The 144179-nt window shown below is 36.5% G+C and overlaps 2 long non-coding RNA genes and 3 pseudogenes across 3 annotated transcripts; 4 read left to right on the forward strand and 1 right to left on the reverse strand.

The window, feature by feature from the left end:
- The first annotated feature begins 18196 nt into the window (after positions 1–18196).
- Positions 18197–19556, forward strand: LOC149264610 (uncharacterized). Its single transcript, XR_016250113.1, has 3 exons — positions 18197–18773; positions 18876–19168; positions 19281–19556. It is a non-coding gene; the product is annotated as an uncharacterized LOC149264610 (long non-coding RNA).
- Positions 19557–20244: 688 nt separating this feature from the next.
- LOC149264611 (uncharacterized) lies at positions 20245–22482 on the forward strand. The gene is made up of 2 exons (XR_016250114.1): positions 20245–20538; positions 21918–22482. It is a non-coding gene; the product is annotated as an uncharacterized LOC149264611 (long non-coding RNA).
- A 13398-nt stretch (positions 22483–35880) lies between these two features.
- Positions 35881–70634, reverse strand: LOC149264612 (26S proteasome non-ATPase regulatory subunit 1 homolog B-like; annotated as a pseudogene).
- A 24793-nt stretch (positions 70635–95427) lies between these two features.
- On the forward strand, positions 95428–113342 carry LOC149264613 (casein kinase 1-like protein HD16; annotated as a pseudogene).
- Positions 112949–117568, forward strand: LOC149264614 (putative inactive receptor kinase At5g10020; annotated as a pseudogene). Its single transcript, XR_016253503.1, has 2 exons — positions 112949–114363; positions 116430–117568. The product of XR_016253503.1 is annotated as a putative inactive receptor kinase At5g10020 (transcript).
- Positions 117569–144179: the final 26611 nt, after the last annotated feature.

Below are 144179 nucleotides of genomic sequence, written 5' to 3' on the forward strand. Positions count from 1 at the left end.
ATGATTTGATTTCTAGGGTTTGTAAGGATTCTAGGGCATGGAATAAACCCTTGTGTGACATAATATGATCTAGGGTTTGAGCTTAAGAAACCCTAGAAAGACCTCTTGATTGCAAAAAAATCATAGAAAAATAACTTGGGATCCTGTTTTGGTATCATATTCTTTGCTTGGGGTAGTTGTTAATTAATTTTGAAGGTACAAGAAGTAAAGATGGTAGTTGTTAATTAATATTGAAGGTACAAGAAGTATGATGTAGTTACAAAATTTTCAATAGCAAGGAGAAGTAGAAGATGGTTAAAGAATTACAATCAATAAAATATGAATGAATGCATCATATTAAGGATGGCATCATAATAGCATTGAAGCAAGAGCTCATGCAGAAGCTTGAAAGATAGCTGAAGTAAAAGTCTATGAGTGTCATCATTAGAAAGTAGCTCTTGGTAACCTAATTTGAATCATAAGTAGTACTTATGGGTAGAAGGAAAGTCATCTAGTATAGAGCTCATCATACATTATTAGAAAGAAGCATTTGCACGATGAGGATAACCAAGCTCCTCCACTAGAATCTTCCTTAGAAGGTTCATCTCTTGGAAGAAGCAAATGCCTCGCTGAGAATTATACTTTGAATGGGATTCATTGTTTGAAAGAATGATGGCATGATGACGAAAGAATGCAACATGTTGAGATGGTTGAAATACTTTCAATCAAGGATAGGAAGCTACTGAAGCAAGTCTATATTACAAAAAAGAAGGAAAGAAGTATGTATGCATATGTTTGATAAGATAAGTTATGTCATATAGTTGCAGATAATAGGGATAGATACTCTACCTCATGAGTATGATCAAAGGAAAGGAATCCCTTTCGTTGAAAGAATCCATGAAGGCATGGGTCACATATTCTCTAGATGAAATCAACATAATATGTCCTCATATGAAATATGAGGTGGTTGACAAAGATGAAGGAACTATGATTGGGAGTTGTTGGGAAGCAATATGTGAATACAGAAAAGAAGAGATCGTGAAAGATGCAACTATGGAGAAGGCAATCAACACACAATGACTAAAAGAGCTAACTATGATATCTCCATGGGAAAGATTTGAAGAACTTGGAAAAGTCTGAAAAAAAAAAGAAGACCCTTGAAAAATGAATATCTTGGAGATGTGTCAACATATATGTTTGTAGGATGTTGATAAGCAAATGTCATGACGAAGTGCCATTAGAAAATGTATCTTTGATATGATGTTCATTTTTTATTTTGAACAATATCTGGATGGGTTGATACAGGGCTACCAAAAGAGAGTTGTGGAAGTTACCCACAACTAGTAAATCATGTGATGGGATGGAAGATCTTGAAGGAGACATGATATGGAAAAGGTAACAGTATGAAGAAAAGCCAGATATGGTCCAATGGATCACTCTCTGATGAAAGGAAGGATGACATGACTACCCTGATTCAAGAAGGAAAGTGATGGATGGCCGATGCCCTACAAAGAATTCCCAAAAGATGAAGGCTCCATAATATTAAAATGAAATTCATGACATCGAATGGAGGAGCGGTACAAGCAGCTGAAGGTCCCATGATCTCCACCAATGAAGAAAGTGTTTTTGTTGGAAACAGGTTCCTGGTTAAGAGGGAGCCTAGAAGCAAGTTTTCGATTAAGGAGAAATTTGGAAACAAGTCCTTGGTTAAGAGGGAGCTTAGGTACATTCCATTTTTAGGAATGGGTGCATTCCTTTTATAGGAGTGGGTACATTCCTTCATTGGAATGGGTATATCCTCCCTAGTTGAGAGGAAGAAATAGACACATCATTTTTGTCTTCACTTGGGAAGAAGGAATGGAGGATTGGGTAAGCATCTTGCATTTGATACTCTTTGAGGATGTGGTAGGGCATCCAAGATAAGAGTAGTTGTAGAGGAATGATATTCTTTAAGGATTGGGAATCCAAGATAAGAATAGTCCTAGAAGGACATATCCTGTGAACACTCGGGTGGGGTATGCTCCTTGAGAGACAATGATGAAGGTGTCTATAAATCATTGGTCTCACCAACATTGTGCTCTTATCTTGTGGAGAGATAGAGTCATTAGTTAAGGCCTTGCTATGTGACAATGTTGGATGATATGATGTCATACAAATGGGTTATCAATCTGACACTTATGAGAATTCTTCAAATTTAGAATGTCCAAGTACCTTGTATGGATTATGAATACCTCCCTAGTTGAGAGGGAGTGATGAAATATGTTAGTAGGTCTGGTCTTCATAATGACATATATAATCATGATTTTATGTATTTAATGTAATAATAAAAATAAATTTATTATTGCTGATCTTGAGGCATGGGTTTCATGCTCAAGGAAGTTTATTTTTAGGTCTAGCTCCCATTGTGAGCTCCTAGGGCTTGTCATTTAGTCTACAAGTCATTAAGTCATTGTCATGTATGAAAGACCCATTTGGGGCAAGTTACATACTGTAAAAGAAAATTACTTGAGTTAAGAAAACCTCCAAGACCAAGTCAAAATACATGCAACACGTCAGTCTTCCTAACATGACAAGTCAGCCTAAATGCAACTACAAGTCAACCTACAAAGATGGACGTGGAGCTTGTATAAAGGATGCCTCAGCATCAATCAAGGATACATTCAATCCACTGAAAATTTTGATAAACGAAGAGCAGAAGTGCGAGGAAGAGAAGAATGAAAGAAGAGAGAAGAAATAAAAAAATTTAGATATGTTTTTGGGCTAAATTCTCTCTCACATGTGAGGTAAATTAGGGCATCCACGTAGTGCAAGAACACTGAATTGCGTACCTCAAGGAAGCCGAAATTTTGCATGTGAAGGATCTCTCTTGCAAGTCAAAATTATGAGAAGACAAGTCCAAGGTCAACAAAGAAGAATCTCTCTCCAATCTGGCCTAGTTTGGTCACTGGTGCGAGAATTGCAAGAGGTCGAAAGTTGGAGGGAGAAGGGGTCGAAATTATAGTCAAGGTTGCAAGTCCAAATTCTTGGTCAAAGGAAAGAGGAAGCTATTGAAATACAAGTTTCACTTGAGTTAAGGAAATGATTGACTTGGTCTTGGAGGAAGTTTTTGTCAATGGTCCAGGTCCTTGAATTCGTCAATTGAAGATTCTATAAGAAGAAGATTTATCGTGGGTTTTCCTCTCAGATTGGAGAGGTTTTTGGCCTGGGTTGATCACCAATATCTTGTATCCTTTGTCTTATTGTTCTTTATGGTTTGGTAGCTGTTTGATGAAGAAGAGAAATCGCCTACAATTGCTGCCCCAATTTTTTCAACATCATGTTCTTTCAATCTCAACAATTTATCATCCTTGAAAATTCCATTCTTATTATTAGAGAATATCAGTCAGTTGTTTTAGGGCAAAGTTAGTGAGTATTATAGCTACTAACTAACAGCTGTAACAAAATAAACAATATGTTCAATGTTGTTTTCTATATTGTAAGCCATGTTTTAGGTTGAGGGAGAACTGAACATAAGAAGTAGGTGGGCCTTACTCCTTTCTTATTGATGGATGACTTCATGCTGAAGAATCCATTGTACCCCTGAATTTCAGTGCATATAAAAGGTGTCTCAAGTTTCAACAATATCGTGGATGTCTAAATATCTAATTTAAACATATGAAACAACACACACCCCTTTCTACCTTGAAATATTTCTTGTATTCCATACAGCTAGATGTCAAGTAGGACAAACTATTTAAAATCCCCATAGCACACTATCGTGGATATCTAAATATTTGATTTAAACATCTGAACCAACACCCCCTTTCTACCTATGACTATTTATTGTATTCTATACATCTAGATGTCAGTTTTTCTAAAATGTAGTCACTTATCCAAATTTTCAAGTAGGACAAACTATTTAGTACTTTTTTCTTGTTCTTGTCTCGCAATTTGTTTTTCAAATTTTTTGGATTTTTTACAACTCTGTAAACTATGTTTTGCATCATGATTTGTTAACTAGGACATGTCTGAACTATATTTTTGATGGGAAAGCAATTTTATTTCTCGTGAATACATTAATACAATGTTCCACCAAGGTTCTGGGACGAGGAAGCGAGGATACGCGGGAGCAGCCTGTGCAGATAAACATCTACACATCTGTTGCAGCTGTCACCAAGTCTGATATCCACTGAATCTTGCTAATGTCCTTCAGTGCATTATCGAGTGCATGCACACAACAAGGAGTCTAAAAAATATGTTCATACCTGCTTTGAATCAATAACCCAACTGATCTACAAACTGCTGCTGCATCTGTCACAACTTGCACCACACTATCAGGCCCAACATCCTCTATAGCTTCTCGAAGAAGCTCAAATTGGAAAGATGTATCGTTGTGCTTTCCAGAATAGTCAACAACTATAAGAAATAATGGACCTTCTTAAGATGTCACTATGATGTTGATTAGTGGGTGTTTTCGGATGTCAATCTATTCATCCATAACAATAGAGAAACCAAACCTCAACCATGTTTGTCTCATTCTCTCTTTTTGCATATTAATTTTGGACACTTGTTTATTTAAAATTGTTGTTCGTAGCTTATGTTCTCTGGGTGGTACATATGAAGGCCCTATTCTTGCAATTGCTTGGACCATTTCCTTGTAATAAGGAGAACGAACAACATGGAAGGGAATTCCATTGGCAAAAGGAAATTTTCCAATTGCATCATCTGTGTCATCTCGATCTAGAATGTTGTACATCCTAGACACTGTAGCACCCATTGCACAAGAACGAGATGCACCAGTAGAAACCTTTGTCTTTTTGGATGAAGCACTGGATGGAGGAATATTTGTGGATGTATCAACATGTCTGCTAGAAAACTATCCTTTTCCAGTGGTTGCCCTTTCTGCCCTCCAAAGTTGCTCTCTTTGAGCTGAATTCAGGTTCTTTGAGGGACACATGTTGACTCCTTTAACTGTAATTTCCAAAATGTGTTGCTTCACCTTGGTATAGCTACCAGCAAAGTGATGCACATAAATATTGTAGACCCAATCACGTGAGACACCACCAACTTTTGGATTTTTTTTTGGCAGTCTGGTTGCATAGATTAGAAGTGGTTTTAGAGGATTAAATGCCCCCATTTGCAAAATTTTCCAGTTTTCTTGGTGGGCCTCCAGAATTTACACCATGCAAAGGCCTATTCTGATTTCTAGTTCCTGCTCTCCCATGACTACTTACAATTTCTATTTTTTTTTATTTTTTTTTTGTAAAACAGTAAATTTTATTTTATTTTTCTAACTATTCGAATTTCAAACTTTCAGTGTTGTTGATTGTGTAAAACACTAAAATGATTTTAGCATTTTACACAGTCAACAACACTCTGAAATTCAAAAATTAAAAAATAAAATGAAAATAATAAAATTTTAACATTTACTGTTTCAGTGTTTTAGGAAAAAAATAAAAATAAAAAATAAAAAATACAGTGACAGACAACCTACAGCCTAAGCTAACAGGTAATAATAATTTTTTCATTTTTTTAATTTTTTTTATTATTTATTTTAATTTAAAAATAAAATAAAAAACTAAAAAAAATACAGTGAGGTTATAACTTGTTAGCCGCACTCACTGTGGTGATTCTGGAACAACGACTATGAAGTTATGAATAGCGGCACGATGTAGGCTCCAACTCCAGCAAAGATGGCGGTAGTGGGCACGGTGCGGGCTTCGAACTCCACCAAAGATGGCGGAAGTGGGCACAGTGTGGGCTTCGAACTCCAACACGAATGGCGGAAGTGGGCACAGTGCGGGCTTCAAATTTTAGTAGAGATGGAGGCACGGTGTAGGCACAATGGAACAACGAAACGGTGCGACTGGTCAATAAATTGAAGGGCTCGTTTGATGGTAGACGACTACGGCGACTCTCAATGGTTTGACATCCAACAACAATGAAACATAAATATAAACCTAAATCGACGGAACCTGAATCATATTATATAACTAATATTTTAATTTTATCATTTATCATTTTTTTTGTTTAAATCGATTTTTTGGAGTGGAAACGACCTCAGTTGTCCCCGATTTATGGATTCGTCCCCTTTCTTTCAGGAAATGACCTCTTTGGAGACTCCTCGCCTACCTTGTTTTTCGGGAGCATGGGAAACAACCCCATGTCGTCCCCAAGTCCCCAGAGCGCGGGGGAACTCCGATACTCGACACTTAGTAGGTAGGGGGACGTGACCCCATGGAACACTGCATTAATATTAGGCATTCTATCAAATTCATCAACCTTAAGGTTTCTCAATTATTTTAAATATTAATGTTTGTCATCCCAGTTTGAAGCAAAGATGAAAAATTGATACATGTTTAATTTTCTAAATTCCTATTTATTTTCAATTAACAAGTCACCATTCTTATTATTTTTAGCACATTGATGTCAACATTTTTAGCAGGGGATGGAGTGGTATTATTTTCACCACATTGATATTAACATATTTTTTTAGAAGTCGGATGGAGATCAGAGTAGACTGAATTTATAAAACATTATAAAGCATTCAAGAAGATATTAACTAATATCTATATAATTTTTTTTGGTTTGTGGGCTCAACTTTCACATTTTTAAGTCTTTTTTTGGTTCAATTTAGTATATTGTTGGGGATGCATATTGTGATCAGTCCAAATGTTGTATTTAATACAACTTTTTGATGATTAGTTATATGGACTTCCTTGTGTAGACTATTGCGACTGCATGTATGTTCCTTTCTGGTAAGGTAGAAGAAACTTATGTGCTTCCTTGAGATGTCACAATGCTGGCTTTCGGCAAAAGAGGAACACAACTGCTGCTGAATGTAGTAGAGGAAAGGTATGGTTTAGAACAGTGTAGAACTTAAAGTTGTAGCATGTTTTGCCTCTTTTTGCTAATGAACTTCAAGTAGCTAACATTTTGGATGTATTTTATGGATTCAATGTTTGTGTAGCATTCTCAGTTGTATTTATGCAATATGCTTTATGATATTTAAATCTGGTTTTCTAGAGTGCTATGGATAACAAAAATTGGCAGTACTAATGGCATAGTATGTTCTTCTTTCCACACTAGCCTTCGCTTTTATCGCGCAACATCCATAAAAATATCTTGTTTCTGCATTCAAGAGTTTTAATGTTGCATAAAATTCTTTAGCACAAGTAACATGGAATTTTGTAAATAATGGGTAAGTGTTCTAGTCTCTTATCCTTGTTCTTCAATATTTTATGCTTTTTGGATTGCATGTAGCTCTAGATTTTCAACAAGATTAGAAAATTGCTTTGTGTTATAGGGATTACAACTCTCTACCTCTAGTGCAGGCCTTAACATATCACTGCTGGAGCTATCTCTCTTGCAGTTAAGTTTTTGAAGGTTAAACAACCAATAGATGGAGGGAGGGCTTGGTGGGGGGATTTTGATGCGACTCCTCACCAGCGTGAGGGTCTGTGATATAATTTGGTGTTTTTTCAGATTGTTTAGATTTATAATATGCTAAAACTTTGCATAATGTCATCATATCTAAAAATGTTCTTTGATTGCGCATACACAGTAATTGTTGTTAGGTGAGATATATCTAGAAATAGGGGATTGGCTATTGTAAGTGATTTGTCAATTTGTGACATGTAGGCATCTACCCACTACAATTGTTAATTTCTGTGCTAATTTTTGTGCAACCGAATGCTGAATCTATATGAAGAAACCAATTCAACATCCACTTCAAATGACATCAACTCTCCTCAAGGTGTAGATAATAAATTAAACTCTTCATATAAGAATATTATACAAGTTTAGTTGTGTGAAAAGACCATATATGAAGAAACCAATTTAACATCCACTTCAAATGATTTCAAGTCTCCTCATGGTGTGGATAATAAATTAAACTCTTCATATAAGAATATTATACAATTTTAGTTGTGTGAAAAGACCATATCAAAAGCAATTGTTGCAGTAAACACCCACCATTTATTTAATAGAACTATTTTCTCCACCCCGAGTTTGATGATATTGCAGGTTAAACACCAAATATAAGTCCATGTAATGTCAAGGCTGCAGGTGATACTATGCTTTGGCATGTAAATCAAGGTTCACCAATTCCAATATCTGTTACAAACTGATAAAAAAATAGCACATTTGAAACAATAAAGGACTCACCTCAGCTATTGAGAGTGAACTAACATCAATGGTAAGTTCAGGTAAAAGGAGAAATATGGATATACAAGAGCATTTTGTCAATACACATTTTTGTCTTATTTGTGTTCATTTAAATTAGAGGCATCTTAATTTATTTGTTGTTTATTTAAATATTGATTGCAATGAAATGTAGGGAAAGTGACATGGAGGATTATTGATGAAACAATTGAATATCTATTTGAGAAACACTATATTATAGTGGAGAGGTAAAAATCCTCTTTTGGTGCAAAATCCATGCTATCTGCTATGAAATCCTCATGTTGGTCTTTGTTTTATATTTTTCATAAGATTTTATGGTTTCTATTTAATACTCTTCTATTTTTTTGATGTGCAGGATGCCCTTGATTGGCTATGGAATTTTTTTGGGATTACAGAGAAGTGTCTACTATTTCTCTTTCTTTGTCTTTTTATTATTTTCAATTTTTTTGCTATTTTAGTTTGTATCTTTTGCTATTGCTTGTTGTTCCTTTGTTTTTTTTTTGACATTTGTGAGCATGGCCATGCTAATTGTAGTTTGAATTTTTTTTTTTTGGTTTATATATATATATATATATATATATATATATATATATATATATATATTACCTTTGTTCATTATTTTTATTTTGGGTTCCGTGAGTGGGGAAATTAAGGCAAGCCTTAAACAACACATATTGTGGGTTTAGGGTTGATGAAGATTCAACAGATGTAATGGGCAAAAATGGAGGTATGTATGAGAGAATTCAGTAGTTTGTTGCTACATAATTTAATGGTTCCACTTTGTTTTAATTGAACTCTTGTTGCTTCTTATATCATATGCCTTAAATGTGAATTTATTATAGGCAATATTGTTTAAGGAAGGTAATTGGAATCTTTAAGCATAAGCAAAATTTGCTTTTCTAATTGAGTAGAGTTTGTATATATGGATGAAATAAAACAAAAGTTTAAATCCATGTTATGACCATACTAGTTTTCATCTACAATTGGGGTGGCGGGGGGTACTAAGCAGTTTGTGAGTTTGTAGATATGCATGAAAGAAAACAAAAGTTTAAATCCATGTTATGACAATACTAATTTTCACCTACAATTGTTAGGGGTTACTAAGCAGTTTGTGAATACTAGTTTTCATCTACAATTGGAAGGGGTACTAAGCAGTTTGTGAGTTTGTAGATATGGATGAAAGAAAACAAAAGTTTAAATCCATGTTATGACCATACTAGTTTTCATCTCCAATTGTTAGGGGTACTAAGTAGTTTGTGAGTTTGTAGATATGGATCTAAGAGAACAAACGTTTAAATCCATGTTATGACCATACTAGTTTTCATCTACAATTGGAAGGGGGTACTAAGCAGTTTGTAGATATGGATGAAAGAAAACAAAAGTTTAAATCCATGTTATGACCATACTAGTTTTCATCTAGGACAAACTATTTAGTACTTTTTTCCTGTTCTTGTCTCACAATTTGTTTTTCAATTTTTTTGGGTTTTTTGCAACTCTGTAAAACATGTTTTGCATCATGATTTGTTAACTAGGACATGGCTGAACTATATTTGGGATGGGAAAGCAATTTTTTTTCTCGTGAATACATTAACTTTAGGCATTCTATCAGACTCATCGACCTTAAGGCAAGACGCATTTTGGAAGGTCAAACCTCTTTTAAAGGTTTCTTCAATTATTTTAAATATTCAAGTTTGTCATCCTAGTTTGAAGCAAACATGAAAAATTGATACATGTTTAATTTTCTAAATTCCTATTTATTTTCAATTCACAATTCACCATTCTTATTATTTTCAGCACGTTGATGTCAACATTTTTAGGAGGGGATGGAGTGGTATTATTTTCACCACATTGATATTAACATATTTTTTTAGATGTGGATGGATATCAGAGTAGACTGAATTTATAAAACATTATAAAGCATTCAAGAAGATATTAGCTAATATCTATATAATTCATTTTTGGTTTGTGGGCTAAACTTTCACATTTGTAAGTCTTTTTTTTTTTTGTTCAATTTGGTATATTGTTGGGTATGCATATTGTGATCAGTCCAAATGTTGTATCTAATACAAGTTACAACCTTTTAATGATTAGTTATATGTACTTCCTTGTGTAGACTATTGCGACTGCATGTATGTTCCTTTTTGGCAAGGTAGAAGAAACTTATGTGCTTCCTTGAGATGTCACAATGCCGGAGTAGGGCATTCAGTAAAAGAGGAACCCAACTGCTGCTGAATGTAGTAGAAGAAAGGTATGGTTTAGAACAGTGTAGAACTTAATGTTTCAGCATTTTTTGTCTTCTTTTGTTAATGAACTTTAAGGATCTAACATTTTGGATGTATTTTATGGATTCATTGTTTGTGTATCATTCTTAGTTGTGTTTATGCAACTTGCTTTATGATATTTAAATTTGGTTTTCTAGAGTGCTATGGATAACAACAATTGGTGGTACTAATGGCATAGTAGGTTCTTAATGGCATAGTAGGTGGTTCTTTCCACACTGGCCGTTGCTTTTATTGGACAACATACATACAAATATCTTGTTTATGCAATCAAGAGTTTTAATGTTGCAGAAAATTCTTTAGCACAAGTAACATGAAATTTTGTGAATAATGGGTGAGTGTTCTAGTCCCTTATCCTTGTTCTTCAATATTTTATGCTTTTTGGACTGCATGTAGCTCTGGATTTTCAACAAGACTAGAAAATTGCTTTATGTGTTATAGGGATTACAACTCTCTACCTCGACTGCAGGCCTTTACATATCGCTGTTGGAGCTATCTCTCTTGCTGTTAACTTTTTGAAGGTTAAACAACCATTAGATGGAGAGAGGCCTTTGTGGGAGGATTTGATGTGACTCCTCACCAGCGTGAGGGTTAGCATATTTTCTTTGATATAATTTGGTGTTTTTGTAGATTGTTCAGATTTATAATATGCTCAAACTTTGCATAATGTCATCATATTTAAAAATGTTCTTTGATTGTGCATACACAGTAATTGTTGTTAGGCGAGATATATTTGGAAAGAGGGGATTGGAAATTGTAAGTGACATGTAGGCATATACCCACTACAATTGTTAATTTCTGTGCTAATTTTTGTGCAACCGAATGCTGGATCTATATGAACAAACCAATTCAACATCCACTTCAAATGACTTCAACTCTCCTCAAGGTGTGGATAATAAATTAAACTCTTCATATAAGAATATTATACAAGTTTAATTGTGTGAAAAGACCATATCAAAAGTGATTATTGCAGTAAACATCCACCATTTATTTAATAGAGATATTTTCTCCACCTCGAGTTTGATGATATTGCAGGTTAGACACCAAATATAAGTCCATGTAATGTCAAGGCTGCATGTGATACTATGCTTGGGCATGTAAATCAAGGTTCACCAATTCCAATATCTGTTACAAAATGATAAAAAAATAGCACATTTGAAACAATAATGGAATCAACTCAACTACTGAGAGTGAACTAACATCAATGGTAAGTTTAGGTAAAAGGAGAAATATGGATATACAAGAGCATTTTGTCAATACAAATTCTGGTCTTATTTATGACTGTTCATTTAAATTAGAGGCATCTGAATTTATTTAAATATTGAGTGCAATGAAGTGTAGGGAAAGTGACATGGAGGATTATTGATGAAACAATTGAAATATCTATTTGAGAAACACTATATTATAATGGAGAGGTAGTGGTAGAGGTAAGTTCTCTTTTGGTGCAAAATCCATGCTATCTGCTATGAAATCCTCATGTTGGTCTTTGTTTTATATTTTTCATAAGATTTTACAGTCTCTATTTAATACTCTATTTTTTTGATGTGCAGGATGCCCTTGATTGGCTATGGACTTTTTCGGGGGTTACAAAAAAGTGTCTACTATTTCTCTTTCTTTGTGTTTTTTGTTATTTTCATTTTTTTTACTATTCCTTGTTGTTCCTTTGTTTTTTACAGCTATGGCTGTTATTTTTTTACATTTGTGAGCATGGCCATGCTAAATTGTAGTTTCGAATTTTTTTTTTGCATTTTTTTTTGGTTTATATATCTATATATATATATATATATATATATATATATATATACTTTTTTTTTTGTTAACTTTGTTCATGATTTTTGTTTTGGGTTCCATGAGTGGGGAAATTAAGGCAAGCCTTAAGAACACATATTGTGGGTTTAGGGCTGATGAAGATTCAACAGATGTAATGGCCAAAGATGGAGGTATGTATAAGGGAATTCACTAGTTTGTTGCTAGATTATTTAATGGTTCCACTTTGTTTTAATTGAACTCTTGCTGCTTCTTATATCATATGTGTTAATGTGAAATATGGGTAAAGGAAGGTAAATGGAATCTTTCAACATAAGCAAAACAAAAGTAGAGTTTGTATATATGGATGAAATAAAACAAAAGTTTAAATCCACGTCATGAACATACTAGTTTTCATCTACAATTGGGAGGGAGGGGGGTTACTAAGCAGTTTTTGAGTTTGTAGATATGCATGAAAGAAAACAAAAGTTTAAATCCATGTTATGAGAATACTAGTTTTCACCTACAATTGTTAGGGGTACTAAGCAGTTTGCGAGTTTGTAGATATGGATGAAAGAGAACAAAAGTTTAAATCCTTGTTATTACCATACTAGTTTTCATCTACAATTGGGAGGGGTACTAAGCAGTGTGTGAGTTTGTAGATATGGATGAAAGAAAACAAAAGTTTAAATCCATGTTATGACCATACTAGTTTTCATCTACAATTGTTAGGGGTACTAAGTAGTTTGTGAGTTTGTAGATATGTATGAAAGAGAACAAAAGTTTAATCTATGTTATGACCATAGTAGTTTTCATCTACAATTGGTAGGGGTACTAAGCAGTTTGTAGATATGGATGAGAGAAAACAAAAGTTTAAATCCGTGTTATGACCATGCTAGTTTTCATATAGGACAACCTATTTAGTACATTTTTCCTGTTCTTGTCTCACAATTTGTTTTTCAAATTTTTTGGGTTTTTTGCTACTTTGTAAACTGTGTTTTGCATCATGATTTGTTAACTAGGACATGGCTGAACTATATTTGGGAAAGCAATTTTTTTTCTCGTGAATACATTCATTTTAGGCATTCTATCAAATTCATCGACCTTAAGCCAAGACACGTTTTGGAATTTCAAACCTCTTTTTAAGGTTTAAATATTCAAGTTTGTCATCCCAGTTTGAAGCAAACATGAAAAATTGATACATGTTTAATTTTTCAAAATTCCTATTTATTTTCAATTGACAAGTCACCATTCTTAGTATTTTCAGCACATTGATGTCAACATTTTTAGGAAGGGATGGAGTGGTATTATTTTCACCACATTGATATTAACATATTTTTTAAGAAGTGGATGGAGATCGGAGTAGACTGAATTTATAAAACAGTATAAATCATTCAAGAAGATATTAGCTAATATCTATATAATTCATTTTTGGTTTGTGGGCTAAACTTTCTCATTTGTAAGTCGTTTCTTTTTTGTTCAATTTGGTATATTGTTGGGGATGCATATTGTGATCAGTCCAAATGTTGTATCTAATAAAAGTTACAACCTTTTGATGATTAGTTATATGTACTCCCTTATGTAAACTATTGTGACTGCATGTATGTTTCTTTATGGCAAAGTAGTTCGTTGAGACGTCAAAATGCTGGCGTAGGACATTCAGCAAAAGAGGAACCCAACTGGTGCTGAATGTAGTAGAGAAAAGGTACTGTTTAGAACAGTGTAGAACTTAATGTTGCAACACATTTTGTCTTTTTTTGCTAATGAACTTTAAGGAGCTAACATTTTGGATGCATTTTATGGATTCTTCGTTGTGTTTATGCAACTTGCTTTATGATATTTAAATTTGGTTTTCTAGAGTGCTATGGATAACAACAATTGGTGGTACTAGTGGCATAGTAGGTTCTTCTTCCACACTGGCCTTTGCTTTTATCGCTCAACATACATACAAATATCTTGTGAGTGTTCTAGTCTCTTATTCTTGTTCTTCAATATTTTATGCTTTTTGGATTGCATGTAGCTCTGCATTCTCAACAAGACTAGAAAACTGATTTATGTGTTAGAGGGATTACAGCAATCTACCTCCAGTGTAGGCCTTCACATATCGCTGTTGGAGCTATCTCTCTTGCTGATAAGTTTTTGAAGGTTAGACAACCATTAGATGGAGAGAGGGCTTTGTGGGGGGATTTTGATGTGACTCCTCACCAGCGTGAGGGTTAGCTTATTTTCTTTTGATATAATTTGGTTTTTTTGCAGATTGTTCAGATTTATAATATGCTCAAACTTTGCATAATGTCATCATATATAAAAGTGTTCTTGATTGCGCATACACAGTAATTGTTGTTAGGCGAAATATATTTGGAAATAGGGGCTTGGAAATTGTAAGTGACTTGTCAATTTATGACATGTAGGCATCTACCCACTACAATTGTTAATTTCTATGCTAATTTTTGTGCAACCGAATGCTGGATCTATATGAACAAACCAATTCAACATCCACTTCAAATGACATCAACTCTCCTCAAGGTGTGGATAATAAATTAAACTCTTCATATAATAATATTATACAAGTTTAGTTGTGTGAAAAGACCATATCAAAAGCGATTATTGCAGTAAACATCCACCATTTATTTAATAGAGATATTTTCTCCACCTCGACTTTGATGATATTGCAGGTTAGACACCAAATATAAGTCCATGTAATGTCAAGGCTGCAAGTGATACTATGCTTGGGCATGTAAATCAAGGTTCACCAATTCCAATATCTGTTACAAACTGATAAAAAAATAGCACATTTGAAACAATAAAGGACTCAGCTCAGCTACTGAGAGTGAACTAGAATCTATGGTAAGTTCAGGTAAAAGGAGAAATATGGATATACAAGAGAATTTTGTCAATACAAATTCTGGTCTTATTTGTGTTCATTTAAATTAAAGGCATCTGAATTTATTTGTTGTTTATTTAATAATTGAGTGCAATGAAATGTAGGGAAAGTGACATGGAGGATTATTGATGAAACAATTGAAATATCTATTTGAGAAACACTATATTATAGTGGAGAGGTAGTGGTAGAGGCAAGTTCTCTTTTGGTGCAAAATCCATGCTATCTGCTATGAAATCCTCATGTTGGTCTTTGTTTTATATTTTTCATAAGATTTTATGGTCTCTATTTAATACTCTTCTATTTTTTTGATGTGCAGGATGCCCTTGAGTGCCCTTGATTGGCTATGGATTTTTTTTGGGATTACAGAGAAGTGTCTGCTATTTCTCTTTCCTTGTTTTTTTTTTTTTTTTTTTTTCAATTTTTTTTGCTATTTTTGTTTGTATCTTTTGCTGTTGCTTGTTCCTTTGTTTTTTCTATTTTACAGCTATGGCTGTTATTTTTTTACATTTGTGAGCATGGCCATGCTAAATTGTAGTTTGGATTTTTTTTTTCATTTTTTTTTGGTTTATATATATATATATATATATATATATATATATATATATATATATATATATCTATATATATATATATATATATATATATATATATATATATAGATATATATATATATATATATATATATATATATATATATATATATATATATATATATATATATATATATATATATATATATATATATATATATTACCTTTGTTCATGATTTTTGTTTTGGGTTTCGTGAGTGGGGAAATTAAGGCAAGCCTTAACAACACATATTGTGGGTTTAGGGCTGATGAAGATTCAATAGATGTAATGGGCAAAGATGGAGGTATGTATGAGAGAATTCACTAGTTTGTTGCTACATAATTTAATTGTTCTACTTTGTTTTAATTAAACTCTTTTTGCTTCTTATATCATATGTGTTAATGTGAATTTATTATAGGCAATATAGGTAAAGGAAGGTAATTGGAATATTTAAGCACAAGCAAAACTTGCTTTTCTAATTGATTAGAGTTTGTATATATGGATGAAATAAAACAAAAGTTTAAATCCATGTCATGACCATACTAGTTTTCATCTACAATTGGGAGGGGTACTAAGCAATTTGTGAGTTTGTAGATATGGATGAAAGAAAACAAAAGTTTAAATCCATGTTGTGACCATACTGTTTTCCTCCACAATTGTTAGGGGTATGAAGCAGTTTGTGAGTTTGTAGATATAGATGAAAGAGAACAAAAGTTTAAATCCATGTTATGACCATACTAGTTTTCATCTACAATTGGGAGGGGTACTAAGCAGTTTGTGAGTTTGTAGATATGGATGAAAGAGACAAAGTTTAAATCTATGTTATGACCATACTAGTTTTCATCTACAATTGACAGGGGTACTAGCAGTTTGTGAGTTTGTAGATATGGATGAAAGAGAACAAAAGTTTGAGTCCATGTTATGACCATACTAGTTTTCATCTACAATTGGAAGGGGTACTAAGCAGTTTGTAGATATGGATGAAAGAAAACAAAAGGTTAAATCCATGTTATGACCATACTAGTTTTCATCCACAATTGGGAGGGGTACTAACTTCTAAACAGTTTGTCTCACTAGAGAGTGTGGGTTTCTTACATGTATTCCAATCTCAACATTTTCATTACAGCTTGACACGTTTTTCTTCTCAGCTCCATAATATCTACAACTTTCATTTTATATGGTTGCTTCATGTTTTTGGGAAGGAGCCAAGAGCATCATGTACTTCTTACATCATTCTATCATATAGAAATGCACGTTTGACATAAATTTACCATGGCTAGGCAATATAACGAACATAAAAAAATTGGCCTCCTAAAAGGCTAGGAAAGAGTGCATTCAACTTTGGTACATGTAGGGTTTATGGAGGGGTCTGGTTTCAACCTCACACCAACAGCTCCCTTTAGCCTTATCCTACATTTATTTTTCTGCCATTCTTCAATCAACTTTAGCTGGGCCTTAATTCACACACTTACCTATTTGGAGACGAAGCCTCATTCCTCATTCTAAATACATTTTTTTGCCATTCTTCAATCAACTCTAGTTGGGCCTTAACTCCACACACTTAGTTTTCTGCCATTCTTCAATCAACTTGTTGGGGCGTAATTCACACACTAACCTATTTTGAGACGAAGCCTCATGCCTCATTCTAAATACATTTTTTTGCCAGTTTTCAATCAACTTTCGTTGGGCCTTAACTCCACACACTAACATAGAAAACCTAGCCTCATAAAACCTAGGAACATAGACCAGCTAAAACTAAATAGGGTTTTGATAGACTCCTATGAAGAAGTGGTTCAAACAGGCCAAAGAAACCTTCTTCAGCATATATTTTGTTCCCCCAAGGACAATGGACTCAAGTGGGTCTTATTAGCAAACAATGGTCGATCTTGAAGGAGACCAAATGGAAACCAAATGCTAATTGTTTTTATTCTAAAGGGAATTAAGTTATTAACCAAAAATTTTTTTGAGAGTGGTGCCCTTATGCTTGCTCGTTGTCTTTCTTATGATATTAGGCTTGAAGGGAATTTAGATTCCTTAAAAACTTTAGTACTCCATCATATCATCACATGCACATAGAAAAAATGCATTTCTCCAATGTCATATAATGCTCTAGTCTATTGTAAACCGAACAAAATATTTGATGCCCTTCTGATTTACTTCTATAAGAAAGACATTGATTTCTATTATATGAATGCTTCCCATGTTTTTTTTAAGAATGTTCATTTTAATTATATGCTCCAATTCACTATGTTATATCACCAATTGGTGAAATATGAGAATCCAAATATGATTTTCAAGGATATGGGAGCTTTTATAAGAACTAAATGGAAAGCAATGGAAATCATTGACCATAGAAAAGAAATCATGTGAAGAGAAACAAGATGAAATGAAAGCACACACTGGTGGTAAACTATGGAACTGTGAAGACTTTATTCACTATGTCCTATATTTTTACATTAGGTTTCAAGGGCTCGCAAAGGGCTCGCAAATTAGACTTTTGAAGATTTTGGGGCTACATAAACACGAGACTAAAGAACTGAAGCTTCTCTAAAACTAACAGAAACATAGGTCCACATTTAAGCTTTTGGAACAATATGTGTGCTTTCTCTTCCTGTAAAGACTTAAAAATATAAATGAATATTGTCATTTGATGCAATTATTTTTGAAAATAGAAATGAATTATTGTTATATCTTGCCATGTGTAGGATGAGGATTTGTTCTTGTAGCAACCAATGCTTTGTCCAAACTTTTATTGCTTGGAGGCTTGGGGCCTTGGTTCCTTGGACCGTAAATGTTCCACTGCATGCAGTTCAAGCAGGAGATCAAAGACAGGGATGCTACGTACCTCGCCTCTTGCCATCATTGGTCACCCTCCCCTTATACCATTTCTATCTTTATCCCTGTCCATTTATCATACTCATTGTGCCTTTGTATCTTTGGATTCATTGAAGCAACAATAAAGGGCAACCTGACAAGAGAATTGAAACATGTTAAATGTATGACCTCTTCCATTTCGGTGCTGATCTAACTATACTGGGAAATCTAAGCCCCAGGTTTTGCCTCAATTTTGTATGGCAGCAAGCATTTGTGACTCTTATTTTGGTTGCTAAGCTTTGTACATTTCAGAAGTTATATTTATCCGTGATACCAAGGTTTTTGCTAAGCTAGCCCACTTGTTTATTTTTTTACCATTGTTAGTTTGTTTACTTTCATATATTTATGTTTCTGAGTTTTCACTTATTCATGGTGTACAGGCTGTCAACAATTTGATGGGAATGGAGTTGCAGAGAGTTGTGCCAGGGCAGCATGGAAATTTTGACAAAATGGAGACCTGTAGAAAAACAACAGTCAATGATTTTCTACAATCAATGAGGCAAATTAAGATAAGTGGTAGGAACAAGAGTCGGGATGGTGCAGTAAAACGACCACTGCAAGGCCATGAGCGAGGTTGTGCCTCAAGAAGGAAGAAATAAATTTGCAGTGAATATGAAATACATAGATTGGATGCTAAATACACAAGTTTCTGTTAGCATATCTACATTCAAAGGTAGTAATTACAGACCTATTTTTGTATGGTGACATTTTTTATTTGTTTATGGTTAGTTTAATTCTTTTCATATATTTATTTTTCCAAGTTTGTGCTTGTTCATTGCGCACAGGTTGTTGCTATTAGGCAATTTGATTGGAATAAAGGGCAAGGAAACAGAGAATTGTGCCAGAACATCATGGAAATGCATGGGAACTTTGACAAACTCAAGACTTGAAAATGACAATCAATGATGCAAATTAAGAATGAGTGGTAGGAAGAAGAGTTGGGACTGTGCAGTAAACCGTCACTGCAAGTCCTTGCAAATTAGACTTTTGGAGAGGGCCATGGAAACATGAGACTAAAGCCCTGAAGGCTGAAGCTTCTCTAAAACTAACAGAAGCACAAGCAAAGGTCAACATTTAAGCTTTTGGAACAATATATGTGCTTTATGTTCCTGTTAAGATATAAAAATATATTGTCATTTGTTGCAATTATTTTTGAAACGAGAAATGAATTATTGTTATATCTTGCCATGTGTAGGACCAGGCTTTGTTCTTGTCCCAACCAATGCTTTGTCCAAACTTTAATTGCTTTGGAGGCTTTGGGCCTTAGTTCCTTATATCTTGTTCCTTTGACCGTAAATGTTCCACTGCCTGCATGTCAGGCAGGAGATGAAAGACAGGGATACTACCTACTTCACCTCTCCCCATCATTGGTCACCCTCCCCATATACCATTGCTATCTTTAGCCCCGTCTATTGGTCATACTCACTCTACCTTTTTATTTCTGGATTCATTGAATCGATACTAAAGGGCAACCTGACAAGCAAATTGAACCATGTTGAACGTATGACCTCTTCAATTTCGGGCTGATCTAACTATATCGGGGATTCTAAGCCCCCAAGTTTGCCTCAATTTTGTGTGTGGTTGCTAAGCTTTGTACTTTTCAGAAGTTATATCTATCCATGATACTAAGTTTTGTGGTAAGCTATCCCACTTTTTTATTTTTTTACCCTTGTTAGTTTAATTGCTTTTATATATTTATGTTTGTAAATTTGTGCGTATTCATTGTGTACAGGCTGCCAACAACTTGATGGGAATGGAGTTGCAGAGAGTTGTACCAGGGCAGCGTGGAAACTTTGGAAACTTTGACAAACTCGATACCTGTAGAAAAAAACCAACAATGATGTAAACTAAGATAAGTGGTGGGAAGAGGAGTTAGGATGGTGCAGTAAAACCATCACTGGACATGATCAAGGTTGATCCTCAAGAAAGAAGAAAGAAAATTTGCAGTGAACTTGAAATACACATGCTAAAAGGGCTGAGAGGAAAAAATGGATTGGATGCTAAATACAAATAAAGCTTTTGCTAGCATATCTCCATTCAAAGGTAGTAATTACAAACCTATTTTTTTATGGTGACATTTTTTATTTGTTTAGGATTTTTTGGTTGGCTGACCCTCGAGGATTTGAAAATGTTTTAAAACTCCGACTCCGACTCCGACTCCGACTCGGCCGAGGGTCGACTCCGACTCCGACTCCGACTCGGTATCGACTCGGCCGGCTCAATTTCAATGACTCGGTCATTGTAAAAAATACATTAAATATTTATTTTTTTATAAAAACACATAATTTTAAAGATTTTCATTCATGTTTCCAAACGCACAGCATTAGAATATAGATAGAAGACAACATATGATCCAAGTAGGCTCATGAATATATCCATTATATCAAAATGGCACCCAATGCATTGTCCAATACATACACGATGATGATATAGAGATCAAAACAAAAACACATAACCAAGGAGGCTATAAATGGCCTCTACAACAAAATTCTGTGACCAGTACTACTGGCTACTGCTAGAGTTGCCAACGTCATCTAGCTCAGTGTTACTTGGAAGTTGGGAGCAGGAGCGAAAGTGGGGAGTGAGAGTGAAAACGGGAGCAGGAGTGACATTTTCAGAAGCTCTTGGTTTGGGAGTGAATCCCAGAGGAGTTCGACAACCAATGTCACTAACATCAAGGTACATAGAGGGATTGGTGCTCTTGATTAAATACGAGTTCCATACCCTAATAGATGACAAAATTCAATGGAAACATTGCAATCCTCCAATCCTGAAATCCTGAAAAACTGATAAGTCTGCTGGATTTTGAATGAAATCCAAAATTCTACTTTCTCCATATGAAATCCAATGAGGCCGAAACCACTCTCAAACATCCTAAGTCATTTCATGGTAATGTTAAAAATTCAAGTAAAAGGATGAAAATGAAGATTAAGAATTTAACATTACCATGAAATTTAAACAGCATATCAATAGTAGAGAGCATTTGAGTGTGTTAAATAGGGTTTGGGAGGGGGAAATGGACCCCAAATAACATTTAACTAATTCATAAAACACATTGGAGTTCAAACCGTTCAGCAAAAACTTCAAAATTTCATTAAAAAAATGTCAAATCGTTGTTTTGATGGGGCTACAGGGCACTGGTTATGACTCGACCGAGTTGGCCGAGTCAGCCATGACTCGGCCGAGTCATGGTTGACTCGGCCTACTGAACCGTTTCCTCCACCGAGTCACATTTCTGGGCAATGAAACGGATCAACTCGGCCGTTTCTGTTTTGAATCGGTCGAATTTTAAAACTATGTTGAACATTGTTTACATAATACTTCTATGGCGATAGGCAATTGATCTGACCTATTGTTTATGGTTAGTTTAGTTCTTTTCATATATTTATTTTTCCAAGTTTATGCTTATTCATTATGCACAGGCTGTCGCTATTAAGCAACTTGATGGGAATGGAGGGCAAGGAAACACAGAGAATTGTTCCAGAGCAGCATGGAAATGGATTGGAACTTTGACAAACTCAAGACTTGTAGAAAAACAACAATCAATGATGGGAATGGAGGGCAAGGAAACACAGAGAATTGTTCGAGAGCAACATGGAATGGATTGGAACTTCAACAAACTCAAGACTAGTAGAAAAACAACAATCAATGATGGGAATGGAGGGCAAGGGAACACAAAGAATTGTTCCAAAGCAGCATGGGAATGGATGGGAACTTTGACAGACTCAAGACTTGTAGTAAAACAACTATCAATGATGCAAATTAAGATAAGTGGTAGGAAGAGGAGTTGGGAGGATGCAGTAAACTGTCACTGCAAGGCCATGATCAAGGTCGAGCCTCAAGAAAGAAAAAGCCATGATTAAGGTTGATCCTCAAGAAAGAAAATTTGCTCTGAAGCATGAAATACACCGATAGACTGACTAAAAGTGTTGGGAGGAAAAGTCTCCGTTATCTTATTATCTCCATTCAAAAGTAATACTTGGTAAATGTTGTCTGCCACAATAGTCCAAAACACTAATATAGGCGTGAATTAAGCAAAGGAGCTTTAAAAAGATGGCATAGATGTCTTTTTGGGCTGTTCTTAGAAATCGAAGGACATCATAGTACAGGGTTATCATCAATCAGAAACTCTGGGGATTCTCAGTCTTCACATCCCTCATTCAGTTCTAGTGGCATCATCATATTCAGGTCTAATGATTCAACTTAAGTCAGAAATCGAAGGACATCAGTTCTAATGATTCAACTTAAGTCAGAAATCGAAGGACATCATAGCAATGTTTTTTGGGATGTTCCTATCAAATCAGATTTGCAAGCCCACGTCATTGCAAACCCACTTCAGAAATTGAAGGACATAGCAGAAGTTTATCATCAATCACAAGCAAACTCTGAGGATCCTCATCGTCTTCCCATCTCTCATTCGGTTCTAGTGGCATCAACATATTCAAGTGTAACAATTCTTATTCAAGTCTAACAGTTCTTGGATCCAATGTTTAGCCTGTAAATACAATATTGCCCCCCAATAGACTGGTTTTCTTTCCCAATTAGTTTTTATGTTGGACAGCAATTTGGATATTGTAAATTGCACCATAAACCACATATTTACTTTGGGCCCAGCACTGTGTACCCTTTGTGATAATACAAGTAATGTTCCTGTACTTTGAAATTAGTTTCTATACTGGTCAGCAATTTGGATATTATAAATTGCACCATAAACCACATATTTATGTTGGGCCCAACACTATGCCCTTCGTGCTACCCTTCGTGCTAATAAAAATGTTGGGCCTAGGACTGTTTGCCCTTTGTGCTAATACAAGTAATGTTCCTGTACTTCAAAATCAGTTTCTATGCTGGTCAGCAATTTGGATATTGTAAATTGCACCATAAACCATATATTTATGTTGGGCCCAGCATTGTGTGCCCTTCATGCTAACACAAATATAGCAAATAATGTTTCTGTAATTCAAAATTAATACATTAAGCAAATAATGTTTCTGTGCTTTAAAATTAATACATTGTGCCATAAATGAACCGAGTATCTTCATAACTAGCTCTCAATAATAGCCCTACAGTGGACTTCTTTAACAGTTCTACATGTCTATGTTTTATGGAATTTGAAGTTTTAGCCCTACAGTGGACTTCTTTAACAGTTCTACATGTCTATATTTTATGGAATTTGAAGTTTTGGTTCAAAGAGTGTCATGATTTTTCCCACTTAACTTAAAAATCAATTTAGTGCAAAATTATATATATTTCAAGGTTGAGCTGCAAACCTGACAGTGTCTTCAATGCATTTTATTGCTAACAGTGTTTTCTCCCTACAGTGGACTTCTTCAACAGTTCTATATGTCTAGATTTTATGGAATTTGAAGTTTCAGTTAAAAGAATGTCATGCTTTGTTCCACTTAACTTAAAAATCAAACTAGTGCAAAATTATATATATTTCAAGGTTGAGCTGCAAACGACTTGAATGCATTTTATTCCTGAGTGTCTTCAATGCATTTGATTGTTAATAGTGTTTTCTTTAAGTATCCGTAAAGGGGATCACTTTGTGTTTATTCTAAGATATCCTATATCCTATTTATTTGGTGTTGTGTTCTCAGATGTTATTAATGTTCCTGGCTTTTGAATGGAGAAGGTGGTTTGAGCTTCCAGAAGGCGGGAGAACCCTTAAAGGTAGAAATTTTAGGTTCGTAGCAAGCCTAGATAGGAAGTGGGGATTAGACTAGTCATTGTACATTACAGAAAAGTATTTCATGCACAATTGCATGGGTAGGGACACGTGTTGGAACACCTGCAGGCCAAATTGGCATCACAATGTAAACAACAACCCTTTAATTTTTCTGCACAACTGCAATGGTATCACAACGTAAACAACAACCCTTTAATTTTTCTGCACAACTGCAATGGTAGGGACACCTCCGGGGCAAATTGGGATCACAATGTAAACAACGACCCTTTAATTTTTCTCCATAACTGCAATAATTTTTCTGCACAACTGCAATGGTAGGGACACCTCCAGGGCAAATTGGCATCACAATGTAAACAATAACCCAATAATTTTTCTGCACAACTGCAATGGTAGGGACACCTCTAGGGAAAATTGGCATCACAATGTAAACAATAACCCTTTAATTTTCCTGATTGCACCCGCAGCCTTGTGAGACAGCCAGTTGTAAGAAGACCCTGAGAAGTATTGCCTCTTTCAATGTGCATTTGTATTTATAGCTAGATTTCCATTGATTTCTTTCATTGTTCTTGAACTATGAATCCAAGATGACGAATACATTCTTCTGATTTCAAACTTGCCCCCTTCAATGGCACATAGGTCATTTGTATTGCAAAGTTTGGAAGTCCTAATCTGCCAATCTGCCAATCGACACATTTGTTATAGTCAAAGTAAAATGAAATTGAAAGTGTCTCAATCTGACTAACTACAAATTCCACAGTATCCTGGTCTTTGTACTCTTTTTAATGTGTGCTTGTATTTATAGGTAGATTTTCATTGATTTTTTCCATTGTTCCTGGACTATGAAATCAAGATGACGAATACTTTCCTCTGATTTCAAACCGCCCCGTCAATGGTACAAATGTCATTTGTATCAATGATAGTAATTTCAGAGTTTGGAAGTCCTAACCTTCCAATGGAAGCATTTGTTGTATTCAAAAGTAAAATGGAATGCCAATTTCACTCTTGAGTGGTACAAATGTCATTTGTATCGATGAGATAGTAATTGCAAAGTCTAGAAGTCCTAATCTGCCAATGGAAGCATTTGTTGTAGTCAAAGTAAAACGAAATGCCAATCTCACTCTTGAAAGTAGTGTAGTCTGATTAATTACAAAATCCACATTATCCAGTCTTTGCGCTCTTTCATGGGTCTCGAAGTATCACTGTATTTGTTGTTGTATTCCTCTTACGAATTCCACATTAAGTATCAGTGTATTTATTGATATATTCCTCTTGTTGAATTGTTGGATCATTTAATGGTATTTGTTAGTAGAAGTAAGTAAAATTAAGTTAGGTTTTGATCTAGTCCTAACTTACTCGTTATTCGATTAGATAAACACTAACGAATGGCTTTGATAAAGCGACACTAATTCATGGCTAACTAGCTCATTCTACTACTAAGATAAATTCTCTAAGAAAATCTCGACCGAAGTCACCACTTTTTACCTCTGAAAATGTTTGATTCCTCTTAGATTGAAATAAAGAAAACTGAACTGAGCAAGACTAGAAAACTTTCATATGATGAACCACTACCCTTTTTCACTTTACCTCAGAATAAACTTCACCTATAGAAATCCTCTGGCAATGGAAACCAGGGCAAATTGGCATCACAATGTAAACAATAACCCAATAATTTTTCTGCACAACCGCAATGGAGGTGTTTTCTGCACAACTGCAATGGTAGGGACACCTCCAGGGAAAATTGGCATCACAATGTAAACAATAACCCTTTAATTTTCCTGATTGCACCCGCAGCCTTGTGAGACAGCCAGTTGTAAGAAGACCCTGAGAAGTATTGCCTCTTTCAATGTGCATTTGTATTTATAGCTAGATTTCCATTGATTTCTTTCATTGTTCTTGAACTATGAATCCAAGATGACGAATACATTCTTCTGATTTCAAACTTTCCCCCTTCAATGGCACATAGGTCATTTGTATTGCAAAGTTTGGAAGTCCTAATCTGCCAATCTGCCAATCGAGACATTTGTTGTAGTCAAAGTAAAATGAAATTGAAAGTGTCTCAATCTGACTAACTACAAATTCCACAGTATCCTGGTCTTTGTACTCTTTTTAATGTGTGCTTGTATTTATAGGTAGATTTTCATTGATTTTTTCCATTGTTCCTGGACTATGAAATCAAGATGACGAATACTTTCCTCTGATTTCAAACCACCCCGTCAATGGTACAAATTTCATTTGTATCAATGATAGTAATTTCAGAGTTTGGAAGTCCTAACCTTCCAATGGAAGCATTTCTTGTAGTCAAAAGTAAAATGAAATGCCAATTTCACTCTTGAATGGTACAAATGTCATTTGTATCAATGAGATAGTAATTGCAAAGTCTGGAAGCCCTAATCTGCCAATGGAAGCATTTGTTGTAGTCAAAGTAAAACGAAATGCCAATCTCACTCTTGAAAGTAGTGTAGTCTGATTAATTACAAAATCCACATTATCCAGTCTTTGCGCTCTTTCATGGGTCTCGAAGTATCATTGTATTTGTTGTTGTATTCCTCTTACGAATTCCACATTAAGTATCAGTGTATTTATTGATATATTCCTCTTGTTGAATTGTTGGATCATTTAATGGTATTTGTTAGTAGAAGTAAGTAAAAATAAGTTAGGTTTTGATCTAGTCCTAACTTACTCGTTATTCTATTAGATAAACACTAACGAAGGGCTTTGATAAAGCGACACTAATTCATGGCTAACTAGATCATTCTACTACTAAGATAAATTCTCTAAGACAATCTCGACCAAAGTCACCACTTTTTACCTCTGAAAATGTTTGATTCCTCTTAGATTGAAATAAAGAAAACTGAACTGAGCAAGACTAGAAAACTTTCATATGATGAACCACTACCCTTTTTCACTTTACCTCAGAATAAACTTCACCTACAGAATAAACTTCACCTATAGAAATCCTCTGGCAATGGAAACCAGAGACGAGAATGAAATCATTGGTAAGTTAAAGAGATCTTTAGATGTCCATATGAAACCACCACACTTCCACACCTGTTTCACTTTACCTCGGAATAAACTTCACATATATAAATCCTGTGGCAATGGCCGGAGACTAGAATGGAATCATTGGTAAGTTAAAGAGATCTTTAGATGTCCATAGAACAAAGCAATGCAAAGGATAGATCGGCAGAGCTAATCCATAGCATGATGTAGCGAATCACATAGTACATTGTTGTAGGTGTTGTAGCAACTCACATAGTAGGACGGTGTTATAAGTGTTAGAAGCAACTCACATAGAAATAGGTGTTGTAGCAACTCACATAGTAGGACGGTGTTGTAGGTGTTAGAAGCAACTCACATAGAAATAGGTGTTGTAGCAACTCACATAGTAGGATGGTGTTGTAGGTGTTAGAAGCAACTCACATAGGTGTTAGAAGAAACTCACATAGAAATAGGTGTTGTAGCAACTCACATAGTAGGATGGTGTTGTAGGTGTTAGAAGCAACTCACATAGAAAGACGTCGTTGTAGTCGTTGAACCCTCTTGAGTTGAGGATGAGAGTCCATAGGAGTGATCCACCTCTTCATAAATCTTCACCTAGCTCAACCTTCCTAAAAAAATATAATTATACCAAATCCCTAATACCAAATCCGTTGAACCCTCTTGAGTTGAGGATGAGAGTCCATAGGAGTGATCCACCTCTTCATAAATCTTCACCTAGCTAAACCTTCCTAAAAAAATATAATTATACCAAATCCCTAATACCAAATCCCCAATCTAATGCGATGTATAAAAGTAGATTTAGTAGATTTACTGCAAAAAATAATATACTTCATTATGGTGATCCAACCTTCACCTAGCTCAACCTCCCTTGAAAAAATATAATAGTAGTTTTATTGCAAAAAATAATATACTTCATTATGGTGATCCAACCTTCACCTAGCTCAACCTCCCTTCAAATAAATATAATTTTACTAAATCCCCAATCTAATGCGATATATAATAGTAGATTATAAAAATAATGTATTTCATTATGGTGATCCAAGTTCTTATTAAGAGGGTTGATACCTCCTTTGTCTTTGGTCTATTGGAACTTCTTTCGAGGTAGAAAAGTTGATTGCAAGCCAAAGCCAATTTAGATGCCCTGAGACAAAATAACAAATCAACAAAGCTAATAAAAACACCCTAACATGAAACAAGAAGCTTTTCAAGTTTAGTGCTTCATCCTCTATTAGCAAGATAGGAAGGAACCAACACCATAAATTCTTCAACATGACATTGCCCAAAATATCAACCTCGATGCCATCACGAAAAACATTACAGTAATGAATAATAGATGATTTGCTTAGTTTTCACTTTGGTTATGAAGAAAGCACGAGGTCAAATCCCATAATCACATACTTTTGTTGCTTTCGCCCGCCGCAGCACCTTAGAAAAGCCTCGTGTGACTCCCACTTTTAGTACCTTTTGGATGTAGATTTACTATAGGCGGAAGCTCTGTCCATAAAACCAGGGAAAAAAAAAATTTGACGCTATATACCAACTGCAAATTGTAACTGTCTGAAAAACTCAAATTACACAGATGGAAATAAAAACTTAACATTGTCAAGAAAATCGACTTTCGTAGGTAAATTGTAGCATATAAATGTATGTGTGTGCAGATTGAATAAATGGCCTGCTGAGCTCTGTTTTGCATTTACTTCGTGTGATTATTGGGGTGACAGGTAGAAGTATTTGGGTTTGAATGAAGCAAATTTTGCGTTTATTCTTTCTGACAGTTCTTTGTAAGGAAATTCGTGGGTAGCTCTACGTAACTTTCATGTTTATAGAGACAGGATAACAGGGTAGCTCTACATGCTTCGTCTGTTGCAGATAAATGGATATTCCATATTTTTACAAGTTCTTAACATAAATTGGGTATTTTTATTAAATGGCAGTACATAAGTGAATATCTCTCTCTTTTTTGTAGAGCTCCTTTTATCATTTAGTGACGTATAATAAGTTATTATAGTTAGAAGGTTGTTTGTCAAATTTCAAATCATAGCTATTTTGGTTTGGTCACCACTTATTTGTTATTTCCCATTTCATAGCTATGACATCTCTGTCTTATTGCAACCTTATTATATGTAATGATTTTTTCTTCAGTGAAAATGGGCACAAAGGTTCTGTAGTGAATATTGTCCAAGAATGGAGTGTATCACATGATTGTTGTTTATCGTTGTAGTTGTAATGAGCAAATCAGGGTCAATTTAACACTGTTGTTTAAATCCTTTTGCTGTCGTAACTTTATGATCTTGGGCTTCTTCTAGATTTTTCCATCTACATGCTGCTTTAACTTTATGATCTTGGGCTTCTTCTAGATTTGTCCATCTGCATAAGCTACGCTGCCTTTATTCTTATTCAGTTTAAATGAAACTTCTTTTAGATTTGTCCATCTACATAAGCTACGTCGCCTTTATTCTTATTCAGTTTAAATGAAACTTCTTCTAGATTTGTTCATCTACATAAGCTACGCTGCCTTTATTCTTATTCAGGTTAATTTCATTTTTTTAGGTGGATAATGTATTTGAGAAAAAGCTGAAGCCGAGCCATCTTGTGAAATTCTCTCAAATCCAGTTCAAGTTGTTCCAGCGCAGGAAAAGTATATTAATTTTTTTTTAAGCCGAGCCATCTTGTGAAATTCTCTCAAAGTCACAATTGTCTCAAATCCAGTTCGAGTTGTTCCAGCGTAAGAAAAGTATATTAAGTTTTTTTGAAGAGAGCGCATATGTGCCCATCTAATTAATGCCTTCAGGGTTTGTTTTACTAAGGGTCACCAAGCCATCAGAACCAGAATCGTATTTTGACTGATTCATCACCTTCATCATTAACGCCATTTGGAAATTCAATCCCCAAGCACTTGCATCAGCTGTCTGTTGAGGATGGAGAACCTAAACCACAACAATCTTTTGAATAAAACACATGGTCCAACTGATTGGACAGTTTTTAACCGGAAGAAATCGTTTCTTGAAAGATTCCTTAGAAACAATCTTTTGAATAAAACACAATACAACTTATTGGATAGTTTTTCATTGGAAGAAATCGTTTGTCGAAAGATTCCTTCGAAACGACAAACCTTCCAAAAGGTCCTCTTTATTTGCATTTTTAGAAGTCATTATGTGGTTTGTTTAATTTTACCTTTATTTGCATTTTTTTAGAAGTCATTATGCGGCTTTGTTTAATTTTAACCATGTATTTATCTTCTCTGGTCCAAAAAGAGGCACTTAATAATCTTGTTGGCAGAACTTATATTGTTATGATGGTCATGAAATCATTTGAAGTTTGTATGTGCCTCTGAAGTATGGAAGTTTGTATATGAGTAGATAAATCATAAATTAGTGTGAGTTTGGATCATAATTTTTATGGTGACCTTTTATGTTAGAAGTTTGTATGTGAGCAGATAAATCATAAATTAGTGTGAGATTGGACTATAATTATGACCTTTTATGTTAGAAGTTTGTATGGGAGCAGTTAAATCATAAATCAATGTGAGTTTGGACCATAATTTTTATGGTGACCTTTTATGTTAGACTTTGCATGTATTATTTTTCACTAGCACCAATTCTTGGATATCTGGGTTTGATTGAAGTATTCTACCTTTGAAGTTTCACCAACATTAGTGCTTTCATATTTGGGTTTGATTAAGGGATTCTACCTTGAAACTCCTTGATGAGCCACATCTTGTATGAAGTTTTTCATGAGCTACATCTTCTATGAAGTCCTTGAAGTATTTGATTAGCTACATCTTGTATGAAGTTTTCATCTAATATGAAGTATGAGTCTTTGAAGTACTTTGTGAACTACATCTTGTATGAAGATGAATTCATGAAGTATGAAGTGCTACATTTTGATGTATGAAGTATAGATAAAGTATACATCAAGATTATATGAAGTATGAAGTCCTTGAAGGAGTATGAAAATTCTTATATGAAGTAATAATATCACATTACAAGATTCAAATTTTTAATATTTTAAGCACATAAAGATAAAAAGATTATAAAGATAAAAAAAATTATAAAGACAAAAATGACTTGTAAAAGAAAATTGTCATTATTTTTCATATTTTAAGATTCTTGCATTGTCACTATTTTTCATATTTTGAGGTTCTTGTATGAAGATTCAAGATTCAAATAAAGATAAATATTAAAAATATGAAGATTCAAGATTCAAATTAAGCATATAAATATTATAAAGATAAATATTAAAAATTACTTGTAAAAGCAAGTTGTCACTATTTTTGAGATTTTGGTATGAAGATTCAAATTAAGCATATAAATATTATAAAGATAAATATTTGAGGTATGAACATTCAAGATTCAAACTAAGCATATAAATATTATAAAGATAAATATTAAAAATGACTTGTAAAAGCAAATTGTTGCTATTTTTTGAGATTTTGGCATGAAGATTCAAATTCTTAATATTTCAAGAATATAAAAACGAACAGAAAGTAAATTTCACTATTTTTTCATAAAACAAAATATAAATTATAATATCATATTAATTTATATAGTTATATTTCATATTCAATTGAGATAGTGCATTATAATATCATAAAGAAAATATGAATTATAATATCATATCAATTTATATAGTTATTTTTCATATTCAATTCAGATGTGGATTATAATATCATATTACAAGTTTTAAATCTTTAATATTTTAAGTATATAAAGATAAAAATGACTTGTAAAAATAAATTTTACAATTTTTCATATTTTGTTGAGATTTTGGTATATTTTGTTGAGATTCTTGTATGACAATTCAAAATTTTAATATTTTAAGCATATAAAGATAAAAAATGATTTGTAAAAGCAATTTTCACTATCTTTCATGTTTTGTTGAGAATATGAATTATATTAATATTATTAATTTATAGTTATAAAATTTATAAATCAAATAATTGAAATGCTTAAATGGTTAAGTAATTGAGAAACCTCAACCTTTTGAGAGACCCAATTATTGGAGCAAGAGATGAGGAAGCTTCATTACCAAATACATAGGTTCTTCTTAAATAAATAGCTGTACCAAGTCGTCTAGCCTCAACATAGTAAAGACTAAATTGGATGAGTGTGGTAGAATCTTTCTTTGTTATATGTTGATGTGGAATCTAGTCTATTGAGAAATAATTACATGAGTGTGGTAGAACCTTTCTTTGGTATATGTTGATGTGGAATCTAGGCCATAGGGAAATAGTTACAAGGATACGAGTATGTGGAATTAGTGTAGTCTAATTTTACTCTTTGTACCTAGTGTTGGGGTGGAGAGGTAAAAGGGCGTAGGGGCTTAGGGGAAAGGCGAAAGGGCAGAAAGGCAAAGGGGCTTAGGGGAAAGGCGAAAGGGTAGAAAGGCAAAGGGGCTTAGGAGAATTATATTTTTGGAGTTGGTTAGTTGTTGAGGAATATTATGGTCTTTCTAATTTAAAATTCACCAATCGAAGGCTTATTACTACAACCAATTACTGATGCTTATTACTACAACCATGGAAATAAAATTAGTAGTTGTTTGTAGGGGGACGCTGCGAATGGTATTTGCTCTTAGTCATGCACCTAAGACTAAGGGCATTCATCTTCGAATAATGTGATCATACTCCTAACAAATAGCATAGCGAGAGAGCCCAAATGACTCGCATGGAGGGATAGAATCCCACCTCGAGAAGACTTGTAACACTTCTTCGAAAAGAAGGGTAATTTATTAGCTTCGTGCTTTCATAGTCATGCCAGTGTACCATTTGAATTTTTTAATCTTAAAAAGACCATTCTAACATTCCTTAAAAAGAGGGTAATTTATTAGCTTTTTGCGTTTAGAATCATGCCCGTGACTTTTCTAATCTTGGAAAGACCATTCTAACAAGCAACAATAGAGATTTGTGTTTTTTTAAAAGTTTGATAGAATTTCAAGATAGAATACCACTTGGAGAAGACTTGTAACATTTCTAGAAGGGTAATTTATTAGCTTCGTGCTTTCATAATCATGCCAGTGTACCATTTGATTTTTTAATCTTAAAAAGACCATTCTAAAATTCCTTAAAAACGGTAATTTATTAGCTTTGTGCTTTTAGAATCATGCCCGTGACTTTTCTAATCTTAAAAAGACCATTCCAACAAGCAACACTAGTGATTTGTGTTTTTTAAAAGTTTGATAGAATCTCACCTCGTTTTAAGAAAGTTAAATATATCATGTTTTATTGTTGTTCACTGAAGCTTTTGACTTAATACACATTGGTAAACCAGAGGTTTACCTATTTGCATATGAAAATTTTGCCCTCAAATAAATGAAACACTATTTTAAAATGAAATACACAATTGTTTGGCTAGAACATAAGAATTATTTGATTATTAAGCTTTGGAGTGTAATTTAAAAAAAAAATATATCTTCTACTTATTTTCAATTCTTTTTATTTGCTTTCAATTCTAAATTGTTTAAACCTTTTTTTATAAATAAAGTATTATTCATTATTTACTCACTCTAAGTCAAGGCTAACCATAAACAATTTATTATGTAGAACATTTTTACTTGGCTAACCATAAACAAAGTTTATTATGTAGAACACTTTTATTTTTTTTGTTTGTTTCTAATTATCTTGTACTTATTTCTAACTCTCTTTCTTTATTTCCAATTATCTTATACCTATTCCAAACTCTCTCTCTTTGTTTCACATTCCAAATTAACATAATGATTAATTTTGTTTAAACTTTTTTTATCCACTATCACCTGATTCTAAGACCAGCTCCAACATAAAAACACAGAACAGAAGTTAAAATCTTATTAATTCATACTATTAAGTAAAGTTTCATCGACTTAGGCAAAATTTCTTTTAAAAATTGAAATCAAACTAATTTATTATGAAAATATAATTACAATATAAATTTTAAATTATATCAAAAATATTTTTAATAAACATTTAAATCACAAATTTAAGCCCTCTCATATTTTAAAACACCGACTTTATGCGTTACATTTTAAAACTCCAGAACAAAACTATATTTTGACTGCACATTTTCCAGAGCATACGACCAATAATCTTGATCTCCAAATGACGACACTATCCCCAAAATGGCACCGCCCATACCAACCATATATAAATCCCACGGTTATTAACAACTTTGCACTGATAATGGTGCCGTGAGTGCAGTAGAATGGGAAATGGGTGTTGAATACGTGGGCTGCCCGTTCTGCCCCACCGATGGTATGGAAAGTGTTAAGACCCTCTCAGCACTGGGCTGCGCAGCTCCTCCCTCAGTTTTTCCGAGAGCAGGAGTATTAACAGGGAGATAACTCTGCAGTTAGTAGCCAATAGATTCGTTTATCAGCACCCACCAGAATCGATCTGAAATACGCGCTAACTTGCTGGAACAGATTTGAGATGCCCCACGTTGCAGTCTCAAATTATCCCACATGCAGCCTCTTCCGCCGATGTGGCGCCTTCACGTGGATCCTTAACCACTGCGATGTCACACGGTTTTACAATTTGACGGTCTAGATTTAATGAGAGTCGACGGTCAAGATTTGGAGAGATTCGACGGCTCAGATTGGCAAAGATCTGACGGTCCAGATTTACCTAAATTCAACGGTTCAGATTGACCTATATCCGACGGCTCAGGTTTCTTTAGATCCGACGGTCTAAATCTGTCTATATCTGACGACCCAGATCTGATAGATCTAATGCCCCATATCTACTAGATCTAACGGTCCATATTGGACGAGATCCAACGACCCAGATCTAGCTTGATTCAACGGCTCAGATCTTCCAAATCTAACGGCCTTGATTGGCCGAGATTTGATGGCCCAGATCGACCAAGATCTGACGGCGCAGATTTACGAAAATTTAACGGTTCAGATTGACCAATAATTGACGGCTCAAATTTCCTTATATCTGACGGTCAAGATCTGTCTATATCTGACGACCCAGATCTGCTAGATCTAACGGCCTAGATCCTCTAGATCTAATGGCCCAGATTGGACGAGATCCAACGGTCCAGGTTGGATGAGATCCAACGGCCCAGATCAGACAAGATCCAACGGCCCAGATTGGATGAGATCCAACGACTCAGATCAGTCAATATCTGACGGTCCAGATCTAGTGTGATTCAATGGCTCAGATCCTCCAGATCTAACGGCCTAGATTCGTTGATATTCGACGGCCCAGATTTACGAAAATTCAACGGTTCAGATTGACCGATATTTGACGGATCAGATTCCTTAGATCCGACGGTCCAGATTTGACGGCTCAAATCTGCTAGACCTAACGGCCCAAATTAGACGAGATCCAATGGCCCAGATTTACCAAATCCAACGGCTGAGATATGTCAGATCTAACGGTCCAGATTTGATGGCTCAAATCTGCTAGATCTAACGACCCAAATTAGACGAGATCCAATGGCCCAGATTTGGCTTGATTCAACGGCTCAGATATTCCAGATCTAACGGTCTAGATTGGCCTATATCGCACGGCCCAGATCTGTCAAAATCTGATGGCTCAGATTGGCCAATATTTGACGGCCCAGATCGATCGATATCTGACGGTCCAGATCACTTAAGATCCAACGAACGAGATTTGGGCAGATCTGACGGCTGAGATATGTTAGATCCAACGACATAGATCACCCGAGATCCAACGGTCCAGATCATGCCAGATCGACGACCGAGATCTGCCAGATCTAACGGCCTAGATTAGGCAAGATCTGACGGCCCAGATCTGTTAGGATCCGACGGTCCAGATTTGCGAGATCTGACGACTCAGATTTGGATAGATCAATGGTGGAAATATGACAGATCTGACGGCCAAGATTCGGCAAGAGCTGACGGTCTAGATCTGGAAGATCTAACGGCCTAGATTGGCCGAGATCTGTCAAGATCCGACGGATCAGATTTTCCAGATCTGTCAGATCCAACGGTCCAGATATAACAGATCCAACAGTCCATATTTTTCAGATCTGACGGTTCATATTTTCCAAAATCCGACGGGCCAAATTTGCTTGATCCAACGGGCTAAATTTGCTTAGATCAGAACATATCCGACCATTTTGGGTAGAGTGCTATTTTCTCTGTCAAATTTGATGAAATTGGGTTCAGTTCGAAGGTCTTTTTCAAACCCAAATTCAAGGTCAATCCGCGCAGCTACACGCAAAAAATTTCTGCAATGTGATTCTTTCTGAAAGGGTTTTGTATTTGTGGGCCAATTCTGTTGACTAGATCTGTCTAGATCGGCCCAGATCCGAGCAATTTGGGTGGAGTGCTATTTTCTCTGTAAATTTTGATGAAATTGGTGTCAGATTGAATGTTTTGTTAACCCAAACTGAAGGTCGATCTGCGGAGCTACAAGCAAAGAATTTCTGCAATGTGATTCTTTATAAAAGCTTTTTATATTTGAGGGTCAATTATGTTGCCCATATCTGTCTTGATCGGGCCAGATCCGACCATTTTCGGTAGAATGCTATTTTCTCTATCAAATTTGATGAAATTGGTGTTAGTTTGAAGGTTTTTTAAATCCAAATTGATGTTCGATCGGTGGAGCTACAGTTAAAGGATCTCTGCATTGTGATTCTTTCTGAAAGGGTTTTATATTTTATGGTCAATTCTATTTTAGGGTTAGAATGTAGGCTTCGGGTAGATTGCTGAACTATGGGTTGCTTGCATGTGTTAGCAGAAACCTCTTGGTCTAGACCAGCAGCATTATGCACTAATATGTGATCCCTGCCACCGTTCCCAACATTATGATTCCTGTAAGCGATCCTGTTTTCAAGCTACGGGCAAAGAATTTCTGCAATGTGATTCTTTCTGAAAGCGTTTTATATTTGATGGCCAATTTTGTTTTAGTGTCAGGATGTAGGCTTAGGTAGAATTCAGTGCGGAGTTCTTTGTAGGAAAATTTAATTCTGTTTCCCAGATCTGTCTAGATCGGCCGAGATCCAATCATGTTGGGCAGAGTGCTATTTTCTTCATCAAATTTGATGAAATTGGTTTCAGTTTGAAAAATTTTTTAAACCCAAGTTGGAAGTCGATCCGCGGAGCTACGGGCAAAGAATTTCTGCAATGTGATTCTTTCTGAAAGGGTTTTATATTTGATGGCCAATTCTATTTTAGGGTTAGAATGTAGGCTTAGGGTAGATTCCTGAACTATGGATTCCCTGCATGTGTTAGCGAGAACTGATCAAATTCATCAAATATTGGGAACTTGAACTGTCGCTGTTCTAGTAGGAAATTACTAAATTTTGGAAACCTGAACGTACTGCGTCTAGCATAAAACTACCACCCTTTGGAAAACTTAAAAGTTCCAGATCTGTGCTTCCATGCTTTAAAATCACAGAATGCCAAGCCAATCCAATCTGGCTATGATATCATACATCTGATAAGCAATGTTTAAAAAAAATGGACTAGCTTTTCAATCTGAATTAATCTGAATTATAGACCCTTGCCCTTTTGTTTGGTTTCTTTTCTTTTGAAATGCTGGTATCAAGGGAACTTGAAAACGCGAATTCAGTTATTCAAACTACACTCCCTGTAGCTTGAAATGAAGAAACTGTTAAAGCTAAAGCCAAGCCAGTGTGGAGTTCCGTGTAGGAAATCTGTCATGATTTATGTTTAGTTATTTTAGGAAAAAATTAATATTAACATTCTGGTTGGTTGTTGGCATGTTTTATAAATTAGTTTTTGTTGTAAGGTTTCCTCAATGAGATATTGATTTATGAAGGTGATATAGGTGAATAATTATTATAATATTATTTTTGAATTTTATTTTTTCAAATTAGTTTTGATAGAATTTTTTTATAACGTATTGCCTTTTCATTTAAGAATGAGATTAGCTTTAACTAAAATTTAAAGTGCTGTGAAATTTTATTATAATTTAGTTATTAAATTAGAAGTGGGGATAATTATTATTAGTTGTTATTTGTTAATACAGGTTGATTCATCACTCTTATTTAAGGAAAACCATACTACTTAGAACTATCTTATTTTATTTCTTTAAGTTGGATGATGCTGATCTCTTAGTTAAGTAAAAAGAACTTTAACACTCCAGCTCCAACTAAAACTTAAGCTATTGAAAAAAAAGATTACGTTTTAAAAATAATATATATATTTTTAAATTTTTGATATTAAAAAATTAATATTTTTATAACTTTAATGTTATGAGTAATATTTTTTATAACTTTAATGTTATATTTTGTTTGTTTGTAATGTGTGTTGTTAGTAAAATGAGGGATTGTATGTTACGGATCATGTTTGATCATGTTTGTTTACCTCAAGATTACCTTAAGCTCAATACTCAATTATCATCTTTATTGAGAACCTTGGTAGCTATTGATCTCGCTACTTCAACTTTATATCAAAATTCATGCTTGTCTACCTCAAAATTACCTCAAGCTCAATACTCAATTGTTTTGCCAGAATATTCAATCTCATTGTTGACTCTTGGGGTGTATTTTTTTTTATAGATAATCTTTTGCATTTTTTTCTTTAAATAAACTATTTTATGCTTGTATACCTCAAGCATGAGGTAGACAAGCATGAGCATGAATAGCAATAACAGTGTATGTTAATAATATATGAGAGACTATGTGTATGTTAATAATATATGAGAGACTAAGTATATGTTAATAATATGAGAGACCCTTGGGTATAAAATAAAAAACCCTTGAGGCATACTCACATGCACTAGTCAAAGCCACTTCATAAGGGTTGGTGGCTTGTTATGAGACAACTTACTTATGTGTGGTTTGCCTTAAATGTAGTTTTACTTTTTGTTCCATATTGCAGTGACATACTATTTTTCTTAAAAGTTAGTCCTCCATTTATTCAAGGGGAAAACTTTCATATGCAGATAAAGTAAGTCTCTTGTTTATCAATGTGTATTAAGTCAAAGCTTCAATTAACAACAATAAATTATGCTACATTAGACATTCTAAAAACAAGGTTTGGAACTCTGTCAAGCTAAAGGAAACACAAATATATAATGTTACTATATGTTAAAATGGTCTTTTTAAAGATGAAACAAGTCAAAATAGAAAGACCCATAATATCCCAAAACAACTAACCAACTCCAAAAATATAATTCCCCTACACCAACCCCCAACCTCTCCACCTTACAACACTAGGTACAAAGTGTAAAAATGGATTGCCCGAATTCCCTATATCCACACCTTTCACCTATGGACTAGATTCCACATCAACGTATAACAAAGAAAGATGCCACCACACTCATCTAATTTAGTCTATACTCTATTGGGACTAGATGACTTGGTACAACTATTTATTTGAGAAGAGAATGTTTTTATCCGAAACACTTAACCTCTAGTATTCCTCATCCCTTACTCCAATAATTAGGCCTCTTCTCAAAAGGTTTCTCAATTAAATAAGCATTTTATAATTGAATGTTAATTTAATCTATGAAATTTATAACTATAAATTAATATGATATTATAACTCACATTCTCAAATAAAAATGAAAAATAGTGACAACTTGCTGCTACAAGTCATTTTTTTCTTTATATGCTTGAAATATTAACAATTTGAATCTTCATACAAGATGTAGCTCATTAAGGACTTCAAAGTAGAATCCCTCAATCACCCAAATATCAAAGCAACGATATTGGTAAAAAAATAACATGCAGTCTAATATAAATAGCACCATAAAAATTAGACTCCAAACTCACACTAATTCACTACTTTATGATTTTATTTGATCAGATACATCCATACTTGAGAGGCACATACAAACTTCAAATGGTATCATGGCCATAATAACAATGGAATTTCTGCCAACAAGATTATTAAGTGCCTATTTTTGTATAGTTTTAAAGAAATATTAGTTTCATTTAATATGAAATACAATATCCCAAAAAAAAACTTATATGGAATGGGCTTGATGGTTAAGAGCTCCTTTCACTTGTCTTGAGTAGATTTTCCACATTCGTCACCAAGAGCAAGAATGTGAAAAGAAAGAGGTGCAGATCTTACAAGATGACATGGCTAAAACTAAACAGAGCCACATAATGACTTCTAAAAAATAGAAATAAAGAGGACCTTTGGAAGGCTTGTCATTTTGAAAGACATTCAAAAAATGATTTCTTCAAGTAAAAATCTGTCCCATTAGTTGGATCGTGTGTTATATTCAAAAGGTTGTGGTCGTTGAGGTTCTTAATTCTCAATAGACAAAGCCATTGCATGTGCTTGGGGATTGATGAATTTCCAGATGATGCTAAGGATGAAGGTGCATCAGTCAAAATAAACACTTCTGGTTCTGATGGCTTGGTGTCCCTTAGTAAAACAAACCCTGAAGGCATTAATTTAATGGGCACATATCTACTCTCTTCAAAAAACTTAATATACTTTTCCTGCACTGGAACAACTCGAGCAGGAGTTGAGAGAATTTCACAAAATGGCTCGGCTTCAACTTTCCTTTCAGATGCAATATCCACCTGCAAAAATGAAATTAAATTGAATAAGCATAGAGGAAAAGTGGGTTATGTATATGGACAAAACGAGAAGAAGCCCAAGATTATAAAATGAAGGAGCAATAAACTTTAAATAGCAATGTTAAATCGACCTTGATTTTCTCAATACAACCATGACCATAAACAACAGTGGTGTGATATACTCCATTCCTATATCTCAGTGACAATATTCTCTACAGAACCTTAGTGCCCATTTTCACTGAAGAAAAATCCATTACATATAATAAGGTGGTAATAAGACAAAGATATCATAAATATGAAATGGGAAATCCAATAACTAATAAGTGGCGACAACACTAAAATAGCTATGATATGAAATTTGAAAAATAACCTTCTAACTATAATAACAAGTCAATGAATGGTAAAGGAGCTCTACAAAAACCAGAAAGAGATGTTGACTTATGAATTGCCATTTAATAAAAATATCCCATTTACTTGTTGAATTGAGACTTCTGTGATCCATAATAGTTATAAGAAGAGCTTCGGCGTAAATCACATATAGAAAGACTTTTGTCGACGCGTTTCGAGCCAGCGAGTGTGGCTCATCGTCAGGACAAGTTGAAGAAACAGATCCAGCTTTGCGTGTTAAATAGTATGAGCAGGGCCTCCAACGACTATCTAGATTAACGGCTAGCTTTGACTTAGGGACAGTCAAAAAGTCAAATTGATTATTTCAAGGAAGATAGTAATGACCATACCTATATATAAATATATAATTATATAAATGAAATAATTTAAGAAGGGGTTTACTTTAATAATTATTTAAAATGTATAGTTTAATAATTTTTTTTTTTTTTTTATTAAATGGGAATTAGTTAAATTGAAGACCTAACTTATTTATAAACAAGCTAAACGTAATTAAATAAAATAAAAAATAATAATACAAATCAGAAACTAAATAAATAATAATAATATATATTCGCTAGATAAATAAATAAATAGATAAAAATAAAAATAATAATAATATATATAAATTAGTTATGAAAAAATAATAAAGTAAACACTAATAAGAAAATAAAAATGATATATATCCGTTAATAAATAGATAAATTACCAATACTAACAATATATAAAAATTAGTGACGAAAAATAATAATAATAATATATATTCCTTAATAGATAAATAAAATTAGTATATAATAAAATAATAATAATATATATAAAAATTAGTTACGAAGAACTAATAAATAAATAAATAAATAATAATAATAAAAACATAAGTAAATAAATATTTGTTATAACAATAATAATTAGGGAAAGGAGGACGACTCACCAATAAAAATAAGCAAAATAATAATATATATACATTTTAACTAATTATTAAAGTAAACCCCGTCTTAAATTATTTCATTTATATAATTATATATTTATATATAGGTATGGTCATTACTATCTTCCTTGAAATAATCAATTTGACTTTTTGACTGTCCCTAAGTCAAAGCTAGCTGTTAATCTAAATAGCTGTTGGAGGCCCTGTTCATACTATTTAACACGCAAAGCCGGATCTGTTTCTTTAACTTGTCTTGACGATGAGCCACACTTGCTGGCTCGAAACGCGTCGACAAAAGTCTTTCTATATCCCATTTACGTTAAGAACTTGTAAAAGTATGGAATCAAGTTGTAGGTGGCAATTACCTGCATTGCTTCCTCCTCCTTATCACTAGATTTTGGGCATTTCATGGGTCCTGCTTCACCATAAATGTTTCCCTCATCCATAACAATTTTTTGATCTATTTCTTTCTTTGTTCTCACTTTAGCCTTTGCTGATGTAGATAAAACAACAATTGGAATTTTTACTGTAGAAGTTATTGTTGGAGGTGTTGTAGGATGAGGATACTCAAATAATGAGGGCTTGGCATGTGAAACAAACTTAAATTTTGGGACCTTCAGTTCATAATTGAGCCCAATCAAAGCAATAAGTGCAAAAGAGAGGCTCAAAAACATATACAAGTGGATACCAATACCAAAAATGACTAAATACTGCCATACCAACAACAACAGTAATTCTGTCATGCTTAGTCTTGGATGACAACTTAATTGAGACATTCCGACCACCTGCATATAAAATACCAAAAGCTCAAATTGCACCCATCTTGCTCATGGTGTCTTCATGCTTGTCAAGAATGATCTTTCTCAAGTTGATGCCTGAAATAAGAAATAAAAACGACATCAGGGTGATCTATTGCAACAAAACCTGGAGTTTGAATGCAATATAATAGCACCATCAATCTCTATAGGATATAATTCTACCTTTGAATGCCAACATTTATAAGTTATTATTCCAATTGTAAACTTTGCATTAAAAATTAACAATAGAAGTGCAACTACAATGGCAACAATGACCATTTGTTTACTAAATAAAAACTTACGACATTGTATAATAACACACCTGAAGCTACCAACACAAGGTTCACGTGCCTCATTTGTTTGCACAAGAACCTTAGCCTTGGCTATAAGGGCACCTTGATGAACAAATTTTATCATTATTGATGTTAATGGTTCTAGCAACAAAATTACCTCACTTAATGTTGTGCTTGCACAAGAGACCTACTACCAAGGTTGTTCCATATCTGACAGGTGGATTATATGACTCAGACAATTACGAAACTATTCGTGGGGTCTATTAAATTTGCGGAGTTTGATTTAGAACCATATGAAGGACCAATACAGAATACACTGACCCTCTTGATACTATTCTTAAAATATTGAGCCAAATGCTTCATCAAGATGCAACACAAAAGTTATAACAAATCAAGTCTAAAATTTATCTAATAATAAAAACATGGTACAAAGCTCTACCTTTCGAATATGGGCTTCCACCAGGAAGATAAGGAGCCATCAAAGATCTACCTTGTTGTAGGTGGAAATTACCTGCATTGTTTCCCCCTCCTTATCATTGGATTTTGGACCTTTCATGGGTCCTGTGTCACCAGAAATGTTTCCCTCATCCATAGCAGTTTTATGATCTGTTTCCTTCTTTGCTCTTACTTTAGCCTTTGCTGATGTAGACAAAACAACAGTTGGAAATTTTACTGTAGAAGTTGTCGTTGGAGGTGTTTTAGGATGTGGATAGTCAAATAGTGAGGGCTTGGCATGTGAAAGAAACTCAAATTTTGGGACCTTCAGTTCATAATTGAGCCCAATCAAAGCAGTAGGTGCAAAAGGGAGTCTCAGAAAAATATACAAGTGGATACCAATACCAAAATTGACTAAATACTGCCATACCAACAACAACAATGATGTTGTCATGCTTAGTCCTGGATGACAACTTAATTGAGACATTCCGACCACCTACATCTAAAATACCAGAAGCTAAAATTGCACCCATCTTGCTCATGGTGTCTTCATGCTTGTCAAGAATGATCTTCTCAAGTTGATGCCTGAAGTATGAAATAAAAATGATGTCAGGGTGATAAAAAGATCTATTGCGGAAAAACCTGGAGTTTGAATGCAATATAATAGCACCATCAGTCTCTATAGGATATAATTCTACCTTTAAATGCCAACATTAAGAATTTACAATAGAAGTGAAACTACAATGGCGACAGTGAACATTTGTTTGCTAAATAAAAGCTTACAACATTGTATAATAGCATACGTGAAGCTACCTACCATGAGGTTCACATGCCTCATTTGTTTGCACAGGGACCATAGCCATGGCTATAAGGGCACCTTGACGAACAAAATCTACCACATTTGATGTTAATGGTTCCTGCATCAAAATGGCCTCACTTAATGCTATGCCTGTACAATAGACCCACTGCCAAGAATGCTACATATCTGACATGTGGATTATATGACTCAGACAGTAAAGAAACTATTCGTGGGGTCTGTTAAATTTACAGAGTTTGATTTAGCACCAGCATAAAGGACCAAGACAGCATACACTGACCCCCTTGATATTATTCTTAAAATATTGAGCCAAATGCTCCATCAAGATGTAGCACAAAAGTTATAACAAATCAAGTCTAAAATTGATTTAATAATAAAAACATGGTACACTGTAAGATAGCACATAAACCTGCTCAGGTTCGGAGTATAAAACAAATCCAAGTGCTAGCACCACAGTTCTTCTCACATCATCGCTAACATTGGAAACAACGAAGTGCAACAGACGATGAATGGATTTGTTATTGGATGTGCCCCTGTATGCGAGGGCCAGAGCATAAATCCCACCATATCATAGAATTGGATCCTAATCACGAGTCATTTGCTCTATAAGTGTATCAACCTCTTCTTCTCTTCCATAGTTAATGATATTTCAAGGGCCAGATATCTGTACACCATTATTTACAAATAGACAGATTAAAATCTGGTGGAAAGTTTCAACTTGAGTAGAATTAGTCAAGGAAAAATAAATCTTCAAATGATATTTTCACATGAAATACTTTTCAAAGTTCAAACATAAGTAACCAACAATACCTGATAATCTTTTCATGTTGAGTATCATGTGCATATGCAAGCATCTCACTGGCCTTTTCACTCGCAGTTCCAACTATAAGCAAGCCCATACTTATGCCAAAAGCCTCTCCAACAACTGCACTATCTAAGTAAAGAACATTCTTGACATCCTCATAAATCTCTTCATCGACAGTTCCCAAAGCAGCCAAACCCAGTCCCAAACATGCACCATGTTGAATTATCTTTTGTAATCACCACAAATTTGTTATAAGTGCTTTGAAAACAAATAATTGATTTGAACAACACATTTTTCATTAAAGGTTCTATACATCAAATGATACCAGTGGCTGAAAGTTAGGTGGACACTCACTTCAACACTTGTATTGTGAAAAATTTCACGAAGAAACACTTTAATTCCTTCCCCATGGTTGTTTGTATGCATAATCCCTAAACCATACAAAGCTCCGTCCCTATATGAACCATTTGATGAAGATAAGGAGCCATCAAATATCGACCTTATTGAAGGTGACCCCTCTGAATGATACCTAAACCAGCGGTAGCACTGAAATTTGCCCAATTTGTGGCTCTGCTAAGCCATTCTTGGTAAGAGAATGTGTTAGAAGTTAGAATTCTAGCTTATTAAAATAATTTCTCAAAAAATGTAAAAAGTAGTTGAGCAAAACAACTTGAAAAAGAAAGACATATGACCAGGATTTCTCTTAGGAATGTGTCTAGGATTACAAACTACTCATAGTGTTTTCTAAAACTATATTAAAAGTGGAATTGTGATTTGGCCGTGCTTCTTGAATACCAAATTTGTAGAGAATAATAATATATATTAATATCAATCAATTCAATCCACTTCGAATCTTCCCCTTTATAAGCACTATATTATTTGCTCCCTTAGGCTTATTAATTCTTGAATGCATTTTGATATGTCCAAACTCAGTCATTGTGTACAACATATCTAACTAACTTCCAAATCAATTGCATTATATGATATTGACATGTTTTGACTGGAATGGAGCATAAAACATCATCAAAGAAAAGACAATGTTTTAGTATGCCAAATACATTGGTTTATCACTATTTAGACTTTACTTACTAAGGTAAGTTAAGCTTTTAATTCCTTTATCAACCCAAGAAAGTACACTTAGAGGCACTCATCTAATGTATATAGATCTAGAAGGATCCAGGATTCTAATGATAGCCTAGTGAAATGAAATTAACAATGCTCTCTTACAAGAGGTCCTTCCTTGTCTTTTCAAGCACTTAAGCATCAATTTAGATGAAAACAAATATAATGAAATTTTGATTACTTAGGTAACAAAAACGGAGTATTAATTCCTTTGTTAGGGGTTCTACAATTCCTTTACAAGAATTTTGTTCTATAGAGTCCCTTACAAAAAAATTTCTATAACTTAATTATTCAAAGAAATATTCAAGATGAGTAGTTCTAGAAATCAAATAGCAAGTGATTCCTTTACAAGATTCATTCAACTAATTACTAATTGAATTCTGCATTCCAAATCATGAATTATGAATTAACTCTGAAATCAAAATCATGAGATAACAAGCATGTTTGTTAATCCTTAAGATGGATATTGGTTGAGTCCTTTTACAAGGCTCTTTCACAACAAATACAAATATTTCAATTAACAACTTTTAATGGCATAAACTTGTAGCACATAAATGAAATAACAAACTCTAAATATCAGATTTATCAATGCAATTTAGAAAGAAAACTAAATAAGGAGTGTACCAGCTCCGTAGTGGGGGCCCTTCCACACTTCGCAAGCACACTATAAGCTAACTCAAGTGAAAGATTATTGGATCTGAAAGCATAGGCTGAACTCAATGCTGAAGCTCTGACTTTGAAAATCGAAAGTCACACATAGGCTGTTCCAAGTTCTTCATAAATCAAAAACTAAACTATCTAGTTCTCCCTTTGAGCTATTTATCACCAATTTCCATAGCAAAAAGAGACTATTCATCCTCCCCAATATCCTAATGAAATCATATCAATTACATCAAAGGAGGTTGAAATTGGTTCAAGTCCTCCATTTAGTAAAAAATATCAAAGAAAATAGAAATTCTGTTCACAAAATCTGGAAATTCTGCTGAAGTGGCTGGGTTTGACTAGCGTTGAGCAGACACCTATTTCCTTCAAATCCAAAAGTGGATAGGTAATCCACCATCCGTGTACATTTAGCTTCATGCCCACAATATTTGAATTCACCAACCTGTTATGCAACATGTCAAACCATGGAGCAATTACAGGAAGTTACAACTTCTTGTAATTTTCTGGAAAATGTCATTTTTAACACAATAATTTCAAAATAAAAATAATGATAATGACATCATATAATATAGTTTCTAAGGGTTATGGATGAAATATGAAGGTTAGATGGTCAAAAATGATGAAAAAAAGAGGATTTTTAAGTGAAATGGACAGTCATAATTTGATACCAACATTCCCCCAAACTCAGGATTTTGCATGCCCTCATGCAAATGAATTCTAACCTGTCAAACTCTGCCTTCTGCCTCTATTGCCTGAAGTAAAGCATTGATGTTCATTTGGGCTTCATACTCTGTCTTCAAAATTTGATACTTGGTTTTAATTGCCTTCTTTTGCTTGTAGAGTTTATAGGCCTTCCTACAGATTTGTATTTTATAAGCTTTGATTCTCATCTTGAAATTTCGTGCTTTGTATTTTGAGTTTCAATTTCTCTTTTCAACTTTCCTTTCCAACTTTCTTTTCTTCTTACTTGAGAATTCTTGTTCTTGTTGTTCCTTTTCCTTATCTTTTATTTCCGATCCTTGTATGTAATCATACTAGGGCTATTGTAGAATGTCATCTTCCTACACCGTTTTCCCTTTCTGACCAAACTTAGTCTTTTTGGACTTTCTTGTGTAGGTGGTAAAAATTTTGTCCTGCTCAGCTTTTTCAGTTTCCTCTCTTACCATCCTTCTTGTTTTGATACTGTTGCTGGATGGAGTAGAGATACTAGGTATGTGCTCTGAAAATTCTTCTTCCATGTCATCCACATTAATCAATAACCTTGGATGTTGCTACCCTTCCTGTTCTTCATTTGCTATAAATTCATTAGTCACCATTTTTTTTTTCCATGCCACGCCTCTCTTTTGCAATTCAAACTCAATTGATATTTTCACCAGACCAAAATGATATAGGCTCATATCCTTGTTCTTTCTTTGTTTTTGTATAGTCTTAGACATCTTAGTTAAGCTTTGCAAAAGAAAATAAGGCAAGATTCTAACACAGTGTCCTCTTAGGTGCATTAACAGTTTGATATGATAAAGGAACACTATACTGTATCTACCCTCACATCTTATAAATTTATGAATCACATAGACTATTTCATCCCATGGATGAATGAGCCGACTCCTAGGAATCCTTGATTTCCAATTAACTAATGACACCCTTGTTCTAGATACAAAATGTATCCAGGTTTCCTCCTTAAATTGCTTTGTTTTGAAATAATTTTCTCCCTCTGGACTTATGCCTATAGCTTGGGCAATTGTATCCTCTGAGACCCTAAAAGATAGGTTCTCTACTGATGCAGCCCAGGCCACTCCCAGGCCACTTCTACCAGGACCTTCGACAACCGTGCATGTAAAACATGCACCTCAATACACACCAGAGCATACACTTAAATTTCCGGAAGCTTATCTCAGGATGTTGTAATCTCAAGATTTAAAAAGAACCGAGCTTGTCTAACACACAATGCTATAAAAACCATACTTGTTTAATACACAGTGCTCTTCATGAAATTCTTTAAAAGAAGCATACAATATGTGGACTTACGCACAAAATGTATATGTATATCCATGTTATATACGCCCACAGTATATTCTCCCTTCATCTTTGATATCGGCGTCGGTTATATAGGCTGGACTTTGCCATGGGCAAAGACTCGTATATTATGGACCGATGCTATATGTATTTCTCTACTCTCCATGCTGGGTTCGGGTCGATATATATACAAGTCGCTAATGCGTATTCCTCATATGTCTGCCCACTTACTTACGCACATCCACAGTCTATCTTTACTTTGGTATGGGCGTAGCTCTTCCAGGACTAATTGCTGCATATATTTGCCTTATTTAACTGTTGAAATCTGTTATCATTTAACAGTTAAATTATCATTTTACATACATTTGTTTCTACCTGTTATCGCTCAAAGTCCGAGCTTCTGCCTTGAGTCCGCGGTTCAGGTGATAGATAAACGGTTATACCGTTTACTCCTAAGCTGCTCTCGGCCTGGTTACTCTATTACTCCACAACCGAAAGGTTTGAATATTTGTCACACGACGGACAGCTTCAGAGGTCTTTGACGCTGGTTGTGGGCTCAACAGGAGTGACAACTTCCAGGTATAAATTCAAATATAAACTGAGATGGAGATTCAAGAATTCTACGAGGGCAAGATTCAATTCAAGGCGGTATGTCCTCAGAAAAACACCTACGTAACTGTAATATCCAAGGCGATGTATCATCACACGAAAGACAACGGATTCAATAATTAATACGCACAGCAATTGCGCGTTGAGAAACGAAAGGCTAATGCGTGTTCAATAATTAACACATACAACAATTGCACATTGAGAAAAATAGAACCATCAGCACCCATATAATTTCAACATTATATAACATCGATTTCTACGGCCATGTGCAGTCACACATCTCAGAATTTGTCAAACGCAACATGTTCGTATCGAATTGAATTTTTCATATTCATATTTACAATAAAACAAACATTCACACATAGTTTTCTTCATGGCCACATAGGCAAATCGATGGCCCTTTTACAAACTGCCCGAAGGCTCCCAAGGAGAACCCTTGCTCACTCCTCACACTCACTCCTCACACCCACTCCTTACACCCACTCCAATGCCTTTTAGGCTTCCTAATTTATTAAACTTAGCATGATCTAAAAATCCTAAAATCACTCAACTAAAGCTCATGCAATGCATACATATGGCAAAAGCATCCCTTCAGCTTTATTCTGTCTTTTTCCCTTTTCTAAAATAGAAAAGCTTTTCTTATCACTTAATGATCCATATCCATTCCTTTTGTGCCTAAAAGCTCTCCTAGTTTTATTTATTTATTTTGAAAATATCTAATAAAAGCCTAAATATTAAACTAATTCCACAACTGTATGAACCCTATGTCTATTATTTACAATAATTTCCTTTTTGGGCTGGATGCTCCCGCATCATACTCCCAAGGTAGAAAATTTTCATGATCTCCTGATCATGTGTTTAGCTCTATGTTTGCCTAGATCCCATATCTTGTACTATAACTTTCCATTTGTCGCTACTTCTGTCTGTTGTTCTTCTCCAGGTCTCCACACTTTATGCTGCTTTGCTCCACTAGCTGTACTCTTGCAATCTTTTGCTGTCTTCCTCTTGCTACTTCTGCTACTTCTCTTCTTTGCTGATGTCTTTTTCTGAGACACTTTCAGCATGATTCTTCTGATTAATTCAATTTCCTTGTCCAGTAAATCTTCAAGCTGCTGATTTCTTGCTTCTATGCTGGTCTCTGTTCTGATTTCCGCCCGATCATCCACACCCTCTTGTCTTCTGGAACAGAGAACCTCTTTTTCCTTCATTTGACTGCTCAACTCAGTCAAGTGTTCCTCAACACCTGCGATAATACCTGCATTCACAAAACACTTGTTAAAACAAAAATCATAAGGCATCAGTGCCTTACTTCCCTCTGCCAGCATCTCAGTATGTTGTTCTGAATTGTCCATCTCAATCAGCACATCAGTATGCTGATTCTCTCTGCCCAAAGAATTCTCTAAATAACTCTCAAGACTATCAACCAGTCTTTCTCTCATACCATCTGTTTCCATGATGTCTTTCTCCTCTCGTTCACTATACTGAACTCTTTCATCTGTTGCAATCTCCTTGTCATACTCTGGATTCTCCAACAAATATTCTAATAATGCAATTTCTCTGTAGCATTGCTGAAGCATATCATCATCACCTGCATTCATACATAAACTTCCAGTTTTAACAGACTCAACTGTTGCTTCACTTACCTATGCTACAGACTGATCCACTTCTTCTGCATCCATACGAGCTTCCTCTTGTACTGTAACACTCGCACAAGGTTGCACATCCTCCTCAGTAAAACCTGTAATCACATCACAATTGTCAGCTACAAAATACATGGTTTTACATTATCCATCTGATCTGGATTTGCCCAATAACTGAAGAAATCATCAATGATCTTCTCCTCTGTTAACTGCATGCTTATCTGTAAATCTCTTTTCTGCTGTAGCCTCTGCCACTTCACTCTCTTCCTCATCAATAATCCATGTCTCTGGTCTTTCACATTTTCCCGTAACAACTCCATCAACAGCTCAAGATGAACTGCTATCTCAGCTTTCTCTTTCTCATACTCTTCCTGAGTCAACTGCTGTCTTATGCCATTCGCCTTGGCATATTTCTTCTCTTTTTTACTCTGGCCTCTTTCTGAACCTCTGCTCTCTCCTTTATGACCTTCAGTAGTCATCTCCTTCGCCATGAGTTCCTCACCTATGAGTTGCATGAAGCCTCTACCACAGTAAACTCTCTTGCTGCCACTTACCTCACCAATCCTTCCCTCCGGATCTGGTCTTTTGGTAATCATTGGTCCTCTGCTGGAACCTTTCGAGCATCCTTTACTGCTCCTGTAGGCTTCTCTCATCTGCAACTTTATTCAACCTCTGTTGAATCTTTAGGTTCTGCCACATTCACTTAGAATCCTTTGTTGGACTCCTTTATCACTGCACTCTAGCTGTGATCTACTTCTCCCTGCTGGAGATTTCTTCACTATGCCTGTAAATCAAATTATCAAGCATAACCTTTAAAGCAGAGATAAATAATACCTGTCAGCTCACCTTTCAAGATCCTGTTGATCTTGTTTCACTTCATCATCCACACTACATCTCTGTGCTGCAATATTCATCAATTCCAAAATCCGACATTCATTCATCACATGCAATTATCTTAACTAAAAAAACTTGAATCTTCAACCAGAACTATTCTAGCTCTGATACCACCTGATGCAGCCCAGGCCGCTCCCAGGCCGCTTCTACCAGGACCTTCGACAACCGTGCATGTAAAACATGCACCTCAATACACACCAGAGCGTACACTTAAATTTCTGGATGCTTATCTCAGGATGTTGTAATCTCAAGATTTAAAAAGAACCGAGCTTGTCTAACACACAATGCTATAAAAACCATACTTGTTTTACACACAGTGCTCTTCATGAAATTCTTTAAAAGAAGCATACAATATGTGGACTTACGCACACAATGTATATGTATATCCATGTTATATACACCCACAATATATTCTCCCTTCATATTTGATATTGGCGTCGGTTATATAGGCTGGACTTTGCCATGGGCAAAGACTCGTATATTATGGATCGATGCTATATGTATTTCTCTACTCTCCATGCTGGGTTCGGGTCGATATATATACAAGTCGCTAATGCGTATTCCTCATATGTCTGCCCACTTACTTACGCACATCCGCAGTCTATCTTTACTTTGGTATGGGCGTAGCTCTTCCAGGACTAATTGCTGCATATATTTGCCTTATTTAACTGTTGAAATCTGTTATCATTTAACAGTTAAATTATCATTTTACATACATTTGTTCCTACCTGTTATCGCTCAAAGTCTGAGTTTCTGCCTTGAGTCCGTGGTTCAGGTGATAAATAAACGGTTACACCGTTTACTCCTAAGCTGTTCTCGGACTGGTTACTCTATTACTCCACAACCGAAAGGTTTGAATATTTCTCACACGACGGACAGCTTCAGAGGTCTTTGACGCTGGTTGTGGGCTCAACAGGAGTGACAACTTCCAGGTATAAATTCAAATATAAACTGAGATGGAGATTCAAGAATTCTGCGAGGGCAAGATTCAATTCAAGGCGGTATGTCCTTAGAAAAACACCTACGTAACTGTAATATCCAAGGCGATGTATCATCACACGAAAGACAACGGATTCAATAATTAATACGCACAGCAACTGCGCGTTGAGAAACGAAAGGCTAATGCGTGTTCAATAATTAACACATACAACAATTGCACATTGAGAAAAATAGAACCATCAGCACCCATATGATTTCAACATTATATAACATCGATTTCTACGGCCATGTGCAGTCACACATCTCAGAATTTGTCAAACGCAACATGTTCGTATCGAATTGAATTTTTCATATTCATATTTACAATAAAACAAACATTCACACAGAGTTTTCTTCATGGCCACATAGGCAAATCGATGGCCCTTTTACAAACTCCCCGAAGGCTCCCAAGGAGAACCCTTGCTCACTCCTCACACTCACTCCTCACACCCACTCCTTACACCCACTCCAGTGCCTTTTAGGCTTCCTAATTTATTAAACTTAGCATGATCTAAAAATCCTAAAATCACTCAACTAAAGCTCATGCAATGCATACATATAGCAAAAGCATCCCTTCAGCTTTATTCTGTCTTTTTCCCTTTTCTAAAATAGAAAAGCTTTTCTTATCACTTAATGATCCATATCCATTCCTTTTGTGCCTAAAAGCTCTCCTAGTTTTATTTATTTATTTTGAAAATATCTAATAAAAGCCTAAATATTAAACTAATTCCACAACTGTATGAACCCTATGTCTATTATTTACAATAATTTCCTTTTTGGGCTGGATGCTCCCGCATCATACTCCCAAGGTAGAAAATTTTCATGATCTCCTGATCATGTGTTTAGCTCTATGTTTGCCTAGATCCCATATCTTGTACTATAACTTTCCATTTGTCGCTGCTTCTGTCTGTTGTTCTTCTCCAGGTCTCCACACTTTATGCTGCTTTGCTCCACTAGCTGTACTCTTGCAATCTTCTGCTGTCTTCCTCTTGCTGCTTCTGCTACTTCTCTTCTTTGCTGATGTCTTTTTCTGAGACACTTTCAGCATGATTCTTCTGATTAATTCAATTTCCTTGTCCAATAAATCTTCAAGCTGCTGATTTCTTGCTTCTATGCTGGTCTCTGTTCTGATTTCCACCCGATCATCCACACCCTCTTGTCTTCTGGAACAGAGAACTTCTTTTTCCTTCATTTGACTGCTCAACTCAGTCAAGTGTTCCTCAACACCTGCGATAATACCTGCATTCACAAAACACTTGTTAAAACAAAAATCATAAGGCATCAGTGCCTTACTTCCCTCTGCCAGCATCTCAGTATGCTGTTCTGAATTCTCCATCTCAATCAGCACATCAGTATGCTGATTCTCTCTGCCCAAAGAATTCTCTAAAGAACTCTCAAGACTATCAACCAGTCTTTCTCTCATACCATCTGTTTCCATGATGTCTTTCTCCTCTCGTTCACTATACTGAACTCTTTCATCTGTTGTAATCTCCTTGTCATACTCTGGATTCTCCAACAAATATTCTAATAATGCAATTTCTCTGTAGCATTGCTGAAGCATATCATCATCACCTGCATTCATACATAAACTTCCAGTTTTAACAGACTCAACTGTTGCTTCACTTACCTGTGCTACAGACTGATCCACTTCTTCTGCATCCATACGAGCTTCCTCTTGTACTGTAACACTCGCACAAGGTTGCACATCCTCCTCAGTAAAACCTGTAATCACATCACAATTGTCAGCTACAAAATACATGGTTTTACATTATCCATCTGATCTGGATTTGCCCAATAACTCAAGAAATCATCAATGATCTTCTCCTCTGTTAACTGCATGCTTATCTGTAAATCTCTTTTCTGCTGTAGCCTCTGCCACTTCACTCTCTTCCTCATCAATAATCCATGTCTCTGGTCTTTCACATTTTCCCGTAACAACTCCATCAACAGCTCAAGATGAACTGCTATCTCAGCTTTCTCTTTCTCATACTCTTCCTGAGTCAACTGCTGTCTTATGCCATTCGCCTTGGCATATTTCTTCTCTTTTTTACTCTGGCCTCTTTCTGAACCTCTGCTCTCTCCTTTATGACCTTCAGTAGTCATCTCCTTCGCCATGAGTTCCTCACCTATGAGTTGCATGAAGCCTCTACCACAGTAAACTCTCTTGCTGCCACTTACCTCACCAATCCTTCCCTCCGGATCTGGTCTTTTGGTAATCATTGGTCCTCTGCTGGAACCTTTCGAGCATCCTTTACTGCTCCTGTAGGCTTCTCTCATCTGCAACTTTATTCAACCTCTGTTGAATCTTTAGGTTCTGCCACATTCACTTAGAATCCTTTGTTGGACTCCTTTATCACTGCACTCTAGCTGTGATCTACTTCTCCCTGCTGGAGATTTCTTCACTATGCCTGTAAATCAAATTATCAAGCATAACCTTTAAAGCAGAGATAAATAATACCTGTCAGCTCACCTTTCAAGATCCTGTTGATCTTGTTTCACTTCATCATCCACACTGCATCTCTGTGCTGCAATATTCATCAATTCCAAAATCCGACATTCATTCATCACATGCAATTATCTTAACTAAAAAAACTTGAATCTTCAACCAGAACTATTCTAGCTCTGATACCACCTGATGCAGCCCAGGCCGCTCCCAGGCCGCTTCTACCAGGACCTTCGACAACCGTGCATGTAAAACATGCACCTCAATACACACCAGAGCGTACACTTAAATTTCTGGATGCTTATCTCAGGATGTTGTAATCTCAAGATTTAAAAAGAACCGAGCTTGTCTAACACACAATGCTATAAAAACCATACTTGTTTTACACACAGTGCTCTTCATGAAATTCTTTAAAAGAAGCATACAATATGTGGACTTACGCACACAATGTATATGTATATCCATGTTATATACACCCACAATATATTCTCCCTTCATATTTGATATCGGCGTCGGTTATATAGGCTGGACTTTGCCATGGGCAAAGACTCGTATATTATGGATCGATGCTATATGTATTTCTCTACTCTCCATGCTGGGTTCGGGTCGATATATATACAAGTCGCTAATGCGTATTCCTCATATGTCTGCCCACTTACTTACGCACATCCGCAGTCTATCTTTACTTTGGTATGGGCGTAGCTCTTCCAGGACTAATTGCTGCATATATTTGCCTTATTTAACTGTTGAAATCTGTTATCATTTAACAGTTAAATTATCATTTTACATACATTTGTTCCTACCTGTTATCGCTCAAAGTCTGAATTTCTGCCTTGAGTCCGTGGTTCAGGTGATAGATAAACGGTTACACCGTTTACTCCTAAGCTGTTCTCGGACTGGTTACTCTATTACTCCACAACCGAAAGGTTTGAATATTTCTCACACGACGGACAGCTTCAGAGGTCTTTGACGCTGGTTGTGGGCTCAACAGGAGTGACAACTTCCAGGTATAAATTCAAATATAAACTGAGATGGAGATTCAAGAATTCTGCGAGGGCAAGATTCAATTCAAGGCGGTATGTCCTTAGAAAAACATCTACGTAACTGTAATATCCAAGGCGATGTATCATCACACGAAAGACAACGGATTCAATAATTAATACGCACAGCAACTGCGCGTTGAGAAACGAAAGGCTAATGCGTGTTCAATAATTAACACATACAACAATTGCACATTGAGAAAAATAGAACCATCAGCACCCATATGATTTCAACATTATATAACATCGATTTCTACGGCCATGTGCAGTCACACATCTCAGAATTTGTCAAACGCAACATGTTCGTATCGAATTGAATTTTTCATATTCATATTTACAATAAAACAAACATTCACACAGAGTTTTCTTCATGGCCACATAGGCAAATCGATGGCCCTTTTACAAACTGCCCGAAGGCTCCCAAGGAGAACCCTTGCTCACTCCTCACACTCACTCCTCACACCCACTCCTTACACCCACTCCAGTGCCTTTTAGGCTTCCTAATTTATTAAACTTAGCATGATCTAAAAATCCTAAAATCACTCAACTAAAGCTCATGCAATGCATACATATGGCAAAAGCATCCCTTCAGCTTTATTCTGTCTTTTTCCCTTTTCTAAAATAGAAAAGCTTTTCTTATCACTTAATGATCCATATCCATTCCTTTTGTGCCTAAAAGCTCTCCTAGTTTTATTTATTTATTTTGAAAATATCTAATAAAAGCCTAAATATTAAACTAATTCCACAACTGTATGAACCCTATGTCTATTATTTACAATAATTTCCTTTTTGGGCTGGATGCTCCTGCATCATACTCCCAAGGTAGAAAATTTTCATGATCTCCTGATCATGTGTTTAGCTCTATGTTTGCCTAGATCCCATATCTTGTACTATAACTTTCCATTTGTCGCTACTTCTGTCTGTTGTTCTTCTCCAGGTCTCCACACTTTATGCTGCTTTGCTCCACTAGCTGTACTCTTGCAATCTTTTGCTGTCTTCCTCTTGCTACTTCTGCTACTTCTCTTCTTTGCTGATGTCTTTTTCTGAGACACTTTCAGCATGATTCTTCTGATTAATTCAATTTCCTTGTCCAGTAAATCTTCAAGCTGCTGATTTCTTGCTTCTATGCTGGTCTCTGTTCTGATTTCCGCCCGATCATCCACACCCTCTTGTCTTCTGGAACAGAGAACTTCTTTTTCCTTCATTTGACTGCTCAACTCAGTCAAGTGTTCCTCAACACCTGCGATAATACCTGCATTCACAAAACACTTGTTAAAACAAAAATCATAAGGCATCAGTGCCTTACTTCCCTCTGCCAGCATCTCAGTATGCTGTTCTGAATTCTCCATCTCAATCAGCACATCAGTATGCTGATTCTCTCTGCCCAAAGAATTCTCTAAAGAACTCTCAAGACTATCAACCAGTCTTTCTCTCATACCATCTGTTTCCATGATGTCTTTCTCCTCTCGTTCACTATACTGAACTCTTTCATCTGTTGCAATCTCCTTGTCATACTCTGGATTCTCCAACAAATATTCTAATAATGCAATTTCTCTGTAGCATTGCTGAAGCATATCATCATCACCTGCATTCATACATAAACTTCCAGTTTTAACAGACTCAACTGTTGCTTCACTTACCTGTGCTACAGACTGATCCACTTCTTCTGCATCCATACGAGCTTCCTCTTGTACTGTAACACTCGCACAAGGTTGCACATCCTCCTCAGTAAAACCTGTAATCACATCACAATTGTCAGCTACAAAATACATGGTTTTACATTATCCATCTGATCTGGATTTGCCCAATAACTCAAGAAATCATCAATGATCTTCTCCTCTGTTAACTGCATGCTTATCTGTAAATCTCTTTTCTGCTGTAGCCTCTGCCACTTCACTCTCTTCCTCATCAATAATCCATGTCTCTGGTCTTTCACATTTTCCCGTAACAACTCCATCAACAGCTCAAGATGAACTGCTATCTCAGCTTTCTCTTTCTCATACTCTTCCTGAGTCAACTGCTGTCTTATGCCATTCGCCTTGGCATATTTCTTCTCTTTTTTACTCTGGCCTCTTTCTGAACCTCTGCTCTCTCCTTTATGACCTTCAGTAGTCATCTCCTTCGCCATGAGTTCCTCACCTATGAGTTGCATGAAGCCTCTACCACAGTAAACTCTCTTGCTGCCACTTACCTCACCAATCCTTCCCTCCGGATCTGGTCTTTTGGTAATCATTGGTCCTCTGCTGGAACCTTTCGAGCATCCTTTACTGCTCCTGTAGGCTTCTCTCATCTGCAACTTTATTCAACCTCTGTTGAATCTTTAGGTTCTGCCACATTCACTTAGAATCCTTTGTTGGACTCCTTTATCACTGCACTCTAGCTGTGATCTACTTCTCCCTGCTGGAGATTTCTTCACTATGCCTGTAAATCAAATTATCAAGCATAACCTTTAAAGCAGAGATAAATAATACCTGTCAGCTCACCTTTCAAGATCCTGTTGATCTTGTTTCACTTCATCATCCACACTGCATCTCTGTGCTGCAATATTCATCAATTCCAAAATCCGACATTCATTCATCACATGCAATTATCTTAACTAAAAAAACTTGAATCTTCAACCAGAACTATTCTAGCTCTGATACCACCTGATGCAGCCCAGGCCGCTCCCAGGCCGCTTCTACCAGGACCTTCGACAACCGTGCATGTAAAACATGCACCTCAATACACACCAGAGCGTACACTTAAATTTCTGGATGCTTATCTCAGGATGTTGTAATCTCAAGATTTAAAAAGAACCGAGCTTGTCTAACACACAATGCTATAAAAACCATACTTGTTTTACACACAGTGCTCTTCATGAAATTCTTTAAAAGAAGCATACAATATGTGGACTTACGCACACAATGTATATGTATATCCATGTTATATACACCCACAATATATTCTCCCTTCATATTTGATATCGGCGTCGGTTATATAGGCTGGACTTTGCCATGGGCAAAGACTCGTATATTATGGACCGATGCTATATGTATTTCTCTACTCTCCATGCTGGGTTCGGGTCGATATATATACAAGTCGCTAATGCGTATTCCTCATATGTCTGCCCACTTACTTACGCACATCCGCAGTCTATCTTTACTTTGGTATGGGCGCAGCTCTTCCAGGACTAATTGCTGCGTATATTCGCCTTATTTAACTGTTGAAATCTGTTATCATTTAACAGTTAAATTATCATTTTACATACATTTGTTCCTACCTGTTATCGCTCAAAGTCCGAGCTTCTGCCTTGAGTCCGTGGTTCAGGTGATAGATAAACGGTTACACCGTTTACTCCTAAGCTGTTCTCGGACTGGTTACTCTATTACTCCACAACCGAAAGGTTTGAATATTTCTCACACGACGGACAGCTTCAGAGGTCTTTGACGCTGGTTGTGGGCTCAACAGGAGTGACAACTTCCAGGTATAAATTCAAATATAAACTGAGATGGAGATTCAAGAATTCTGCGAGGGCAAGATTCAATTCAAGGCGGTATGTCCTTAGAAAAACACCTGCGTAACTGTAATATCCAAGGCGATGTATCATCACACGAAAGACAACGGATTCAATAATTAATACGCACAGCAACTGCGCGTTGAGAAACGAAAGGCTAATGCGTGTTCAATAATTAACACATACAACAATTGCACATTGAGAAAAATAGAACCATCAGCACCCATATGATTTCAACATTATATAACATCGATTTCTACGGCCATGTGCAGTCACACATCTCAGAATTTGTCAAACGCAACATGTTCGTATCGAATTGAATTTTTCATATTCATATTTACAATAAAACAAACATTCACACAGAGTTTTCTTCATGGCCAGATAGGCAAATCTATGGCCCTTTTACAAACTGCCCGAAGGCTCCCAAGGAGAACCCTTGCTCACTCCTCACACTCACTCCTCACACCCACTCCTTACACCCACTCCAGTGCCTTTTAGGCTTCCTAATTTATTAAACTTAGCATGATCTAAAAATCCTAAAATCACTCAACTAAAGCTCATGCAATGCATACATATGGCAAAAGCATCCCTTCAGCTTTATTCTGTCTTTTTCCCTTGTTCTAAAATAGAAAAGCTTTCCTTATCACTTAATGGTCCATATCCATTCCTTTTGTGCCTAAAAGCTCTCCTAGTTTTATTTATTTATTTTGAAAATATCTAATAAAAGCCTAAATATTAAACTAATTCCACAACTGTATGAACCCTATGTCTATTATTTACAATAATTTCCTTTTTGGGCTGGATGCTCCCGCATCATACTCCCAAGGTAGAAAATTTTCATGATCTCCTGATCATGTGTTTAGCTCTATGTTTGCCTAGATCCCATATCTTGTACTATAACTTTCCATTTGTCGCTACTTCTGTCTGTTGTTCTTCTCCAGGTCTCCACACTTTATGCTGCTTTGCTCCACTAGCTGTACTCTTGCAATCTTTTGTTGTCTTCCTCTTGCTACTTCTGCTACTTCTCTTCTTTGCTGATGTCTTTTTCTGAGACACTTTCAGCATGATTCTTCTGATTAATTCAATTTCCTTGTCCAGTAAATCTTCAAGCTGCTGATTTCTTGCTTCTATGCTGGTCTCTGTTCTGATTTCCGCCCGATCATCCACACCCTCTTGTCTTCTGGAACAGAGAACTTCTTTTTCCTTCATTTGACTGCTCAACTCAGTCAAGTGTTCCTCAACACCTGCGATAATACCTGCATTCACAAAACACTTGTTAAAACAAAAATCATAAGGCATCAGTGCCTTACTTCCCTCTGCCAGCATCTCAGTATGCTGTTCTGAATTCTCCATCTCAATCAGCACATCAGTATGCTGATTCTCTCTGCCCAAAGAATTCTCTAAAGAACTCTCAAGACTATCAACCAGTCTTTCTCTCATACCATCTGTTTCCATGATGTCTTTCTCCTCTCGTTCACTATACTGAACTCTTTCATCTGTTGCAATCTCCTTGTCATACTCTGGATTCTCCAACAAATATTCTAATAATGCAATTTCTCTGTAGCATTGCTGAAGCATATCATCATCACCTGCATTCATACATAAACTTCCAGTTTTAACAGACTCAACTGTTGCTTCACTTACCTGTGCTACAGACTGATCCACTTCTTCTGCATCCATACGAGCTTCCTCTTGTACTGTAACACTCGCACAAGGTTGCACATCCTCCTCAGTAAAACCTGTAATCACATCACAATTGTCAGCTACAAAATACATGGTTTTACATTATCCATCTGATCTGGATTTGCCCAATAACTCAAGAAATCATCAATGATCTTCTCCTCTGTTAACTGCATGCTTATCTGTAAATCTCTTTTCTGCTGTAGCCTCTGCCACTTCACTCTCTTCCTCATCAATAATCCATGTCTCTGGTCTTTCACATTTTCCCGTAACAACTCCATCAACAGCTCAAGATGAACTGCTATCTCAGCTTTCTCTTTCTCATACTCTTCCTGAGTCAACTGCTGTCTTATGCCATTCGCCTTGGCATATTTCTTCTCTTTTTTACTCTGGCCTCTTTCTGAACCTCTGCTCTCTCCTTTATGACCTTCAGTAGTCATCTCCTTCGCCATGAGTTCCTCACCTATGAGTTGCATGAAGCCTCTACCACAGCAAACTCTCTTGCTGCCACTTACCTCACCAATCCTTCCCTCCGGATCTGGTCTTTTGGTAATCATTGGTCCTCTGCTGGAACCTTTCGAGCATCCTCTACTGCTCCTGTAGGCTTCTCTCATCTGCAACTTTATTCAACCTCTGTTGAATCTTTAGGTTCTGCCACATTCACTTAGAATCCTTTGCTGGACTCCTTTATCACTGCACTCTAGCTGTGATCTACTTCTTCCTGCTGAGATTTCTTCACTATGCCTGTAAATCAAATTATCAAGCATAACCTTTAAACCAGAGATAAATAATACCTGTCAGCTCACCTTTCAAGATCCTGTTGATCTTGTTTCACTTCATCATCCGCACTGCATCTCTGTGCTGCAATATTCATCAGTTCCAAAATCCGACATTCATTCATCACATGCAATTAACTTAACTAAAAAAACTTGAATCTTCAACCAGAACTATTCTAGCTCTGATACCACCTGATGCAGCCCAGGCCGCTCCCAGGCCGCTTCTACCAGGACCTTCGACAACCGTGCATGTAAAACATGCACCTCAATACACACCAGAGCGTACACTTAAATTTCTGGATGCTTATCTCAGGATGTTGTAATCTCAAGATTTAAAAAGAACCGAGCTTGTCTAACACACAATGCTATAAAAACCATACTTGTTTTACACACAGTGCTCTTCATGAAATTCTTTAAAAGAAGCATACAATATGTGGACTTACGCACACAATGTATATGTATATCCATGTTATATACACCCACAATATATTCTCCCTTCATCTTTGATATCGGCGTCGGTTATATAGGCTGGACTTTGCCATGGGCAAAGACTCGTATATTATGGATCGATGCTATATGTATTTCTCTACTCTCCATGCTGGGTTTGGGACGATATATATACAAGTCGCTAATGCGTATTCCTCATATGTCTGCCCACTTACTTACGCACATCCGTAGTCTATCTTTACTTTGGTATGGGCGCAACTCTTCCAGGACTAATTGCTGCGTATATTCGCCTTATTTAACTGTTGAAATCTGTTATCATTTCACAATTAAATTATCATTTTACATACATTTGTTCCTACCTGTTATCACTCAAAGTCTGAGCTTCTGCCTTGAGTCCGCGGTTCAGGTGATAGATAAATGGTTATACCATTTACTCCTAAGCTGTTCTCGGCCTGGTTACTCTATTACTCCACAACCGAAAGGTTTGAATATTTCTCACACGACGGACAGCTTCAGAGGTCTTTGACGCTGGATGTGGGCTCAATAGGAGTGACAACTTCCAGGTATAAATTCAAATATAAACTGAGATGGAGATTCAAGAATTCTGCGAGGGTAAGATTCAATTCAAGGCGGTATGTCCCCAGAAAAACACCTACGTAACTGTAATATCCAAGGCGATGTATCATCACACGAAAGACAACGGATTCAATAATTAATACGCACATCAACTGCGCGTTCAGAAACGAAAGGCTAATGTGTGTTCAATAATTAACACATACAACAATTGCACATTGAGAAAAATAGAACCATCAGCACCCATATGATTTCAACATTATATAACATCGATTTCTGCGGCCATGTGCAGTCACACATCTCAGAATTTGTCAAACGCAACATGTTCGTATCGAATTGAATTTTTCATATTCATATTTACAATAAAACAAACATTCACACAGAGTTTTCTTCATGGCCACATAGGCAAACTGATGGCCCTTTTACAAACTGCCCGAAGGCTCCCAAGGAGAACCCTTGCTCACTCCTCACACTCACTCCTCACACCCACTCCTTACACCCACTCCAATGCCTTTGAGGCTTCCTATTTTATTAAACTTAGCATGATCTAAAAATCCTAAAATCACTCAACTAAAGCTCATGCAATGCATACATATGGCAAAAGCATCCCTTCAGCTTTATTCTGTCCTTTTCCCTTTTCTAAAATAGAAAAGCTTTCCTTATCACTTAATGATCGATATCCATTCCTTTTGTGCCTAAAAGCTCTCCTAGTTTTATTTATTTATTTTGAAAATATCTAATAAAAGCCTAAATATTAAACTAATTCCACAACTGTATGAACCCTATGTCTATTATTTACAATAATTTCCTTTTTGGGCTGGATGCTCCCGCATCATCTACAATGGCTCTTTCTCTATTGAATGAAGAGGCAAATTCCATGGCTGTTAACTCATTGTGCCCACTGAATTTTTCTAAGAGTGTTAACCACTGTTTTGCCCTAAATATTTCTATGCAGTCACTATGCACTTTGGAAGGGTCGAATTGTTTTGGCTCTGTTCTTTTTGCCATGAGAAAAAATTAAAATTTACCTCTTTTTACCCTGTGTTGTAAGAAAAATGTTATTATGAGAAACATTTACTTCTTTTACCCTGTGCTGTAAGAAAAATTTACCAAAATTTTTGCAAGAAAATTACCTGGGCCTCTGCTGTCCTGTATGCTATTCGTATGCTTTTTTTATCTCTATTGAAATGAAGGCGCTATTGTTTTTGGATTGAAGGCCTCATTTCAACTAGTTATGTCGACTTTTCCTTAGGCTGTGGCCCTTCCTATTTGTATGTTGACATTGTTATTGTCAACATACTCATAACCATATACGCAAATCTCTAGAGATAGGGTTCTTCAGTCATTTGGGGTTTTTGTTTTTAAGGAACAGAGCAACGTTTTCTAAATTCGGCTCTCAACAATAAACATGACACAACATTCCTTCACCTCATCGTATGCATTAATGATGGATTCCTCTGTTCTCATATGGCGTGCAATTATGGAATGAGTGCTTGGCTTCTTCACTTATCATCTAAATTTCCTTCAATTTCTTGACACTGCGTTTACATTATGAGTCTTTGGTTCCTTCATCCAGAATTTTAATTGAATGTTGAGCCCCTGTCTACTTCAGTGTTTGGATGATGATAACCTCTGCCTACACAACGTTTACTTAATGATAATCCCGAGGGCTTATGAGCAGTGGTCATATATAATTGAAATGATGAGATTGGGTATGTTATAATGAACTCAGGCAACAAATCGTGAGAGCTACGGATCATTATGATATCTCTGAACTAGCCGTTAGTCCTTATTTATGATGAAATTTTATCATCACACCCTTTTTCGATCATTTTTCTTATGTTCTAGATTTAAAATTTTTATGTTGAAAACCATAAATTTTTTATAGATCCATCATCATTTTGACTTGATGCTGTTCTTCAAAATGCTGATCTGTAGCTACTAAGTTATGGCTTCTGATATGTAGTTGTTAACTTAATTAGCTCTGAGTATGCATGCTTAGTAGGTCTGTTGGCATATATGACTGTAGGTTGAATTGGTTGAATTAGAAGAGTATGTATAGGATAAAAGATAAGCTTTAAGGATTAGGTTTAGGGATATGTACAAGATATAAAATAGAACTAATGTATGGGATAAAAATATGATATGTTATATGATAGAAACATAGTTTTTAAAAAGTAGGAATGACTCCTACGGGATATAAAAATGAACATATATGATATAGGATAGGCTGAATATTAGAAACTAAAATCAATTAAAATCATGAACAGCTATTTAAAAATTGGAATTAATGAAAGAAATTAAAAGTATTCATCCTAAGGACCCATGTTTAGTTTCTTTTTGTTATGGAAATCATTGAAGTGAGTTTGACTGATCCATTCTCAAAGACTTCAATGATTTCTTAAGGACCCACACAATGGTTGTAAATTTGGCTTTGTACTCTTTGAATTTTGAGTCAAAGAATAATGCCCAGTCACCAACTTGAAACTCTTTCTTCTTACTTAACTTATCATGCCACTGTCCCCTCTGTTGTTGTATCATTGTTCTCCTTTCCACTACTTGCTGTCTCATCTTGTCCTGGTGATTCAATTGTATGATTCTTTCTTGCTGTGCTTCAGAGAGGTCTATTCCTAAGTCTACAACCAGTTTGTAAGTATGTATTTGAAACTCTATTGGCAGCATGACTTCTTTGCCATACACTAGCTGATAAGGTGTAAACCCTGTTGTGTTTTTCCAGGTGATTCTATATACCTAAAGTTCTTCATTGAGATTTTCTACCCAATCTTTCCTGTTTGTTGCCATTGTTTTAGTCATGATCCATTCTAATGTCTTGTTTGTAGATTCCACTTGGCCATTGGCTTGTGGATGGTAGGGTGTACTCCTTCTGTGTTTGATTTTTTACTTATCAGTGATTTCTTGAACCAGTCTAGAAGTGAATTGAGTCCCTTGGTCCATTACTATCTCTCTGGGCACTCCATATATAACAAAGATTTCTTCAAAAAGGAAATTGACTACTGTTTGTTCAGTTGCCCTTACAAATGCCTTTGCTTCAGCCCATTTAGTCACATAATTGGTACATACAAGAATGTACTTCTTATCTTTGGATGGTGGATTGATGGGTCCAACAAAGTCTAGAGCCCATTTTTCAAATGGCTCTAGATGTACTTGTGGTTGTAGTGGCATTGCATTGGAGGTGGTTGGTCTACCCATGCGTTGGTAGCTGTCACAACTTCTTACATACTTCTTTGAATCTTTGAAAATTGATGGCCAATAGTAGCCAAGGCTAAGAATTTTGTGTGTTGTCCTTTTGGCTGCAAAATGGCCACCACAAGGTTGATCATGGCATGATTTTAGTATGTCAATAATTTCATCCTCTCTAATGCATCTTCTAATAATCATATCATAACCAGTATAAAAAAAATCGCCATTAACCCATGAATATCTTGCACTTTGTTTGATGAGTCTTTTCTTCTCCTTTGAGCTGAAAGATGGAGGTACTTTTCCTGTGGACAAGTAATTAGCTAAATCAACATACCATGGAGTTAATACTGAAATTGCAAACAAGTGTTCATCAAGAAATGAATCTTCAACTGGAACAACTTCACTTGGATTTTGTAGTCTAGAAAAGTAATCTGCTACCTGGTTCTCTTTCCCTGGTCTATCCAGTATGGTGAGATTAAATTCCTGTAGTAAGAGTAACCATCTGGTGATCCTGCCATTAGTAATAGGTTTGTTCATTAAGTATCTAATGGTGGAGTGGTCAGTGTGAACGAGGACTTCATATCCAGTTATGTAGTGACGAAATTTGTTCACCACATGTATAATTGCAAGCATTTCCTTTTCAGTTACTGTGTAGTTGAGTTCAGCAGGAGTCAAATTTTTACTGATAAAGTAAATGGCATAAGTTAAAGCATCTTCTTTCTGCCCTAATGAAGCCCCTATTGCTGTATCGGATGCATCAGTTGAGATGTGAAAAGGTAAAGTCCAATTGGGTCCCCTCAAAACTGGAGCAGTGCTTAGTTTCTCCTTAAGTTTCTCAAATGCATTTTGACAAGCCTCATTCCAATTGAAAGATAAATATTTTGCAAGAAGCTTAAACAAAGGCAAAGCTATTCTACTAAAATTTTCAATAAATCTCCTATAATAGCTTGCATAACCAAGAAAGCTTCTTACGTCTTTTTGAATTGTTGGAATTGGCAATTTGACAATAATTTGAATTTTGATTTGATCTACCTTGATTCCCTCGGGAGAAATATGATGTCCTAAGACTATTCCCTCATTCATCATCATATAACATTTTTCATTGCTTAAAGACAAGCTGGTTTCTATACATCATTGTAAGACTTTCTCAAGGTTTTGCAAAGAATTGTCAAACGAATCACCATATACTGAAAAATCATCCATATATACCTCAACACATTCGTGGACCAGACCAACAAAAAATGCTAATACTGCTCTCTGAAATGTTGCTAGAGCATTGCATAAGCCAAATGGTAGCACATTGTAAGCATACGTGCCCTAGGGACAGGTAAATGTTGTTTTTTCTTGGTCTTTTGAGGCTATGCTAATCTGATTATAACTGCTAAAATCATCCAAGAAGGAAAATGACATTTTTCCAGCTAATGTATCCAAAACTTGGTCAATAAATAGTAATGGAAAATAGTCTTTAAGGGTGGCTTTATTCAGTTCTCTGTAGTCAACACAAACTCGCCACTTACCATTTTTCTCGAGGACTAATACTATTGGAGATACCCACTGGCTGCCAGAAATGGGGTAGATGAACTTTACTTTTAGTAACTTCTACAATTCGTCTCTTACAATCTCTTTGAGCATAGGGTTCATCCATCTCTGTGGCTGCCTCACTGGCTGAATACTAGTGTCTGTATAGATATGGTGAGTGCAAGTTTCTGGGCGAATTCCCTGCATGTTAGTGTAGTCCCAAGCAAATGACTTTTGGTATTTGATAAGAAAATCAAGCAATTTCCATTCCCGAGATGTTTCTAGAAATTCCCCAATGTTCAATGTTTTTCCTCGACTGATTTCTATAGTATTTCTTTGTGTGTTTGTAATGGAGTTGATTGGAAATATATCTTCAAATAATGCTTTCAGAAAATACATGGTACAAGTCTCTTGAAATCTTTGTGACAATATTTGATCTATAGCAGTGTATTGTTCATTTCTCAACTCCTTTGAAACATCAGGTTGAGAGAGACATTTCCACTAAATCTTCATTATTGTCTTCCCCTAAATCATACATTTGATTGATGCTTAAAACATAGTATATTTCTTCCCTATCATTGTATTTGTCATCAAGCCATAGGTTTTGTGCTACTGTTGGAGCTTGTGCTGATGGGTACAAGGTAAGTTTCTTTCTCTCCGTGCCTCTAGAAATGATCATGTTACTAGATCTACACCTAATGAATGCATCAGCAGTTGCTAGCCATGGTCTGCCAAGTATGAGTGGGTGTCCTCCTAAGTTTGATTTTTGCTGGAGTACTAATAAATCAACTAGATAGTCCCAAGAGTCCAGTGAAACAATTATATCTTCCAGTATCCCTTCAGGAATGACTTTAAAGCTATCTGCTAATTCCAAAACAATCGGGGTTGACTGTAAATTTGTTAGCTGCAAAATTTTTCGTTGTGTCCAATGTCATTACATTTATTGAGCTCCTAGTCAATAAGAGTGTCTGGAATTGAAATTTTGTTGATAATTACTGTGACTCTAGGTATGCCTGGGTCAACATATTTTTCCATGGAAATGACATTTGACATTAAGCCAGCTAAATTGCCAATAACATGTATTGTTTATGGATCAAATCTTTTCTTTGCAGGTTTTTTGAGACAGAGTTCTTTAAAGGCTTTGGTATAAATTGGAAGATCCTTGATTGCGTGGAGTAATGGAATTTTTACATACACATTTATCAATTCATCAAGAACATCAAATTGTGGAAATTGTATGGGTAATTTTGGTTGAAGTAACCATTCTGGAAATGGAGGTAATTGTACCGTTTTGATTTGTTGACCCTGTTCTGGATTGTTTTGTTTGCTATGTGTTGGATCAATTTTTTTGTTGTGTGTTGGTATTTCTTGTTCATCAATTTGACTCTTTTTTTGTGACTGCGTTGGAACAGGTGGAGGTTCCTTTTGCAGAATTCAACCTGACCTTAGTTCAATGTTTTGCAGTGGCAGAGTTGGGTACAATGGTCCTTCATCCACGCTGTAAGATGGTCTATCTATTCAGTTGTTTGGGTTAGCTATGGGTTGAGCTGGTAGCTGTGTGGGTTTAGGAGGTTGATTGGATGGTAATTGTAGCTGTGGTGAATTTATTTGTGGAGGAGTAGGTAAGGTTTGTTGAGGATTTTGTTGTTGATAAGCAACTGGTTGCTGAGGGTATTGTTGTGGATATGGCTGAGAATATTGTTGCTGATAGTGTTGGGGATATGGCTAAGGAAATGGTTGCTGATATTGCTTAGGTGGTTGTTGAGAAAATTGCTGAGGATAGGAATATCCTTTCCATCCTTTTTGTGGATAAGTTTGTCGCTATTGATTAAACCAATTTTTCCAAGGCATAGGAACATTCCAAAATTTTTGAACATGCACGTTATAATTTGCTGGATTTATATTTTGAAACATACCTGGAGGTCTTGTCTGCCATGGCCTTCTAGCTCCCATGAAATAGATGTTCTCCATTTCTGCGTTGGCTTCCGAATTATAGTTCTGCAAAACTTTCATCTTTATGCAATCATTAGTGTCATGATTTTCTGTACAAAACCCAGAAATCTGCACATTATCTAAATGACATTCTTTCAAAGCATGTTTTCTTTTGCATTTGGGATAGAATATAGATAACTCTTGTTCTTTTTCATCTTGTCTTTTCTTTGCTTTTAAAGTGTCTATTTGATTCCCCAAAGTACTTAAAAGGTTTTTTTTTTAATCTTCAAATAGACTGCCTAGTTCAGCTCTAGTGATATTCCTGTTGCAGATTTGATGATCTTAGATGTCATAACTCTTCTTCTATTTCTTGCCCTACTTCTGGAGTACTTCTGACACAAGTCACCAATCTCATCAAAAGGTAAATTAGAAATGTCCCATTTACCCATGAGATTGTGGTCATCTAGATATTCATCCCAGATTCCATTAAGAAATATTGTTCGAATAAGATCAACAAACATGGCTCTATGTTTTGATTTTTGTATATTATATGAAAATCTTTCCAAGTATTCCTCTAAGGTTTCATCTTCTTGTTGATTCATTCTAAAGATGTAATATTTAGAATCTTTTGATTGACAGTAAGGTTGATACTTCTTCAAAAAGGTTTTTCCCATGTTATCCTAATCAGTGACTAAATGTTCACCTAATCCCATGAACCACATAAGTGCTGCTGCTTTTAATGTAGCAGGAAAAAGTCGAAGTCTATGTGCATCATTGGTATATCCATAGGTTTGGCATACTATGTCAAACTCAAACAAAAACGAATCAGGGTCTTCATATGCCATACCATAAAAGTTGGTAATATAGATGGTAGTCTATTTTTCATTTTAATTTCCTCATCCATATACTCTCCTCTATCTTGAATTGGAAATTTAAATGTGGATTCCTCCGCCTTTGATGGATTTTGATTTCCTCCAAACAGAGTATCATTTCCTTGTTTTTCTTCATTCTCCCTTTGTCTTCTCCTTTCTTCCATTTGTCTCTCATACTCTCTTAGTTGTTCTGCAGTAGGTCCTCTGGATCCTCCATCTTCAGCCATTGTAATGTGACTTGTCTAAGGTTTCTATCTCTTCTTCCTGTTCTGGTTCTTGAGGAACAATATGTTCAAGGATAGGATGTTGGATTCTTGTATTACTCTCTTTTAGTTTCCATACTATATAAGTCTCAGGTATATATCTTTTCTTTGCCTCATGAGCTAGTAGGATTTGTCTTTCAACGAGAGTAAGTCTTTGGCTTGATCTTTGTTTTTCCTCAACTTTTTCCACAGTAATTTTTCCAGTTGGTGTTGTGTACTCAATCATTTCTAATGGTTCTGCTCCTAACGGCACCAAAATGTTTGGATTTTACTTACTAACGTAACTTAAGCTTTTAATTCCTTTATCAACCCGAGAAAGTACACTTAGAGACACTCATCTAATGTATATAGATCTAGAAGGATCTAGGATTCTAATGATAGCCTAGTGAAATGAAATTAACAATGCTCTCTTACAAGAGGTCCTTCCTTGTATTTTCAAGCACCTAAGAATCAATTTAGATGAAAACAAATCTAATGAAATTCTGATTGATTAGGTAACAAAAACAGAGTATTAATTCCTTTGTTAGGGGTTCTACAATTCCTTTACAAGAATTTTATTCTATAGAGTCCCTCTCAAAACAATTTCTATAGCTTAGCTATTCAAATCAATATTCAAGATGAGTAGTTCTAGAAATCAAATAGCAAGTGATTCCTTTACAAGATTCATTCAGCTAATTACTAATTGAATTCTGCATTCCAAATCATGAATTATGAATTAACCCTGAAATCAAAATCATGAGATAACAAGCATGTTTGTTAATCCATAAAATGGATATTGGTTGAGTCCTTTTAAAAGGTTCTTTCAAAACAAATACAAATATTTCAATTAACAAAATTTAATGGCATAAACTTGTAGAACATAAATGAAATAGAAAACTGTAAATATCAATTTTATCAATGCAATTTAGAAAGAAAACTAAATAAGGAGTGTACCAGCTCCGTAGTTTGGGGCCTTCCACACTTCGCAAGAACATTATAAGCTAACTCAAGTGAAGAAGATTATTGGATCTGAAAGCATAAGCTGAACTCAATGCCGTAGCTCTGAATTTGAAAATCAAAAGTCACACATAGGCTGTTCCAAGTTCTTCATAAATAAAAAACTAGACTATCTAGTTCTCCCTTTGAGCTATTTATCACCAATTTCCATAACAAAAAGAAACTATTCATCCTCCCCAATATCATAATGAAATATTATCTGTTACATAAAAGGAGGTCGAAATTGGTTCAAGTCCTCCATTTAGTCAAAATATCAAAGAAAATAGAAATTATGTTCACAAAATTTGGAAATTCTGTTGAAGCGGCTGGGTTTGAACAACGCTGACCGGACACCTATTTCCTTCAAATCTGAAAGTGGATAGGTAATTCACCATCTATGTACATTTAGCTTCATGCCCACAATCTTTGAATTTGCCAGCCTGTTATGCAACATGTCAAACCTTGGAGCAATTACAGGAAGTTACAACTTCTTGTAATTTTCTTGAAAATGTCATTTTTAACAAAATAATTTCAAAATAAAAATAATGATAATGACATCATATCATTTAGTTTCTAAAGGTTATGGATGAAATATGAAGGCTAGATGGTCAAAAATGATGAGCAAAAGAGGATTTTAAAGTGAAATGGACAGTCATAATTTGATACCAACAATCACAATACTGAGATCTTTTGAGTAGGTGCTATTTTCCATTGAGTTTCACATTGCGTTGATGTTTAACAACTTATTTCTCATGTTTATGTTGAACTCTCTTTTAGTGTTTGTGTTTATTTTCTTTTCATTAAAAGGAAAACTGTTTTATATACAAAATTAGAAAATTTGTTATCCACAGAGTAGGAGAAACTACACTAATTATAAATTTATTTTTTAATGAAGTTGGATCTAAAAAAATTAAAATCAAACCATTTATGAATCTAACAAAGGTAAGCCACCTGCTCCACAAAGCACAACATTATGTTTATGAGAAAAGAAATGCTTACCTATCCTCTGTTGCACATTTGTAGTGTCTAAGTCCTAGGATATATTCACCATTTGATCATCCTATATTATGTTGAATTTTTATAGTTACGATCAGTCTTCATATGAAGGAAAATGATAAACATTGTTTGAATCTCAAGTCAGCTTCAAGGTAAGCCACTTGTTCCTCGAAGGACAACATTATTTTTAGGAGAAAAGCAATGCTCATCATCCCCTATTGCATATTTGTAGTGTCTAGGATATCTTCACCATTTGACCATCCTATATTGTATTGAATTTTTGTAGTTATGATCAGTCTTCATATGGAGGAAAATGATAAATATAATTTGAATCTCAATTCAACTTCAATAGAGGAAAAATCAATTTTTGAAATTTAAATTATTTGTCTTCTAAAAGTCACGTCAGCCCCAAATGCATAAGTTGACCCAGTCCAAGAGACACACCACTTGGGGGCATCTTAGATCACTATAAATTCACACTCGTCCTCCTCTATTTGAGAGCAATTTGTATTACCATGTGAGGTAGAATAAGAACGAATCTAAAGGAGACTAGACAAATGAATCTGATGGTAGAATAAAAGGAAAAATTTGAGGCATGAAGGACGATTTCTGAGGTAGTAGACCAAAATTTTTGTGGAAAGTGCAGGAGGCCAAAATTTTAGGAAGCTAAATTTGTCTCTGTTTGACCAAGTTTGACCTAGGTTTGCTTACTAGTCAATTTGAATTTGCTTTCGACTAGGAAATCAGATTCTATCTCTTGTTGAATTGGGCAATTTCTCTAAGAAAAGGTTGTTGGGTTTATCCCAAGATATATTTTGTCTCTCTTGTTTGGCTATCTCTTTATGATCCTATTGGCTTTATTGTTTTATTGTTGAAGATTTTCTATGTATATTTTCTTAATGATGGATGTGGCACAAAATAAGTCAAAGTAGTAGCCACCAAAAATATAACCCTAGTCAAGTCAAGGAGGGTTTTGATTCTATATGGAAAACGAGGACCAAAATTATTGTTTGGGATAAAAACTTAATCTTATCTAAGTCAAAATTGAACTTTTGTTTAGGCCACAGTAGCCCTATGGAGGCTGCACCATGAGACATCAAGCCTTGATTTGAGTAAGTTATGATTTTTGGCCAAATTTGGAGTCTGAATAAAGATTGGAATTGTAATGAGACTCAACCCGAAATCAACCCTGATTAGGGGAAATTTAAAGCCATTTTTGAAGGTCCTCTTGAGTTATTTCAAGCTTATATGCCTAAGAAAAATTTGAAGGATTAAATGATGATTTTGAGAACCAAGCCCTGATTAATGTTTTCTAACTAAGATTGAAGAAAGAGGGTCAACGCCCTAGAAGGAGACCTAAAGACCCTAGGTTAATATATTATCTGGATCGAGATAGTAAAAGGGTCTTAAGGACTAAACCATACGACCAAAACGCCTCAAGTTTTAAGAGAAATTTTGAAGTTTGATGGCCTCAACTCTAGTTCCAGGAGGGTCAAAGGGCCTCAATCCAAGATCAAGGTCGATGAGAAGCCTTGGTTCAAAGGGCAGATCAAGATCGAATACCTTAAATATGTAAAGAAGCTAGTAAAGTTATCTTTGTCTACTAAAAGGAGGTTATGAATAGCATGGTTTGTAAATCCTACTTATTTTGGAAGTCTGCTATGTATATAGGTCACAAAAAAGAGCAATTGAATAATACATTGGAATTATGTTATACCACTAAGGTATCATGACCTAAATCCATTCAGAATGGATTTGAAGATTATTTGATTCAAGGGAGCTAATTACCAAATTAACTCTTGCCATTATCTGAAGAAGGAGAAACTGGGGGTATTGGCTATAGACATTATTAAATAAGACCCTTTTTTTGAGGTCACTTGTTGAGGCAGAAAGGACATTTGAACACACTTGCCTCAAGTGTCTTGATTTGTTGAGGCATATTGTTAATGAATTTAGACTACTAGCCTCATGATTTCAATTGGAAAGTAAAAAGAATTCATGATTTTATATTTATCACTGTATTATGTCGATCAAGCATAGGGACAAAGTTCAATTTTGAAAAGCGTGTTCACAATGAAAAAGAGGCTAAGTTCCTCATCAGTTTTTGAGACAAAAAATTCTCTTGCAAATACCTAGTCACCTTAAGGATTGGAGTTGTCCTTGTAAAGGACAAATTATTTTCACTGCTATGATGGTCTTAAGGAGGCCAAGTTACTTATGTTGGAAAAGCAAGAGACTTGTAGATTATAGTCGACTTTCCTTACTTGATAATTGCTTGTGCTATTAGTTGGTCTTTTGTTACTTATTATTTCTTGTTCATCAAGCAATTACCAAAGCAATGAAGATCGTAAAGAGATAGAGTACATAAGATATAGTCTTCAAGCCAGGGAAAAACCCCTCCAAGGGGAAAACCCAAAAGGAATACTTCTCTTCTTATAGAATCAGTTCAAAATGAGAATTCCAAAAGCCAAAGACCAAAGCTAGAAAGCCTCCCAAGCACCAAGTCAACCCACCAGCAAGATCTCTTTCAAATGAACCAAATTGTTCCAAATTTAGTGAAAGTCAAGCTCGGTCCAAGCAGCTTCAACTTAGAATCTCGACCTTGAAACTTAAATTTGCAATTTTGACTTGCAATTTTGGCCCTTGCAACTCACACAAAAACCCTAAATAGCTTTGTATCTGTGGACAGAAAAAGGTGTTTCACTAAGAGACCTTCCTTCCTTCGTCTTCTTCCTCTTCTTCTTGTCTTCCTCGCTCTTCTTCTTCCTTCGCTATTGCAGATAAAACTTGAGTGAATTGTTGTATCAAGTGAGTCGAAGTCCCTCTTATTTATAGCCTTCTTGAGGGGTTGAATAGCCCTCTTTAGGCCGACTTCATCATTACTGGGCAGACTTGGTATTAGAGGATAAATTAGTTTTCTTGACTTAAAAATAATTATTTTCTTTTGTTACAATGAGTCTAAATGGGACTATAATACATGAAAAAAATTCTTCTTTTACATAGAAAGTCCTAGAAGCTTGAAGAATGTGCTTTGGCCTAGACTTGAGCATGAAACCATGCTTTGAAAAATAAAAAAAAATTCTCTCTTTATATACAAAATATATAATGTAATGTTTACAAAGGTCATTGTGAAGACAAAAACTAGTTAAATTCTCCAACAACTTGATTTGGAAGGACCGAGAGTAATCATTTGAGATCTGCCAAATAGTTTGTACTATTCTGAGGACAACACTTCTATAAAGGAAGTATAGACCATTCAAAGAATGTTAATTGCTCATTTATTAAGAGTTGGTTGATGGTGCAAGTTCTCTTGTAAAATGTTATAGAGGACCATGGAATGTCATTCCCTCCCTTGAAGACACTTACTTTCATGAAGTATTCCTTGGAGATTTGTATCTATAATTCAACTTGCTATATTTCATCACATATATTGAGGCATGGGCGTCTGTGAATTTGGGCATTTGGATATGGAAAGAAGATTTGCATATGACAAAGTTTGTTTGACTTACAAAAGGTGTAAATGAAAGTTGTAAATCTAGGGTTTGTAAACCCTAGAAGACTTAAAGTTTTGGATGTGAAATCCCTAGGTTTAGTGGATAAAATTCTAGAGTTTGCATTAAGGAAAGGACAAAGGGATTCAATGAATTCCCTACAATATTCAAAAGATAAGTACTTTATATCTCTCTGCTTTGTTTATTATTGTTTTACTATTAGTTAGCCTCTTGTCCGTGTTTCCTTTCGCTGGGTTATAATCGTTCTTCCATGAACTCCTAGTGAGGATTGCAGGTACGCCGTGAACACTGCCAAGGCTTTGAAAACACATGTAAAGTTTTTAGAAGAATAAAGAAATATTTGTGGCAAGAGGATTCTCTCTGGAGTGATTCATGTTCAAGAGGGAGAAATTGTACCAATATCTATAATCATACCTAATGACTAGAAGAGCTACTAGTACAAAAGGAGAAAGTAGGTCAACAAGTTTGAAGCATGTCACTGTGTCGAGATCTGTGGAAAGTTAGTGATGACTTCAAAGTGGATTTATAAGATCAAGCATTTGGCAGATGGTAACATAAGCCGAATATTCTCCCGGGAAGAGGGAGAGGACTATGAAGAGACATTTTCTCCAGTTGTCACGAAGAAGAAGTGTACAAGGAAAAACCTTTGGACTTTGAGGTACATGTTTGCAAACTGGAGAAATATTTGTATGAACCTAAAGCTTGGTATGGATATTTTGAGAAAGCTTGGTTGATCCTATTTCTAATGAGAGTGGATGGACACACTTGTCAGAGGGAGCGACAGTTGTACTAATATTTTCTTCCGTGATAGAGGGAGAAGCCATGACAAAGGAAGTTGATCTCTAGGATCAAGATGAAGGATCTTGGTTGGATATATTACTTCATGGGACTATAATTGTGGCAGAATCCAGATGATATCTTCCTGCCTCAAAAGGAATTTTATTATTATGATTCATTAGATATTTAGGATGACAAACAACATGTCCATGGTCATTCCCATGGTATCCAATCTGATGAAGCTGAGTGGCAAAGGGAGCAGTCTGGATTGTCTCAGCAAAATTTGTTTCAACATTAAAGGGAGCACCCAGTCAGGGTGATCGAAAAATAATTTTGGTGATGGATTGAAGCTGGTCAATTTATGGTTGAGCCAAGGCATGTGGCACAACATGCATTGAGGTACGTGCATGGCACAACTGGATATGGATTGAGATATATCTCCTATAGTTACAAGGATTCATAAATTTAGCTTGCGATTTGCTATGATGAGCAGGAAGTTGTTAGTACTACTGACGCAGAGTATATTGTAGTTTGTTGGGAAAATTATGAAGCAATGTGGCTTCAGAAGCTACTTGTAGGACTATGCGAGATACAAATGTGATGATAGGTCAAAGCATGTGGTACAAAAGGAATAGCGAGGCTCCTATATATTTCTGTAATCGAGCTGGTTACTGACATTCTCAAAGCCTCCGTCCCTAGATGATGTTTGCATACTTTTGGGACAAGCTTGGAGTGATTGAGAATGCTTCCCTTGGTTGAAGGGAGTGTTGATGTTGTATCATCAAGGGGTATAATTTCCCTTAGGTCAAGGGTATTGAATTGGAAGCCATGGTTGATGGTTGGGGAGGTTGGCCTAGTTAGCATATCCCTCGGTTAAGGGTTATATGACCATATTGCCATGGGGTTTGGCTAGAGGGTTGAGCTTGTGCTTTATAACATTGGGTGAGTTGTTTTACCATTCAATTGCATGTGAAAACATGTGGGAATTGTAAATGGGCCCCGATTGTCACCATTGGTCAAGTGGGTTCTTGACAAGACTCTAAGTGATGACTTGGTAGATTGGTGACTTCACTATGGGTCAAGTGGGTTCCTAACAAGACTCCAAGTGTCGACTTGGTAGATTGGTGACCTAAGGACTAGTGGGTAGCTAATTCCTTTATTTGATGTTGATGCGGGGATGATTTCCACATGGTTCTAGTATAGAACATGAGGTGGATGGATTCATCAACATAGTTGAGCTCGTTCAACCTTTTCTTGGTATAGATAATTTTCAACAAGAAAACATTTGATGAATACCTCCCTAACTAAGAGGGAGTGTTGAATTTTTGTAGCTATGGTTAGTCCTCATATGAAGGAAAATGATAAATATAATTTGAATCTCAAGTCCCCGTTTCAATATAGGGAAAATCAATTTTTGAAATTTAAATTATTTGTCTCCTCCAAGTCAAGTTGGCCCCAAATGTATAAGTGGGTCCAACCCAATAGACACAACACATAGGGGCATTTTTTTATCACTATAAATTCACACTTATCCTCCTCCATTTGAGAGGAATTCAAATCACCATATAAGGCATAATAAGAACAGATCTAAGGCATCAAGAAGGACAATTTATGAGGTAGTAGACCAAAATTTTTGAGGAAAGTGTAGGAGGCTGAAATTTCAAGAAGCTAAATTTGTCTTTATTTGATAAAGTTTGACCTGAGTTTGCCTACTGGTCAGTTTGACTTTGCTTTTGACTGGGAAATTATATTGTATCTCTAGCTGAATTGGACTATTTCTATAAGAAAAGGTTGTTGGGTTTTTCCTTGGTTAGGGTTTTCCCAGGATAAATTTTGTGTCTCTTGTTTGGCTCTCTTTATGATCCTACTAGTTTTATTGTTATATTGTTAAAGAATTTTTGTGTAATTTCTTAATGATGAATGTGATACAAGTTAAACTAATGAAGAAATCATTGGAAGTAATTATCAATCTAGAAAATCTTGAAAAATCAACATATTTTAGAGATATAGAGTGGTAATTTGTGTCTACAAAAACAAGTCTATGTCACTAAGCATGAACACAAATAAAACATATAATATATTAAATAGCAAGCAAATTGAATCACAAATTAGCCATATGTAATTTTAACTAAAGTGCACTACACATATGTAAGGTGAATTACCTTCATTTATGAACAATAACGTCCATCTCCTCCATTTCATCTCTTTCAATTTCTCTACATGCTGCCTTCCTTTCATCAAAACCAAGACAAAACTAAAAAAAAAGGATGAAAAAAAAGAAGCAAAACAAAAGAAAATAAATATGACACACGAAAACAACATAAAGCATGGCCATGCTCAAACTCAACAAAACAAAAATATGTAGACAATAGCAAACAAAAAATTGCAAACTCCCACTCCATAAATCATCTTTCTTGCAATGCTCTCTCGTTCCTCCTGCTCTTCTTTCTTGCAAACAAAATAAATTAGGAGAATTAGGTTGACATACGTATATATAGTGATAATAAGCATAAACACATTTGAAAACCAATAAGTACCTCCCATGGACTTTGTTTTTATAAAGACAAATTGTCCACTTTCTATTCCACTTATCAATGCTAAAGGCAATAAGCCATTTGCAAGAGATACATAATTAAACATGATAATTGTTATAGAAATTAAAACTTAGAGTTAGATGCAATAGTTATTCATAATAGAACGCATACCTCTACATTGCATCTATATTGCTTATGATATCTTTTTAACTCAACTTTCGTAGACTCTATATCTACAGTGACAGTTATGAAATCATGAAAATGATGGAAGAAACTAAATAAAAAATAAACAAAGTAATGAATTAATCACACACACCTGCCCGCCCTTGCCTAGTGCCAACTCTTAAGGAATCATCATATGTTGATCAACAATATAACATTGAATTAAAGGATAACAAAATTTTGTAGGAGAAATGCATTACTCACCCATCTCATCTTCGTTGTTTTTAGTGTCTAGGGTATCTTCAACATTTGAATTTCCTATGTTGTAGAGTTGTATTTGGTGACAAAAAATATAGAGTTGAATATGATAACATAAATAAAACATATAATAAATTAAACAACACACAAATTGAGTGACAAATTAGCCATAGGTATTTTTACGTAAAGTGCACTAGTAAGATGAATCACCTTCACCTATGAAAAATAACTCCCATCTCATCTCTTTAGTTTTCTCTCCATGTTGCCTTGATTCCCTCTCCCACATCCATAAGAACCAAACTACAAAAAATGAGGAAGAAATGAAAAACAAAAGAAAACAAGTAAGACACGCGACAAACAACGCAACAGGGTCATGCTCAAACTGAACAAAACAAAAATATGTAAACAACAACAAACAAAAAATTGCAAACGTTCGCTCCATGCATCATTGTTCCTGCATTGTGCTCTCCTTCGTTAAAAGGAGAAAAAAATTAGGGTGAATTAGTTTGAAATACACATAAATAGTGATAGTAATGATAAACATATTTCAAAACCAATAAGTACCTCCCATGGAGTTTATTTTATATAAAAAAAGACAATCTACTTTGTATTCCATCAATAACAAGTTATCTACAACAAATACATAATAAAGCATTAAAAGCGTTATAAAATTTAAACTTTAGAATCAAGCACAATAACTATTCATAATAAGAAACATACCTTTGTGTTACATCTACATTCTCTAAAGTATCTTCTCCACTCAATCTTCCTAGACACTACATCTACAATCACTCAATGCACAAAGTAAAATTTTATATGAAATCATGAATAAATAATGGAAAAAACTAAATAAAAAATAAACAGAGCGATGAATTAACCATACACATGCTTGTTCGCCCTTTCCCATGGAATCATCATATATTGATAAACATTATAACAGGGAATTAAATGACAACATTATTTTGTAGGGCAAAAACATTGCTCACCCATCCCCTGTTCCACGTTTGTAGTGTCTAGGGTATCTTCACCATTTGGCATTCCTATATTGTAGAGTTGTAGAGCTGCAATTGGTGACTACAGAAAGAAGATCTATATATTTGAGCATGAGAACACAAATAAAACATATAATAAATTAAATAGCGATCAAATTCAATAGAAAATTAGCCATAGGTGATTTTAAGTAAAGTGCATTGCATATAGGTCAAGTGAATTACCTTCATTTATGAACAAGAACCTCCATCTCATCTCTTTCAATTTCTTTACATGATACCTTTCTTTTCTCTCCCAGACCCAACAAACCAAACCAAGACCAAAAAAAATAAAATGAACAAGAAACCCAAAACAAAGGAAAACAAGTACAACACACGATAAACAACATAAAGCATGACCATGCTCAAACTGAACAAAATAGAAAAATGTAGATAACAACAAACAAAAAATTGCAAACACCCTCTCTACAAATCATCTTTCCTGCAATGTGCTCTCCTTGTTTTCCTCCGTCACTGCAAGGAAAAGAAATTGGGGAGAATTAGGTTGAAACACACAAAGGTAGTAATAGTAACGATAAACATATGTCAAAACCAATAAGTATCTCCCATGGAGTATGTTTTATAAAAACAATCCACTTTTTATTTCACTTAACAATGCTCAATGGAACCCATCTACAACAGATACGTAACAAAATATTAGCATCATTATAGAAGTTAAACCATAGAGTTAAACATAGTAATTATTCATAATAGCAAACATACCTCTGCATTGTATCTATATTACCTAAAGTATCTTTTCAACTCAACTTTCTTAGACTACATCTACAGTCACTCACTGCACAAAGTAATATTTTATATGAGATCATCCATAAATGATGGAAGAAACTAAATAAAACATAAAAGGAGTGATGAATTAACCATACACATACCTACCTGCCCTTGCTCAGTGCCAACTCCTATGGAACCTTCATATTTTGGTCAACGATATAATAGGGAATTAAATGAGAGAACTATTTTGTAGGAGAAAAGCAGCTCACCCATGCCTGTTCCACATTTGTAGTGTATAGAGTATCTCCAACATTTGACCTTTCTATATTGTAGAGTTGTATTTGGTGACTACACAAAGCAGATCTATAAAATTGAACATGAGAACACAAATAAAACATAATAAATTAAAAAGCAAGCAAATTGAGTCACAAAATAGCCATAGGTAATTTTAAGTAAAGTGCACTACATATAGGTAAGGTGAATCACCTTCATTTATTAACAATAACCTCCATCTCACCTCTTTCAGTCTCTCTGCATGCTATCTTCCTTTCCTCTTTCACATCCAACAATCCAAACTTAGACCAAATTACAAAAAATGAGAAAAATGCAGAACAAAAGAAAACAAGTATGGCACATGAAAAACAATAGAAAGTATGACCATGCTCAAAAAAAAAAAAATGTGGACAACAACAAACAAAAAATTTTAAACATCTGCTCTACTTCGTTAAAAGGAAAAAAAATGGAGTGAATTAGGTTGAAATACACATATTTCAAAACCAATAAATACCTCCCATGCAGTTTATTTTATAAAGATGGACAATCCACTTTGTACCACTTATTGATGATCAATGGAATAAGCCATCTACAACAGATACATAATAAAATATTAGAATCGTTATAAAAAGTTAAACTTTAGAATTAAACGCAATAATTATTCATAATAGCAAACATACCTCTGTGTTGCTTCTACATTGCCTAAGGTATCTTCTCCACTTAACCTTTTTAGACTCTACATTTTAGTCACTCACTGCACAAATTAAATTTTTATACAAGATCATGAATAAACCATGGAAAAAACTAAATAATAAATAAACAAAGTGATGAATTAACCATACACATACCTGCCCGCCCTTTCCTAGTGCCAACACTTATGGAATCATTATATGTTAATCAACATTACAACAAGAAATTAAAGGACAACATTATTTTGTAGGAGAAAAGCATTGCTCACCCATCCCCTGTTCCGCGTTTGTATTGTCAAGGGTATCTTCACCATTTGACCTTCCTATATTGTAGAGTTGTAGAGCTATAGTTGGTAACTACAAAAAGAAGATCTATATAGTTGAGCATGAGAACACAAATAAAACATATAATAAATTAAATAACAAACAAATTGAGTGACAAATTATCCATAGGTTATTTTAAGTAAAGTAAGTAAAATGCAATGCATATAGGTAAGGTGAATTACCTTGATTTATGAACAATAACCTCCATCATGTTGCCTTCTTTTCTCTCCAAACCAAGACCAAACTAAAAAAAAACGAGGGAAAAAAGAAAAATAAAGGAAAACAAGTACGACACACAATAAACAACACAAAGAATGGCCATGCTCAAACCCAACAAAACAAAAATATGTAGAAAACAACAAACAAAAAATTGCATACGCGCCCTCTATAACTCATCTTTCTTTCTTGTAATGTGCTCTTCTTCGCTGCAAGGAAAAGAAATTGGGGAGTATTAGGTTGAAATACACATAGATAGAGATAGAAATGATAAATATATTCAAAACCAATAAGCACCTCCGATGGAGTTTGTTTTATAAAGACGAACAATCCACTTTCTATTCCACTTATCAGTGCTCAATGAAACAAACAATCTGCAACATATAGATAACAAAGATGTGAGCTGAAAATTTAAGAAGATTTCAATGTAATTTTAATTTGTTTTAAATAACCTAAATTCATTATGTTTCAAACATAACAATATAAAACCCAAATAAAAGAAAGATGAATTTAAAAGCTACAAAAATTTCAAGAACTAGTAACAAACTAGGGTATAGCAACCCATGGCTTCCATACTATTTGTGTATCTCTCTATTGTCACCCTAAAAAAATTAATTGGTTTCAAATATTGTTAAAATATTTAAATAGCCTAAATCAAATACCTTTCAAACACAATAATAGAAAGACCAAATAAAAGAGACATAAATTTAAAAGCTAAGAAAATTTCAAAGAACCCAAACTAGGTAATAGCAACCTTTGGCTTTCATACTTATTGTACATTTCTCTATTCTCATCCTAAAATTAAAGTGTGGATGCTCATATTAATTCTTGCAAAGTATAAGAAGAGTTAAGCTGAGTTTGAGGTTGTAGCTACTACCTGTGATGTACCAACGAGAATCATTGTCTTTCTCTAAGCCACCTCCACCTCTATTAACAACAAATCAATCAAATACCGCCCAGGATAGGATGGATAAAGATTCATTATGTAATTGAATATAGAGCACGATAAAGCCCAAAAAATATGCTTCTTAGAGATGAAATTATGAGAAAAGGGGAAAAATTATGAAAAAAATAGTGCCTAGGAAATATGAATGCCCTTAAACCTAGATGGAAAAGCTATCGATGAAAGAAAATTAAAGCAATGGGCTAGTTCAAAGTGAGATTTACCTTGAACTTTTTTTTATTTAAGTTTAATAAAGTGGTACTTATATCCTAATGAAACTTTATCCTATCTTTGACTAATCAAAATAAGAGACATTTTGTACATGGATTAGTGGGGGTATTTGGCGGAAAGAATGGGCTTGGATTGTATTATGTTTCCCTTGTCCCAACTTGGTGGTTAATCACGTATCCTAGTCTTGTGGGATCTCCTTTATTGGCTATTAGCTTTAGGCATGGCACTACATGGGAAACCTCAATTTTGGTTGTGCGGTACCACTTCCCAACATCATACATATCACTCTCCTCCACTCATGATAACCCCTTCTCACTCATTTCCTCTCTAGGTCCACATTTTTCAATTAGGTCCACAAGGACTTAGCCTCCCCCACCCCTTGTCCACACTTTGGTTCGAGCCTGGAACAATTCCCTGGAGGTTGATGTAGTTAAAAAGAATGTTAAAAACATAATTTGGCCACATACAACAAGAAATGTACTACTGCCAACACATAAAAATTTAGCATGTGGGCAAAGGCCAAACACAAGCTCTACCCCTTATCATTATGGCCATCACCCTGGTTCCTAGGACCCCTATGCCACCCCCCTACATCATTAAGGAACCCATGATTGTCCCAACCCCTGGTGGGGGATGAACTGTCCAATCTTAAGGGGATAATCACTGCTCTATCATACACATCATGCTCTCATCCCGTCGAGCCCCGAGCAGCTAAAAGAAAAGGAAAAAGGCATATGAAGAAGGGTGGAAAAACAAAGGTCTTGGTAACTCATGTACAAAGATTGCTCCCTCCTACATCTATACACCCAATGTGTGTGCTTTCCTCGTTATAGCGATCCTTGTACCATGGCATGTGGCTTGGAGCCTTCCCTTCTACCCCGCTTTGTCCCACCATTATTTCACATAGCACCTGCCATTTGATGGATGAACCATGGACTTTTCACTCCCTTAGAGGTTGAAACCACCAAATAGGGTCCTTTATTAACCTCTCTTCTTGAGCATGCCACTATGAAGTGTCCACTTTTGCACCCGGTTTACAAGATTATTTACTCAACTGCATTAATGAATTGTTTTACTGGAAGTTGAGGAGACACGTTGGATTTTATACAGGATCACAGGTGGGTCTTCATCTAAGTTTTGGCCTCCCTATAAGGGATCCAAGCCCTCCATAAGGTCATGATGGCTTGGAGCCTTCCCTGCTACCCTACTCCATCCCACTATTATTTCACATGGCACCTGCCATTTGACGAATGAACCATGGACATGCCACTCCCTTAAGTGTTGAAGCCACCAAATAGGGTCCTTTATTAACCTCCCTTCTTGAGCAAGGAAACACCTGTACCTTCTAAAGCCCATTTGGAAGAGCATGCCCCTATGAAGTGTCCACTTTTGCACCCAGTTTGCAAGCTTATTTACTCAATTGCAATAATGAATTATTGTACTGGAAGGTGAGGAGACACATTGGATCTTATACAATATTGCAGGTGGGTCTTCATCTTGGGTTTGGCCTCCTTATACGAGATCCAAGCCTTGCATAGGGTCATGATGGAACTTGTAGGGTGAGCGTTGAGAGCCATGGGCCTCCACCATAGCATAGTATTGATTACAATGCCATGGGATTCTTCAACACCAAACTATACTTACTTGTGCCCCAGCTGGCCACATGCTTGCACCAAACACTTGAAAGTTGATCCAAGGCTCGTATGGAGTCTTGTCTCAGCTGGGGAGACATGGGAGGGATTGTATCATCATCCTAGCCCTCATTGATGGAGTATCACCATCAAATTGGAGACCCATGAGACGATTCTTTGTGCCCCACAACCACTTGGGAGCACCACAATGTTTTGCTTGGAAACCAAGGGGCCAACCCCTTGGTCATCATTATGAGAGCCCTCCTCTTTAGCTTGGCACATGGAGGACTTATCTAGGCCTTCCAACGACCCTTTTGCACCATTATTCTATCATTTTAGCCTCATTAGGAAGGCTTGTTGAGTACTTTTGAGCTATTTGGTGGGCTTGTCACTAATTGGATTGTTATTTTTCACATTAAAGTTGTTTTTAGGGGCTTATTAGGCTAATTAGACTAAATCAAACCCCTTGAGGCTCATATAAATAGAAGGAAGCCTCATTTGTAAATCATCATCATTTGGATTGGGATTTTTCTTGTAAAAGAATTCGGACCTACAATTGATGGACAAAATTAGAATTTTTTGATGCATTTTGATGTTTGGATTTTCGTTATTCTTGATTTCGAGCTTCTAATTGCAGATATGATGGATGGATATTTTCTCTTGTAAGTGATATTTCTTTACTTGTTACAAGATTAATGTATAAAATGTCTTGGCACGATCTCAATGTGTCCTAATTTAAATTAAAATCCATGAAAACACTGGGATTTTGAAGTATTTCATGCATTACATGTCAAGAAAAAGTGAATGAATGTTCCTAGAGGCTTGCGTTATCTTGAAAACCTTGAAAATCCATCATCTCTTGCTAAAACAAAGTATACATTACTTTATTACTGGGTATCTACCTCATTAGTTTTAGTGAAAAGTTGCATAGGACTCCTTGATAGAGCAAAGTCCCTTCAATCAAGGTAAATCTTGATTCTATTTCTCCCAATTGTCAAGGAAGTAGGTCCTAATCCTAGTTGATCACCCCTAAACCTATTCCTTCCACTTTTTCCATTTTCTTCCCTAAACCTAGAAGGTCTTCGAGGGCCTTCTGCGAATTCGTTAGAGTGGTATCCTTCCAGAGTGAGTTGGCATGATACTACGGTAGGGTCTCCTATAAGTGTCCAAATTTTTTGAAGCAAATCACGTGGCTAGATTTGGAGAAACCTTCAGCCCTAGCTCTAAGATCAATTCTTCTCCTATGCTTCTTTTAACGATTTTCCATAGGTCAATCACTCTTGAAAACTCGTTGGAACTTGATCATTCCTGACCTATATTATCCTTGATTGACCTAGGTGTCTTATTTTTCTTTTGATTTTCCAAACCATAGGTCTTGTTAGGATTCCCTAGCTCTCTTTTGTGGTCCCAAACCTTTGTATGATCACTATCTCACAAAACCTTAAGAGAGGTCCTTTTATTCCCTTGGGAAGCTTTGATTTAGGTGTATCCATTATATTGACTATCCTTTCCTCCCAGGTAGCGGCATCCTCCCCATAAGCCTTTCTTGGAGAGCCCTTGATCTTGCTTTTGAAGTAAGCAAGCCATTATCTGAGCCTCTCCTTTTAATGGGCATTGGAAATAAATTTGCACCTTTATATTGGCCTTATCATTTGACTGATTTCCCTAATATCGAGACTCCTCCAATCGATGAAAGTTTGTAAAGAGCAGGGGACATTGAATGAGGTGACGCTGGTCCTTTGTCCCACTATTGTCATTAGGTCTAGTAGTTGTTCCTTTGGTACCCCTTCTATGACCCTTGCTAGACTGTGTGGCAACAATGCCTTTTGATTGGAAGCTCACCTTCGTCCTTGTATTCCTGCTGGATGGATGAGAAGTATATGATTGATGTAGGTGGCATAGATATAACAACATGTCATCGACTAGTGTCAAGGGTTGCATGTTTGGCCCACTGGATGTGAAGAATGGGAGAAAAGTTTTCACCCATAGGGTTACCCATTCCGGTGGGTAACACAATTGAAACTTGGTAAATTCTACAAAGGTAGGTTGTAGGTCCTAACCATCACCCTAGTACTTTCTTGTGATTCCACAAAATGTGGTTGTAGGTCTTTTCAACTTCACAACTTTTATTTTTCATTTCACAACTCTCTTCAGGCAACTGCGTGCAACTTCAACAAGCCATACTTTTGTCATTTCTCAATAAAATGGATAGTTAACATGCCAAAATGATTGACAAAATTTGTACTTTTTCAATGGAATAGGATTCAATTCTAGTTCAATGCTGTTCAGACATAAGAAGCTGAAAAAGACACAAAGGTTATTTTCCACCAATCAATTTTGGGCATGTTAAATACCCCATTTTTGGTAAGATTATATCTTGTTGGAAAACTTAGAATCTCTAATTTCTAGTGGGACAAATTTCATATAATTCTGAATAGGAATTTATATGTCCTGCTTACTATGTCCAAAAAAGGTAGCAATATCCCCAAATTGGAAATCTCATGTTCTAATCCATGAATTCAATCCATTTCTCCATGCCAGTGCCTCTATAATATGAAAAGAGACATAGTAATCATTTATGGTCTACTTTTCCTTGCAAAGTTTAAAATTGTGTATTTCTTTAATGTAAGATTTGATAATTGGTCTCAAATTTTGTTTGCCAATGGTCTTTAGCCTCATGGATTAATCATTAAAGTGCTTTTAGATTTGTGGCTTGAAGGATTTTTCAAGGTGTTATGGAATTGAGCTTAATAATTCCCTTTTTGTTATTCCACGGAACAAGATTTCAAACAATAGATAAAGAGTAAACCATAACATTATGCACATATTTACAAATTTACACCCATGATTTTGTAAACAAAAACTTCATGTCCAAAAAAATTGTTTACAAAAGATCACATCTTTTACAAGTTTCCCTTTACTCATACATCCATACACCAATTTTGTAATTGAATGAAATCTCAATAGACATAGAAATTGAGAGGCCAAATTCCTTGACTGTTCAACTTCATCTCAGACAATTGTCTGGGGGTGTACTTTTCATATTGGGTAGTGTGGTATTTTGGTTGTTGTATTGATGTAGAACTCTAATTTCCACAAGGGTGCCTTGAAAGGTATCTAACAAGAAGTTGTGAATCTTCTAACTTCTATGACTTCTAATTCACTCCACAACATGGGTTGGAAGACTCCTCCCACAAACTAGGACTAGGAGTCTTATATTGCTCCCATAACTGTCATGTCAACAAACTCACAGAGTCACAACCTTGGACATTGTAGTTGTCTCACATAATATGGATATGGATGATTCTTTCACCAAGGATTTCAGAGAATGTTCCATGGGAAGGAGTCGTGAAAAGGAGAACAAGGTTTCCATTACATCATAATCAACATTTGCAAGTGCAACTTCGAGAGGATGAGATGATCAATACTATTCTTTGGCTGGAAAATATTATAAAAGTTATTTTCAAGGCCATACCAGCTTTACACCTATGTTAATGCTCACATCCAACGAGTATCAGACAAGGCTTGATGATGGCTTGTGCTTGAAGGTGTGGTGAAAAATGAAGAAAATGACATCTGTCAAAAGCCGCTATAGCTACATTGAATAGTACTTATTGACAAACTTGAAGAGTTAAAACCTACATGGAATAAGGATGTTGACATTGCGCTCAAAGAAGAGCAGATTGATGCATAGAATAACGACAATCCTACAGTGGAAGAAAATCAAGTATAGATTTATTCTGCAGCTTCTATGGGAGTATATCAAAATCAAACCTTGGGAGGTTAGGGTTCATCAAGAAAATAAGATTATTCATTCTCATTGACTCTAGTAGTTCACATAGTTCTATAAATTCAACTATTGCAAGGAGTCTTGGACTTAAGGTCACTCTAGAGCCATAATTTAGGGTAAATGCAACAAATGGAACAGTGAAGCGGCGTGTAGGTAAATGTTTCTCTCAACATATTGTTGTTGACAACCTAATGACACTGTGTATGAACATGTACTATATGTATACATTTTTATTTTGTACTTTATCCTTATATTTTTGGGTGACATGGTGTAAATCAATCACTCACCCACTTCCATGTATTTTATTAAATACATGGTCAAACTTGATCACTTTCTCCCATAATATGGTACTATATATATATTTCTTAATAAAAATGAGCATGAAGATACATGTAACTTTCCACAATCTCCTCTCTAATGCTTGCATATTTTCTCTCTTGTGTTCTCATGTGTGAACATTTGCACTGCTTGTACTGTGCTCATATTATTTGCTACCAAAGTCGAATGATCATAGCTTCTAGGTCTAGTGGAGTCCCAGTCCCAGTCCAAGTTGATCCTCGTCTAATTTTGAGGCCAAGTCTAGGTATGAGCTTTAAAACATAGCTGTAGATAGATTCAAGTTTTTTTAAAGTCCATTATTGAACTAAATCGTAAAGTGAAACATGGGAAGGGTATCCTACCAAATCATCAATGATTGCTATACGAAAGAAATTAGCTAGAAGACAGGTTTCTACTAGTAGATGAGGATATTAGCAAGCAGTACATAATGATTCTAATGTCACACCTTCATGGTGGAGCCCTAGGCACTAGTGCACACTCCTCATCCAAGTCACGGTCCTTCAAGGATGAGATAAAATTCAATCTCTCCATCCCTCCATCCTTCTCCATAAACACAAACAAACCTCTTAGCATTGCCTTCATCGTGATGATATCAAGGATATACGATTTGGAAGTGTTAGAACTATTGTATGAAAAGCATGTCTTAAGCAGTCATTTCAGTGGGCTTTATCCATTTTCTATAGAACTTCCTAGGTGGACAGATCCCACATGGACCCCAAATAATGAGTCACGCCTCTACTCCAAGCGGCTTTTTGTTAGTTTATTTTATAAAATTGGAAAATCACAAAAAGTGTTTGAAGAAGAGCCAACCTTTTGGGGTAGGTCAGGTCTCTCTGTTCAGCCATGGTTCCTAGAATTCAACCCAACTACCATGATAGTCACAAAATCTCAAGTATATAAGAGTGCCAAATCAACATGGCATTGAAAATTCTTAAATCAAATAATGGAAACACCATGGGTTAATTTATTAAGGTAAACATAAATCAAATTACATAATAAATCATTATCTTTGCTTGTATTTATGTCAAAATTGATTTTAGAGAGAGATACCTAACAAGGTTATTATAGAGTAGAAGGACATCAATTGGACACAAATACTAAATTACAAGAACATAGCGTTTAGATCTAGCACATGCTAGTAAAAAGGGCACTTGGTAGGAAGCAAGTGCATCTTCTCATTTCTCTCCAGTATGAAAAATCAACAGTCGTAAAATGAAATTCTAGCAATCAACATGGAGAAAATTGTCTAAGAATAACTACCCGATAAACAACATCAACCAACTCGAGTTCCCCAACCTCCCCATGCAAGAGGCATGGTTAACAATGATTTGGTGCTATCCCTCTCTATGCAAATACACATAGAAGAGAATATTTCAAGGAGATCAGCATGCCCCAATGAATTGAATAATTTGGATCCATAGGAGGTATATTTAACACTATTGGAGCTCAAAATTTGGAACATGACTTGCCAAAAAATTAGTGAGGATAATTCCAATGAAACTAGAAAAAATGGTATCCTATTATCACAACAACTAACTCTCTCTTTTCGGGCTAGTTCATGCTTCCACCGCAATTGTATCCCTGATAAACTTACACCTAAAATTTCAAACAATTGAAGTTAAAAAGTGACTAGTCCCTTAAGTCCAATGGGAAATGGAGTAAAAAAGATAAGAAAACAAGTTTGGTAGGTCATGCACCTCGCACTAATAAATTCAAAAGAAAGATTATGGAATGTCCCCAATTGATTAATTGCCTACAGGAGGACGAATTATCCTATCCAACCATGTAGGCTATAGTGTTTGATAAAGGGGAAAACCCAATTATCCAATGTCTGGGGCAAAATTGGGTAAATTTTTGGGATAGCTGGTGCAAAAAGACCAAATTGGGGGTTGCACATGAACTCTTACATTTGATTAAAGGAGAAAATCCCCATGGGGAAATCTATAAATAAAGGAGCTGGAGTCATTTGATTATCATCAATTTGGATTGGAATATCTTTGATTTTCTTGAATTTTAGGTTCTAAGGGTTTTAAGACCCCTTCTTCTTGATTAGTTTCAATGGATGTGATCCCATCCTAGCTAATCCCTTGTCTAGTTTTAGTGGAGTTGATCCCACCCTACCTAGACACTGCTTATTGTTTTGGCACAACATTCTCTCCTAAGCAATTGGGATTTATCTTATTAGCAAATAAATTCTACACTGCGGTATGTTTTAGAGAAACATAAGTCTTCCTAGGGCTACAATAAAAAAGTATCATATGCAATGAATTTTTGGTAATCTTTTTGGAAACACCAAGGGGAAATTGAGTACAATGAGGCCCTTATTATGAGAGTAGAGCTTCCCCTTTTTGTTCTTTGTACAAGTAGCGAAAAAGGATTCAATATGTAGCCTGTTGGAGAGTAGAAGGGAAAAAAAGTGTTGAAAAAACAATGAGACAACATTCTGGGACTATAGGTTGTAGGTCACAGACAACTGTAGGCAACTGTAGTTCGCAGACAACTGCAGGGTTGAGGGTTGCAAGGCCAAGAGCTTCAGGTCCCGATTCTGGCAACGAATCTTAAACAAGATCATCATCATACCTTATTTTATTTTTTTGGAACAACAAGCCAATTAGGGAAGGGGAGTCTAATCAGAGCAGTGGATAATAAGTAAGCATGTCTGGAAAGGAAGTCTGTCAAGGTAGCAAGATACCTAGCCCAATTAGGGCAACACTAGTAAAACAAAATTCTTAGCCAATTATTTTGTGAGTTGATAAAAATTATATGGGATCAATTGTTAATTGAAGTTGACGATTTATGATACTATAGGGTAATAATAGAAATTGCATAATTTGTTAGGATTAACTTGTAGCTACATTATCAATACTAAAGTGATCAATATTGTTAGGGTGTAACAACCCTATTAAACTGTTGTGGAACCAATATAGGTTACTGAAGTTTTAATTATAATTATCTATAGCTTGGTTACAACTAATGCATAATGTTGATTGTACTTATCATTGTTTCATTTCAATGATATTTATTTAAAGTTAAGGAACACTGTGATATAAGTGCAATATTTTTTTCACCTTTGAAACCCTAGGGGAAGGAAAAATACCCTAAGACACTACAATGGTATAAGAGCTGGCTCTCCTACCAGCTTGGAGGGTTGTTTAAAGATGGAGCAATTGGAATCAATTTTGGGAAAGAGAGTGTAGAGTCTTTGGAAGAAATATGAAGAATATCAAAAGAACCTAGCAAGAGAACTAAAACGATTTGAAGCATGGGTTAAGGCACACCCAAATGATTGATCATGGCTATACAAAAACCATAAGAGTGGCTATGAAAATTGAGCATAGGAGAGATATTGCAAGGATCAAACACCCATGACTACCAATATTAATCAAGCACTTGAATTGGAAGATAAGGGATCACAACAAAAATTAGTAATGAAGAATTGGAATGAATTTTGGGCTAGCTGCAGGAAATATTGAATAGATAGTAATGGCACTAAATAAAAGGTAAAGAAACATAGCACTAAGGTAACTCAGACCTTATTTCCAACAAAGGTGGACAAAAGGGAAATTAGTAGTGATGAATATGAGAGCCCAACTACTAATATAAAAAATGTTGTCTCAACAGAAACTGAAATTGGAGTGGAAAATGGAAAGCATGTTGGTCCCCTTGTTCAAAATAAAACACCTAGTCTGCCCATTAATGAAAAACTTGCTGAAGTAAGGATAATGTTTGTTAACCCCAAGGTCACAGGTATTTATGACATCACCACAAATAGGATCAATTAATGCTCCATATAAAACTCTTAAGGTGAGAGATAATGTTCATTTTTTTAACCGCAACAATAATCATCTAGCATATGAAGTATGAGATACTAAAGGAGACATGGATTATGGGACCAAGTATGCAAGTATAAAGGAAATTGCGGCACAAAGTACTAAGCAACGACTAAAAGAAGAGGAAGATTTGAATAGAAGGGTTGCAACACCTAAGGAGGAGAAAAATCCTAAAGAGTCAAAAGTTTCTGAAGCTATGTAGGAAAAGCATGACATTACTAGTAAAAATAAAAATTTAGAATTAGTGCATATTGCTCCTAACAAGACATAAAAAAAATTCTTAAAATAGGAAATGTATATAGCAATGGGAGTATTGCAAATCAAGATGCCATAGGTGGTAGAGATTACAACTATCGAAAATAAATAATAGGCAATGATGTGGAAAGAACAAAGATACTAGAAATAGGATGCACAATGGTTGACACTAAGAGAGACCCCACACCATATGTAAGGTGCACAAATATTGAGCAACATGCCATGAATGAAATGTAAATGAATTCAAGATCGGATGGCCAAAGAAAACCAAATTTATAAGTGGAAGTTGATGAGGATACTATTGATTACCATGGCTTAGACCATTTTGTGAAAAGGAAAAAGTTAAGTTCACAAAATAAGTCGCTTGCAATAACAACAGGCTATTCTAATATTTTCAAGGTATTAAAGAGTGGAAATAGTAAAGAAAAAATTGGAAATGGTAGGGGTTTTTCTAAGGACCAAGGTAAGAACAAGGACTACTCCAGAGGTCATGGAAATGGTGAGGAAGAGATATCACAATACTGACCTTCAACAAGGATGGAAAAAGAAGGAAACAAGCTTGATTCTGAGGAGGAGCTTCACCCGTATCAGAAGGAGCACTTGTGGAATAGTAGACACAGAAAATAGGTGTTAGGGAAATTACTATATACTGATAAGGGATATTTTGGGGTCCAACCTTCGGGACGTATGAAATTTGTTTGGCCAAGTAATTCCTACAAAGATGGTTTCATCCACTGTTGTGGAGACAATACAATACTCGTAAAACTACATTTAAAAGGATTTGTTCATGGAGATGTGAAGCCTATTTTTTTCTTTACTTGGCCAACCTAGAACTTTTGATGAGAAAAATCTCTTTCTAGTAGATCTTGGTTTGGCCTCTAGGTGGAAGGATTCCATATCAGGATAGCATGTTGACTATAATCAGTAGGCCTGATGTCTTCAAAGGTATTGTTAGGTATGCCCGTGTACATGAAAATTTGGGGAGAACAAGAAGTAAACGAGGTGTTCAAGAGTCTCTAGCATACACATTAATATTCCTTCTTAGGTGTAGGATGCCTTAGCAAAGTTACTAGGGTAACAACAAGGGTTTTCTTGCTTACAAAAATAATATGGCGAATTTTCCCGAAATGTTGTTTTGTTTATATCCAGTTCCTTTCTGGAAATTTCTTGAAGCGGTCACAAATATGAAATTTGATGAAGAACAAAACTACCTTAAGATTATTTCCATTTTTCAAGGCATTCTTGGAGCAAATGTTTCAATAAGGACAATTAATACAAGTGGAGGTCAGTAGGCTGGTAAAAAATGAGCAAGGATGCTAGTTGATGCCGATGATGGTGAGCAACCCAATGAGAAGGTCCATATTGGAACTCCAACAACTCAATGGATATATTTTTACAATGTTTGATGACCTATGAAATAAAGATACTACTATAATGTTATTAATGCACAACTTCATCAACATGTTGAGAAATGGAATGGAGATGGGTTGTATATTAGTTGTGTGACTTATTGCACAAACCTTTGGGCTACCATTATGGATACATGCACAATGATCACTCAAGTATATGACCTTTCTGCTGTCTTTGTTATGAAACCAGCTCAAGAAAAGATAGAAAAGATAGATCAACGCCTTAGAATTCAGCCTCTTCGAGGGGCAACCTCCTTTACATTACATAAATGAACAATTCTTGGATGATACAAATGAAAAAACCTCCTTTCTATATATAAGAGTCTAAGGAGTCATAATATAATCCAGCTGACCTAACAATAATAATATAAAGCCACAAAAATAACAATAGAGGGATTATATGGGGCACAAAAATAACAACATGGGGGTAATAGGGGCACAACAATATAAATAACGGGTATAACTACAATAGTAATGGGGTAATCACTAGTATTATAGGGACCCAACACGCCCCTCTCCTTCAAAAAAGTGTTGTCCTCAACGCTTGAGTAGTTTTGGATACTTCTGCATAAAATTCTCATCCTCCCATGTGGAATCTTCAGTAGATAAGTTCTTCCACTTGATAAGATACTCTGAAATTGATCGATTTCGTAGCTGTGGAGTTCTTGTTTCTGTGACTGCTTCCGGTTCCAATATAATTTTTCCTTCCTCGTCAAGTTCTGGAAATATTGTTTGAACTGGGAGCTTGACGCCTATAACCTTATTTAAACATGAAACATGGAAAACTGGGTGCAATCGAGAAGCTGCAGGAAGCTCCAATTTGTATGCCATAGTACCAATATTTTGCAACACCTTGTATGGACCATAATACTTTGGTGATAATTTATTATCCTTCTTAGCTTGCTTTAGGGACATTTGCTTATATGGTTGTAGCCATAGGAATACCAAATCACCTACATCAAAACTTCTTTCACTGCGATGTTGATTTGCCTGTTGTTTCATTCTATTTTGTGCCAACATGAGGTTATCCTTTAAGAGTTGGAGGACTTGTTGTTGATGTTCGATGTGATGTTCCACTGCCTGAACCTTAGAATTTTCTCTTAAATATGATGTGATGGATGGTGGTTGATACCCATAAAGTGCCATAAATGGGGTCATTTTTGTTGCTGTATGGAAGGAAGCGTTATACCACCATTCAGCCAGAGGCAACCATTTGACCCATTGTGTCTGTTTATCAGATACAAAGCAACGAAGATATCCTTCCAAACATTTGTTTACTATCTCAGTTTGCCCATCAGATTGAGAATGATAAGATGAGCTATGAGCTAACTGAGTACCAAGACAAGAAAATAATTCTGTCCAAAAATTTCCAGTGAAAATGGGATCTCTGTCACTTACAATAATCTTTGGGTTTCCATGTAGCTTTAGAAATGTTTCCATAAATGCAGTAGAAACTGTATTGGCTTTAAATGGATGTGATAATGCAGAAAAGTGTGCATACTTGGTAAGTCTATCAACTACCACCATGATGACACTCTTTCCCTCAGACTTGGGTAAACCTGTGATAAAATCCATTAAAACCTCCTCCCAACGTTGGTTTGGAATGGATAAAGGTTGTAATAGACCCAGTGTCTTAATTGTTTCAAGTTTATTTTGTTGGCAAACCAAACATTCCGCCACAAAATTTTGAATATTTGATTTAAGGCCATCCCAAAAAAATTCCTTCTTAACCCCGTGGTACGTTTTTAAAAATCCTGAGTGCCCCCCTAAGGGAGAAGTGTGCAATTCCATAAGAATCTTTTTTTTTAGCTGGGAATTCTTACAGAGGTATAAGCGATCTTTGTACCATAATGAATCATTTTGCCAGCTAAATGTATCAGACGTAATGGAATCTTGTTGTAGCTTTCGAATAAGTGCCCACACTTCTTCATCATTCTTCCATTCCTCCCTTATTTCGTTTATCCAATCTGGTTGGATAATAGAAATGGTGCACAACAATGCTTCCACATCCTCATCCTTTCTTGAGAGTGCATCTGCCACCACATTTTGGTTCCCTTTTTTGTAGATGATTTCAAAGTCATAACCCAACATCTTTGTGACCCACTTTTGTTGCTCTTCAGAGGATAATCTTTATTCTAAAAAGTATTTAAGGCTATCATGATCCGTTTTTACATTGAAGTGTCTTCCCATTAGGTAGGGTCGCCATTTCTTAAGTGCATGGAGTATTGCCAACATTTCCTTCTCATAAATAGCTTTGCTTAAAAATTTTCCCTTGATTGGACGACTTTCAAAAGCAATGGGTCTTTCATCTTGCATTAGAACAGCACCAATTCCATTTCCTGAAGCATCACATTCCACAATAAAGGTTTTTGTGAAGTCCGGTGTAGCTAAGACTGGTGCTTGGCACATTGCATCTTTAAGATGTTCAAAGGCCTTTGTTGCTTCCGGAGTCCATGAAAATGCATCTTTCTTCAATAATGTTGTTAGAGGTGCTGCTATTCTCCCATAATTCTTAACAATCTTGCGATAATACCTTGTCAACCCAAGAAATCCTCGTAGATGCTTTATGGATGTGGGGATTTTCCATTCCTTAAAGGATTTAATTTCGCTAGGGTCTACCTTAACTCCTTCATGAGATACAATATAACCCAAATATTCCACCTCCTGGACTCCAAAGAAACATTTGGATCTTTTTTCATATAATTGTTTCTCCTCCACTAGTTGTAGCACCCTGTCAACATGTTCAACATGATCCTTCCAAGACTTGCTGTAGATTAGTATATCATCAAAAAATACTAACACAAATTTTCTAAGGAATGGTTTAAAAATTGAATTCATCAAACCTTGAAATGTTGAAGGTGCATTAGTAAGGCCAAAAGGCATGACCAAAAATTCATAATGACCCTCATGAGTTCTAAATGCCATTTTCAGAATGTCTTTAATCTTCATTCTGATTTGATGATATCCCGAACGAAGATCCAACTTGGTGAAGTAAATTGATCCATGCAATTCATCCAGTAATTCATCAATGACAGGAATGGGGAACTTATCTTTAATAGTGAGCTTGTTGAGCTCCCTATAATCCGGACACATGCGCCATGATCCATCCTTCTTGTGCACCAATACTACTGGAGCAAAGAAATAACTTTGACTTGGTTGAATTATACCAGCCTCTAGCATTTCTGCAACCATACATTCAATTTCACTTTTTTGGACATAGGGATATCTGTACGGCCTGATGTTTGGAGGAACACTTCCTGGAATAAGATGAATAGCATGATCATGATCACGCATAGGTGGGAGACCTTTGGGAGTCTCAAATACCTTGGAATGATTGTCCAGGACTTTTTGGAGATCTGGAGAAATAGATGATTCCGATGTGGAAACATCTAGCGAACATACTTGTGAAATTACACCTCTTTGCCACGATGACTTGTTTGGAGCAGCGAAACCCTAGAATCCAAAGCTCTGAAATTCGGACCCAAGGTTCAGCGCGATTTATTCTCAAATGGGTTTTTTTTGCGACTTCTGAAACGTCACCGAAAAATTATAGCGAAAATGCCACGATGACCTGTTTGGAGCAACGAAACCCTAGAATCCAAAGCTCTGATACCAAATGTTATGAAACCAGCTCAAGAAAAGATAGAAAAGATAGATCAACACCTTAGAATTTAGCCTCTTCGAGTGGGCAAACTCCTTTACATTACATAAATGAACAATTATTCGATGATACTAATGAAAAGACCTCCTTTCTATATATAGGAGTCTAAGGGGTCATAACATAATCAAAGCCGACATAATAATAATAATGTAAGGGCACAATGATAACAATAGTGGGCTTCTATGGGGCACAATAGTAACAATATGGGCACTGCATGGGTAAAAAAATATAATAAGTGGGTTATACTAATAACAATAAGGGGTTACACTAGTAGTATAGGGGCCTAACATGACCTGTTTGGTATCAGAACTTTGGATTCTAGGGTTTCTCTGCTCCAAACAGGTCATCATGGAATTTTCGCTATAACTTGTTTTCTGTGGCGTTTCAGAAGTATCAAAACAAACCCATTGGAGAAGAAATCGTGCTGAACCTTGGGTCCAAATTTCAGAGCTTTTCGTGCGATATTTGCAGAGATATGATCTGAGGAAGTTGGTCTTTTTGCAAACTCCTAAATTACATTCAAAACAGGTGACCTGGGGAAAATCGTCATAACTTTCTCTATGGGGATTGGATTGAAATTTTGTAAGAAGGTAAAGAAAGAGGACGGACTGTAGTTGCTTTTTTTATCTTTTTCAGAGCCAAAGGTCGAAAAATTGACATGTGGCACTTCATACAAGTTCGCTCTTCTAGAAAGGTCTATAATCAGGTCATCTTCGGAGATTGTGCATAACTATTTTTTGGAGAATTTAATTTGGATCAGACTGGTGGCATTGGAAAGAGGACACAGAGGGCTACTACATGTAGAAATTTCAGAACTTAAATATCCTCAAGTACAGAGTTACAGTTGTTTCAATATCGAGGTCCTAAAATCAACAAAAAGCAAGATGAGGAAGTTTGATGGCAAGGATCCGGTAAATTGGATACTTCAGATGGAGCAATATTTTGATCTACATGGTGTACTGCTATTACAAAAGGTATGTATTGCATCTTCGTATTTAGAACCAGATCAATTTTTATGGTATAAAGGGCTTTGTTCTCATAAACAACTTGTTACGTGGTTAATTCTCACGGAGGAAATGATAGCACATTATGAGGATACAAAGAGAAACACCTTCTTTAGAGCAACACCACAACAATTGGAAAGAGTAAAAGGGCTTTGCGACATATTTGAAAGTAAAATTATGGAAACAAGGAAGTCTACCCCTCACAAATTTAAATATGGACGTGTTGTTTCTCCTAGCCTTCCACAACCTACAAGGGTTACACCACAACAATTGGAAGAAAAAAGAGAAAAGGAGCTTTGTTACAATTGTGATAGCAAATGCACTAAAGGTCATAAGTGTGCTGAGAAGAAATTATTTTACATAGAGTATGAAGAGGAGGAAGAAAAGGATCAAGAAACATCAAAAGAAGAGGATATATGCCAGGACCCGACCCTAGAGAAAGAAGAAATGAATCAAAACTTATCTTGTAAACTATTGGCAAGAATGACCACTCCTCAAACTCTCAAGATAGAAGGACATATCAAGAAGAAAAAGGTGCAAGAAGTGAAAGATCACATCAAGAAAGAAGAAATGAATCCAACCATATCTTGTAATTCATTGGTCGGAATTACCACTCCTCAAACTATCAAGATAGAAGGACATATCAAGAAGAAAAATGTTCAAGAAGTGAAAGATCACATCGAGCGTCAAGAAATGAATCTGACCATATCTTGTAAAGGATTGGAAGAAATTACCACTCTTAAAACTCTAAAGATAGAAGGACATATCAAGAAGAAAAAGGTTCAAGCAGTGAAAGATCACATCGAGCATCAACAACAAGTTCTCCAACTTTTAAAGGATAACGCCACTTCCGTGCAAAATCAAATGAAACAAAAGGTAGATCAACATCATAGTGAAAAATGTTTTGATGTAGGTGACTAGGTATTTTTACTGCTACATCTAAAGCAAGCTATTTATGAAAAGGAAATGTTGGCAATACTACATGCACTTAAAAAATGGCAACCTTACCGAATGGGAAGACTCTTCAAGGATGAGGATGTGGAAGCATTGTTTTGTGCTATTTTTATTATCCAACCAGATTGGATAAACGAAGCAAGGGATGAATGGAAGAAGGACAAAGAAGTATGGCCACTTATTCAAAAGTTGCAAAAGATCCCAATTCAAACAATATTGCTAGATATTGAAAAGGAAGGAAAATCATATTGGAACCTGGAGCAGTCACAGAAACAAGAACCCGACAGCTACAAAATCAATCAATTTCAGATTATCTAATCAAGTGGAAGAACTTACCCACTAAAGATTCCACATGGGAGGACAAGAATTTTATACAGAAGCATCAAGAACTACTCAAGCATTGAGGACAACGCTGTTAGGGTCCCACCCTAACCCCCTTATTTATGTCATGGGATCACGTCATAGTCAAGAGTCAATAAAGCCCATATTAATATTTGTAAGTGGTTAACCCGCAATTAATGACGGGACCACAGTTAGTTGCAAATGGGCCGTAGTATTAGATAGATGGTATTAATAAAACCCACGGTATCGGCCCATGGTATTGCATGTCTGAGTCATATATAAAGGATAGAGACTCCCTGCGAGGAGCATTGTGTCTTATTTTGTAGTCGAGCTCTGCTCTATTGGAGGTTGCCCCCTCGAAGAGGCAAGTGAACATTACTCTGTGAATAATAAAATCATTGCTATTCTATGTTCTGGGTATATTTTCTTCGCATATTCTGTATTTGGGTATCATTTGCAGGTTAAGAGCATAACAAGTGGTATCAGAGCACTTTCTAGGGCCGGTGGGATCTCCAATTCTTAGCAAAAAGAAAATTCGGCTAGAGACGTGTTCCAGCGTCTTTAAACCACGGGATTTGTCGTTAAGCGCATAAACCTGCGGATTTGGGGAGGCATGCAGGCAGGAAATACAAGAGGTGGTCACGTCTGTTGGACTCCCTTGTAACCCCTGTGGGTACCCCTTCGAGTAGTAGCGCATTAGACAGAACCGCGCATGGACTGTCTTCCACGTACCCTATGGGTATATCGGAAGCCCCCTAGGCTCCCTTGAAACCTCGCCATAGATAAACCGTCGGCCGTCTTGTGGCTACAGTACACTAAGAACAGCACTCAGAGAGATTACTCGCCCGTACGATAGGGAAGTTGGGTTGTATGGCTAAGGGTACGGTCAATCCTCCTTAGTTAGAGCCCTGAAACACTGGGCCGAGTACTACTGTCAGACCCTTATGTATATTGCGATCTGTAGCACCTGACACTCCTCACGACCATAGTTTCCTTTTCTATCGGGGGATCACACATCATCTATTCCCGATCCGCGTGTGCAAAGAGGTGCAGCAGCAGCATACATTAGTCCCGCAGATCCATCAAATCCGCCGCAGAAGTTGTTTCGCCATTCAGATCTCTCAGACCCACCAGATCGGAGTTGTTGTGAAGGGTTCCTATACCGGGGTATACTTTTCGCAGGACTGTTGGCAGCATTGACATTTTGAGGATTTGGCGACTGCAGTATTGATCAAGAAGGAGTAAAACTCCGTTAGGAGTTTTCAAAAAAAAAAAAAAGTCTGAGATCTTCCGGGGCGCTTATTGGTGATATAGCCCATCAGAATCAGGACGACGAGCTGAGCAAGGTGGTACCATTCAATTTATTAGTCAAAGTTTTTCGGCGGTCCCAATTTTTCATCAGGTTGGTGTATGGTAGGGATTAGAGCTCAAGCGATGGCAAATGAAAGGATGGAAAAACTGGAAGACTCCGTGCAATCCCTCAAACATGAGCTTCACGGACTAAGTATCCAGATAAAGCAATTACTTCTGAAGGGCAAGGAGCAAGCCCATGAGGAGGCGTATAATGGAAATGAATACAATGAGGGTGAGTCTAGCCACTCTCCTCACGTCTGGCACACCCATCCACTACCCAGTCAGCGACCTCCCAAGTTGGATGTGCATAAATTTGATGGTTCTCACCTGTCCGCATGGCTAGCACAAATGGAGCAGTATTTCAAATTGAATCATATCCCAGATGATGCGACTAAGATTATGTTGGGGAGCATGTACTTGGACAATGAACAGTGGCAATGGTGGGAATGGCATCAGCGTTGCAATGGACCTTTTAGGACTTGGACCGAATTTACCAAAGCTCTTCGAGATCGCTTTGAACAGGAAGACTCTTTTTTGGGTCGTCTCACTAAGCTCCGACAGACTGGTACAATGGATGAATATATTACTACTTTTGAAGCCTTAGCCTTCCGCACTAGGGGTCTCACAGATGAGTTCTACATGGAATGTTTTATCAGTGGTCTTAAAGAAGCCATCAAAGCTCAAGTTCTACTTCACCACCCTCCCACGTGGACGGAGGCTTGCCAGGTAGCTCGTAAGGTGGAACGTGCATTAGCAGCCCAATACAGTCGCCCAAATTTCCCCGCTAAATGTCGTCCCCCACAGGCTCACAAAACGACTCAAACACTTAAGGTCTAAAAGGTGTCACCTGCAGAAATGACTGAAAGAAGGAAGCAAGGACTATGTTACTACTGTGATGAAAAATACTCCCCAGGTCATAAATTCAAGGAGCCCAAATTTTTTCAAATAGATGCCACTGACTACAACTCAACAGAGGAAGATCCACCACTTGAGGAACATGAGGCGCTAGAAGAAGACAACCCAAAGGAGAATGTCTCTGACGAACCAGTTATTTCGCTGAATGCATTGGTAGGGATTTCTTCCCCTCAAACTCTCAAAATTCGGGGTTTCCTTAAACATCGCCCAATAGTAGTCTTGATTGATAGTGGAAGTACCCATAATTTCATCCATCAAAAAATCACAGAAGCAGCGCATTGTTTTGTATGAGCAGTTTCTAACTTCCAAGTCCAAATTTTGGATGGGGGCACAATGAAATGTGAAGGCCGCTGTGAAAATGTCAAACTTCAAATGGGGGATTATCAGTTGAAAACCCACATGTTTTCCATACACATGGGGGGTTCCGACATTGTCCTCGGCGCTGAATGGCTCCGCACTCTTGGGCCAATCACAATGGATTTCCAGGAGTTATATATGAGTTTTAAGCAGAACAACTCCACACATACCCTCAGTGGACTCCAAGCGGGAGCCCCCTCTATCATCAGCTCGCATAGGATGGAAAAATTGTTAAAAAAGGGCCATCATGGAGTAGTAGCTCAATTTAATGCCATCCAGGTAGTCGAAACCATGTCTTTGCCAATTCATCATGAGATGCAACAGATTTTAAATAACCATCGGACGGTCTTTGACAAGCCTCATGAGCTTCCACCCTTGCAAGGGGAACATGATCATAGCATCACCTTGGTTCCAGGGGCCCAACCCCCAAATGTGCGGCCATACAGATATTCGTTCACCCAAAAGAATGAAATAGAAAAAATCATCAAGGAACTGTTGGAAGCAGGTGTCATTCGTCCCAGCAAAGATGGGGAGTGGCGGATGTGTCCCGACTTCAGGGCCCTCAATAAGTTGACAGTAAAAGATAAATTTCCCATCCCGGTGGTTGACGATTTGTTGGACGAACTCAATGGGGCTCAATTCTTCACTAAGTTGGATCTTCGCTCAGGCTACCACCAAATTCGCATGAAGGAAGTCGACATTCCCAAGATGGCTTTTAGAACTCATGAAGGCCATTATGAGTTCCTGGTCATGCCATTTGGTCTTTGTAATGCCCCCTCTACTTTTCAGAGCCTTATGAATCACATTCTCAAACCATATCTCAGAAAATTTGTCCTTGTCTTCTTCGATGACATCCTCATCTATAGTGGCACTTGGGCTGCACATCTTCAGCATGTAGATCTACTCTTGCAACTGCTTCGCAAGCATAAATTATTTGTCAAGATGTCCAAGTGTTCATTTGGCATGGAAGAATTTGAGTATTTGGGCCACATTGTGGGGCGTGAAGGTGTCAAGGTGGACCCCAAAAAGATCCAGGCAATGCAAGAATGGACTCAACCTAAGACCTTGAAGAGCTTGAGAGGATTTTTGGGTCTCACAGGCTATTATCGTAAATTTGTCTGCAACTATGGCCGCATAGCGAAGCCCCTCACTCAACTCCTAAAGAAAAATTCCTTCTTCTGGAATGAGGAAGCACAACAGGCATTTACCGCTCTCAAAAACGCCATGTGTTCCACTTCAGTCTTAGCACTACCTGACTTCACCAAATCCTTTGTCATTGAATGTGATGCTTCGGGTACAAGTATTGGGGCGGTCTTAATGCAGGAAGGGTGACCTTTGCCCTTCACAAGCCAACAACTCAGTGGGAGGAATCTGGGCCAATCTACCTATGAGAAGGAAATGATGGCCATCTTACATGCAGTCGCGACCTGGCGACCTTACTTATTGGGGCGACGTTTCCAAATCCGCACAGATCATCACAGTCTTAAATATTTTTTGGAGCAACGTCTATCCTCCCCACAACAAAATAAATGGTTAGCCAAAATGCTGGGATATGATTATGAGATCATTTACAAGAAAGGGAAAGAAAATAGTGTAGCAGATGCATTATCTCACCAATTTGAGGAGGAAAGTACTCTGCTCGCAATTTCCCTCCCCATTCCAGACTGGATTGAAGAGGCTCGCAGGGAATGGTTTTCACACCCCGGGCTCTCCCAACTCATTTCTCAATTGCAGGTACATCCTAATTCCACCAAGGGCTACTCGTGGCAGAATGATATTCTTCGCTATAAGGACAAAGTCATAATCTCACCAACATCCACCCTTATAAGTCGCATTTTGGCAGAATTGCACTCATCTCCCATTGCAGGACATTCGGGCTTTCAGAAGACGTATGCTCGCACCAGAAGATCATTTTTTTGGACAGGCATGAAAAAGGACATCCTTACCTTCGTAGCAGAATGTGATGTCTGTCAATGCCACAAAGGGGAAACCGTCAACACACCAGGAACATTACAACCATTGCCCATTCCAGCATCAATTTGGACGGAGGTTTCTATGGATTTCATTACAGGTCTTCCAAAGTCAGGGAACAAGTCAGTCATCATGGTGGTTGTGGACCGACTGTCGAAGGATGCTCATTTCTGTGCCCTACCCCACCCGTTTACACCAACTTTGGTTGCTCAATATTTCATGGATCAGATCTTCAAATTGCATGGCATGCCCACCTCTATTGTGTCCGACCGCAACCCGATCTTCACCAGTAATTTTTGGCAGGAACTCTTCAGAATACAAGGCACTCAACTCAAACTCAGTACTTCATATCATCAGCAAACAGATGGTCAAACCGAAGCCGTCAACAAATGTCTAGAAACTTACCTTAGGTGTTTCACTTCAGAAAAGCAACACCTTTGGGTACAGTGGTTACCTCTGGCTGAATGGTGGTATAACACCAACTATCATGCCACCACCAAAATGAATCCCTATGAAGCAGTATATGGTCAACTTCTGCCTTCCCCTACTTCTTATCTCAAGGGGTGCTCCAAAGTACAAGCAGTGGATCAACGCCTACAACACCGTGCAACCATGCTTGCCCATCTTAGAGAGAATATTCATCAAGCTCAGAACCGCATGAAGCAACAGGTCAACCAACATCGCTCAGAGCGCCAATTTTAGGAAGGGGATCAGATCTTTTTGAGGCTGCAACCATATAAGCAAACATCACTCAAAGACAAGGGTTGTCAAAAGCTCTCTCCAAAATTCTACGGACCATACCAAGTACTTCAGCGCATTGGAGAAGTGGCTTACAAGTTGGCTTTGCCACCTATGGCAAAAATCCATCCATTTTTCCATGTATCGTGCCTCAAGAAAGTGATTGGGAACAATTGCCGAGTTCAAACCAGTCTACCTGAATTGGACGAAGAAGGGTCAATCTGGCTTCAACCCGAACAGGTTCTAGACACACGAGACAAGCACCTGCGCGGCCGCATGATTAAGGAAGTCCTCGTCAAATGGAAAGACACCTCTCCAGAAGATGCAACTTGGGAACCAGCCACCATTCTTCAACAGTTTCCGCAGCTTCAGCCTTGAGGACAAGGCTAATCTTAAGGGGGAGGGCATGTTAGGGTCCCACCCTAACACCCTTATTTATGTCATGGGATCATGTCATAGTTAAGAGTCAATAAAGCCCATATTAATATTTGTAAGTGGTTAACCCGCAATTAATGACGGGACCACAGTTAGTTGCAAATGGGTCGTAGTATTAGATATATGGTATTAATAAAACCCACGGTATCGGCCCGTGGTATTGCATGTATGAGTCATATATAAAGGATAGAGACTCCCTGCGAGGAGCATTGTGTCTTATTTTGTAGTCGAGCTCTGCTCTATTGGATGTTGCCCCCTCGAAGAGGCAAGTGAACATTACTCTCTGAATAATAAAATCATTGCTATTCTGTGTTCTAGGTATCTTTTCTTCACATATTCTGTATTTGGGTATCATTTTCAGGTTAAGAGCATAACAAACGTTTTTTGAAGGAGAGGGGCATGTTAGGCCCCTATACTACTAGTGTAACCCCTTATTGTTATTAGTACAACCCACTTATTATATTGATGTACCCATGTAGTGCCCATATTGTTACTAATGTGCCCCATAGAAGCCCACTATTGTTATTATTGTGCCCTTACATTATTATTGTTATGTCGGCTCTGATTATGTCATGACCCCTTAGACTCCTATATATAGAAAGGAGGTGCAATTACACCTCTTTGCTCCTTTTTTAGAAGCTTTGTCATACCATTAGAGATTTGGGAGTCTCAAATACCTTGGAATGATTGTCCAAGACTTTTTGGAGATCTGGAGAAATAGATGATTCCAATGTGGAAAGATCTAGCGAACATAATTGTGCAATTACACCTCTTTGCTCCTTTTTTAGAAGCTTTGTCATACCATTAGAGCTTTGTATTCATAATGTGCTATCAATTCTTTCGTAAAAATTGCCCAAGTGATAAATTGTTTACGAGAGTAAAGCCATTGATACCATACAAATTGATTTGGTTCCAAATATACAGTTGCCATACGTACCTTTTGTGTGTTTTGCACATTATTGAGATCGAAGAACTGCTCCATCTGTAATATCCATGTGGCGAGATCCTTGCCATCAAACTTCCTCATATCAATTTTTGGAATATGGTGGGTCTTCGATCCAACATTAGAGTCTATGGAATCATGATTAACATTAATTTTGTTCACATCATGAGTTTCCTTTACAACCTTTTCACCATTAGTAAGTATTTCTTGTAGAAAATTTGTCAAATCTGTCTTCAAATCTGCCATGTCTGTCTTCAAATCTGTCTTCAAATCTGCCATGTCTGTCTTCAAATCTGTCTTCAAATCTGCCATGTCTCTATTCAAATCTACCTTTGAATCATCCATCTTAGCTTCCATGCCCTTTATCTTAGATTTCAAGCCATTTATCTTAGCTTCTGTTAGCTTTTGTGAGCGTGACATTTGTTGCACTTGTTCTTGTAATTTTGATATATCATGTAGCATTTCTTCCTCTTCTTCATGAGTCATGCTAGAGCTTTTAGGTTCCTTACTAGGTGTTTGCATTTTCTTTCCTCCGGGCATCAGTTACCGATAATAATGCTTTACTATGCCATTTGAATTCTGTTAAACCAAGCTTACACAAAAATAAAAAAAGAACTACACACCTTTTTTCACTTTATAGAAGCCTGATATTGAATCTGATGTATCTCTGTAATTTTGGAACATCCAGTTCTAAAATTGTGACCTGTAGTAGCCTTCTATGTCCTCTTTCCAATGCCACAAGTCTGACCCAATTTGGATTCTCCAAGGAAGAGTTATGTGAAATCTCCCACAGTGACTTGCTTTTAGACTAGTTCAGTAAAGCAAACTTGTATGACGTGCCACGAGTCACTGTTTCAACCTTTGGATCTGAAACATGCATACAAGAAACCAAAGTCTGTCCTCTTTCTGTACCTTCTTACGAAATTTCAATCCAATCCCTAGAGAGAAAGTTATGACGATTTTCCCCAGGTCACCTGTTTGTAATTCAGGAGTCTGCCAAAAGACCAACTTCCTCAGATCATATCTCCGCAAATATCATGCGAAAAGATCTGAAATTTGGACCCAAGGTTCAGCACGATTTGGAAAACAAGGATTCAATCTGTGGCCTATTGAATGACCGAAAGACAACAGAGCGATGAAAAAAATAGCAAGACAACACTGTGAAACCGTAGGCAGTTGCAAGGCTGAGGCTCGCATGGCCAAGAGCTTCAAGTCTTGATTCTAGCAGCAACTCTTAAACAAGGTCATCATGATCATACCTTAGTTTCAGATTTGGAATAACAAGTTATTGAAAATAGTAGCGAGAGAAGGTCTTCATTCTGCACGTGCCTTAGCCAGAAAGACCGAGTTGTCTTTCCTTTGACCATGGAACGAATCATGGAGATGGTGATCTTAGCTTCCAGTTTCAGGAATAAGTTCACAAATCCATGTATAGTTTTGGAGGACAAATTATGTGCACCTTCTTCAGTTTGACAACAGCAATAAGTGGCAGTTATAAATTTAGATAAAATGAATTAAAGCTTCACTATTTGATTGAGAAAAATACTAGTTAGACAAGCAATTTGACTTAGTTAACTTGTCATCAACGACTTGAGTTCTAAATTTGTACCTACCAAATTTAGCATGGATAAGGCCTATAAAAGAAGGATGAAGGCACAACTTGTATCATTATTTTTTTGCACGAGTTTGTGTGTGAGAGAGTTCCTTGTTGTCGCAATGTATTTTGGAGGAGCCAATACACAATTTGTAGCTTCCTTGTCACAAATTTGTGCTAGGAAATAGGAGTCGAGCCCTAAGTAATAGGGATTCCCCTACGCTAGGAAATGGGCAACCTAGGTCGAAGGAAATCAGGCCTATCTCATTACAAGGAATTTGGTGAGCAAAGGTCAAGTGTTTGTAGGGTGTCTGGATAGTATAGTGAGGACAAGTGTGTTTTATTGGTCACTTTTTTCCTGGTAAAGAAATTAGATTGATTAGTATCTATCAATAAAGAATACTACAACAAATAGAGGGTTATCCCAATTAGGTTTCCCTAGAAAAATAATTGTCTTGTGTGATTGTGTTTGTAATGCCCCACTTAAATCTTATCCTACAAATTTTGTTAATATTTACATTATCTGAAAATATTGAGAAATATTGGTCTAATATAAATTTATGATTTCCATTATTCAAATTCCCCACTTACCTTCTCAAATTGAATATTATGTAGGATATGGTCTCCTTCCATTATTTCATAATATATGTATTCATTTCACATTCCCCAATGTACACTCACATTTACTTGGGAGAAGACATAGTCCTCTCCATCTTATCATCAATATATATTTATTCATTTCACATTCCCCAATGTACCCTCACATTTACTAAGGAGAAGACATGGTCCTCTCCATGTAAGTACATTTCACATTCCCCAATGTACCCTCACATTTACTTGGGAGAAGACATAGTCCTCTCCATCTTATCATCAATATAAATTTATTCATTTCACATTCCCCAATGTACCCTCACATTTACTAAGGAGAAGACATGGTCCTCTCCATGTAATTACACTTCACATTCCCAAATGTACTTTTCATATTTACTTGGGAGAAGACATGATCCTTTCTCAATTTTATATTCATGTCACAATTCCAAATGTACTCCTAGCTTACTTGGGAGAAGAGAAGTCAACTAAGGATGGATGAGAAGTTAATGACATTAATGAGAGGTGGTTGAGGAAAGAGGGTATAAAAAGGGAAGGGGGAAGGAAGAAAAGGGGGGGGGGGTTGGAGTCTTGCTTAGGATTGTGGGGGTGGGTTGTGATTGTATGGCCTTGTTATGATTTTGGGAGACCTTGGAAACCTGTGGAGGTTTCTTGGGTTTGAGAGGAGGAAAGTATCATTATCTAGTTTTTCACATTCTTCTTGAGGACACACTATATCTGGTTGGACTTGGGCACGGAGGGCTAGGGAACCTGTGGAGGTTTCCTGGGCTAGGAATTTATTTCCTAGTTGGCTGGGAGGTAAATCCGGTTGGGTCGGTCAGAAGGAGCGTTCAGCTGGAGCTATAAGACAAAGGTATCATCATCAACCACCGGAACAGGTATTTTTCCATGGACTACTCTTGTTAAGTGGATATCAATGGAATGCTCACCTTAATTTATGTTGCTTATGATAAAATGATAAGATGTTAAATGTTTAAAGCTATGTGAAAAGGTCAGCAAGCTCCTTTTATTATTTTTAAATTAACAGGAAAATAGATCTATTAGTGTATAACAAAATTGAGGCTCTAATAATAGGAATCAGGCTCCTACACATTGTATCAGAGCTTTGGTTCAAAATCTGGACCCAAAACCCACTAAACCCAAATTCCGTTATAAAAGCTTATAATCCTCCTAAGTACTTGTAATATCTATCTATATATATATGTTTTAGATTGAAAACGATACATTAACCTCAAAAAAAAAAAAAAAAAAAAAAAAAAAAAACAGAAAAAAAACCAAAGACTTTAAAAAGGTTTGGCTTAACAATGATTTATTCATTCTTATGCCAACAATCAATATGCTACATTTCCATTTTGGAAAGAAAAGATCTCTACGTTGCGTACATTTCCATTTTGGAAAGAAAAGATCTCTACGTTGCGTACATTTCCATTTTGGAAAGAAAAGATCTCAAGGTTTATGTAGGATCCACATGCATCTAGAAGAGAGGAGGTTTATGAGTATATATACCACAGCCATCAGAGAGGGGCCTTCGATTTATTTAGACTACTCAGGATATTTTTTTTCGTGGGCGGTGGCAATATTCCATTAGATTCAATCCAGCCTTCTTGCCTCCGAGAATACTTTGAAAAAAAATCCACAGTGGAGTGGATAGCAAATTAATCTTCACTGCTTCCTGCTTGGCGGCAGTTTCATTAGCTGTATTTGAGTATGCGATTCATCACAGTGAGAAAATACTCGGTGTCCAATCGCAGATGAAAAACCTCAAAGGAAGTTCAAGTGCATTTTCGCTGGTAACTCCTAGTCGCCCTTTGTACACTTTCAACACCAGCGGGAGAAAAATGGGAAAACCTACTTTTCTTTACATATATTTTTGTAAAATCTACCGCTTCCATTTGGAGTAGTTTGGTACACAGCTCTGTCATCCACCCGCGATATACCGGGAACACCCGAGCGAGTAAGCGCGCGGTCGCGGGATCGAAACGATGGGCGATACAAACACAATTCCTCAGCACGTTCATGCATTTCTTCGTTCAGGCCGGGGATTTAGCAGCGCAATCTCAGCTGACCGACGGTCGTGCAAAATATAGCGAAATTTTGCTATGTATCACTATCTTGTGTGCATTATCTACTGTATAATTGAAACAAACATGGTCGGTGAAGCACTACACAGAAGAAGAAGATGATAGCAAAACTCTGGCCTGTTGAAGATCATGCTGAAATGGTAACGGGTTCGAGTTCCGCAGTGTCCACTATGCACCGATCCAATGCTTGCCGCGGCGGAGCTGCATTGCACATTAGGGTTTCTTACACCAGTTAGCCGTGAGAGCTAAGCCTCAACCTTAACTCTTAAAGCCTTAGAGTGCCCCTGGGTCACATGGCCGACCTGAGAAGAATGCAGCAGCCGCCGCTTATTACACTGGTTACGGTGATATTCCTTTTGGCCCTCGGTGGTAGCCAGTTGGCTTCTTCTACCGTGCAGCAGCCATCCAAGGACACACTTGCGCTTCTTGAGTTCAAGAAGGGCATCCGCAGAGACCCGCAAGGCCTTGTGCTCGACTCCTGGGACCTGACCGCGCTCGACTCCAATGGCTGCCCCACCACATGGTACGGGATCCAGTGCGATGGCAGTCTCGTTACGAGTATTAATCTTGATAACCTTAAGCTTGTTGGGGACGTCAAGCTTAGATATCTGAGTCAGCTGAAAATGCTGGCAAACTTATCTCTAGCCAATAATTTGTTATCCGGTAGGCTCACAGCCGAGCTGAGTTCAATGTCTTCCCTTCAATATTTTGATATTTCAAATAATTATTTCTATGGAAGAATTCCCAATGCCCTAATTGCTCTGCAACGCCTAATTTACCTGAACCTGTCATCAAACAATCTGACCGACATAATCCCCCAGGGTTTCCAGAAGCTTAGAGAGCTGCGCCAGCTAGATTTGCATTCGAATAAGCTTAGCGGTCCCATTGACAGTGGCCTCATGCTGTTGCAGTCTGCGGAATACATTGATTTTAGCAACAACGAACTCTCTGGACCCTTGCCTTCTATGTGGCCAATTGTGTCCGGCCTTATATACTCGCTTCAGTATCTCAATCTCAGTAGCAATCAGCTCAACGGAAGCCTGGCTTATAACGGCGCAATTCCTTTTGAAAATTTGAAGGTTCTCGATATCAGCAACAATCGGTTCTCGGGACAACTTCCGTCTTTCAACTTTATTTACAACCTCGAGATCTTGCGCCTTAGCAATAACGGGTTTTCTGGACCTTTACCGGGTGCGCTTTTTATGGAAGATTCTTCGGTCTTGAGTGAACTGGATCTCAGCCACAACAATCTTTCGGGTACTTTCTTTGTGCAGCCATGTTTTGGATTTTTCTTGTATTGTTTGTAATATTGATTTAGAGCAGCTTCACATAGAGCTGTATGTCCAAGTATTGTATCAAGGCAGATTTTTTGAATTAAGTCATTAGGTGCATTACGCTAAGAAAAAGAAAACAACTCAAGAATTTAGTCAAATTTATAATTACTTAGCTTAACAAATTTCTTGAGAGATCCCAGTGTAATTTGATTTTTGAAATGGTAGACTCAAGGTGGACATTCAATTTTAATTTTAATTTTAATATCAATTGCCACTGGTTGCCACAAATTTCCAACAACATTATAAAAACTGCAAAGATGAAAACGCATTGGGAAGCTGAAATAAGTGTTAAAAGAGTCGGTAATTAAATAATATCCGTGAGAATGATAAAAGAAATAAATGAGTACAATGGAGTGCTGAAACAGATATCATCGAACCCTAGAGAGCCCAATGGACAAAAAGAACAAGGGTTCGAAGGACAATGAAGAAACTCAATATCAACATGGCTATCAATTGTTAATCTTCTAACATCCAAGGTCAAGAAGAAGTGTGTAATGCAATTCTTCCCATCTATTGGTTTTATATATTGAAGTCTACGCAGCCTGGCTGACCTGATATTGGAGTTTTGTTCTTGATGCCTCTTGTGATTGGAATCATCAAAATGTTGCAAGTAAGAAGTAAAGAGTCTGGAGTTAGAGGTGCAGATAGATCTGCCTCAGAGAGGTTTCCGGCTGGTCATAAAGACAGGGCATTTAAAGATGAAATGGTCTTCTAAGGTTCCCACATACAGAACCTGCAAGTGCAAGTCCATATTTATTGGGTATCCGCTTTCTCTCCATATCTTGGGAGTTTGCTGCTCTGCCCTTGGTGCATAAGTCCTACATGGTCCTGTTAAGACATGGCATATTCCAAGTCATCCCTCTCTAAAATCAGATCCAATCTCTCAAGGGAGAGGGTCAAATTAATTAAAACAAAAGCCTGCTAGTGTGTTGTCTCATTATTCTTATCATAATTTCTCAACCCAAAGCATAAAAGGCATCATCTTGTTACAATTTATAATCTTCATTACTTCTCAATGTGAATTTGAGTAAACTTTATTTTAATTTAAACAATATTGCATGTGAAGTTGGTCGTATTGCCATGCAAATATTTTGCAAGAGTGCTGGGATTACCATTGTTGGTCTTTTTTGGAATTTATTATGTCTATGTAAGTATTTAATAAATTATTTGTTTGACAACGTAGCTTTTCCTATGCTAATTTCATGTTGGTATTTACCTATTCATTATTTCAAGTTTCAAATTTACACACGATCAGAACACACCTGCAACATACATTCTATTGTGATGGGTGAATTACTGGGTGATAGGTAACATGAGCTTCTGTCATCTTGGGGAGCTGTATTTACGATAGTTTGTCTTATGAACTGTCCTTATATGTGTTCCGTTGTAGGGTACTTTTAACTTTATAGAAGTCTCTGGGTTAAAATCAAGCAACTTTATTTGTCATAAAACACTGAGAAGTGTATGGTTTGGGATTCTCTTGGATATCGATGTTCATTTTTATTATCCTTATCATTAATTGACTATACGGTGTTGTGGTAGTTTATTGTGTCTTTGTAACTAATCATGGAGTGGTCAATTGTCCAATTTTGATGAAGTCAAATCTCATTTTTCACTGCATGTAGATCCTACTGGCATAGATGAATTAATAAGTGACAAGAAACTTGAGTGTCCATGAATGCTGAGAGCTCGATTTTGTAATAGTTTCCTTTATCACTAATTTGTCATTATCCATTATTCTATGTTACTCGACCCTAATAAACATTGTGGATCAAACTATTCTCAGCGGCACCAACTATTTTCCATTCACTTTCATGGTTGCATATAGATTATAATGTAACTTTACATGATGGATGATTAGATAGTGGTTACTACATTTATTATGATAATCTTTCCATGGTTATTTGACTCTAAAAGGAGTCAAACAATAGAAATTTGGATTCTGTTCTCTGTAAACTACTAATTCATTTTTGTCATTTTATATCACAGGCAATGTAAACAATATTGCAACGACAACTCTTAAGGTGCTCAACCTTTCTTCAAATGCACTATCTGGTACATTGCCAATAAAATTTGGAATCTGTGCAGTAGTGGATTTGAGTGATAACAAGTTATCTGGGGATTTGTCTATGATGCGGACATGGGGAAATTATATGGAAGTGCTTGATCTAAGCCATAATTCATTTACAGGGTCCCTGCCAAATGATACTTCTCAGTTTTTAAGATTGACCTATCTAAATTTGTCCCACAATAACTTAGTGGGATCTCTCCCAACTGTATTAGGAATGTATCCCAAGATTAATGTTATTGACCTTAGCTTCAATAAGCTAAACAGGGCTCTTTTAACCAACCTTTTTACATTGTCTACCTTGGAACATTTACACTTATCTAGCAATAATTTCACTGGGGGTATCCCCCTACCGGACATTCTACCAGCAAACCCTACTTCATCATTAATCCCCATTCAAGTGACAAATATTCTTTCCTGGAATCATTGGACCTTTCGAACAACCATTTGAGTGGTACTATTCCTCCACAATTTGGTGCAATTGACAGGCTCAAGACATTGAATCTTGGTGGAAATCAATTGTCAGGAAACATACCAAATGAAATCAGTAAGCTTTTTGTCTTGGTCAACCTCTATCTTTCTCACAACCAATTATCTGGGAAAATACCCGGCAACCTTCCTGCCAGCTTAAAGGCATTTAATGTATCTTACAACGACTTGTTAGGTTATGTCCCACAAAATTTGCGAAATTTCCCTCACTCTTCATTCTATCCAGGAAAATCTGGTTTGATTTTTCCTCGTGTTCAAATATCATCTAACAATGGGCCTGGCACCAGTGAGAGACATGGCAGGGGCCTTGCTAAAGCAGTTATAATTGGGATCTGCACTGCTGCAACTGCTCTATTTGTTAGCCTTTCTATGTTCTTATACTACCGAAGAATTTCAAACTTTGATGAAAAAATTGTTTCAAGAGATATAGATAGGGGAAAAACTTCAAGTGCTGGTTACTTTGGATTTGGAACCTTCACGTCCCATGAGAGTTTCTGCAGAACATTTGCTAGTTTCTGGATGTTGGTTCTATGTTGATGTTATGCATGCGTCAAATAAATTTTACAAATAGAGCTAGAGTCTCCCTCTGAATAATAATAATAATAATAATAATAATAATAGGTCATGGCCAAGACAGACACGAAATTGGTTTATGAGACCCCTTGTTTATGGGACAAGAGATCCACCTCCTTGCCGTGATTTCACCACTAAAGTCTGTGGAGGTTTACCTTTTCTACTTCCCGCTAGATTTGAATCTATGACCTCTTACAAGGAAATACATGTTCTTAACCACTAAGCCCACCAAGGCCATTATAAGCTTTATCTTTGTACAAATTTTAAACATTGCATGCTTTCTATAGATGAATGATTATAGAAATAAGCAGATGAGGTTGTTAAGCTTCTTGGAACCTATAAGTAGATGAGGTTGTTAAGCTTCTTGGAACCTATAAATGGAGACACCAGATCCACAATATAGTGACGATGTCACAACGAAGACCTAATTATAGAAATTTAGTTTATGGTTGTAATGCTCATGACTTCTGTTGACTAGCATGTGTCATTTAAATACCCTCTACTTTAAACATAGGGATATAGTATAGAGTGGTTTGAGTTACTACGCAGCCCAAAACATGCCAAGAGTTTTCCCTAAGTGATCTAGTACTATCCTTACCATTTGATAGTTCTTTTAAGGCATGGTTAATTGGTTAAAGTGTTCTTAATTGAATTGAACTTCTCCAAAAAATCGATTTTCACTAGAATGCATCAATCTAGCATGGTGAGATTCAATGTAATGGTTGCTTCTAATCCATACATATTAGGCATAGTCTTGTAACTAAGTATGCTTTGTCATGTTGTTTGTTTACTAAGATGAAGAAATCTAGAAAGTAATCAAGAAATTAGTTAATAATGAATAGGTACAGGTAACAGAGAAAAACAATAAAACCAGCAAGCAAACAATCCAAGGAAAAATGGGCTGACATGATGTAACCTAAGGCTGAGGAAAAGAGGATGCCAACAATTATTGCATGGTGCATAACCGATGGAGGCCTGACAAAGATGGTCTAGTGGGGTAGAATTTTCTAGTGAAAATATAGATTGAATACCATGGGCTTGTGTAAGGCTTACTCTGACAGTTGTTTTTAATGATATTAAATTAAATGAGAAGATTAATTCGTAGAGAATTTGGGATTTTAGAATGGAAGCTTATTTAGTCAATAAAAGACTAGTGAAAATATTAGGATACACTTTTACCCTTATTCTAGTGTTGAATAAAAATGTTGTGAAAAATAATGTGTCTCTAGTTTTGGATAAAAGGACCCTCAACTTTCTTTGCAACTTTTGTGGTCACTGGCCACTTATGAAAGGAGTATGCATCTTTAGAAATGCGATGCCATTTAGAGGGGAAATACTAATAGCAACAGGGCAAAGGCAATTATTCCGCTCATTTAATTATTTCTCATTTGTCTGATCATATTGTGAGCTGCAATATATATCATGAGATTGTTTTAGTACTAGTAAACAATGATTAAATATATAATAAATTTGAACTTTTTGACATTTAGAGGACATTCCTCTCAATTTACAAAAAAAATAAAGTATGAAAATCATGTTGGGAAAAAATTTCTGAAGCTTGGAGTCTTTTATTTTCAAGATTAACTAAATGGGTTGGAAGATGAAAAAAAAAAAAAAAAAAAACCCCATCAAATTGGAAGAGCGGGAATTTTATATTCACTAAGGTTTTAAAGGAATTATATGCATAAAACTTATACTAGCACCTCCTAGTGGAATTGATAGTGCACTAATCTGTTGCTTGTTATTATTTTGGTTTTGGTACCACCTTATAGCATATACGGGTCCAAATGCTATTTTCCATGATGGATAGTTGAATCTGTTCCAACTCTAATTGTTATTGAGGGGTTCCAAAAGGATGTCACATGAGCGTTTATGATGCCCATTTTAACATAGATAGCCACCTATGTTAAGGTTCTCTTTTGCAGTTCCATGTTGTTATTTATGAACATTATATACATTTGGTTGGACACATGAAAATCAATTGATGGATTTGGTATTGATGATGGAAATGTTGGATGTATGACCAAATGTATGACTTACTTGGTTACAATTTATTTAGTGCATGACTTGTCAGAGTTATTATTGCATCATATAGGCTTATATATATTTGATTTATCTAATCAATGACTTAGTGAAATTATGATTTATCTGATGTAAGATTTAATTCCAGTATGAACAACAAAAATTGACACGTGGACACTGGGTTTGATAAACATGGTGTTTAAGACCATGTATATATGTCTATTTTGTGGTTATATATATGCATGGATGAGAACTAAACTACAGATTGGAAAGAACCGTATGATAACCAAGATCTAACATTCCATTGGGGGAGGTCGAGACAACCAATGAGGAAAGGTACGATGTACATTGTTCTATTACATTTGGTATCTACTTGATATGCACTCTTATGACATGAGTAAAATGCAAATGACAGGTGGCAAGATGACCTGACTGGATTATTCGATGACAAGTCCAACCAGCTCTGTAGTGAGGTTTGTGCTCTGAAGGAGGGGTGGAGGTGTTTCCCACCGTGTATCCTCCGAAACCTGGAATTGTGGGGAGGACAGCTGAATGCTCCCTCTAGACGTGTGATGACGATTGCCAGATGCCTGCTGGGGAAAGTTCGGTCAAGGTATTCGACGCTTCCACCATGTCGGTTTTATTGGTGGTTAGTATGGCCGTTGCCACTAATAGAGCAGCAGAGGATGGATAGGGTGGGAACGGAAGTAGGCCACGGTGGATAGGAAGATATAGATCAGTTGGAGACTCTTGATGGGAAGTAACTTCATTGTCTGACTTATCGAATTTTAATGCTATAACTCTCTCTGATTTGTTATGCTTTCAAACTCCTTGTATCTTTTCATTCTAACTTCGGGACGAAGTTTTCTGAAGGAGGGGTGTATGTAATGCCCCACTTAAATCTTATCCTACAAATTTTTTTAATATTTACATTATCTGAAAATATTGAGAAATATTGGTCTAATATAAATTTATGATTTCCATTATTCAAATTCCCCACTTACCTTCTCAAATTGAATATTATGTAGGATATGGTCTCCTTCCATTATTTCATAATATATGTATTCATTTCACATTCCCCAATGTACACTCACATTTACTTGGGAGAAGACATAGTCCTCTCCATCTTATCATCAATATATATTTATTCATTTCACATTCCCCAATGTACCCTCACATTTACTAAGGAGAAGACATGGTCCTCTCCATGTAAGTACATTTCACATTCCCCAATGTACCCTCACATTTACTTGCGAGAAGACATAGTCCTCTCCATCTTATCATCAATATATATTTATTCATTTCACATTCCCCAATGTACCCTAACATTTACTAAGGAAAAGACATGGTCCTCTCCATGTAATTACACTTCACATTCCCAAATGTACTTTTCAGATTTACTTGGGAGAAGACATGATCCTTTCTCAATTTTATATTCATGTCACAATTCCAAATGTACTCCTAGCTTACTTGGGAGAAGAGAAGTCAACTAAGGATGGATGAGAAGTTAATGACATTAATGAGAGGTGGTTGAGGAAAGAGGGTATAAAAAGGGAAGGGGGAAGGAAGAAAAGGGGGGGGGGGTTGGAGTCTTGCTTAGGATTATCGGGGTTGGTTGTGATTGTATGGCCTTGTTATGATTTTGGGAGACCTTGGAAACCTGTGGAGGTTTCTTGGGTTTGAGAGGAGGAAAGTATCATTATCTAGTTTTGCACATTCTTCTTGAGGACACACTATATCTGGTTGGACTTGGGCACGGAGGGCTAGGGAACCTGTGGAGGTTTCCTGGGCTAGGAATTTATTTCCTAGTTGGCTGGGAGGTAAATCTGGTTGGGTCGGTCAGAAGGAGCATTCAGCTGGAGCTATAAGACAAAGGTATCATCATCAACCGACGGAACAGGTATTTTTCCATGGACTACTCTTGTTAAGTGGATATCAATGGAATGCTCACCTTAATTTATGTTGCTTATGATAAAATGATAAGATGTTAAATGTTTAAAGCTATGTGAAAAGGTCAGCAAGCTCCTTTTATTATTTTTAAATTAACAGGAAAATAGATCTGTTAGTGTATAACAAAATTGAGGCTCTAATAATAGGAATCAGGCTCCTACAGTGTTCTTTATCTCTGTGATTATTCCGTTGCTTATATGTGTTTAGAAATTTTCTGTCTTGGTGAAAATAATTTTTGGTTTTAGTTGTTGTTGTTATTAGTTTCATATTGTTCATAATAGAAATTGCATAATTTTCATGGAAATTCAACATGGTATCGAATGAGGGATTTGCATAAAGATCAACACACAGATATTAGATTGTGAATTTTTGGAAGCATGAAATTTGGTTAGGTTTTGGTCTAGGAAGGTACCATTGTTCTATGTTATTTGACAGTGAAGAATGTGGCCTAGGAGAGGCCTGTAACACCTCAGATCTGAGACAAGTATAGGGCCGAGAATATCTGTTGTAGGAAGAGGGTTGAGGGTCCTGTTCTGCTAGTATAAGAAGGGTTGAAAGTCCTGTTTAGGTGCAGAAAGGAGGCCTGAGTAGCCTAAAGTGACAATGAGCTAGAGAGGGTTTTATTAAGGTTTTATCAAGGGCTGCTTCAAGTGAAGAGATATAGGCCATAGGCCCTGAAGGTGATAATCAAAATTCCAAAAGGTGTTTAGACAGGTGGTTGAGTCAAGAAGGTTTCTGGCAGCTGATGTTTTGTGTGCCCTAGATCAGTCTTCCTTAGTGGTGTTAATGAGCTATGAGTGGGCTGATTGGAAAGCTCTAAGTAAGGTGACAAAGGAGGACACTTGTCTCTTGCATCAAAATTTTTGAAGGTGCAGATTAGTGTTTGAAGAGAAGAGCAATTCCTTAGATAGTATATGGCATTCCTCGGACTGATCTCAAATCATAATCCAGAAGGAACCTCAAATTTCTATGCATGGAAGGAGCGTATCACAATAATGTTGGAATATAATGGGGTGGGATATTTTATCAAAAATCAAATAGTTCCACCTCAAGATCCATAACAGTTGGCCCAATATAATAAGAATGACAACAAGACGAAGAGGATCATTCCAGAGGGAGTCAAAGACCATATTATTCCTCATCACTATCAGAAGAAGACATCACATGATATGTTCAAATCCATCTTGGATCTGTTTCAGGGTACCAATGATGCTAGGAAGCTTTCTCTCAAAGAGAAGCTAAGAAGCATCCTAATGAGCAAAGATGAGCCCATTGCCACATATCTTTCAAGTGCACTCAAGTTCAAGATGATTTAGGTGGTGTGGGTGAGACAGTAGTATAAATATAACTTGTGACTCTTGTGCTTCTAGGACTCCATAAGTCTGGATATGGCTTCTAGGATACAATAAGTGGTCGAGAAAATTTCCCTAGTTGGAAAAGGTTAAGGTTACAGAGTGATTGCATTCAAGAGGAAATCCAGAAAGGGACCAGAGATGGTAGATCGATGAAGATAGAGGACGAGGAAAAATTTTCCCTAGAAAGCAAAGGCAACAAAGGCAAGGGCAAGAAGGGAAAGAAGAAGAAGAAGGATCTAAGTAAGATCAAGTGCTTCCATTGCCATAAGTTTGGGCACCATGCCACTAAGTGTCCTAATCAGAAGAAGGAATCCAAGAAGGATCATGTAGTTACATCCAGTGTTATTAGAACCGAACTGGAACCGGTGGAACTAGTTGGTACGACCTTTTTTGGCACAAGACTGGTCTGAACTAGAATAGGTCGGTTCGGTACCGAACCAACTGGTTTAGGAACGGTTTCGTGCAATTTCTGCATATGCAGGCCAACGTAAAAAAATTGTAATTTTTTTTATTTTTTTATTTTTTCAGTTGGTTGGCCCACTTCTTATTCTCCCTTGGGCTAGCCTAATATTCAAGCCTATGGCCCTAGTATTGTTAAGCAATTCATGGTAATGTTAAATTCTTAAAGTAAAAGTGACATTCTCATTTATCTTTTATTTTCATCCCGAAATATAAAGGAGAATGTCACTTTTACTTAAATTTTTAACATTACCATGAAATGACTCAAGATGTTTGAGAGTGGTTCCAACCTCATTGGATTTCATATGGAGAAACTAGAGTTTTAGATTTCACTCAAAATTCAGTGGACTCAACAATTTTTCAGGATCTCAGGACTAGGGTGATTGCAATGTTTCCATTGGCTTTTGTCATGTACGAGGCTATGGAACTAGTATTTAATAAAGAGAAACAAGCCCTCTATGCAATTTTATGTTAGTGGCATTGGTTTTCGAACTCCTCTATCATGACTCTACTAAAAATGTACCCATCGCTCAAACAAACTCTTGACATGACATGCTACGTTTTGTCTATCTTATTTTAATGCCTAAATTTTTATATTAATGACGAAGACCCCAATAGAGGAAATGATTCTGATGACATGTAGGCATTTGTTGTAGCATGGTTTTTTTTTTTTTATGTTAAAGGACATCTAGAGCCTATTTGTTGATGTATTTTCAGTTCAAAGATGGATTTCACTTAATGCTATTTTGATTGTGCACCCTTACATGCTATGTAAATATGAAATTTTGCATATTTGTGTATAAATGGTTTGGATTCATATGGATGCATATAAATATATATGTTTTTCTTTAAAATATGAATATTTTATATGTTTTTTTCAAATTGTTCTTTTGCATATTTATGTATAAATGGTTTGGATTCATATGGATGCACATGAATATATATGTTTTTCTTTAAAATATGAATTTTTTTCCTTGATTTTTTACTGGTTCCGATCTAGTTCTGACCAGTTTCTAGTCCACAAGGTTTTTTGGTTCTATCACCAGTTCAATTCTGATAACATTGGTTGCATCAACAAAGGTAGATGCATTTTCTACCCAGTTTGAGAAAGATTTATCATTGATTGCTTGCATGGAAAGCTTAGTAGATAGCATTGTACAGTATATTTATTCAAGATATCCTTCCACATGATCACGAACAAGAAGTATTTCAACCACCTAAAGGAGAAGAACATGCAATTACAGATCGAGATAGGAGATGATGGTATGTATGCAACTAGAGGAGTTGGTACTGCCAGTTTTCAGAGGGAGTAAGGTAATCCCCTTCATCTTAGAGATGTCCTTTATGTTACAGGCCTTAACCAGAATCATTTTTTGGTAGCTACCCTCGAGGACAAGGGTTATGTGTCATCTTCAAAAGAGGTAAGGCTTACCTCCAACACTTAGCTTTCGGATGTAATAAGTGGATAGGTGTAACGAAGCAAAATCTATACTTACTACAGGTTGAGACAGGTACAAACTTGAGTAGCAAGGTAGGAAGCTCTCAGAGTAGAGAGGTGATGGTTGAGCAAGAGCAATATATAGCTCTCAAGATGGATCCTCAACCAATATCTCAGTTTGAGTCTCGGTTAGTTGGTAGTTGGGCCGACCAACAAGATGATGAGGAGCATAGCCCAGGGTGAGTGGAGGCAGCCAATTAGTCAGTGACTCCTAGTATAGGTAGATTTCAAGCCAAGTGGGCAAAAGATTTGTTTAAGGGAGGTCAAGAGAGAGTTGGATCTTCTAGTACCACCTTCATCCAAAGGAAGCAATCGCAGAGGTACAAGGGGTACATGGCACTTATGAATAAAGTGATAAACTCCCATAACATGGTTTGAAAGAACGGGTCCTCAGATCAGATTTCGTAGAAGAAAGCAGGGATCTCTTCCAGATCAAAGGAAGCAATTGTAGCACAACAACAAAAACGGAGAATATGGTAGTGTTGAAGACAGATCCAGGTGGACGGGGTTCTTCCAAAAACACCTTCCTCGCTAAGAGGGAGTGTTAAAAATAAAAGAGAGAGAAGGTATTCTTTGTGCACGTGGCTTAGTTAGAATGATCAAGTTGTCTTTCCTTTGACCATGGAGAAAATCATGGAGATGGTGAGCTTAGATTCCAGTTGTGGGAAAAAGTTCACAACTCCATTAGTGTTGGAGGACAAGTTACATGCACCTTCTTCAATTTTACGATAGGAATAAGTGGTAGTTATAAATTTAGATAAAATGAATTGGAGCTTTAGTCTTTGATTGGGGAAAATATGAATTAGACAAGCGGTTCAACTTAGTTAACTTGTCATCAACCGCTCAAGTTCTAAATTTGTACCTACCAAATTTAGCATGGATAGAGCCTATAAAGGAAGGGCAAAGGCACAACTTGTATCATTATTGACCTACATGAGTTTTTGTGTGAGAGAGTTCCTTATTTTGGTAGCGTATTTTGGAGGAGCCAGTATGTAGTTTGTAGAAAGCTTCCTTGTTGCATATTTGCACTAGAAAATATGAGTCGAGCCTTAAGTAATAGGGAGTCCCCTGCGCTAGGAAATAAGCAGCCTATGTGGAAGGAAATTAGACCTATCTCAGCGCAAAGAAGCAGGTAAGCAGAGGTCGAGTGTTTGTAGGGTGTGTTCTTTGGGTCACTGTTTTCCTTGTAAAAATTCAGATTTCTCAGTGTCCCTTAATAAAGAATACTGCAACAAAGAGAGGTTTTTCCCAATTGGGTTTCCCTAGAAAAATAATTGTCTCTCTTGTGTGATTGTGTTCTTTATATCTGTGATTATTCTGCTGCTTATGTGTGTTGAGAAATTTTGTGTCTTGGTGAAAGGAATTTTTAGTTTCAATTGTTTCCATTAGTTTCAAATTGTCCATCATAGCAGTTGCAGAATTTTCGTGGAAATTCAACACATGCTAGTTAGGGTAGAGAAGTTTGATCAGAGCAGTAAACAATAAGCAAGAGGGTCTCAAAAGGAAGTCTGTCATGGCAACAAGATACCCAACCGAGTTAGGGCAACACTACTATAACAGAGTTCTTAGCCAATTATTCTGAATCCATAAAAATTGTATGGGATCAGTTGTTAATTGAAGTTGATGATTTATGATATTGTAGGGTAATAATAGCAACTGTTGAATTGGTTAGGATTAACTTGTGTCTATAATATTAGTACTAAAGGGATCAATATTGTGAGGGTGTAACAACCATAGTAAATTGTTGTGGAACCAGTACAAGTTACTAAAGTTTTAATTTTTTTTATCTATAGCCTTGTTACAAATGATGCATTATGTTGATGATACTTATCATTGCTGCATTTTAATTATCTCTGTGGAAAGTTATAAGGAATATTGTGATATTGGTGCAATATTTTTTTTCATGTCTGAGACCCTAAGGGCAGAAACAATACCCTAAGACACTACAGATTGCTTGGAAGAAATATTAGAAAAATAAAAATCTATCTAATTGATCAAGAAATTCCACATAGAAGACTAATTATGACAACCAAAAATAGACATCTATTTGTCATCAATTCTTTGAAACTCATAAAAGATTACTCTCCTATGTTGCATGCAATGTCTCTAGAATAGTGAGTGGGGAGGAAAAAGTGTTGAAAGAGGTCCAAAAAATATCAAAGGGAAAATGATGAAAAAAATGTCTCACTATCCCTTCCTCCCTTATAGAATGATCAAAGGTAGTTACAATTAATGTCTCTCTCAAAAATAGGAAAATAACTTAGTCCAGGCGCCCTTACATATGCTAAGAAAAAAATGAAGCAACTCCCTCGAATGGTGTGCATATGGTGCATGAGTACCTCTACATTCACTCACCTTCATGCTACCAATGTGTTGCCAAGAAATAAGGTATAAGTGATGCCCAGAAAAGGATGAAAGGTGTCCCTTTATTGCTTCCCATAAAACGTAAAGTAACTTGTCTAATGACTCACTAACTAGCACAATGCTGTCATAATAATTACAAATCGGCTCTGTTAGCTAGTTGCCATATTTATGCCAAATTCGACAGGATGCCAATGCCTAAAATAGGTGAGTGAAGGGTGAATATAACTCTAGAGGAATGCACCCTCCAGTCTAGTCTGGCATAAAGAATTTAGCTCTCATCATGAAGGCATGAAGACAACATGAAAAATTGAAAGAAATTGCTGCTAGACTACTATCATACTGGCACCCTCCAGGCTGTCATAACCTTATAAAATAAGCACCTCAAACAAATTTTCAAATCATCTATCAGACTGTCATATAATTATGTGAAGATACTGCCCAACATAGGATTAGAAACTACTAGAAGCTATACCTTTTTTACTACTACATAAACGTACCCTAGTGTTATCATAAAAGCTAACATACTTATGAAATTCGTTTTTAGAATAGGTTGTACCCTGTAAAAACCATCATCACTGCACCCTTACTCTGTCCATTATTCACCTAAGGAGGTTGCTTATATTTCCTTGGAAAGTGCACATTTGAGAGTTGTTGTAGCTCACCTCCTATGCCACCCACTCTTGTACTGATACCATCAAATCTACCTTGAATAGAGGACTGCCCTCAAAGTCAGCATGAAGCCACCTTGAAATCTATACCAAAATTCAACCAGTAAAATTCTGAAACATCTCCACCAATATGATCTTAAAATGTTGATTTGGAAATCTTGGCTTTGTCTTTGTTTCTAAGTGTGTATTCAAAGGTTAACAATTACTCCAACTTGGGGCAGCATCCCCCTATAGGACGCTGAAATTCCCGGAACTCCAGATGCTAGAGAAACTTGAAAAGTGGCAACTTGCAAACAAGTGAATAACTCAAATCAACCCGTCAAACACAACTTTTGGATTCCAAGAAGATTGACATATGACACAACCCTAAAACAAACATTATTCCCAAGTCAACTCCAACCACATGATTCAGACTCATCCCATCAACCTATGGTATCCCAAGGCACGTTGAAAACCAAAACTCTAAAAGGAAAAACTACAACTTAACAAATATTAACCCGAACCTAACCTAAGATCCTAAACTAACCAAACATGACCGAAACTGATCAATATACTTAGATGACAATGCAACCAGCCATGGAGCTAGTGAATCTGACATGACATGCACATTGATCTTGAAAAACTATTCATGATTGAACATCTAATGTAATAGGAAATCCTTGGTATAAGATGTATTTATATGCTCAATCATCAAAAGAGGAAATGGAGACAAACCTTCCCAAGAAAGAAGGGAGAAAACCCCAGGTTCTTCTACGTCATCCTCCAGAAGAAGTTATACATGTAGTTGATCGGATTTCCATAGCTACCTTAGATTAATCTGGGCAATGGTTTGAAAAAAATAGATTTTTTATACAATCAGAATGAGAAGCCATTACCTAATTAGAGCATTCCCAATATCTTTAGAGGACGTTCTTTTTTAAGGGAATCTTACAAGAAAGGAAGGTGGGAACTCATATAGCTACCTTATATTAATCTAGGCAATGGTTTGAAAAAAATATATGTTGAATACAATCAGAATGAGAAGCCATTACCTAATTAGAGCATTCCCAATATCTTTAGAGGATGTTCTTTTTGAAGGGAATCTTACAAGAAAGGAAAGTGGGAACTCATATCGCTACCTTAGATTAATCTAGGCAATGGTTTGAAAAAATTAGATGTTGAATACAATCAAAATGAGAAGCCATTACCTAATTAAAGCATTCCCAATATCTTTAGAGGACTTTCTTTTTGAAGGGAATCTTACAAGAAAGGAAGGTGGGAACTCATATTGATACAAATCTTCGTAGATGGGCTATTGAATATCCTCTTCCGGAAAATTTTTAAGTTACTATCTATTTTCAATCTTGATTAGTTTAGTAGACATCGTAAATTTAAATTGATTTAATAGCTTAAATCTAATTCAAATACATCTCAAACTCTCTTTAAAAGAAAACTGAAGAAAAGCAACATGAATTCAAAAGAATACATCTCAAACTCTTAAAAAAAGAAACATGAATTCAAGAGGTAAGAATATCTCAATGTATTATGTGACTAACCCCCTCTATATATATATATCATTTAAGATGTAAATATCATTTGTTTCATATATTATTTAAAATATAAATTTACTCTGTTTTTAATAACCTAAATCCAACCCATATTAAACATTAAAAGACCAAATAAGAGAGAGATGAATTTTAAACCTAAGAAAATCTCGAATAAATGATGGATTCCGTACAATTCTCTATCGCAAGGCCAAAATCAAAGTTCATACATTGATATTAATTCTGGCAAAGCACGACGAAATTGTACATACCTGCAACAGAGTGTTGGGTTGAGGCTGAGGTTGTAGCTGCAGCCGACGATGTACCAGAACTGCTGCAATTTACCGCACCCGCTATACCAACCGGAACTGCCGCAATTTACCGCACCCGTTGTACTAACCAGAACCACCGTAATTTACCGCACCTGCCAATTTAATCTCGAATAAATATATATTGTGTATCTTGTTCCTTTTTTTTTTTTTTCTCTCCACGACATCTGCATTAACTGCAAACCTAAAAAATACTACTTCAAATGACAAACAAACCCTGCCTCAAATAATAAATATTCATAAATGTAACATGGACTCATAATGGAACATAGAGCTCTACCATGTTGCTTCACGCTGAAAATATTTTTTATAAATGAAAAATGAAATTATGGATGAAAAGAGAATAAATTAGTAAAAAACAAAAAACAAAAGCCAATGCCCATTTCAAAGATGAAAACCTCTGAATAGGAAAAAATCCTAAATAATCAAAATTATCAACCAAAGAAAATTAACCAATAGGCTCATTTAGTGTGAACATTACCTTGAATAGCTTTCATTTTATTATCAACATAGAAGACATCCAATCCAAGAATTATATGCATCCAATGCCCTCGAGTAGCTATTATCAGCACATAAGACATCTCATTCTGCAAATATTTATTAATAAGGAATCATTTAAATAGGTATAAATATTTAAATTAAATATAACAAATCCTAAAATAAGGATACCTTCTTTGCCGTTCTAGTAATTAGTCATAAAAATAATCCAAATCAGAGAACTCTCTTTTACTCATCCATTTCTTCATTGAATCCTGCAACAAAAACCAAATCGACCAAACAAAAGAGTGTGCACATACAAGAATATAAAAATAAGAAGTCAACCCCAAACTACAAACAAAATTAAAACAGAAAATGCACTGTCAAAGCCAAAGCCAAGTTGCAGGGCCATGCACAGAAAACTATGAAAAAAATTAACAGATCAACCAGCAAAATAGCCTGCGAATCAGATAACCCCGCCCAATCTCTACCCATGTACCCACATCCTTGACGCTTACCGAACTAACGCCCTATCTAGCTTTCATTTGGTGGGTTTCCAGTCAACGTACATTTCCCAGAGCATGTAACCATGGGTAACAGAGAATTGAAGCACAACAACGCGCATGGGTAACAGAGAATTGAAGTGCTTCAATTTTCAGGAACCCAACAGCGGGCGGAGCTCAAGATTTTGTGATGAATGGATCTAATTCTGAGTACCAAGTTGAGGTTGAGCTTATGGTTGGTTTCATCCGTGACAAGAGACAAGAATTGAATCGAGCAGAGTAGGCATTGTGTTAAGAACAATAACGGCCCCTACCATTGGAACTGTGGAATGCATTTCAGGGACGTTGGGAGCCACCACAGAGACCTGCATATATGCAACCACACAACGAATAAGATTAAGATTCATTCTGCTCTGATATGTTGGGTTCGAAAATGAACATTCTGAAACATTCCCTTCCAATACTTACAACATTCCCTCCCTTCGCGACATATTACAATCATAGAGAACAGAGGTGATAGCGCTGGTATTTTTGAAACCTATGGTCTGGTATTGTAGACCAGAGAGGTGGAGTCTCCATCTTATTACATAGTGGCAACTCTTTCTATGAAACGAATTGGGGATAAACCAGTATTCCTCCATTAGAGAAAATCTACAAACCAGCAAATTTAGAAAAAAATAGGCATGTGAATTCATCCAAAATTGCATAGCTAGTTGTATGCATTTAACAAAATTGAATATTTTATTTTTTTAGCAAGAAAAAACCAACTGTTTTATATTATGACTAAAATAGTACATACTTATGATAGAAATATTGTCCTCATAAATCTTGAGATATCCACATCATGACTACATTGGGGAGAAAATATTCCACTTACATATATCTTAATTGTTATCTAAAAATTACAACATTAATGGTACTATATACTCTCAGCCACATTTGCAAAATTCACAGAATTTCTAAAAGTGATTCTAAGAGACTAAGATGTGGTTCAGATCATTTGCATTTTCTGTAGATCACAATCTTAATGTAGTCTTTCCTCATATGTTTTCTATACAAAATCAGATGAAAAATTTGTACAAAACTTTAAACAAAAAACAAGAATTTTATATGGACTTATCTGCATTGAAGTTATGCCTTTTTGTGAGCTCTTCATTGATCTATGCTGACACCTTTAGTTTTTCTACTTCTATCTCATTTGGTCTCGTTTTCATCATGATATACATACCTTCTTTTGTAGCTTATAATCCTTTTTTCGATAATTCATCCCTGGTTTTGTTATGTGCCCTACTAATGTGCTCAATGGACGGATTCTGAAAGGAACTCCGTATGATTTTTATACATCTCAACTAACCTTGTAAGGAAGTTTGCTGAATATTGTTCTTCTCATTAACATGATCTACCATACATTTGGAATCCGCAAAAAATTGTACTTGAGGGATATCCAAAAACTTAATAAACCCCATAAATCAACAGCTGCTACCTTCATGCTTGTTCCTTCTCCCACATACCAGTGTATCTGGAATTCTTGCTCTTCTGATAGTTTTAAGCAAAAACTTCTCCCACATCTTCCTCCTTGAGCTACCTCGTCAAAAAACCCCACTGGGTAGTTGGTGATCTGAACTCTCCCCTTCTCTGTCTTTTCTTTTTTTTGTCTACATTCTGGTCTAATACCTCCCTCTGTTCTATGAATTCATAGACTAAGTATTCCCTTTGTCTATTGAAACAAAAAATTAGATGGTTTCGATCTTTCCAAATTTCCCAGAAAATAACCAAAGCTAGTAATCTCATGCTTTTACTCTGAGTGCTCCACCATTTTAAGCATTCCTCAATTGTATTCAACTGAATGAATGGAATCTGACTCTTTTTGGTGAAGTGTTTCCAAATGTTAACAGATATGGCAGTGTAAAAATAAGTGTTCATTGTCCTCAGAATTATCCCTGCATAGATAACATATCCCTAGACCATGGTGATTCTTCTTTTGTATGTTTTCCCATGTAATATTCATGTTCTTCCATGTTAGCCAAGGGAAGATTACAATTTTAATTGGAATATTAATTTGCCAAAAACCGTAAAACCAACAGTATTCTACATTATGAATTTCCTTCCTGCAAATTTTGAGATAACAATCTACCACCTCCATTTCTCATGTAATCTTCTGCTTTTCAGCCCATGTAATACAATCCCCTTTGTTGTCATAACTTATCCCTGCCTCCTTTAACCTTTTAAAAAGTTGTAGCCAATCTTGTTTATACTGATCAACAAGATTCAGTTGGGTGGAGTCACACCAAATTGGAATGTTTCCATTCAAATCATTGATCAACTGACTAAGGACATAAATGCCCCTTCTGTTCAGATGTAGTATCAGCTCCACCGTCCCTGGTGAACCCTTGCCTACTCCTATAATGTAGTGTTTCCCAACATAATTCTGTTACCAGATCCAAAGAGCCACGAGATATTTTGGAAAAGTATATTCTTGACCTTTCTAAAACTATTCCAAATTTGTGAACCACCTTTTTTCCCAATTTCGCCTTGTCTGAACCAGAAGGAAAATTCCTTATTCTTCATATATTTAGATCGGATCAGCTTTCCCCATATACCTTTACTGTTAATGCCTCTCCATAAAGATTTCAAAATAAGATCCCATCCAAATAACTTTAAGTTTAGAATACCCCAGCCACCCAAAACGTTGGGTCTAGTGATCTTCTCGAGCTTCACTAAATGATACTTGTTGTTCCTACTTGCACTGGACCATATATAGTAGGCCATTACTCGATTTAGAAGATCAATAATCATTTGAGGAATACGAAATAGATGTGCCCAATAGATCCCCAACTGAGTCAGCAATGATTATGTGAGGATGATACGTCCTCCCACAGATAAACATCTTTCTTCCCATCCCTTAATCTTCAGATAGAATCTTTCCACCAGCCACATCCAATCTGCATTTTTATAGCATCCTAGCTTTAGTCGATACCCCAAATATTTCATACCCTTATCTATATTTTCTGCCTTCACTCCAAAACAGTTCTGAATAAATGAGATATCATCCTGGGTACATGATCCATAGAGAATAATAGATTTCTGTTCATTTTGAACAAGTCTCGTGGCTACCCCAAACTTCTTTATGAGTAATGAGAGTGATAACCATTTAATCCTGTTTACCATACCCATCAACAAAATATCATCCACAAAAAAGCTATGAGAAACTGTGACACGACTGCTAATTTTCAATGCTTCAAATTCGCCAGTGGACACTACTTTTTTTATTTTATTTTTAGACTTAATCCATCCATCGCCAGGATAAACAAGAGAGGGGATAATGCACATCCTTGTCTGAGTCCTCTACCAGCAACAAAAAATTTAGATGGGAATCCATTAATTATTACTGCATAGCGAACTGTTGACACACACCCCATGATCCATTCAGTCATATTTGAGTTTACTCCAACTTTAAACAGCACCATTCTTAGGAATCCCCAATCTAAGCAGTCATAAGATTTTTTTAAGTCTACCTTCATCACTACTGCATTCATCTTTTTTGATTAATATTGTGCATACATTCCTGTGAAATAGTCACAACATCATGAATTATTCTATTATTTAAAAAGACATATTGCTCAGGTGAGATGAATTTAGATAAAGAAACTTTCAATATGTTGGCTATTATCTTAGAGATAATATTATACGTTAGATTACATAGAGAAATTGGACGGTAATCCGCAATGGTTTCCACCTCTGATTTCTTTGGGATAAGGGAGATATATGTGGAGTTTAATTGAGGATGTATGAATCCTTTAGTCCTAGATTCCTCTACCATCTGAAGCAGGTCTTCCTCAAATATGTCTATGAAATGAGAAAAAAATTCAATTGTCCACCATCTGGACCCGGGCTTTTGTCCCCTTTCATTGATTTAGTGGCTTGTGCTAGTTCTTCCTCCTTAAACTCCTTGAACAACTCCGCATTATCCTCTTCATTAAACATTATGGGATATTCTTCAATTTCCCACAGCTGAGCATCCACATCCTCCACTTCCACTCTATTATATGCTTTTTTGAAATATGAAACCGTACGAGATGTAATATTGAATTGCTTGTCATATTTGTTTCCTTCACCATCCTTTATTTTCCAAATCGTATTTTGTTTTCTTCCATGGTTGGAAAAACGGTGAAAGAATTTGGTATTTTTATCTCCTTCCTTGATCCATAATGCTCTGCTTTTCAATCTCCAGGTCGTCTCCCTTATTTGAAGAATTTTCTTTTTCCCTAGTTCTAAAGCATGTATTTTCTCCCCTACTATGGGAGGAAGGGAATGGAAATTCATTTGGTTATGTAGGATCTTTAATTCCTCCTCGATTTTAGCCAATTCCTTTCTCTGTTCCTCCTCCTTCTTCCTTTCCCATTGCTTTACTTCTGCTTTAGCGTGTCAGCGCCTATTTATAAAGCTTTCAGAACTGGAAATGCCCTTCTCTGTATTTCTTCTTTCCTGCTAGAATGATCATATTAGTGAATCAAAATTTGAATCTTATAGCGAGATTCTATTGAACTTGAAAGGTAAACCAAACCTTGTATCAGAACTATTCCAAAGCAGAGTGATTGGGTGATGGTCTGAAATATAATTTTCAACAATAATAGATCTAACATCCCCCATCTTCTTTATCATGTTTTCTTCGACAAGAAACCTATCAAGTCTCTTAGCTATGTACTTATTGCCACTTCTTCCATTATCCCAAGTGGGAGCATTTTTGGGTGGACAGACATCTATTAAGTTGTGAGAAAGAGTAATTTCTCTTAACTCCTGTGCCATTCTGTCTACCACCCTAGATTGTCCCCTCAGTTATTCTATACCTAAGGTGAAATTAAGATCCCCTTCCAAAATCAGAGAAGGTGCATTAAGAATCCCCGATACCTCCATAGTATTCCAAAAACCTTCCTTCTCTTTATAAGGAGCATATACGTTAATAATATGCGATCTTCCAGGGATACCTCTGATATAACCTACCAGGAATATACCCACTGAACAAGAAAAAGCCTTAAAATTCCCCCCCCTTGGATCCCAGAAAACTGCAAGACCTCTAGATCTACCAGTGGCATCTGTTGCCACGATATACCATGTGGAAAGCATCCTCCTAAAATAGTCAATTTTTTGGGCCGCAGAGTGCATTGATTCTTGGATGAGAATTATGCTAGATTTAGATGAAATGAAAAGATCTCTTAGAGCGAGGAATTTTGGATAGGCCCCAAGCCCCTTATATTCAATGATCGAATTGAATTCATTTGAGATTATTGGAGGGCATGCATGCTCTAAGTGCCCTAGGAGAGATGGGAGATGAAATAGGTATATCAATGAGAGCTGGCGAGTTTGTCAAGGTAGTATGTGTTTGACGAGGATGACCTCTAAAATGTTTGTTGCCTCTGTTATTTTTCCACCTCATAGTAATATTTCCTATAGATGTAGGGTTGATTTCAGGAGACCCGGATCCCTTCAGCTTATGGATTGTAAGCAATTTGAGGTCAAGAGTTTTCCTTTGTAGGAGGAAATCAAGATCGCTATAAACAAAATTAATTGGTGAGGATACTGGAGAAAAATTAAACAGGAGCCTTATCTTTATCTTTTGGAGAATTTGGTTTAGTAGTTGAAGAATGAAGACTACGAGCTTGTGTGTAAGTAGCATATGATGTAGATGGGATATCTATCATATTATGTAATGACTATAGCAGCATTTGGGGAGGGACTGGAGATGAAAACATTTGGGGATGTTCTCTAAAATATGAATCAACTGCTATATGGGAACCTGACTGCTCAAATGACGGGGATGATGATTGGATTTGAATAGGAATAGGAGAAGATGTCTTTTTTAAGAACCTGGGAGAAGGTTCAGAAAATATATGGTTTGAGTGACTATAATTACCTGAGCCCAAAGTATTTCCGTTATGTTTGTTGTCATAGACTTGGCGAAGAGAAAAGCATTCTGATTTTTTTTTCGTTCTGTATCCTTTGGTGAGGCCCTTTACACTGCCTCGACAACCACCGCCCTCCTCTTGCTTTAGGGAAATTTGCAATTAGATGTCCCATATGGTGACAATTGAGGCATCGGAATGGAATTCCCCAAAAATCCAAACGCCGAGTGAGATTGATATTTTCCCACTTTAGTTCAATGTGGTATGGAAAAGCCTCACCAAAGTACTTTTCTATAAGGACCCAAGCTATCCTCTTATCCCTAGCTCCCAGACACCGAGGATCTACATATACGAATTTTCCGATGGCATTTCCAATATTAGTAAAAACATCCTTCGTCCAGAATTCCTGTGGAAGACCAGGTAGTTTGACCCATATGAGTGTGTTCTTTGGCATTTGCTTCAGTGGATTGAAGCCCACGTACCATGCATGCATTGCCAAAAAGCCATTTTCCTTGACCCATGGCATTGCTACAATTTTCCTGAGGTCTTCTTCACTCATAAAATGGAAACTATACCATCCTGAGTGTCACCACCGTAGGAACATACCCCAGCAAGAGTTTCCACTTCTTTTCCAACCACTGTATCATCTTGGCTTCTTGAATTTCATAAAAATACCACCTTCCTACTAAAGCTCTCTTCTAAAGACTCGTAATTCGATTGAGGACGTTGTTTTCTACCACCCTTCCTTTCGCCACCTTTTTTCCTCTCAAGATTGTTTTGTGGCATGTAACCGACTTCCAACCACAAGTCACGTCTACCCCCTAGGGTTTTCAGCCGAGGAGATTTTGCCACCTTTCTCATCACTTTTTGGTTTGCATAGCATTGTGACTAAGACGCCACGATGGCTTGGATAAAAGCTTCATGAAGTGATGTGTCACACTCAAAGGGGTCCATCCATCTATGTGGTAAAACTAAGGTGTCCTTACTAAGTAAATGCCTTCCCAATTTTCTATGAGGCCACTTGCAATCACTACAAAACCCACGCCCCAACCGTCCTCAGAATCACCACCCTCGAGACTATCTATGGCACTTGGTCAGGAATATGTCATGCCAAGTACATTCCCATAAGAATATAACCCGAGACAACCGTATGGAATACTACAATAGAATTTAAGTACCTTCTGACCTCAGGGAGACTCGTCAGATCCCATGCCTAATATTACCTGGATTTTACCCTCGAAAGGAATTTCAACACCATCAAATCCGTCTCCAGCTATGGAAATCTCCTTGGTAACTTAAATTTCCTAGAACATTAAAGTTACATGTATATGGAGCAGAGACAAACGTCAGGCAAAGCATATTAGGGAGTTGCTTTGGACACCCATCACCTCTTTCCCGAGCCAGCTTATGCATACAGGGTTTTAATATAATATTAATGGTTTGAATTAAACCCCTGGAAAGTAATTAAGCGGAAACCAGTAGGATTCCTTCCCGGAAAAACTAGACAATCTGAAAACCACTGCCAAGACTGTTAATATTCCAGACCCTCGCAACTGCAAATATAATAAAAACCTTGGAAAATCTACCAACTGAAACCTATTCTAACGGATGTATACTTGTAGGGCCAGGATATGGAGAATGGGTTACTCCATTCGAACCACCACCACTCTAGAATACGATTCAGTGGTCCTGTAGGAACAAGATGTTTAATGGAGGGGCATGAAAACAGAAATGGAAAATTGCAAGCAACCATTTGGCCGGTGGATAAAAGGATTTAGTTTTCTCTAAACCTCCATCCAGAGAGATAAATTAGGATTACTAAAAGGCATGAAGAAGGCATCCAAAAGCCTTTGTCCTAAGGGAAAATTGAGGAAAACTCTAGTAAAATTTATAACTGGTAATGGTCGTCTTTTAATCACAGGCCTAAAGAGATAATAATGATAACCCTAGTAGTTTTTTAACAGCCGAGACAGGCAACTAGAACTATTCAAAAATGGGGAACCATCAAAATGGAAATGTTTATAATTTAACACAAAAATTAACCTAAAAATCTGTAATTCAGAACTGCTTTTTTTTAAAAAAACCCGCAATTCAAAATTTCCCCCCAGCCCAAAACCCTATAATTTCATGGAATTTGTTGCTTTAAATTGCTTGGACGCATACCTTTTTCTTTTAGCGCAACGACATTATTGATTCTCGGTTGGTTTCTGGTTCACATAGGCTGCAGAGCAGACTAGGTTCTTAGACATTGCCCTATTACTTTTCGCCATTGCTCGTTTATCTTCTTCACCGCCTCTACCCTCACTTTGTTCTGTAGCTAAAGGGGGAAAAACCGGGAAATGGTGGGCACCATCAAGCGAGAAGACCGACAGGGAAGTACTCCATCGACCTCGCCGAGGACACTGATAAGCTCGGTGGCAAAGCTGTCATTTTCTCATGCAATACTTAATATTTACTCGAAAAAACTATTTGAATAAACTGTGTGTAATGCAGGTTGTTAGTAATCCAAGTCCGGTGTATATTGGAGTTGGAACAACGATTCAACTTCCTTTGAGAACAAGTTATCTGAAGAAGCCAGTGATCCAGTCAAAGCTAAAAAAATATGGGAAAGTAGTGAGAAGCTTGTTAGACTTGCTTGAGATTCAAAGACATTAATTTGTTATCAGAAAGACAACAAAATAAGACACACAGAGACTATATAGAATTTTAACACAAGTGAGGAGAATGAGGATTGAATAACACACCTTCTTAATTCTGTTCCAATTAGGGCTTGTGAATTTTGCAGCAGTTGCATGAAGCAATAATCCTATGGCGCCATACCAATACATTGGGTAGTATTTGTTTGCCATAGCCATAGCTTATGCAACCCAGTTATCAGCTTGAAAAGGACCGATCCCAAATCAAATTTGTTCCTACTCATCTCACTCATTAGGCTAATATAAATTTGAATATATAACCAGAAAAACAGAGAGATGCAAATAAATTTATCAGTCTACTTAGGATTCAATCCTTGCACATGCTTGTGGATTCGCAAATCAATGTTGTACCAATTCATATTTAAGCTAGCCTGGAAATTCAATACACTTGAGTAGAGTGAGCCAATCACTTGAAATTACAAAATTCATATTAAATCATGTAATGTACATCCCTTACCAAGCCAATCTAAAATCTGCATGAAGGTTAACCCAATGAAAAGAGATGAGATTACATGTACAAAAATTTGCATACCTGGGATTGAGAAGGATGGGGTGGATTGAGATGACTATCATCCGTTAAGGAGGCAAACTGTGCTTCGATGTCCACAAGGGATTGGTCATCCCTAGCTTTTTTCCTTTTTTCCATTCAATAGTTAATCTTTTAAGTTGTTTCAGATTGCTGCAAAACCTGTAGCCTTCCTCTGGTCCTTGAAAGGAGGCTGGGCTTGCCAGAAATCTGTAACCTGTTTAATATATTCAGGGTCCTTTAACCAAGTAGAGTTAAATTTGAAAGGTGCCCTGGGATTTTTGGAAGAGCCAGCCACTTCCAAGAAGATGGGAGAGTGATCCGAAATACCCCCCAATCCTACCCATTGCCTGTAGATGGAGAGGGTATGGAGAAGGTATTCTTGAATGAGATATTTGTCAAGCCTTATACCAAGGGCAGCTTCGCCAGTCCGTCTGTTATGCCATGTTGGCATCTTCTTATTCATGGGCACATCTATTAGCCCATATTGATCCAGGAGGGAGCTCAGCTGATCAGAGAGAGGGTCTAGCTGTGAGTGATGCCCCTAGGATTCCTCATGTCCAATGGAGAAATTCAGGTCTCCCCCTAGAATTGTGGCATTGTTGGTCAAGGTATTTTCCAGAAAGGGTTGCCAAAAGGCAAGTCTGTTTTGGTTTGGGGCATAGATATTAATGATGTGAAGATGTTTGCCTAAGCCCACTATCATCCGTTAAGGAGGCCAACTATGCTTTGATGTCCGCAAGGTGTTGAAAAATGTGCAACAAGAAACCTGCTAAAAATAGCATGTCTAAAAATAGCAGTTTGGCCAGTGAGGTCATTGGCCACATTGGGTGAGAGGTGAAACTGCTAAAAATAGAAATTTCTAAAAATAGCATTTCTAGGTCCCTTCCTATTTATAGCAGTTCCTAGTCTATCTATAGGAAGTAAAATTAATTTTGGTCTTAACAGCAGTTGGAAATATTAATTAATTAATTTAGTTGAGTTAATTAGTTAAGGAAATTCGAATTTGAAGTCTTTGTGAGCATGCACATGAGTTGTCCCACTGATTGAGGAATTTATCCTTAATTTCCTCCACTGATTGAGGGAATAAGTATGAGTTCTATAATGAGAGAATTAATGGACTTAGTTCTAACTAGTCAAGTCCAGTTAGATTATTTTAACAAGTTGTTAAAATAATAAAATATAGTTTGTTAATGCTTGCATGCATGTGACAACTATTATTTTAGATAACTAAGGATTCACTCATGGATAACTATTGCATGTCAGTTCTATCAGAGACCCAGTTGAGATCAGATGAGGGACAATGTACTATCAGATGCTTGGATATTTCTAGTAAGTATTCTGTTGGCATTATGATGCATGTGTTGTACTTGATGGCAACCCTCTCATAGAAGAATATCTCACTTATGTATAACTGGGTGAATCTTCAGAAGAGATATCAGATGTGACTGATGGAGGACAGCTCAAAGGAATCAGATGATAGTTCTAAGTGTGACAAGTTAGCTTTGCCATCAAGTCCAAAGGGGGAGATTGTTGGCATTATGAGATAAGTGTTGTCCTTGATGGCAAACCTCACTGATGACAAATCATAGTACAGAAGGTCAGCAACAAGGAATTGATGATCAGACTATAAGAAGAAGAGAAAGTTCATACACGCAGGTTCGTTAAGCCCAAGTCGCGTGTACACGCTGGTTGGCTTCAGCAAAAGTGCGTGTATGTGGAAAAGTACCTTTGGTCCATGGCGGTTATTCCTTGGAAGTTGTGCCTATGGTTTTGGACCTTGGCGTCTCGGCGGACGTGTTGATCCCTAGTTTTGAAGTTGATGGTATTGGATTTCTATGGTTTTGGCTCTTGGTATTGAACAAGGCCTAAGGCTATATAAAGGGAAGGAAATCATTAGGCAAGTGCATCTGAAAGGTCTTGAATATCTGATGAAGCATTAGATCCAGTATGCAGGGTTATGGGTTGATGATGCATTGCTTGATCTGTGCTAAGGAGAGATCTCACCGGTTGATGGAGAACTAGATCTAAGGAGAGATCGGGATCAAATGGTTTGAAATGAACTATCTTTATGATGCTTATTCTAGATCTACATACTGACGCATGTGTTGTTCTATAAGTGTTATGAGTATGACTGATGTCTGGTACAGCTGCAAGTTATGAGAAATTATTTTTAGATCTGTACGCGGGTTGGCTTTGATAAAAGAGCGTATACACGCAGGTTTGATTCATCTAAGTAGCGTATACATTGTAAAGCTTGATATTTGAAGTTGCAGATGGATCTGATGGTTATTACAGAGTTTTGTGTCTGCTCTGTGTTCTGGTGACTGTTGTTAACAGGGTTTCAGTGATTCAGAGTTTGATGATTGTTTTGAGTTTCAATGATAGTTATGGGTCCAGTATGAAAATTGGATGAAAAGTGGCCTTACAGATTATGTGTTGTGCTTCAGTGTATCCAGTCTGAAAATTGATGAAACGTGGTACCTGGAGGTGAGAAGATTGTAGGAAAACACCTACGTACTAGTATCTAAGCTAGTACAAAAGCTAAAGGAGATCTTTGGAGCATTGTAGCAGGTAGCAGCCTGCGTACTAGTAAATGGATCGGCTAGTACAAGAGCAAAGGGGGTTGTAGCTCCCGTACTGGTATAAGACTGCACCAGTACAAATATTGTAAAAGGATTTTCTTATTAAGAAGAAGATTGAGATGACTTGCAGCAGGTGGTTTTCACCCACATTGGGTTTCCACCTTATATCTTTGTGTTCATGTGTGTGGCTCTTGTGTGATGTTCTGTTCTGTTATTCTGCACCTGTTTACTGTTAATATGCTTAATAATGATCTGATGCATTTACTGAAGATTAAGCTAACTGAATTATAAGATTTCTGGATATACGCGAGTTTCATTAGACACAGTAGCGTGTACACGCGGGTTCACTTAATTGAAGTAGCGTATATGTTTCTGAGTATGAAATTTAAAAGTTTGATTGATCTGATAATACTGATTCACCCCCCCCCCCCCTCTCAGTATTATTTCCAACAATTGGTATCAGAGCAGGTCCTTTGGTAGAAGCTTGATCGCTTGAAGGAGATCCGTGGAACAATGGGAAAGAAGCTTAAGAAGAAAGCTCATAAGAAGAAGAAGACATCTCAGAAGGACTATGACAGTGGGAGAGTCGATTGGGGATTAGGTATAAGAAGCTCTTCAGATTCAGAATCAGATTCAGAATCATTATCAGGTATGAATGTGTTATCCTCTGATGTTCCTGCTATATTTCCTTGTGAAAGTGATGGAAGTGATAGTGAAACTACTGAACATGCTTTTATGGGTAAGCAAGAAAAGTGTCAAATAGAGGCAGTGTTTAGAAGGCTTGCAGACAAAGTTAAAGATCAACAAGATCTATTGAACAAAAGGGAATGTGCTTTCAAAGAAGAAGTTACCAAACTAAAGGCCCAAATAGAAGAAGGAAACAAGGTAAGAAAGCTACTCAAGGACAAGGAAGACCAATGTCAAAAATTGCAGCATGAAGTGACATCATTAAGAAAAGAAGTCAACGAAAGAAGCACAACCATCAAGAAACTCAAAGATAGATCCAGCTACTATGAAAATCTTGAAGCTACAATCCCCTCACTAAAAGGAGATCTTGAAGAATCAAAGAAGCAGAATACAGATCTACTCCAAGCTATTGCAAAACAAGAAAACGAAGTCACCAGCTTAAAATCTCAACTAGAATGTGCCTTCCGAGTTCGTCAAATGCAGCAGGATCTGAATGAAGAACAAGAAAAGGAGATTTTCAAACTAAGGCATCAGTTGGAAGAAGGAAGGAAAGATGGAGAAGACATGAAGAAGCAATGTCTAGAAAAGGAGGAACAACTTCAAGTTGAGGTAAATATCTTGAAAGGTAAAATAGAAGAAAAGGATAAGCTTTTACGATTTCAAGATAGTTCTAAAGTCTTGGATGATATTCTTAGTAGTCAAAGGTCCCCCGCTATAAAGACTGGTCTTGGTTTCCATGAATCTGTTGAAGGTGAATCTAGTTCACAAGGTGAGGCAAGGAACTCTAAAGAGAAATCCAAAATGATCAACAAGGAGATGAAAGGTCAATCTCATCATCAACCAAGGAAAGAAAGTCTTCAAAGAAAATCTTTTACTCCTCCTATGAATAATATTGAATGTTATGTATGTCATAATCTTGGACATGTTGCAGCTAGATGTAGAAGAAGAAGAGTTCAAGACTATTATGCGGACAGGTCATCTCAATCAAGGTACTTTAATGGATATTGCTTTGCTTGCAATATGTATGGTCACAAAGCTGCTGATTGCTACAGAAGGAACATGAAACA

Source organism: Pinus tabuliformis, chromosome 6, assembly GCF_031772625.1.
Source record: "Pinus tabuliformis cultivar Carrire ecotype Pingquan chromosome 6, CPIR1, whole genome shotgun sequence".
Lineage (NCBI taxonomy): Eukaryota > Viridiplantae > Streptophyta > Pinopsida > Pinales > Pinaceae > Pinus > Pinus tabuliformis.